Below are 139,947 nucleotides of genomic sequence, written 5' to 3' on the forward strand. Positions count from 1 at the left end.
TGAACTTATGAATCAAATTAATGTTTAACACTACCTTAAACCTCCATCCAACCCTGTGCCACTTGGGGGGTTCTAAGGTGTTAAGATGGCTGACGTGTACATAATATCGCGATCTACAGAAAATAGACCATGATATGTAAAAATTGGGTCATTTTGGTACAGTTTTATCCATTCTGGTGAGCGATAGCTCTGCAGGGCTACAAATTATTCTTGCTCAAAATTTTTAAACAAAAACACACAAATACAAGACAAAACACGTTGTCAAACATATATACAAGCAAACAAAAGCGAGGAACAATCCATTGACGAAGATGTTGCGGGTGCGCAACGATCGTTCGTGACATTCTTCCCCACTTAAATTTTTTATGCCCTCATCGACGCTTATTAGTAGGCTTTGATGACTGCTTCTTCATGTCGTAGGGTGTTTCCAGGCTCCCAACTAACTTTTTTTCGGGAAACATTTGTCGATTCACTAAGTACTTAATTTATTCTGTTGTATTGGGTAGCTTTGTCTTGTGATATGCTAAAATGACTTCAACTTGCTTTTTATATGAGGCTTTGGCGGGGGATAGCTAAGTTGGAACACTTTGGGAGGCATTTTGCGGATCTAAGTGGTAGGCTTTCAAGTTGCTTGCGTGGAAGATATTATGAATTTTGAGCTATGCCGGTAGCTACAATTGCGATGAATAGTCCGTTGACAAAGATATTGTGGGTGCACAACAACCATTCGTGACATTCTTCCCCACTTAAATTATTGATGCCCTCATCGACGCTAATTGGAAAGCTTTGATGACTGCTTCTTTGTGTCGTAGGGCGTTTTCAAGCTCCCAACTAACTTTTTTTTGGAAAACTTTCACCAATTCACCAAGTACTTAATTTGTTTTGCTCTATTTGGTAGCTTTGTCTCGTGATATGCTAAAATGACTTTAACTCACTTTTCATATGAGGCTTTGGTGGGGGGTAGCCGAGTTGGAACACTTTGGGAGACATCTTATGGATCTAAGTGGTATGCTTTCAAGTTGCTTGCATGGAAGATATTATGAATTTCGAGCCATGCCGGTAGCTATAACTTGTAAGAGACATTGTCTACCATATTAATAATTGGAAATTGTCCTTTATATTTGTTCATCAGTCCCTTACGCACTTTTTGTCTAAAAAACTAAAGGGATACCAATTGAAGCTTCACTAGCACCAAGTCGCCAATTTTGAACTCTTATGGTCGCCTTCTCAGATCTAGAGCAATATCTACGTTTGGGTGACATTCCTTTATAAAGTGATATGCTAATAGGCTACTCCCGATATAATCGATCGTTAAGGTATGAGGAGTTGACAACTACTCTCCCGTAATAATCTTGAAGGGGCTCTTATTGGATACAAAGCTCTGTTGTAAATTGTAGGAGAATTATGCTATGTCCAATACCTTCACTCAATCCCGTTGGTTGGCGTTCACGTAGTGCCAAAGGTATTGCTCAAGGAGTGGATTTATTCTTTCAATTTAGCCATTTGTCTAGAGGTGAAGGCTTATGAAAAAGTATATCTTAGATACCAACAATTTGAATAGATCAGTCCAGAATCATCTCAAGAACAATGCGTCTCAATCACTAATGATATTATGCGGGACCCCTCAATACTTCACCATATTCTTCATTATCAACTTGGTTGTCTTCTCCATTAAGCAGTGTAGGGGTGTAGCAACAAAGGTTGTATACTTTGAAAATTTATCGATAATCATGAGTATCGATCCAAGTCCCCCTACTATCGGCAAGCTTGATATGAAGTCCAAAGAAATGCTCTTCTATGGCCTTTTTAGTACAGTCAACGACTTCTAAAATCCAGCTTCCACTGCTCTACCTTATCTTGTTGGCAAGTAAGACACGTCCGAACATATTCCTCCACGTCAGTCTCTATCTTTGACCAATAGAAGACCCTCTCCACGACAACCAACATTCAATGAATACTCGGATATCCAATCTAAAGGGAATCGTGACACTCTCTCAAGGCTTTATACCTCAAATTGTTCGCTCGAGGAACATAAACTTTATTCTCTTTAGTGTAGACAAGTCCCTCCTGGATCCAAAATTGTCATGTCTTGACCTCTTTGATTAGTTGCATTAGGGTTACTACCTGAGGATCACTATACAGTCTACCCCTAATCATAAAAATAAAGTTGGTGTGCAGCTAATTTGCTTGGCCCACCTTCTAATCGCACGACATTCACCAACTCCACTTTCCTGCTTAATGCATCAGTCACAACATTAACTATTTCGGGCTTATACTCTATTGTCATATCAAGCTCAATTAGGAAGTCCTGTCACTATGCTTTCCTTAGTGAGAGTTTCTTTTGAGTTTGGAAGTGACTCAACATGATATTGCCCATCCGAGCAAAATCACATTTCGAGAAGATAATGCCGCTAAACTCGTAGAGAGTGGACCACTATTGTCATTTCCTTCTCGTGCATCGAATATCACCGTGCATTCTCATTGAGCTTGTGACTCTTGTAGGTCATCGAGTGACCCTCCTGCATAAGTGCTTGTTAATAGTAAAGTTTGAAACATTTGTATGGACTACGAAAGACTTCCCATTATATGGTAATTTGAGTACCGATTCTTCCAACACAACAACCTTTAGGTCTTGGAATACCACTTCATTTTTTTTTTTTATCATCGCCAAGGCTACTTCTTCTTTAGCAACTCCGTCAATGGAGTTGTGTGCTTCGAGTACCCAACTATAAAGCATCGATAATAGTTGACTAAATTAAGAAATGATCTCGACTCCGGTACCTAATTTGGTGTTTGCCACTTTGCCATAGTATACACCTTTGATTTATCCATCCTGATGGAACCTTCATTAATTTAGTGCCCCAAAAATAAAATCTCCATATGGGCAAAGTAGAACTTATCCTTTTTCATGAACAATGTGTTCTCCCTAAGAGTCTTAAAAATTATTTGAAGGTGTTTGACATGCTCCTTGAGCGTTTGGTTATAGATGATGATATCATCGAAGTATATGATCATAAACTTGTCGAGATACTCCTTGAACAGTTGGTTCATGAGAGTGTATAATGTGGTTGAAGTGTTAGTTAACCTGAAAGGCATCACCAAGATCTTGAATACTCTATACTTAGTTATATAGTTAGTCTTCGCTTCATCGCCTTCAGTTATGCACATCTACTAGTACCTTGACCAAAGGTTGAGTTTGGAGAAATACTTTGCTTGCCTAGTTGGTTGAACAAGTTCATGATAAATAGGATGAGATACTTGTTCTTCATCATCACTTTATTCACGACCCGATAGTCGATGCATAATCAGAGGCTCTTATCTTGTTTTTTCTAGAAGAGAACTAGAGCTCTGAATGGTGCTTTGGAACTATGGATGAGACCATCATTTAGTAGTTCATCTAATCGCTTCTTGAGCTCTGCCAACTCTGGAGAGGCTATGCGGTATGGTGCTCTTGCTAGAGGCTTCACTTTTGACTCTAATTATATAGTGATCCATGCCTTTGCATGGTGGTAGAGTTTTCGACAACTCAGGTGGCATGATGTCTGTGAACTCCTTCAAAATGTTCACCACCATAGTAGGTTTATAATTAACCTCCACGTTAAGTGGCTCCAACTTTATTATGGCTACAAAAATTAATTCGTTTTTTTTGTACTCTCTTTTTTAGTTGTAATGTCAATGTTTATTATCTTTAATTCCTTCTTAAAAAACTAGAACCACGTAGGGGTCGTCGCCTTCAACTTCACTGTGTGTATGAACTTTATTCTGAGAATTACTTAGAAGTCATCCAGTGGCACCACCATCATATTTGTGCTTCCTCTCTACATCCCACTCTTGATGGGACTCCTTTTACTAGCCCAGAGATCTGCTTAGCCTCCGAGTTCACAGCCTTCATCTGACTTGGGCTCTTCTCTAGGTTTAGTGCAAGTTGCCTTGCTTCTCAGTTGGTAATGAAACTGTGGGTAGCGCATGTGTCCACCATCGCATGGGTTGTTCGGCTATTTAGCTTGATGTTCATGTACATCAGCTTGTTGCTCCCTATTTTTTGTTGTTTTATGTTCATGCTCTCCCCCACTTGACCTTGCAACACATTCAATAAACGTATTGCTCATATCTGAGGTCCTTGTGAGTCCTCATCGTTGCTGCTAGATTCTGAACTACTCGAACTAAGGGTGACAGCTTTACCCTTGTCCGATCTAGGGGGGTGGATTGATACTATTAATATCTTGAGTGTTTATTTTTGTGAGTATTCCATCATCATGTGCAGTCCTCCATGCAACATGAATCCCCTAGGTTTTGGAGCCTTACCTTTTGAGTTTGGCCCTTTGTGGGAATTCTTTTTCTTTTGCTCACTTCTGGACTCCTTCCCTTGGGAACACTTGGATGGGCAATTTTTTAAAGATTGTTTATTCTTCCTTGAGTCCTCCGAAAAATAAAATCGGTGAGCCTTTTTTTTTAAGTTAAAATTTATTTTATAAGTCTCGGTGAGCCTTTTTGCAACTACGATTCCCCAATTACATCTGTGACATTCTTTCGATGCAGCTCATGTTGTGCCCACGACTTCAGGCCATCGAGGAAGTTGAATAGCTTGTCTTTCTTGGATATGTCTTATATATCCAGCATCAGTATAGAAAATTACTTTACATAGTCCTGAATGGAAGTACTTTAGCAAAGTTATCTCGGCTTCCTTCTTATGATGAACTCTATATTCATAGGTAGGAACAAAGTTCTTAACTCTCGCTTCAATTCTTCTTATGTGTCCATTCAAGACTGACCTTGTTGGATCTCTTTTCAATGTGTTCTCCACCAAAGTTTTGCATCCTCATTCAAATATATGGTTGTTATTGAAACTTTGGTTTCTTCATAATTAGGCCCTATAGCTCGGGAGTACTGTTCCATGTCGAACAAAAAATTTGTGAGCTCCTTTGCATCCTTAGCACCCATGTAGTAATGTGGCTCATGTGTCTTCAAGTTTTGTGACAGAGCAACATGGGCGTTTCTCCCTCCCACATTAAGAGACCTTGTGAGTAATGTAATCTTGGACATTAGTTTTACCATGACTTCGTGTAGGTGTTGCATGGAGTCTTTGGTGTCCTCTGTCAGTCTATCTACTTGGGACTCAACTTTGTCGATCTAAGATTTTGTCTCCTCCTGCGAGTTCTCTATCCCAATAAGTCTTTGTGGCCTTGGTATAGTTCATCCAAACTCACTTTAAGGACGCCAAGGTGAGTTTTCGTAGTTGTAAGCCTTTCCTGATGGCTTCTTTTCTCAAATGGCGCTTCGAATTATGCTTCCTTTGCTCACGGAGAATAGTCAACTTCTCACTCGTTATTTTTGTTGTAGCGCTCCTCTTGAGCAGCTCTAGTAACTTAAGAGCAAGTTTGCACTTACAACCTACCTACGGCTACTTGGGGCAATGATTCGGCTTGCCCCATCTTGCTCGATTCGCCACGATGCTTCGCCATAGTAAGATTACGAAACTTTCGCTATTTGTTCGAATTGCTTGCTCACTCTGATGCCACAATGTCATAAACTTAGCTGAAATTACCTAAGTCATAAGGCACTCTTGCGTTATCCATCCACAAAGGGTCAGTCTAGTTGCAACCTCACTTAGATCCTGAAAGACTTGTAAAAGAATAAATTGATTAGTTCGAAAGCAAGTAGCGAACAAGTCTTGACATCTCGTGAAGATGATAGCTTTACAAGCAATTCAGCAAACACTCGATATACAGGAGAGAAAAAAGAGAAAGGAGAAAATATAGACTTTAGAATACAAATGAATAGTCATAAATTCGCAAACGACTGCTCACCAGGTGTTGGGCGCATTGGCAAGTTCTCGTAGACTTAACATGCGAACTTGTGAATCCAATCAACACCCAATACTATTCCAAAACCCCGATTCAACCTTATGCCACCTGGGAGTTTTTAGGGTACTGAGATGGCTAACATTTCACACCATATCTAGATTACAGAAAATAGGTCACGACACATAAAAACTAGGTAATTTTGGGATAATTTTGATCATTCTAATGAATGATCATTCTATGATGCTATAAATTATTCTTGCTTACAGTTTCAAACAAAAATACATAAAACAATGCAAAACACATTGTCAAACATATGTACAAATAATGAATAATTCGTTGACGAAGATATTACATGTGCACAATGGTCCTTCGCGATAATAAGTTATCCAATTAGTTGTTGAAAAAAAAAAGTGAATGTGTTTAGAATTAGTCTGTTGTCTAAACCTCTAGTTGCTTCCTATTAATAGGTGATCTAATCCTACTCTTTATCCATGGAAAATTGGATGTGGATGGAATAAATGGAGTAGGATGATTTATCAAAAAATATCCTTCATAATTTTTGTTTATTTGGGAGCACTTGCCTTTTTGAGAATTTATCAGGCGTCATTAACATGATAAAAGGATAAAATTTACCTAGGGTTCCAAGGTGCTAAGGCAGCTGACATTTTACATCACAAAATCGTCAATCAAAATCAACTCGTGATGTATGAGAATAGGGTTGTTTTTGACTATTTTTTCCTTTACATAGTTAGAAATATTTTCAAGTTTTATATAATAGAAACAAAAAATAAAAAACACTAACAATAAATCGACTAACCATAGCACCTTTTGTCTCTATAATGTTGCCAATATAAAAACACTCAAAAATATTAAAATACAATGAAATATAAAAACACTCGAAAACATTGGAAAACAAGGAAAAACAAAAGTCTAGGAATGTCATAGATATGATTGAACACCTTGGTTGCATTGCTCCTTGCCAATATGACTTCACAATCTCATTTATGACAAGAGGATGCATATAATTATTCCTAGCATTAACCATAACCTCCACCCAACTATCGTGTCACACTACAAAAACGCTCCTCCAAAGTGTTTGATCCTTTTTAGCTAATTACTTTGCAAGACTTAACATTTCCTTCGAACTTAAACTAGCTTAAGTATTAAAGGAACCTTGTTGTGTATAATCTTCACATAAGCTTTCGACTCTGATCCTAACACTACCACAACCTAAAACTAACTTAAAAATGGATCTCGATTGGCTCTAATTCCTCATCCATATCGAACAATCAAAATATGAATTAATATATTAAAAATTAAATTAAAAATATATTAAATTTAATTTAAAAAAAATTAAAATCATCTAAATTGCAAGAAAGGATAAAAAAAAAAAAACCAATGGAATCACCATGTACAAGGCATTTGTATGCTATGTCGAAATATGGAGATGAGTTGCAAATCTTGCAGCGTTGAAGGTAGGCTAAACCTTTGGACGCATAGGCCCAGCAGCGTTGAGAAGCATCTTGAGCTGCTTTCACAGAGATAACAACGTCATTACACATAGACGAACCAAAGGCCAGTTTATTTTGAGACACAGGAAATTGATGTGGCAGGAAAAGTATTGTCCAAAATCTTTTGGCTTTGGTAAGTTACATAGTGAAGGCAGAAGAAGCAAAGGAACAGATTCTACGACCAAACATCAAATTGTTGAATCTTAATAACAAATATAAGAATTGACTAATGCTGCCAATTTTGGAGAATAAAGGTCAAAGCATAAATCTAAACATTGACAAACAGCTAATAAAGCTTTACATCCCAAATTTAAGAAGAGCAGCAAGATGTATTCTGGCTCACAGGCTGCCCACGGATCTGAACTGTTGGCGGTCTGGCACTGTTCATGGCTGGTTGGCTGGCCATCCTGAAGCCATTGAGAATATATTATTGTCAATAAAAGAATAGCTGGATCTACAGGAAGTATAATAATCGTTAACTCTTAAGGATGAGGCCGAGATACCTGTTTTTTATGTCTGCTGTCATCGCCATGAAGGCCTGCTCTACATTAGTAGCATTTTTTGCACTAGTCTCCATGAATGGAATACCAATTTCATCAGCAAATGCCTGCAAAAACGACAAGGAATTAGCAACCAATACAATCAATATTTAACAGGGAAAACAACAAAGACATTTTCTGCAGAATCCCTGTATGTTTATACATGCTTCATGCTTCAGAAATATTGAATCCAACCTTTTCTCTCATGGTGAGAAAAACGCTCAAGAGTTTCAAAAACTACATTATTGGCAATCCGTAACAACTGATAGCAAGACCTGTTGTATATGTTTAGAAGAGAGAAATTACAATAGGAGATTAAAGTAACAGAAAATGGATCACCTTAGCTGTCTCATAGGACACCACTCTGTTTGCAGTAAGATCACACTTGTTCCCAACCAGGAGCTTGTTGACGCTGTCACTCGCATAGCGGTCAATCTCATTTAACCATTGCTTTACATTGTTGAAGCTTTCTTGGTCTGTCACATCGTAGACAATCTGCCACGTGGGAGGGAGGGAGGAGCAACCACGTTATCAAATTTGACTTGCAAAGCATAATATGGAACTATTACTAAAGTCAAAGGTGAAACTTACAATAATACCATGAGCACCACGATAATAGCTGCTTGTAATTGTCCTAAATCGCTCTTGCCCAGCAGTATCCCACTGTCAACGTAAGTGATCATAAAAGAAGAGGAAGCTCATCATGAAGGAGAAAGACATCATGTCTTCCAAAACACAATAGAAAAACAGGAAATAAAAAAAATGCCTTCAATAATATTTTAAAACACTGCTGTTTAGCTAGGTTGACCCATTCAACTTGACACCTTCGAGGACCTCTTAGGTGTGCCACAAGTCAGATCAGAGTTCCCAATACCCACAGTAAAATCATTGCTGCAAAATTAAACAATTTAACCACCAACTATATAATTTATCAGTTAATTCACACAGGTGGCAGGGAATGTTGCATGTCTTATATAAACAAAACAAAAGAATTTTTTACCCCTCAAAACACAACATGAAAGAACACCGTCTTCCAGCTCCATGAACTATTTAGTATAAATTGCAAGTTCACAAGGAAATCAGCACTGGTGGGAAGGATGTTACATGTCTTATACAGAAAGAATCTAGAGTACATATTTCTTTACCCTCAAAACACAACCCTTAAAAGCACTGTCTATGTTCCTGCACCATGAGTCTGCCACTCATGTCAATACCATTTATGATGCCACAGTTGCTAAAGATTCCTTTAATGCATTTTCCCATAGGATTTCAAAGGTAACCTCTAGACTCAATCACATGACCAATATCCCCCACTTCAACATAACTCCTCACCAACAAAGTCACCTGTTACACATGCCATTCATTTTTCTTGAGATTACTCATTTTCTCAAATAATTCTAGATGTCAAACCCTTCTCTCAACAAAATTCCAGTGAGTAGAAAAGGCCATCATTGCTTAGACAGATGCTCCAATAATTTGTGTGTTAATCATATTGCTCAAATTGTGCTTATATCAGTCAGTGACCTTTTTACCTATTTCATTCATGTACCCTCCTCTTTCCCTTTCCCTCCAAGGCATTGATTCCCAATCAAATTAACTGGAAGCGGAAATGGAATCCTGTGGACCTAATGCCAAAGCAGGTCAAAGTCCATTTAAGTCTAAGGATATTGGTGCTGAGGGCTAAAATAACTAGAGAAAACCTACCAAAACTAGTGCAATTTTTCTCACGATCTAGCCTAAAGAGAAAATGGATGCATTAACTTGATGAGACTGGAGAACATATTCTAGAAGTATTCAAGTTCAAGTTAAGATTAGTTGATTCATCTACCCCATATATCATCATAATAATCCTCAACTTCCAATGTAGAGTTATTTGGCATCACGATCTTTCCAACTTTAATGGCTTGATGAGTTAAACCTCACTAAGCCAAAGCTAGCCTAGAATCATGCCCTACTATATAGTATATCTGAGGTCTCACCAATGGTGGCTATAGTGTTATATACCTCTAGCCCCGTCCACGAGTAGCTTTTACCTACTTGGGCTCTCTGACTATTTCTAGTAGTAGGTACCATTGTCAAGTTCCAAACTCATGAGAAATTAAATCCATTTACTCACAACCTAAGCCACATAATCCAAAATGCTTGTCTAAGTTAAAGTTAGTATGTCAAGTTAAAGAAGCACATTGTCTGACAACATATTATTCAGAATCATAGTTGACTCAGAACACTCACAATTTGAAGTTTAATGGTCTTTCCATCTTGCTCGACAGTGCGAATTTTCTGAAAAGGAGGGAAAAGGAAACATCAGTTATTGCAAGCTTTAAGGAGACATTATATATTGCATAGAAATATAAAACTTCTACTTACAAAATCAACTCCAATGGTGCTGATGTAACTTTCCAAGTATGAGTCATCCTAACAAGAAAAAGAATATATGATTACCACATAAGAAAAATTATAGAACAGAAATTATTTATAGTTTCTGCAACATTCAAATGAGGATTGTGATAGCTTTGGACTTTTAGGTATATCTTCCACAATATGTGTGAATATCATGATATCAAACAAGAACAACCAGATTCTTCAATCTTATCATAGGCTAGAATGCAAATAAGTAATTATAGGACATAACAGATCTAATCAAACCTTTGAAACAAAGCTCATGTTCTTTAGATAATTTGTATTGGTCTTTAGATATTTTTTTGTATTTTCGGAACAATTGGAATTTTGATATACCACAATCTAATCTGGACTCTATCCACTCATGACAAACCTAACTGCATGATCATCTAACTTTCTGACTTTTAAATAAAGTATCTACTGTTTGACAAATTTACAATTTGGCTTGATGATATTAAGGCACGATACAAATAAATAGTTTAAGCATATAGCTATATTGGATTAGACTCTTAAATCAAACCTCCGTTCAAAATTGGATCATACTTGCTTTCTAACAAACACAACTTTAAGCAATTTTTTATTTGCACTCAACAAAATGTCAATATTTCCATTATAGATGATCTTTAGCTCATATGCACCAATTGTCTCAAACATATGACAACCTTGAGAAATTTAACTTTACTCTTCTCCAAGGCCCATATGGTTAGAATAAATCTCCCACAATTTGAGCAAACCATGCCTACACAATGCAAACAAAGTAAATGCTTCAAAAGACAAAGTTTAAGAACAGCAATATCTACCACCTAGACTGAGTGATATGAGTTCAATTCTTTAGTGATTAATCCATGAATCATATAACTCACAACAACATACAATTTCTCCTATTAGATTATGTAAACAGCCAAAAAATACTGAATATTAATGCTTTAACTGCCTAGAACTTAGTTGCATATAAAAAGAGAAAAATGAAACACAGAAAGCATTCCAATTCTACTTCACATCAGGTAAGCCCAAGCAATTTAAAAAAAAGAAACTGCTACTCGGGTGGCAACTAAGTATGCTGTTCCAACCAATAAGAGTCCAAAAATAGTGCAGAAAATCAACTAGCACACTGGGTCAAAAGTTTAGCAGTAAATTCAGAAGAAGCTACATAAAAATAGAAAATAACATCTTGCTACTCACTGCAAATCTCAGGAGAAGACAAGATTTGCCAACACCTGAATCTCCAATGAGTAGAAGTTTGAATAGATAATCACTGCAAGAAAAGAACAAAATAAAGTTAAAATTTCCAATCAGCTGAATATCAAGTTTCACTCTTGTGATAAGCTGCTTTCATGTAATCCAAAACATACATAATCCACTAAGGTCAAGAAAACTTTGTTTCAATAATTGCAATATATTTGCTTCTTGTATCTATAGCATTACACCTCTGTTATCTGACAATAACATGAAACACATTTTACTATTAGGGCACAGTAGATGACAAGTCTTCCCACAGTAGAAGCTAACATGGTTATCACTGATGTGCTGAAGGCCAAAAAAATAACATATAACCAGACAGATATGAAAGACATCAAAGTAATAATACATTCTGTTATGACATCTTGCAACTATGCAACCACGATGTGCTAAAAAGGAGCAGAATATTATTCACAACTAGCCACAGGTAGGTCAAGATGATTCTAAGTGTACAAATTAGTTCTAGACTTCTAGGGATGCTTCATACAGAAGAACAAACTAATTTTCAAATACTTCTTAGCAACACTTAAATCTAACAGGATCAACTTATAAATAGCACCTCAACGCAGAAGAACTGCTAATAATCTAACTGCTGACTCATGTCATGGTCAATATACAAACTAGAGTGAGTAGTCTTCCTTGAGGCAGATATGATGCACTCTCTCTCTCTCTCTCTCTCTCTACGTAAGACCACAGGAAAACTAGCCTGGAAAATTTTCAGCCTTTGACAAACCAATCCACTTTGCTACTTATGTCTTCGTACTTTGTATCAAGAATATCAGCTTAATTCTACAAATCAAGTTTCATATCAACCTCATCATAAAGGTATGGAAATTTGACTTTGAATACCACAAAGACAGTGACCAGTAACATACCTATGCATTTAATGGGTTAATTAGGTTGGGTCGGTGAACAGTAGCATACCAAAAAATGCAAAGATGTGCAAGGCTTTTGTATATGCTGGTCGATAAAAGATTATAAACAAAAACTAATAAGATTTGGAAACAAGTAGCAAGCAACATAAACTCGAAACTAAAAGATTTTCTCAAGGAAGATCTAAAACAGAATAATATTTTTTTGAAAGAGAACATGTAAAATCTAAAACCTATATCAACTAATACATTAAAAAAGACCAACTTACTGCTAATCACAGATAAACAGTAAACTGCATACTGAAGTATATCCGGAGCCATCAAATAAACAAAACGTTGATCAGTATCCATGTAAAAAGTTATGCTCACTTATCCAAAGAATAGCAACGTTTTTGGTTGAGAAGTCAGGAACTTTCGGAACTTTCAATAGAACTTATTAACTCAACCATCAACTCATCCATAATAAAAGAGAAGACTCCATGATTTTAGGAGAGGGCAGTTATGAATCAGTGATTCTGCCCAAACTCCACTGAACAACTACACTACATAGGAAGGAGTAAAGATGGCATACCGATTCGACATCACACAATAAGTTAGTGTTATTTCATTGAGATTATTAAATACTCTTTGTCAATCGTTAGCAACAGAGGTAGCACAAAACCCAATCCCGACTAATATCGAGGTACTATTATTTGACCAGGTGGGAATCCCTTGTCGACGACGATAACAGTACACCAAGATCAGATCTCAAACCGAACCCCCAGATCTAACCAATATAATTGGTCAACGTAGCCAATCTAACACCCAATTTCTTGATCGAGGCCCACAAAAACGAATTCTGTATCGCATCGACAAGACGCTGCTTACCTCTAGATCACACGACAGAACGGATCCACAAAAAATTAAAAGACAAGAAGATTTGCAAGCAAAACCTAACAAGCAACCAAAAAGAGAAACCGAAAGAAAATAAATCGATCAGGATAAAGAATGTTGCACTAACTATTCCGGATTCATGGCGGGATATCGAGGGGGGACGGCTTCGCAGCCGCTGTGGCCTTCCCGGCGGATTCTGGAAGGGATTTCGAGGAGTTCTCCGACAATTTGGGGATCGGGCCCGATGGATCTCTCTCCTTTCTATAGTATCGATATTCAAAAAAATGCGAGAGACAGAGACAAACCCTTAGGATCTCCACGTGGGGCCCACATGAATGACCCAATAAAGAAACGAGTATTCGGTCCGGCCAAGAAACAAGTGGACAAGTATTTTGGTACAAAAAATCAGGTTTGTTCAAACTTGACGGCCATCGAAACGTTTCCGGGACGGATGCCTTGCCACGTATGCAAGACGAATAACGGAAACGATAACAGCCGTTACATATGAATCCAAAATACTTTTCGTGTTTTTTCTTGTGATGGAAAGCGATTTATATTTATCGACGTTAATTACGGACAATTTTCTTCACATGTTTATTTATTTGCAAGAATAAATAAATTAATATGGCCTCGAAGCTGGATATGTCAAAGGACCACCAACGAGCCCATCTAATTCGCAGGCCTTTACGGCTTAATTTATGGGCATTTGATTTTTGCGTCCACTGATGAAATGTTAGATGCATAATGAATTAATCAACATGGACCCCAGTCCTGATGTCCAGTGAGGCAAACACGTCGGACCCCCACACGTGCCATGTCTCTCTGCACGGCCGGTGAGCTGTGGCCTCCCTTAGGATTCCATGTGTTTCGTGTCCCACCTCCAATGTCCTTTTAATCTTTCGACCAAATTATATGAGAGTTTTAGAGAATGTGTCATAATTATCATATTTGGACTTTGTTTTAGTAGGCAAAATAAATCCTGCATTGACTTCTACCTCTCTACTGTGCATTGAGTCCTTCGTGAAATAGAAGAATTCATTGGTCTGCTCTCGATGGCCCCACCATAACTCATGAACGAAACCAAGAAAAAGGACGAAAAGAAATAGAAGAGTTCATTGCACCAACATCGCCACACACAATCTGTAAACTGAAATAACCCAAATAAATCATACAAGTGCAGTGTCCAGTGATCTCCTCTCAAATGGCTCCAAGAATCAACGAAGTAAACCAAGATGAGGATGAAGATGAGTTATCACACCAGCAGAAATACACAGAATCCGTGAACTGAAAAGCCACCCATGCAAGTCTAAGAGAACAAAGGCTTCTCTACAGCAGCAGCACTACTGCACCAGCCAATGCCAACGGTCCCACCTTGCTGCCTCCATGCACGTACGCCCTCGAACCGCTGCCGGTGGGAGACGATGGCAACGGTGCGGTCGCCTCGGGACCCGAACTAGGTGACGTTGATTGAGTTGGGGATGGTGACGTCGATGGAGAAGTGGACGGGGATGGCGGAACTGCCGCGGGAGCCGGCACAGGTGCCGCTGTAGGAGTAGAAGTGGAAGCAGCTACGGGAGCAACTGGCGAAGGTGGCGACGACGTGGGGGCTGTCGCAGGAGGCATTGTCGGGGTGGCGGGTGGTGGGGTGGCCACGGGGGGAGGTGTGGCGACGGGAGGAGGGGTGGTAACCGGAGGTGTCGCAACGGCCGGAGGGGTGGCGATGGAAGGAGATGCCGGCGGTGCGGCAGAGGAGGTGGGAGACGCGCTTGGGGACTGCGCAATGCAGGTGGAGAGGAGAGCAAGGAGTATGTGTAGCGCTAGAGTTGGTGCATGGAAGGCCATTCTGTCTTCTTTCTTCTCAGTGTTTCTCTCTTTGGTTTGGTGACGATGTTGGCAACATATAGATAGGAATAGTGGAAGGAGAGGCGAGAGTGGACGAAGGAGAGGCCCGACAAGGAGAGCAGGGACCCAGTGATAGCTGTATGGGATTGTACATGAGGGGCTTCCTTCAGCTATATGTCGGTACTCATTCAAGCTAACAATGAATGAGAATTAGTACTGCTTGGCCTCTGTAAACTCCATCTTTCTCCAATCCATCCAGCTACTGGTAAGAGTAACTTTATGGAAGAAAGTATTGCTAAAATGGCACAACACTGCTCCTTTATGTTTTCCATATGTTATGTAGTCTTGCATACTTGATGACTAAATAAGCTAATCCAGTGGATAGACACTTCAATCCATACGTTATGAAGTAGAATTTGGGTATAGCTCTATGCTACTATCTCTCTCTCTCTCTCTCTCTCTCTCTCTCTCTCTCTCTTGTCTCGTTCCATATATTAGTGATCATGCAATATGTAAGATATCAATGCAGCAAAACCAAGAGATTTTGATTGAGATGATGCCTTCCTCTTCTTTCCCTCAACAGTAAGGCACCTATTTCTAAAACATTGCTGTCATTATAGAGTAAAATAATAAGAGACATTTTACAAAACAATTTATTCTAACAAAAAATTTGACCATTATAATGATGCACCAATTAATTTTTGAATGATGCTCATTCAAATAATTATCATGTTACAATTGATTATAAGAGGGTTGAAAATGTAAAATATTTAAAATTAATAAAAACTAATATAATTTCTACTCATGTACAATCTACATGACATGCTAAAATATGAGAATTGAAGATGGTTAACTCATTATATTATATTTGAAAAACTAAGTAACTCAACTTTCAATGTGCCTTCCATATGTTATTTTATAATGTTTTACCATTTTTAATTTTTAAAATTTATATCTCTATACTCTATTAATTTTTCAGCCATGTCTATTGTATCCACTTTAGTTCTATAACAAAAATTACAAAAACAAGGACATTTTTTTTCCTTATAAAGCATAAGGAGGTGAAGATGGGTTTTGGTATCAGCACCTGAACCTTTGTTTTTTTTATAGTTTTTTTTTTCTTTTTTAATTTTTTTATTTATTTCTTTAAAAAATTAATATAATGTTCCTTTTTTTTTCAAAGAAAGTTATATTTATAATTTGAGAGATATGTTGATATTATTACAAAAAAAAAGAGGCATTCATGAAAATTTTTAAAAAGAAAACTCTAAGAATAAAAAGGGGATGAATTCCCATATAAAATATTCTTTTTGAGCTTAGAGGTATTTTCATTTTCATATATCTCAAAGAACACCCATATTTATCATAATCCATAAAATATATTTAAGTTGTCAAAGTCTTTACCAAAAATATATTTATAATATTCTTTAATAAGATTATATCCAAGCTTATAATAATTTTTGAATAAGCTCATAGTATTTTTTATATTCATTAAAATATTATAAATTTATTTAAAAATATTATAATTGAAGTAAATATACTCAAGAGCTGATAAAAATCAACTCATTTAAAAAAGAAGGTTTCAAATAGATTTTTTTAAAGAATAATAACAATAAATTAGTGAGATATTATTTATAAAATACAACAATTCTATTTAAAATTTTTATAACTAATAAATTAGACTGATTTATCCTATGTATTCATTAATATGATATAACTTACTGTTTTAGTTATTTTATTAATTTTAATAATTTTGATAAAATAGAAACACCCTTTGAGAAATATGAAAGAGAGGAGTAGGAAAAGAACAAAAAGAGAGATTATTAAAAAAAAAAGACTACTTATAAGAATCTCATTGGTCCAAAAAAAAATTGAAACTAGAGGTTTTTGAGGAATTAAGAAAAATCAAAATCAAGCTTGTTAGGAGCAAAAATCAGTATTAAAATAAATATTTATATAACTAAAAAATTTGACTTTTCTAGATAATTAGATAATTTGTATTTTTTTAAATTTGCAGGTGTTGTTATTCCGATTTGATGGGATCTGAGCGACTCCATTAACCAAAAATAGATTATTATTTTTATTTATCTCGTGGTCTTCTTTTTCTTTTTGGCAATTATAAATTAATTATTAATATAAAGAAAGAGAATATAATATATGGATGGGGCCGACTGCCGGGAAGTCGGCGCGATTAAAACCCTTATTTCTTGCCCCAAAGGAGCGAGGTGACGCGAGAGGAGGGGAAAGAAGAGGGGCGAGCGTAAGGCGTACTCCGCCTGCTCCTCTCCCTCTCTCTCTCTCTGCTTCTCACCCTTCTCCTCCCTCCTTCCTTCTCATGGAGCCTCAGGCGGCCGATTCTGGCGCCTCCCCTGCTGCAGCCCCCGTGCAGAAGGAGAGAGAGAGTATCTTCGGCCAGGTGGATCCGTTCCTCATCGAAGCCCTCGAGAATCCTCGCCACCGCCTTACCGGTTGGTTTTCTCAATTCTTGTTCTATGTTGCAATTCTCAGAATGGTTGGCGGATTAAGTGCGTTAGGGTTTGTGCTTATGGGGATTTGAAGGTCCTATTTGTGGTGGGTTCGGAATTTGGGCTCGTACTTGGTTTATTAATTGGATACGTTCCTTGACGGGAGGTGCAGGTGGCCGATCGAACAATTGTGAGTTGGAAATTGGTACATGTCATGTCCGTTGAAGTGCGCTTGGTGTTGGGTTTGTGTTCCATTGTGTTTAGTGTGTGATACTTGTTGATCGATTCGTGTTTTGCCAGTCAAATATTGAATTCTGAATCTAATATGGCTAACAACATGTGGGTTAATACGTGAGTTGTGTTTTATTGACCGCAGGGATCTGTCATCTCTTCATCCTTGGTCTGAAATTTATAATCTGATTTGGGGGAATATGGATTTGATATTTGCTTTCTTATATTTTGGATTCTTTTTTCTGTTGATGAGATGCATATTGGGTTCTTCAAAACAGATATAGCTTGTTGTTTTGGCAGAAACACTTATTATTGCTATTATTGAATAAATTGCTTGAGTTAATTAGTCTTATTACGAATGCCTCTTGTAGATGTCTTAGGATGTCTTAGTTATTCCTAAGACCATTGATTAATAGAATGATATCTGAAATTTGCCTTGGATTTCAATTAAATTGAGGTTGTCCTTGCATTTTATTAGTATTTGTCTTAGCAGGCCTTTATTAGTTGATATTAGAGCTATGCTAGACTTATTGCTGGTAGAGATATTTATTGTTTCTGATATCGAATAGCTAGTTTTGGTTAATTGAGTCTCATTATGAATGCCTCTTGCAAATGTTTTAGTTATTTCTAAGACCATTGATTAATAGAATGATATTTGATTTTTTTTCCTTAGTTTGATTAAATTAAATTATTAAAGTTCTCCTTGTATCTTGTTACTATTTGGCATAATAGTACTGCATCAGTTGTATTGGAGCTATGCTTACATCAATTATTCTACAGAGATGTGTTTACATCAATGTCATATAAAAGTTTTAAAGATCATCACTACATATTTTAATATAGTGATGGACCTACTCTAGTCTTGATGTTTCCCTAATCAACAGGTGGGTGAAGTTTTAGGTAAGACAATTAAGAAAAGAAATCTTTTGAAGAGAGTACTGATGGATTATCACTACATATTTCAAGATAGTGATGGACCTACTCTAGTCTTGATGTTTCTGTAATCACCAGGTGGGTGAAGGTTTAGTTTAGAGTCTTTAGAAAAATTAAGAAAAAAATTATTTTGAAGACAGCGCTGATGGAATTTTAGACTTATCATAAATCCCATGGCAACACCATTCTCTTCATTGACATATTCATTCCATAAGAAATTAAAAGTTACTCTTTTTTCTATCATTTTCTCTCCTGATATATACTCCTTTTTGTTCTATTGGTGCTCGATGTCAAAGATTGTAACAAAGATCAAAGATCTAAGGTGGTTTGGTGTTTATTATCGGTGATAGTTATGGTGGATGTTATGCAAGTAGTGGCGGTTGGAGATGGTGGTAGCAATCATGGTGTGGTCGTGGTTGATGCTATTGGTGGCAATGACAATGGCTGTTATGGCAATGATAGGTAGTAGTAGTGGTAGTGGTTGTTGGTGATGATCGTAGCAGTGGTGATAGTATAGTAGTATCGACAGATGTTGCTGATTGTTCTGCCAAGAATGTTAGTGATGGTACCTAGTGGTGGTGGCTGCGGCAACATTATTAGCGTACATGGTCATTGGTGGAGGTAGTGGTGCTGTTGATGATAATAGCAGCATTGGATATGATGATTATGGTGCTGGGTATTGTGGTGGTGAGTGGTAATGGTGGTGCTGGTGATAGCAGTCGTGATGGTAGTAGTTACCACGATGGTAGCTGGCGATGAAGGTTAATGTGGTAATGATGATGCTGATAATTATGGTAGTGGTAGTAATGACAATGGTGTTTACAATATTGAAATAAGATGATTGTGGAAATAATAGCACTCTAATACAAACATATTTATGCTTATGTTGACTGCATATCTGGCCACATATTTATGTACTATGGTACATGTGTCTGCTGCTTATACATGTCTGTGCTGACCACATAGCCAGTCCTGTCTACCGTTATATGGCTGCATATACATTTAGATCACATATGTGATCTTTTTGACCCTCCAGAATGTGATCTTTTTTATATGCTTGTGTCAGTGCATAGTTCTCATTTGGAACTATGATTTTAGCTATATGCATTAAGCTTTGAATTCATGAGACATCCTTGAGAAATTTTAGTCCTTTGAAGGACCCTCTGATTTCCATTGGTAATGATTTCTACACTGGACACTCAGGATCTTTAATCGGCTATGTTCACACTATTTTTCCTTCGTACAACAACTTTACGTTACCATTTGTATCTCTATCTATCTAGTCTAACCAGTTGATTCCATATCTATTAGACACTTATTATAACTCAAAACTAACTCAAAGATGGTCCTAATTGATCTTTAAAAATAACCAATGAAAATCAGTAGAAAATTGCTTGAGTTGGTTTGCATCACATGTAAGGACTTCCACAATATGGTAATGGGAGTTGGTTGGTTTCATATAGAGCAGCCAAGGGATGGCATCCATGATACCAATTTTGGATGATATTGGTCCTTGTAAGGACTATACGGTGATGACTCAGAGATTAAGGCTAAGATCATATGGTCACACAAGCAGGCCACCTAAATGTATGTGGCTGCTTATGTTGCCATATAACTGCATATGCACTTAGATTGCATATTGTGCTGGATAGTTCCCTCGACAGTGTGGTTATATGATCACAGACACTTATGGGAACGCATAAACCACATTTCGGAACTATGGATTTAGTAACTATGTGCATTAAGCTTTTGCTTACAGACAATATTTCCTCATCATTGCCATGGTATTTGCATCACTAGAATTATTAAGAGGTTGGCTTGGATGTGGGAAGTGGCAGAATGGATCTTATGATCTTGTTCAGCCTACAGGGTGACCAAAATGGTATCCTGAAAGTACTGGGAGCCTACAATGCTTGGTGCTTTGGGGGCGTAGTTGTGTTATATTCAATGTGGTACGCTAATGATATTCAGTATTTGCTGCATAAACTTCCTATAAAAAGATTTAATTTAGCCTTCCTTTTTTTTTGCACTTACGAATAACTAATTGTCTGCTTGTAAACTGTAGTTCTGCGTATGGAGTTGGACATCCAGAGGTTCATGCAGAATCCTGACCAGCAACAATTTGAATTTCAGCATTTACCAACTTCTTATCTAAGATGTGCTGCTCATCGTGTTGCTCAACACTTCGGTCTACAGACCATGGCACTAGAGGATGCTGTAGATGGGTTAGGTAACAGGGTAGTGGCAAAGAAAACACCAGATAGTAAGTTTCCATATGTCTGTTTATCAGAACTACCTGCAAAAGTACCCGAAAACGAGATAATTGAGCAAGTTAAGATTGCTATTCGTCCGAGATCAAAAATAGCTTCCCCAGGTGATGCTGATCATCTAGGAGCTAAAAGAAGTGCAACGAGAACCGTCGAAGAGCGGAAGGAAGAGTATGACAAAGCCCGGGCCCGTATCTTTAGTGGTTCTAGCAGTCCTGAGGTTGGAGGGCCATCACCCCCTATTTCAGTCGATGGAAGAAGCTTGTTTTTGAGCAGAGATGTGGAGTACCAGAAGACTGTTGAAGAAATTGAGAAAACTAATTCTAAAGATGGTGCTTCCAGAATGGCCATTTTCAGAGACCGGGAAAAGGACCGCATTGATCCAGACTATGATCGAAGCTATGAAAGGTGCAGTGCCAACTTTACATGCATAACTTTTTGATTTTTGGGTTGTCTCTATCCTTTCCTTCTGGTGTGTACTATAACTAACCTACAATTTATCAGGTATGTTAGAGGACTTCCACTTTCTCAGAACTTCAGCATGCCGGTTTACAGTATTTTTCAGCCTGCATATTTGTACTATGATGGAGGCATATCTCTGTTTGGTCATTTGCCGATGGATCAAAACAATTTGAACTACAACATGCATGACCCAACTGTCAATGCATACGTTGTTGGGTGTAATCAGAAAATAAATGACGTTGTTTATGTGCAGTGGCCCAGCCCTACAATGATGAATTCAAACTCAATGTACCAGGTGATCCAGTTGATGTGCCACATCCACCGTGATAATTTTATTTATTTGCCAACATAAAAGGTTCCTAATTAGGTGTCTGGCTCATGCAGGCCCCATTTTATCAGCAACATGGGAGTTTCCAGCACACGCAGAACTGCTAGTCGTAGGATGCTCGGTATGACTTATCATTCGATACATTTAAGGATGCTCGGTATGACTTATCATTCGATACATTTAGCAGGCATTGGACTTTTTTCATATCTTTCCTTGCAACTCAGGATTCTATATTTAAAGTTAGACACCATGTCCTGTACTATTGATATTCACCAAAACTTAACCAATAGCTCCCACCACACCATTCCATGAACTTAATTCGCTCAATGTGTACTTTGTATCAGAGAATCCGTTGTAAGAGAAAGAAAACAGAATACTCGGTTCTGTTCAGAAGGTAAATGCCATCCCTCAGGTTATCGTTCTCTTGCGATCATGTGTAGGTTATCCTTCAGTTGTGGAATTTCCATTTGTTTCTTCTTGAGCATCCAACAATGTCAAGACAAGTCTAGCAGAATCTCAATTGATCAACCTGGGCGTGCTAGCTTTCCCCATCCCAATCCACCTGCTAAACGCGGGTCTTTTGATACTCCAAGCTATGTGAAATGTCCAAACATAAGTAGCCCTTCCACTGGCATCTACCTGGTCATAAACTTTTCTACAGGAAGAGAGACAGAGGGATGTTATATCCTTGATTTAGCCCCACATTGAGTGTGTCCAAAGACTTTGATTGATTGATTGATTTATGAGGGGTTAATGAGTGTTTTTAATTTGGAATTAAATATTTTGGGCCACATATAGGTGTTTTATATTGGCTAATCCCTAACATCCTAGCGTACTAGGCATTAATATTATCAGGAAGTTACATAGAGGCCTTTCTCTAAGTGACTAGGAAGAAGCAATTTGGGCTTATTATGGAGCAAAACAATGAAGGATAAGTCACATAGAAAGGTCTTTCTCTAAATGACTAGGAAGAAGTAATCTTGGCTTATTATGCGACAAGAAAATAAAGGATAAGTCACATAAAAAGGCCTCTCTAAATAACTAGGAAGAAGCTATTTTGGCATATTATGGAACAAGAAAAATAAAGGATTAATTGAATAAATACACTCAGTTAAGATGCAATGTCAGAGTAAAACTCAATTCATGAAAAAACAGAGCTTGGTTTTTAAGAAGTGTAATTGCACATGAGGTCCCAGAATCCCATTTATTGTGTTGCTTACAGTGCTGCAGCAACACTGATCAGCTTGGTTTGAGGAGCCATTCTAGTTTATGGTGAAGGAATTCAAATACCTGAATCATTTTTGTGGTTTGAGAGCAGAGCAAGTTGTGTTCCTGCTTGTGATATGTTAGGTCTTGGATTTAGATCCATAGATCTTAGCCTATTATTAGCGTTTTAGTTGACTTTATTTGGCTTCAATTGTATGGCCATGAGAAGTTCTCTCTTAGAATGTGCATTGACTCTGTCAAACTAGTGCAGGTCAATTTTGACCTGTGCAAAGTGAATGCCCTTGCATCAAGGTCTATTAATTATATTTTGCTTTGTTTGATGCTAGGATTGGAGGATTCTACACATTGTCAAATCTCTTTCTACGCACATTATCAAACTCTATAAACTACATAGATCTAAATTTAATAATAAATGAGAAAAATGATGTTTCATTATCCTTTATTTTATCTTGAGACATGTCAAATCCGTCCTAATTTTCTATCTAAAACCATTCAAAAACTCTCAAATAAATCATCTTATATGAGATTGGTGTGAATTTGTGCTGATTAACACTCACTATCTTGCTTTAGTAGTAATGAACATTGTAATATCGGACCAGTTGAACCGGTGCAACCCAATGAGATTTAGGCAGAAAACCAACTATAGTTTTTTCCTTGGGATAAGAACAAACGAGACCATTCTCATATAAAGTCAGTCAACCCGTACTCAATCACACAGCTTCTCAAATAGTTTCTGACGTGACACTTGCGGCTGCAATATCACTTGATGTTTCGTGTGATGTGATGGATTTGATCCAAGACCGACATCTTCATTGTAGTAACATCTGAATACAGTCGAAAACAGAGGGTTGGGATGAGCACCTCATCTCGTCGGTACCCCTCGCGACGTGTGAGCCGACGAGAGTCCCACCATGAATGAATGAAGCCTAGCTATCGACGGCCGACCTCCGCTGTAGTCCTTGCAGTCATGTCTGTTCTACCCCCGGCCGTCGACCCGAGGAGCACGACGCTGCACCTGTTCATCAACACAAGCGTCTTTCGAGGCCAGACCGGCGACAACATCATATGCTCACCATGTCACACACCACCTTCCCAAGTACACATCCAGGTCACAGTTGCTGCCCCTACGAAGGACCACCTGCCCTCTGCTCCTCCCATGGATTCCCCGGATCGCGTGGGAGTCGCAGTGACCGCAGGTGTCGAGTTTGGTGGGCGTTGTCGTCGTCGTTGACGCCGCGGTGTCCCGCTCGAGTTCGGCCATGGAAGGAGGAAGAGGGGGACGAGGAGAAGGAGGAGGGTTGAAGAAGGTGCGGCGTCATGTTAGTTGTCACCGGGGCGTACATGCATCACTGGTCCCCGAGCAGGCTATGGGAGGGAGCTCGGAGATGGAAGGATAAGATGGGTCCCTGCTCTTGCAAGCTCCTCTGCAACTCCATGTGACACGGTTTGGCATGGTGTCGTCTAAAGACGAGGCTTTCCATTACTACGGGTCGAATTTGATGCGAAAACTGCTGTCATCCATGCCCGGCCTGTTAACTACATGCCATGTACAGATGTTGCAAGACTTGGAGGGCAAAGTCTTGTTCGTTTTGGCCTATTATATGACAGTTCATTTCTCTACCCCTCGGAGGGAGAGGGAGAGGAAGAGGGGAGAGGTAAGAGAGAACAATGACCGGTAAGGCACATATTATAATTGACGGTTTGACGATGATGGCAATGGCAAGAATAAAAGGTGGTTGGCAGAAATGACAAATATGATATAATTCGTAACATATTCGACCGCATTGTATAATATAATAGTCACAAGACAATGTAGTTTGAGACAGACACTGATATATTAATGCACAAAGAGACGAAAATTAATTGTCGTTGAATGCATAGTGTTTATATGTACGGAACAATCGAGTGAAAACCAAAATGGATGATGCAACATCACTTAGGGCGAAGGAGTGCAGACATGTTGTAAACTGCATTAGATGCAGTGATCAAAGGCATGAGGTGATGGAGAAAGGGACTTGAAACCGAAGCCAAACACTGGTCGAAGTAAATGGCTAGGGTTTCTGAGCCTCTCAATTGACTCGGCCATGAGACCGAACTAGAGGAAGCTGCACACCCCCATTCCACTGCATAAACCCCCACGCGACCCATCCAGAACTAGAGGGACCCCATGGCCAGAAAAAAAAATATTAGAAGAATAATGTTTTATTTATTTATGTTAATTTAGTTCTTTGGCTTCAGCTTTCGTAAACAATTAGCTTAAGCATGAGCATGAATAAATGGCATGCATTCATGATGATGACCAAATGATAAAAATGAGGCCCATATCTCGGCTTAAAATTGGGTATCATCTGAGGAGGGTATTATTCCATGCCTCACATCAACGAGGTGTGATGTGACACCCACCCTTCTTCTACGTTGACGTGACCACCATCAACCTATGGATGACTCCCGAGGGTAGATGCACATTACACCACGAGGATCGTATTCCTTTGTGTCATAGGAATCACCATGTCCTCCGACCTAACTTTTCGTTTGGAGAACATCAATCGCCGAATGCAGCTCACTACTGTTTATATACGTAGGGTTCGTTTCTCTCTCTCTCTCTCTCTCTTTCCTTCACTGCCATGATCATGGTAGTTTGCACCGCGTGAGCTGCATGCACGTACCATTTAGTGGACGAGTCATAAAGAACCACGTAATTTAATTGCCATGCAACATAGTAGATTAGGATGATCGCTTCAATTTATTTGGTTTGATAAAGAAGATGTGTGGGGCTAACATAGATGAATCAATAGTTCCAAGTAGTACAGATATACCATGTGATATGACAGGAGAGAGGAGCCATCAGAATCTGAAGTGTAGCTGCTGAGACAAGACAAACGGCGTTTGTGTTCTTGACTTCAGTACTGCATGCGGAGACAAAAGGAGGAGGAGAAGATAAGAAGGGAGATTGTTTGGTTTTGAACAGGAGTTGTGTTGGGAAGAGGAAGACGAGTTTTGCTTGAAGAAAACATAAGCAGGACCTGTAGATTTTATGGCCTTTAGTGAAGCCAGTAATAAACATCAACGTCTGCAGGTCACTGCGGTGCGTTGATGATCACTTTGTTGTCGACCAAGAACTGAGTTGAGTGAATGCAGATTTAGGCAATGCGAAGACAGGTCTTCTTTAATTGTCCTACGACCCAACAGCTCCGATCGAGATGTCTCAAGCAATGCATCGTCAATCAACAATGCAATATTTTGTTCTTTGCTTTCCATCTCAGGACCTAATTGTAAATATAAAAATTATAAGGGATCAAAATGCAAAAAAAAAAAAAAAAACAAAGTGAGAAGAGAGAGAGAGAGAGAGAGAGAGAGAGAGAGAGAGAGAGAGGCGTGCCCTTGTTTATCAGGGATTCGGTTTGATATTACATTGAATCGGATCAAGAAAAAATATATTATGTATTATTTTGAGTTCTCTTGTATTCCTGTTAATTAGATCGGTATATAAGATTATAGATTGACTAATTATGATGTTCTTAAATAATTTGATATTTATATTATGAAGAAATAAAAGAAGAAAAATTGTCATGTTGGAAAAATAAGAAAATAAAAGGAAGCATCTGAATAATTATATCGAGGATATACAATTCGAGTAAGAATTAGATGACTTTGTTGAGTCTGTTTTCATACAAAAAAAATGCATGTGTTTGAATTTATAGATACATGATTTATGTGATTTACAAGTTATTTTATTATTTAAAAGTATTACAAAAAAAATTATATGTTGGTAATTTCAAAAACCATTTTATTTTAATCATTATTTATTATTTTATAAGTATTTTTTATTTAAAATTATTGTAAAGTATTATATATGTTGGTAACCATGAAAATATTTTTATCAAAATAAATGTTTATCGATTTTTAAAAATGGTTGTTGTATTTGAAAAAGATAAAAAATATATAATTAGTATCTAATTTAAATGATATACGGTTTCATCATATTAAATAACATGAAAATTTTTTTGAAACTATTTTCTAGAAAATAATTGATATTATATTCCATGATATGATAGTTGTATGTGGTTAATATAATTATGATCTGAATCCTATCAATGAGGATTATATAGTGATTGTATATTCAGAGATTAATTTTTTTTGTCCTTGACATATGAATATATAATACTTATAAAACATGATTTAAAGTTTTATAATAGAAATATATTGTGATTATAACTATCAATACTACTGTGATTTCTATTCTGACATGTACGTATGTTTATGAATCCACTATATTTATGTTTATTTATGAAAAAAATAAAATATAATTAAATGTATGTTTTTCGGAAAAGTATCCTAAGCATTATTTATATGATTTAAAATACATGCGAAGATAAAGTTTTTTTGTGTAAATTGATTAAGTATGAATAAAGTATTCGATACCCATGCACATTTCAAAAGCATATATTGAATATATAAATAACTCATATGTTTTAAATAAAATATTTACCTGTGATAAGTTTTTATTAATATTCGAGTCACTTATAGTTTGCTCATATGATTATTTCTTAATATTCTTTAAGGATTAGGTCATTTTTAGATACAGATGGAAGATCGATTTAATAGTCTTTCGCATTTTTGTAACAGTGATATATATATATATATATATATATATATATATATATTGTTTGGAGGTTAATAGCCGCATTTAACTTTGCGTTCTCTATATAATCGAAACATGTCCAACCCCTGCAAGCGTAACTCCCGTCTTGTCTCTCCGACGCTCGTTCCCTGCAGAGCCACAATGGCCCAGATGCTACTCTCCATGAAGGCTGCGTGCAACACTCATGGGCAGGACTCCTCGTACTTCCTGGGGTTGCAGGAGTATGAGAACGACCCGTATGATCCGAAGACCAACCCCACCGGGATCATTCAGATGGGCCTGGCGGAGAACCAGGTTCGCATTCCGTGGATCGCCATCATCTTTTGCCGGCTCTCTCTCTCTCTCTCTCTCGCTTACTCTTACCCTGTCGATCGTGCAGCTCTCTTTCGATCTCATCGAGTCGTGGCTGCAGCGACACCCCGACGCGGCGGGGCTAAGAAGAGACGGCCGCGTCGTGTTCCGAGAGCTGGCTCTCTTCCAGGATTACCATGGCTTACCTGAGTTCAAGAGAGTAAGTGCTGGGTTCGAACAGATAGAGAGGGATGTCGCGCTTCTCTTTTGCCGCATGGTAATGCGATGCGTGCGCTTCTTTGAGATCCCGTCTTCACGTTCTGCACAACGTACGTCTGCAGGCACTGGCGGATCTCATGGGCGATTTAAGAGGCAACAAGATCGAGATCGATCCGCGAAAGCTCGTCCTGACCGCCGGAGCCACCTCTGCTAACGAGATTCTCATGTTCTGTCTCGCCGAACCCGGCGAGGCCTTTCTTATTCCTACTCCATACTATCCAGGGTAAACACATCATCTCTCCCACTGTTCATAAACCTCAGTAACTCCGCGACTAACATCCGCTAAACACAGGTTTGACAGGGATCTGAAATGGCGTACCGGCGCGGAGATCGTTCCTGTACACTGTTCCAGCTCCAATGGGTTCCGAATCACCAGAGCCGCCCTCGAAAAAGCCTATCAAGGAGCGCGAAAGCGTAATCTGATAGTAAAAGGAGTTCTGATCACCAATCCTTCCAATCCATTGGGCACGACGATGAGTCGGAACGAGATCGACGCCCTCGTCGACTTCGTCGTCGCCAAGGACGTCCATCTCATCAGCGACGAGATCTACTCCGGAACGACCTTCGACTCGCCCGGGTTCGTCAGCGTCACGGAGGCTATCGAGGGCAGAGCACACGTAACGGATCGCGTTCACGTTGTATACAGCCTCTCCAAGGATCTCGGCCTCCCTGGCTTCCGGGTGGGTGCAATCTACTCCAACAACGAGGCCGTGGTGGCCGCAGCTACCAAGATGTCGAGCTTCGGCCTCGTCTCTTCCCAAACCCAGTACCTCCTCTCGGCTCTGCTCTCCGACGAGGAGTTCAGAGGCAATTACACCGGGGAGAACCAGAAGAGGATCAAGCAGCGGCACGACCGGCTCGTCCAAGGCCTTGGGCGGAGTGGCATCAGCTGCTTAAAGAGCAATGCGGGTCTGTTCTGCTGGGTGGACATGAGGCACTTGCTGCGTTCCAACACATTGGAGGGGGAGATGGAGCTGTGGAGGAAGATAGTGTACGAAGTGGGGCTCAACATCTCGCCGGGCTCCTCCTGCCACTGCGACGAGCCCGGGTGGTTCCGCGTCTGCTTCGCCAACATGTCGGCCGAGACACTCGACGTCGCCATGCGGCGGCTGCAGGACTTCGTGGCCTCCGGCCGAGCCCACGACGACGGCAGCCACCAAAGGAAGAAGCCAATCCTGGGCAAGTGGATGCTCACCTTGTCATCCTCGGACAACAGGTCGGAGAGGGGATGGTAACAGTGTGAATTACAGTTCTCCACATCCAATCTCTTATTTTTGTTTGTTTCTTCTGATCAGAGACAACGAATAGACTATTAGTTCTTCTTCTTCTTCTTTCGAGCACAGTAAGCCAAAGTGCACAACGTTTCATGTTGTTTTTGACTTCACATCGTTGAAGTTGACTCGTCTCCTTCGCATTCAACGTGAATGGGTGTTGGGCTATGAGCTCTTTGTCCAAAGTCAAACCCTATGACACGATGTGAGTGACAATAAATTAATGACATTAATTTATTAGACTTTCTTTTTCTGTTACTCCTCAAGAAATCAAAGATAGCGACCGAATTATGACACATTTTTTTTAAAATCTTTTCTTCATTCTTTTATAATGCATATATCCTAATTTTACTGCACATAAACCAAATTGAACCGAACAATTTGCTGCGACAATAATGAGTCCCTTTCCATGAAGCGCACTAAGACAGTGGCAGCTGGCGATATATATATATATATATATATATATATATATATATATATATATATATATATATATATATATATATATATATATATATATATATATATCCGTCACTTTCATTTTTGTTATGATTCTTTATGTCGTGATTCAGCAAGAGATATAACTTAGTTTGTATGATTACTCAAAAGAAATATTTTACGAAAAAGGGACGGAGGATTGTAGTCGTCATCTCCTAGGGTGCTTTCTGTTAGATCCACTAGGAGTTCTAAGTCCTGAGTCCCTACATAACAGGTCAACGTCGGAGAGGGGAGTTCATGCTTGACCCCTTTGAAGTTTAAGTCAGTTTTGTAAATAGTCAATTCTATCCCCCAATATCTACCTAAGGATGGTTTTTATATCTTTCGTAGGGAGTCGGCTGCCCTTGTACTTGCTAGTGTCTATCGATATTTTCATCAGGTAGTTTTGTCTATTCTGGAGCCATCCTCCTGACCCCATGTCTTGCGGAGTTCTCTCCTTACTAATAATTATCGCTTCGTTCGAATGGCGTGGACATGCTGTATGTCGCTTCGGAGCCGAGCAATATCACTTCTAAGCCGAGCTGTGTCACAGTCGTTCCTGAATCGATTTGTGTCATATCATACTGCTTTAAGATATATGCCATATCTTGCGGGGTTCTATCCTTACTAACAATTATCACTTCGTTCGAATGGCATGGACATGCTGTATGCCGCTTCGGAGCCGAGCAGTATCGCTTCTAAGCCGAGCTGTGTCGCAGCCATTTCTGAATCGATCTATGTTGTTTTGTACCGCTTCGAAATATTTGCGCTACTTTGACTTGAGTGGCATCACGTGTGATTTGAAGTGATTGCCAATTAGGTGGTACCATAATATCCTATATCAATTATATATATAAATATAATAAAAGATCATGATATAGGTAGATACCAAATGATAGTTTTTTATTCATTACATTCTTAATTAATTTATGATTTAAGCATCAATCGCATATTTGAGGGTATAAGGATTGTGTAATTTGAATGCATGAATGAAAAAAATCTCTCCTTCAAAATTTGTATAAATATATTTTACCTCAATGAATAAAATCACTCATCTTCTCAATAAATTTTTTAATTCTTCATAGTACCAGAGTCCTCTTTGCTTAAAAAAAAAAAAATACTTTTTTCCTTCGTCCCCTTATCCCTTCCCATTAGAATTTATTCCACTGCTATCATTACAATAATAAACCCTTGGTGATCTGTACCTAGTTTCTCGAGGGCACCTACTCCCTCATCTTCCTTGCCGTCGACAAGCTCTTTGTCGCCGATGGCTTCATCCTTGTCACTAAGGTTTTCTTCGGATATCCATCGTGACTCCCACTACTCTGTTCATCGCAACTCCCCGATGTTATCGCTTACTATTGCTGCCACAAAAAGCCATCTCTTTCACTCCATCAACTTCTCTTGCGATCACAAACGTCGCCATCACCCTCACTAGTACTATCGTTCAATGCCACACCTGGTTGTCAACCTTTTTATCGGCCATAAATATTGTCATCGACATCGCAGGTGTTTTCAGACACCTCCTTCGATGCAGAATCCAGATCTACAGATCTGAGATCTCCCAAAGTCAAAGCCTTACCTGTGACTTACCGGTGTCCTTGATCGTTGATCCCCGTGACCTACCAGTGTTCACGACTTATCATCAATCAATGCCATAATCGGTTGTTGACCTTCCCATCAACCATAAAATTCGTTGTTGACTTAATTAGAGATTAGATCTCTATATTCTACCATCCATTAGATCATTAATTGGTTCTGGATTTTTCTCGGTGGATCACAATATCTTTTCAGCATATCTTCTTCATCTACATCTGATAGTCTAATTATTGTTTCCTAAGGAAATAATAGTTCATCTCAACCTATAAGAGTTATATCCATCAATGCAGTAACTCTAATCCCTTTCAAACTATTCAAAGATGGTAACTATGTATTTTAGCTAGCACAATTTATCAATCTCCTCTTTGAATATGATCTATTTTGTTGCATCAATGACTTTCTTAGTTGTTCATCAGAAAAGATCCAAATACTAGGAGAACCTATCCCACTAACAAATTATGATCACAAGTTATGGTTATGACATGACCATTTTATTACATAAGTAATTTAAGCCTCAATCATTAGCTTTATAGTACCACTAATCTCTTCATGGAGTATTATAAGAAGCATGATCAAAATTATAAACTATCCTCACTAATCGCTCTCGCACTCATATATTATCTTTTATTTACTCTGATAAAAATAATACAAGAGAAAAATACTATTGCTAATTATATATAAAATCTAAAAATTATTATAGATAATTTAGCTTTAATATGTTATCCCTTGAGTGATGAAGAAATCAGTTTTTACATTTATATGTTATCCCTCATCGTATATACATTTATATGTTTTTTTTTTAATTAAAATCTATTTATAGTTGAATTTTTCTCTGAAGTAACTTGTGTTTCCATTAATCTACTTTTTATTTAAAAATATAAAAAACTCATTAATCACATATCATATCATATCTACTCCAACAAAAAGAGATGTCACAAAACTGTATCACAGCAATCCAAACCCTCCAAGAACAGCCTGTGAAATGATAGTGTTGCCATTCAAATGTCACAAGAACTAAAAGATGAGTAGCTCCTACGACCATAATGCTGCACTTGGTCTGCAGCATTAATGAAGGTTGACTCCTGGGATCGTCAAAACACTTTGGTCACAGAAATTTTCTTGTGTGCAGACCATACGATGCTATGATCGATAACATAGAATGACTAGTACATGTTTAGGACTTAATTATTACATCTTAGAAGATTATGACTCCATCAGCAATGCTGCAATTTTGTTATGCATCACCACTTCATGAAGATGATAGAACACTATCAATGATAAGACAACAACTAGGCTTTAATTACAGTCTTCTACAATCACAAATATTGAGTATTGTCGCCCACTGACATTTCCACAACTCACCTCGATGCTTGTACTCATTTACATGCAACAATGTGTGTAGCTCAGATTTATTTCCAGTCAAGCATGTCCAAGAGCCACAAGACTTCATTCTCAGAGCTTGCAGCATCGCAGAAGTCGATCTCAATGCCAAAGACATCAGTGATTCTGAGGGCATTGTTCGCCATAAACAACAGGGAGACCCAAGCCCTGATTCCAGATACAAACGGATGTCCTGGTGCAAAGTTTAGGTAGTCATAAGCCAGTGCGCGGAATGCGTTGCCATCTACGTACCCAAAATGGGACTGGTTCACGATTCGTGCTATTTGATGTGTATCCTTGCGACTCACGAGGATGGACACGGTGATCATCCGTCCCAACGAAAGGGAGAATCTTGGCTCGACTTGCATTGTCATCTTGTAATCATCACTGTCCAGATGAACCTTGAGCGCATCAGGTATTCCTGGAGGTGGGTTCTTTATCCCTCTCAGGAGTGCAGTGCCGGAGACAGCTTCAGAAAATACCAGTCTCTGTTCCGACCAAAGGTCGATGTAGAATTCCAAATCATCAAAGGAAAGCCTTGACGGGGGAAGCGGCTGAGGTGGCTGGGATCTGGAGAAGGTCACAAAGAGGTTGTGGTAGCTCAAGGATGGAGGAGGTCTTTTGCAAATGGAAGGCCATCTCTTGGAGCAGACGCACTTCCAAAAGTAATCATCCCTGGCAATATCTCTCCATTGATGGCATACCAGCATGCAGGAAACTAGATCTTCACCATCAAGTAAAGGGAAGACAGCCTTCAAAACCTCACCAGATATCAGATCTTTGGTCATTGTAGATGGTGCTCAACAGCAAAAAATAGTAAAGAAACTGGAAGGTCCAAATCAAAATCCAAGGTTTGTTACTTTTATGATGCTGAGCATGAATATGGTGTATCAATACCAGATGTTTACCTGCATAGTAGAAGAAAAAACAGATCATGTTACCAAAAAGCCTGCCACAAGTGAGCTCCCTAGATCAACAACACTTTGAAGGTTAATGAAGCTGGTAAAATGGCCAGGTATAGATTATAGAAATTCAGAACTACCTGGGATAACTGTTACAATCTTGTGCAAAAGTTTGCTAACCTTGACAACAAGGTTAATTAAAGATAGGAGTTATAATGTGCAAGGTATCCAGACAGTGTTGGCACTAGTTTTTTAATTAAGTTCCAGAATCATATGGTTCTTGAGTGAGTTAAGGGGCTCATGACTGTCAGTCTTAGTATAATTGTAATAACAAAAGTGTAGGAGGGAAGGACTGAAAGTTAAGAAAAAAATTCTGAGTTGTATTGTATTTCATTTCATTCCTTTTAAAGATAACACCTCTCATGCATTCATTCACTGTTTTCCCAACACCATGATGTCATGAACGATATTTATCAGAACCAGAATGGATACCAAATGAACCGAGTGTTGGGTCAGTGTGCCATTGCTCAGCCCATAGGTCAATCAATTAGACCACATATTCTAAATTTAGTAAATATATACTACAGAAATGATAAAAATAACAGAAACTAATAGAAAGAAATATTTAACATTAACAAGATGCAAGCTAGCAACTTTGAACTTTACTCTGATTCTCGAGACCCTTTAAGATTTCTTTTTTTTTCCTTTTATCATTTTTTGACTGTCTAAAGTCTACAAATAAACCCAACAATGACAATTAGAAATAAGATGAAGAGCAAGCTTAGTCGTTTCCAAAGCATTTGAAAACTGAACCAAAATAATTGGAATGATATGCTTTTCCAAGTTAAACTCAGTAACTCAATGGTAGGAAAAGATTCATCTATCTGACCCAAATAGTTGGGATCTCATAGCTTACTGTTGTATGTTCATCCAGTTCACAGAAATTGACTAGTTGGATTCAATTGAATTCAGATCATTGATGTAACACCCTCATTTCCCAAATACTTGCCACTTTATGACTTTGTTGTTGTTATTGATGCGACACCCGGAAGTGGACAAAAACTAAGTTGACTTATAATGGTCTGATGGGTGGGCTTAAGCATTTTGGGCTAGTGGTTTAGGCCCAATGAAGTTAATAGGCTAGTTATCCCATCAAATTGGGTCGTTATCAAAAGTGACCTAGTATTGGAGCATCATGAGAGGCTTGAGTAAGAAAGACTATCTGCGAATATGGGGCTAGAGGACATATCACAACGTGGAGTCGCTACCGGGCTATAACTCACCAGCAACATGTTGGGGTTTGAATAGTTTGATTCTAAGCAATGTTGAGACTTGACAAAAACATCAAGCTTTTAAGTAGGAGGGATTGTAACACTTTAATTTAGTCCATATTGAAAGTAGACAAAGATTAAGATTAACTTATAAGGGTCTAACGAGTATACTATTATTAATTTGAACTTAATCATTATCCTATCTGGCTGAATCGTGACAAATGGTATCAGAGTCAACCAATTATTGGGGCATGGTAAGGCTCAAGTAGAAAAAACTACTCATTGTTGGAGCCAAAGGGCATGTTACAGCCTGGAGCTACCACTTAGCTATGCCTCACCATGCTAAGGTTTGATACCGAGACTCTATTGGTCCTTGACGAATACGTCAATTCCTTAAATGGGAGAGATTATAACACCTCAATTTATTCCCACAGTAGAAATGAAAGTAAACAAAGACTAAGATTGACTTACAAGAGTTTGATGAGTGTGCTACTATTAACTTGGGCTTAAATATCCTAGGCTAGCGATTTAAGCTTAATAAAGTGCATAAGCCAATTATACTATAAGTCAACGTCTTGACAATTGACATGTCCAATACAATAGCTAGATTGAATTGCCAAGGATCTGATTTTGAAATTTTCCAATTGGATCATCCAGTCCAATCTAGTTCCGAAAAAGGCCACTATTCCATAAACTATGTCGAAAACATCAAGTAGTAGCCGACCATATAACTGCTATCACTATTTAGTATCTTCTGATGCATGTAACATCAACTTAATATTAGATATCACAAAACATTTCTACCTCACAATCATTCTTCTTAGCTATCAAAATATGATATTCATGACACATGCTTGAGTAATAGTGTCTTTTGTCATGTTTAAACAATAGGTTGCTGCTTGAAATCTTTGGTTATGCTTCATTCAAAAATTTAATTTATTCATAAATGATGCATATTTCAACAAATTTATGCCCACAAAGGGAGCTAGAATAAAGGCATGGTTTACTATGATTTACTTTACAGCAATAAGACAAAATAAATTGGATAAATAAGTACCCTTTTATAACCAATTTAGACTACCTAAAACCAATAAAAGATAACATTAATAGCAAAAAAAGCATTAATAAAAAGGGTGTATCTATGTGTGGCTACGTTCTAGAAGCAAACTACTGTGTGAATGTATTGGTACATCGTGATGGGTATCACATGAGATACTTCAAAATTCATATAGTACATGGGTAAAACCATTCATCTAGGCTACCTGAAAAATAAACAACAGTATTGATACCAATTTTCATATGACGAAACACCAGTGAAACTTGGTTAGGGTAATTAGCAAAATCAAAGAAGGGGGATGTAATGCACAGAATCATTTGTCCTTATTAAACTTCTTTCATTGACCTAATTGTATATAAAAACTTTTCAATTTATTCATATCTATCGATGACAAAAGCTTAGTATTCTAATATCGGCAAGGAGGCGACTTACCAACATTAGTGGCACAACACCACAACCTACCGAACAATTTTATCTTTGTTGAGATAATATTTATCCACAAAAGGGCCCCAGAAGGTAATCAATAAGGCTGCAGGAAAAAATAAAAATGGTTTTTGAGAATTTGCATGTGATCTATCAGCATCAATGAATGAGAATAAACCAGCGAAATGACAATAAGACTCGTCACTTGGCACAGTGACCAACTGCTCTGGAATAAAGATTGTTGAATGCTGTCTACATTTCAGGCGTATAGTCAAAAAGTCCCAAGTGACAGTAGTTCACAAGTTCATATGAAGATGAATTTTTGAACAACACAAGAGTATAAATAGTGTGGATATGCAGAATACACAGTACTGCCAAAAGATTAAAGGTCAAATCCTCATGGTTAATGTTATGAACTTATGATCATTTATAATTATAACAGACAAGAAGCATAACCAGTATAGCCAAAAGATTAATATGCAAGTCCCCATGGTTAATTTTATGATCTTACGATCATGCATGCGGGTAACAACTCTAGCGCACCAATCCTGCAAAGCAAATATCAGACAGGAAACATGGAGAACACACCTTTGGACTAGAGACAGTTAAAAAATCTGGTCTCCAGATCACATGATAGTTAGGCTCCAAAAATCACCCTTACTCTATTTTTGTGACTTAGGAATCAAGATCAATTTGTAGAATCTAATAACAGACTCCAAGCCACAAGTCCAGAAATAAAATTGGAATAGCCTCATGCAAAATGAAATCAGCACCCGACCTTGATCGCATGTACTTCCACAGTCTTGTGCATTGCCAAATTCCAATTTTTAGGGCATAGAAATAACAACCAAAAGGCAACAGAGATCGAGAAGAACTAAACAGCACGTCATAAGAAATAAAATGATGCCTTAACGCAAATAATTAGGGTGGAAAAGACTTTCTTTGCTTAATAATACTAGAAACCCACAACGATCCAAAGATTTCCATGGATAGGAAATTTCGCAACATAAGCACCCCTAAAAGAACTACGAACAATCTCCTAGCAATCTCGCAAACAAAAGAGACTCGAGAAATAAATCGAAATCGACTCGAGAACTAACCTAACCCAATTTCCCAAAACGGCAAGGAGATCACCCCTAAAAATGTCGCAAATTCGAACAAAAGAATGGACCAAAGGGGAGTACCCAGGAACTCGTGATGTCCATCGACCGATCGGTAGCGAAGAGAATAATCCGCGTCCTCCGTAGGGCGATTGAACCTGGAATCGGCGATCGCAGTCGCAACGGGGAAGCGTGATGACCACCGTGGAATGGGGAGGCGACACTGCCGTTGGCGAGGAGCCTGCCAAATTTAATCGTTATCCCATTTACTACCCATGTATTTACTAACCATACTGTTGTCATGGGTCCCACATGAGACTTCTGTAGATATCCAATGAGCACGCTAGTAGGACTTCAGGTCGACAATGGTTGGGCTCGGAAATCACAAAGATAGGGCTAGGGAAGGGTCGTCTGACCAATCACAACCGTCCGATTCCTAGGCCTTCCATCATCCGATCAAAAGATTTTATTTGGGGCATTTTTGCATAATTTACCCTCTCATACATATGTAATTACCTTTACACCCCTATCAAATGTTAACTGTTATTATTACCACAGAACATAAATTAATAATTCGTTTTTATATTATTTTAAATGTGATTGAATCTTAATATGAATTAATATGATAATTTAATTTAATGTCAACCTAATACTAAGATATGAGTAGTGTATTATTATATAAAATGATAAGTCTCTTATTTTGAAAAAATCATTTACTGAAATATTTTTTATTTTTAAAAATTCAATCAATTTTATTTTATTTTTAGAATTTTTTATTATACATCAATAAAAGAAGAATCTAGAAAGTAAGACACCATAGGAAGAGCCCCACCCAAACCCCACCACCATGGGTTTATGAGTGTTCATGAGCCCATACCACAACCAATATCTAAATAGTAATAATAATAATAAAATGAAACCTCAGCTGACAAGGAAGAGATAAATATTTCCTTGCCACCATCATCAAGTGTTTCTGTCTGACACTCGTTCTCACTGGACTCTGAGGAGCTCTTAAACTCATTGCTTTTATGCAGTTCCTTTGCTTTCTACCTCAACAGTCATGGCTGCTGCTTTCCTGCTCCTCACACTCGCTCTCGCATTGTTTGGTGGTTCAGGTATGCTGTAGGATACTGCCTCATTGTTTTCTTTTTCCTCCTTGTTTTGGTTGGTTTTCCAAGTTTAGGATCACATATGAATGGCAGAAAAATGGCTTTGGCATGGGGTTTTTCTTTCTTTCTTTTTTCGTTAGTTTCCCAAGTTTATGATCTCACATGAATGAGAGAATGATGGTTTTCTTCCCTTTTTTTCATTACATCAACTAAATGGTTAAGGTTGTCTACCCATTACTTGCAGATGTTTTTTTTTTCTTTTGATTAGTTTTCCAAGTTTAAAATCACAAATGAATGACAGAAAAATTCTTTGTTTCTTTTTCTTTTTGTCAGTTTTCTTAGCTTATGATCTCACATGTATGACAGTATGATGTCCATTAAATGTCCATTTTCTTCTGATGCTTCCTTCAAGAACACAGTTATGACAAATTTCCTCGAGGGATAAGTCACTTCTTCAACAACTCCTTTCTTCTCTCATTACATGATAAGACTAGTACATAGAACAACAATTTGGTGCTTTTACAGACACTAAGGACTCCAATACTGGAGAACATTTCGACTTGTTATTCTTCTTTTCTCCTTTGTTGCGCTTGCTTGGTTTTCTTTTGTCATGGTTGGCCCCTTTAATCATCTGCTACCTTGTACATGAACTGAAATCTTGTTTCTTCTTTTTAATTTCTTGTGGAAGATGCTGCTTGGTGTGTTTGCCGGTCTGATGTGAGCACATCTGCTCTGCAAAAGTCACTGGACTATGCTTGTGGAGCTGGGGCTGACTGCTCTCCTGTCCTACAAAATGGGGCATGCTACAACCCCAACACGGTGCTTGCTCATTGCTCTTATGCTGTGAATAGCTATTACCAGAGGAAGGGTCAGGCCCAAGGATCCTGTGACTTCGCTGCCGCTGCAACACTTACCTCCACAGATCCAGGTGAACGAAGCCTCCTCTATAACACACACTGTTTACATTACGTTTGCCACTCGAAGAGGCCATTTAAGAGGAGCAACTCACATTCTCTTCCATGTTGTAGGGGGGAATGGCTGCACATATCCTGCAACTCCCAGGTACTTCCCCTTGAGCTTGTACAAAACATTGCTGTTATTTTCTTAAGGATCTTTAAGTCCTGCTTTGAATGAAGATATGGAATGAACCTTTGGAGGAGTCAAAAAGGTTTTGCTTTCCTGCCATTCTCAGCTTTTCTTTCATCCATCCCAAGGGAATAGTGTGATCTTTGTCCTTTTCAGCTTCCTGAATCCTCTCCCCCATACAAAGAGTCTAATTCATCACACTCTTCTTTCGTTTGATTTGCCAACCTTCTTCTCCTTGAAGGTAGCTCACCTTCCTGGTCCTGCATCTTTTAATGCCTGATCATCCATGAGTTATATGGGGGACAAGTGAACAGAAGAAGTGCCATCTCAATACAACAAAGATTGTTTTTTCCTTCTTGTTTACGTTGTTGTGATCAAGACATTGTTTCTCTTCCACTCTTTTGCCCTGCACCAGTGCTGCAGGAACTTCGAGCACCCCAACAAGTACAAGCAGCACTCCAACAAGCACAAGCACCACAACTCCTACAACCTTCACTCCAAACACAGGCACAACAGGGAGCACTGGAGGTGTGCTGGGAGGACTGGGCCCATCAGGAACAACCAGCAGCTTGGATGGGAGCCATGGAGGGATGCTTATAAGGGCAGAACTGTCCTCTTTCCTCTCAGCTCTCCTGCTGTCCTCCTTGATTCTGCTGAGTATGTGAGTCCACATATCTAAGCTGTCAGGGATCAGATCTTTTGAGAAAGTGGTAGTCCATGTGCATTTACCTAGAGACACTCCCCCCACTAGTTATTGCTGCTTAGTGGCTGCAAAGGGGGGTTTGGTTCCTTTTTTTATTTCTTTTGGGGGGTGCATGCTTTCTTTATGTATTTCTTCATAGACTCTTGTCCTTGTCTCTCTCTCTGTCCTCTCTCTGTCTCTTGTGCAATGCAAGGAGACAGTGAGATTTATTAAATACTTTGATGAGGTTATCATATCCTTCTTTTAGGTTAATGTGCTACCACTTTGTTTTATTTGAATGGTTGGTATAATTGTTTTTGATTCATGTGGGTTGTGTCTGCATGGAGTTCCTCCTGACTTCTGTGCACTTTCTTAATGGTCACAGGAGCTTTCTTACCTGGAGAATTTGTCTTGAAAGTTCAATTTATATCAAACATAAACCCAAGAAAACACATTTCAGCATGCGGATTTTAGGATAGAAGGAAACTTACATGCAAACACTAACATTTTCAAATATAATCCTTATAACTTGATTAAGATTGTTTCAAAATATTTAAGTTGGTAATAGTACATTTACCTAACTATAACCATTAATTTAAAAGGTGAGATTAAGCTTACTAGATGTAAGTATAAAAAATATAATTATATTTTTATTATATAAAAAATTTAATGTCAAAAATTGAAAACAAATAATGATAGATCAGGATTAGGATTGTATCTCATTCTATCATCTAATCTGTAAATGTATTATTGTTGAATCCAAAAGTTACGACGATATTGATTTATAAAGAAAATTATACTCATTTTTTTTTATCATTTATATAATCATTATAAACGATTAATAAGAACTAAAGTGAGAGTAGAGAAAATATACAATCTCTTAATGTAATATAACATCACTCGATGAGTCCCTAGGAGAGTTTGTCTATTCATATGCAATAGCAAATGGTCTAGATAAATAATTAGGAGAGTTCTTCGTATCAAAATTATCTCCTAAGAAATCCTATTATAAGTGGACTTTCTTTATTTTGGTCGATAACCGTATTTAAGTGGATTTATAATAGATCTTATCTAATTAAACATGATCACAAAATCTAATATTCTCTTATTTGATCTTGGTAAGACATAAAAGAATATAAAATTAAAACAAATAAAATCAAGGGTTATTTTAAAATAAATTTATGGATTATGAAGTTTTTTTTAAAAAAATTATATATGCATATAAATTTTATAAAATAGACTTATAAAATTAATAAATATAATAATATCATATTAAGTCTAATTACCAATATGAGTTATATCAGTTATATGTGAGCAATGTTATGCTTTATTTTATGTCATCAATGTTATGTTTTATTTTATATATCATAACACTCCTATAATTTGCTATTATATTTTTTTTACAAAGATCATGCAACGCTCGATTGTATCAGCTGTCAAATGTCAACCACCCTTAGCTAATTAGATTTTTTTTTTTTTGAGTTTACATATGATGCTACAACTACGAAGGTTGCCCAAACAAGATATGCCACAGCACCTGCACTATCAAAACTCGCTAGTGTTCGTCTTATTGTGTATATCTGAACCTTTTATAATTAAAAATTAAGAGAGAGAAAAAAGTTTTGTTAGAACAACGAGATTAAATATTTTATTTTTATAAATATAAATATCTCAAATTGAAAGCATAAAGATCGAAATACCGAAAGATAATTAATTATAAGGGATAATATGTCATTAGCCTCTAGTACTATTACATCCTACAATATGTCTAAAAATTAATTTGCATATAAAAAATATTATTTCTATGACCGAAATCTTTAATAATTGCGTTACATATTATTTCTACAATGTTTTCCTCATCTGAAAACCTTCAAAATTTTCAGTATGCATATGGTCATAGATAAAAACTTGATCAAGTAGTAAACTGGCAGTGACGTATGTATGGCATTCATCAAAATGATACACGGGTGTACATTGATGAGTTCCCTCTTGAGTTCAAAGTTTCTTTTGATGCTTGATGAAATGATACATGTAAATACATAGACTTGGTGCAGTCTATGATCACTGAAAAATTGATTCATTTGATGATGAAGATGGAAAGGACCAGAAAATTTGCAGAGCCATAGGAGAATATTATTTTTGATTAATCGAGACTCTACTCATTGAATCAGCCAACATTTACAATTTGGAGATGTAGGAAAAGCTTGTTAGGCATAATATATATATATATATATATATATATATATATATATATTAAATATAATTTTTACAGGAAGCAAAATATATGAAACAGTCATCAAATCGAAGTGACATAAGAGACATAAAATACATTTTTTTTTTACATTCAGTAAAAAACAAATTTCCTTATCCAAATTATGAGTACTCGTAAATCTCTCCTCTTTCAAATTATTTTCATGTTGAATTAATAACTTCATTTGACTAAATTTGTAAGGTTATTTTTTATAAAAATTAAACTTATCATTACATCTTCTATTAGAAAGTGAAACATATCACTTACTTTGTCTCTAATGTTTCTTTTACTATCAATAAATTATACATAAAATAATATTTTTTTAAATTAAATTAAAATTTTGATTCTTTGTTTATAATTTATAACAAATTCTTCTTAGATTTTCTTCCATCCTTTTTGGCACAACTAATATTAGTTAGTTTGATCTGTCTTACCTATAAACCTCTTCAGTATATACTCACATCATTATAAAATGATTATTATTTATTTTGTTTTTAATTAAAACTTAATTATTTATAAACAAAGTTATTATATATATTTCTTTCATATATCAATATTTTTATCTCAGTAATATAAACTTTTTATATCTATAATATTTTAATCCAATCAATTTAATTCCTACCTACAATTTGTATACATTATATAATTAAGTCTTAAAAAAAAAAGTCACTATGATGTGGTGATATATCCCTGTTGGAAATATCTGTGCAAATACAATAAATATGGTTGAGGGATCAGAGTTCAAATATGATATATAAAGGAAATTAAACGAATATATCCCTGTTGGAGGGGTTACAATACAATTCAGAAGGTATAGAGGCTTATTTGTAAATAATGTAATGTAAGATACGAAATATCAGTTAAAGAGGTGACAGCACAAATATGGCACGCTAAAGGTATCTATATGTAAAAAGCCATCCTTTCATCGTCTTCCCCCTCCGTTGCAAGCCCTAATTTGGAGAGCGTGAGAGAGAGAGATGTTCTTCCACATAACTTTGGAGCGCAACATGCAGCTCCACCCACGTCACTTCGGTCCCCACCTCCGCGACAAGCTCGTCGCCAAGCTTATGAAGGACGTCGAGGGCACCTGCAGGTATGCAAATCTTGCTGAGACTGATCGAAATATCCTTCCTTTGTGAGCTCTTCCCGAGAATTAAACCTTTGGATCTATCTATCCATCTAAACCCTGCGGTAGCGTTTGTTATAGCTGACGTTGTTGTTGTGGGGGCAGTGGGCGGCACGGGTTCGTGGTGGCCATCACGGGGGTGGAGGACATCGGGAAGGGGCTCATCCGCGAGGGCACTGGCTTCGTCACCTTCCCCGTCAAGTATCAGGCCGTGGTCTTCCGCCCGTTCAAGGGCGAGATCCTTGAGGCCGTCGTCACCATGGTCAACAAGGTATGATTCTTCCCTCCTTTTCATAAAAAAATGGACCTTTTTTATTTCCTCCTTCAATCCCATCAAGTGGTGTTGCCTATGTTGTTCGTTTATTGTAGAAAGAATATGATGCCCACTTTGTGTTTGTTTTTATGCCTGACGATGTTCTGTTTCTTTGGTGGAATTGCATGCAGATGGGTTTCTTTGCCGAAGCAGGGCCTGTCCAGATCTTCGTATCGAATCATGTGTGTGGAATTAAGAACGCCTATCAGTATAAATCATGTAGTTGTTCAGTTAATGTTCTTCAACAATGTTATGGGTTGTTACTGCCCTCGTTCTTCTTCATAGAGTTCCATGTTCCTTGTAGCCTATTGTTTTCACTTGTATTACAAATTTATTGCCATCTCAGTGCATGATTTTTTTTATTTTTATACATATCTGATTATTGTTTCTTTATCTTTTCCAGTTGATCCCAGATGATATGGAGTTCCAGTCTGGAGATATGCCAAATTACACAACATCTGATGGATCTGTATGTTGCCTTCAACTCTTCGCTCTATATTGTCTGTGTAAATTTTTGGAGTTATATTTTAGCATAATATAGTAGTATATCATTCTCAAATATCATTGTGATTTGTAATGTTTGATTAGTCTGATGACTGTTTTGCTTAGTCTACCATTATCATGCTGCCAATTATAAACTCAATTGTTTTTGAGCTGCATATGCAATTTGTTTCCAATCAAAATGTAGAGGCTTGAAGCTACTTAATTCGTAGATAAGCCGATTACTCGAAAATGGCATCCTGGTTTGGCTTTTAGAGATTGACTAAGAGAACAGTTTGGCTGGTGAAGACAAATTGGAAGTTTGCCTTTAAGCACACTGGTCTGTTTTTAGTTTTTCAAAGTGTGTTTAATACTCTTAGTTAGTGCACAAATATAATGATTTACGTTGTTGATTTCAATTTAGATTTCTGCAAATAGGTTGCAATCTTCCAAAGTTATGTTGGACCCATAAGCATGGGTTTCCAACTGAGAAGCATCGATCCTACCAAGCATGTTGTACCGATTCAGCTTACTGATATGGGTCTTGTAATAGGCCAAGCTTATGCTTACACTCTAAGAGTTAATTTAAAATAGCAAGTTTTGTTGCAACAAATGATGTTATAAGCAAGTAGTTCCAATCAAGTAGTTGCTTTATATACGTAAAGCAAAATGTCTTCATTTTGTCACTGAGCATAGGGTCTTAACCATTTAGGGTCATCTCCTTTTTATAATGAAACAAATAAAATAAATTGGGTAAGTATATATGCAAGTTCTTGTTTGGAGGCCTCTTTTGTTCATTGCTTTATAAATTGTAGGAATCAATTGTTCCATATGATAATGGATGAACTTATTAGTTATTTACATGAGAGACCTCTTTGGTGTTTGTTATTTGCTTATTATATTGTCTTAGTTGATGAGAGTCTAAGTGGAATTAATTGTAAACTTGAGCTATGAAGGCAATCCTTAGAAACTAAAGGTTTTAGATTAAGTATGAATAAGATTGAATATATGAGATGTAATTTTAGTAATTCTAAGAATAGACAGGAGAATATAGTTAAATTAGATAGACAAGAGGTTCTTATAAATGAAAGGTTTGGGTATTTTGGATTAATTATTCAACAAGATGAAGAGATCAATGAAAATATTACTTATAGAGTGAAAACAAGATGGTTAAAATAGCGATGAGTATTATGAGTATTGTGTGACTATCGGGTATCTTTGAAATCAAAAGAAAGATTTTATAAGACAATTGTGAGACCAACAATGCTTTATAGATATGAGTGTTGGATGGTTAAGAAACAACATATACAAAAAGTTTATGTTGTCGAGATGAAAAATTTGAGATGAATGTATGAAGTTACTAGGAAATATAGAAAAAGAAATACTTTTATTCGTGAACAATAAGGTATCATTTCGATACAGGACAAGATGAGAGAAAATCGCTTACGATAGTATGGGCATGTGCTTAGGAGACCTCTAGATGCGGTAATCAAAAGAGGTAAAATGATTAATGTTAATGGTACAGGAAAAAATAGAAGATGACCTAAAAAGACTTTAATAGATTATATAAATAAAGACTTAAGTATTTTAAACTTAACTAAATATATAATTTTTTACAGATCTTAATGGTGGCAAAAGATTATGTCGTCGAACCCAAATAGTTAGGACTTACGGCTTTGTTGTTGTTGTTGCCGTAATCAATTATTCCATGTTTGTGAGTATTATTTATGTAATGAATTAGGGCCTATTTTGGATTCTTTTAATTTTCTGTCTTTGTAGGGACAAAAAGAACTGATAGATGGGGAATGGAATTTTTGGTTTTGTGTAAACATTTATATTCTTAAAAATTACAAATAAAAAGAAAAACAGAATAAATACTAGGTTTGCGACAACCAAAATTGTAACGTTGATGTTCCTAGTCCTCTTTCCCATAGATAACCCCCTGTTCTTCATTCTAAGAAATGACAATCAAGTGACCACCAAACTTGTCTAGTATAAAAGTCAATATAAAAACACAAGTAAATTTTAATTTCTTTAACCTGAGAAACAGAAACATTGCAAGGGTCTGCACTGTAACTGATGATTGAAGCAAATTGGGTCTCCTGAATTTTACATGTAAATGTTACTCGGTGCTTTGGTTCTAAGTTGTTGAGACAACATTTTGCGTTAGTGCAAGAAATCCTTTGTTGTCGCTCTGTTCATAATTTTGACATGATGATCAAGTCATTCTAGCTGAAATGCGTCTCAGTTAAATTGCTTTCTTGTTCTGCTCTTGAGGGTAAGAAGGTACTAAAATGATAGCACTGTGATTCTCTAAACTTCTATTTTGATTTGTCATTTTGATGCATTTCAGGTCAAAATTCAGAAAGACAGCGAGGTTCGATTAAAGATTATTGGGACTCGTGTTGATGCCACAGAAATTGTACGTCTTCTTTTATTTTCTACTTGTATACATTGATTTTGTTAATAGCAAATGTACCCGAAGGTTGTTATGTTCAAAATTAACACAACATTGTTAACTTATGTGGGTGAGAAATCAAGTTAATGAAAGTTAAAGAATAACTAGGATGATCTCCTTTTCTGGTGATGGCAGCATAAGAACTTTCGTCAAGGGCATTATGATAAAATATTTTTTTTTTCTAATGGTTGTAACATTATCTCTATTCACTCTTGATAAGAACTTTCAACAAACTTTGGCATATTTGACTATTCCTTTCATAAACATTGCAACCAATTTTATTTTGCTTGTAACTTGCTTCAACTTGCTGTGGCCTTGTGCATAAACTTTCTATGCACTGGAGTATAACGGTTTGGCATATGCATGTATCTTTGAAATTTCTATTATACAGTGTATGCTGGTGTATATATATATGTACATGTCTCCTCACTACCTTTCCTTCTTTATTAACCAATAATTATTAGTCTGATTTGCTATTCTCTAATATAATCTTCTTACCTTGCAGTTTTGCATTGGCACCATAAAAGATGATTTCTTGGGTGTCATCAATGATCCTGGTGCTTCTGCTTAATCAGCCATCATTAGGTTCCCCCACTTTGCAACTGCTATGATGTGGTGCCGCATGAATTTTTCTGTTGTTAGATTATAACTTATGTGAAAACTTGGCCGAATATGTCGCATAATTGTGGAGTTTTGCTACTTTTAGTTGGCTAGGATATCTTACATTAATTTTTGTGTATATGGAGCTTCAACCTTCCTAATTTTCCACAGTGCTGACATTTTGCAACTTGAATTCACGAGTATCTAATTATTTTTTTGCTGAATTAGCAAAATGAATCCAGGACATGTCGAGTTGGAACCTGAACTGTCGGATGTATTTTTATGCAATCAAAATTATGACAGTCATATTTTGTTCCATCCTGTTCTGATTTCTTCAGTTGAGGTTTAAAGTCCTTTTTCTTTCAAAGAAAATCTCTATGATGGTTAAAAACAATCATAAAGATAATTATAATTAAGGTTATGTGGAATTTTAGCATCGATTGGAATAGATGATATACTCAAATCAAAACTTTCTTACAAATCAAGCAAAGAATAATAAAGGGAAGAATCTGCTATGATGTATCGACTAATATGTTTTTAATTTTAAGAGCTTTTTAAGTTATAAAAAACTCCAGTTTAATTTGTTTAATGAACTTGGAAAATGTTAATTGATTTATATTTTCCCAAGCAAAATAAAATTCATTGAGCCTTATTGTTGTCTATTTATTGTATACAACAATAAATAGGATTCATTGTTGTCCTATTTATTGTGGACAACAATAAGTTATCCTGTGATTCAATCACAAACAAAGAATCATAAATCTAATCCCAAATAATCGATATTTTATGACTTTAGATATCAACGTTAAAAATAATTATATAATTGACTCAAATAATTAAAGATATTATGACTTCGTGCTATAATTCCATGTGGGGCCCGCCCTTGGTTCACACCAACCATTGCGCGACTGTTAACGCTGACAGAGTTGTGCGTTGGCCTCCCGGTCTTCCTACTGGTTGAAGTGACGGCCCCGCGCGCGGGTCCCACATCTCAGTCCCGTGCCACATCTTGACGTGAGAGAACGAGTAGGGAAAAGTCTGCAACGAAAATTCTTTTCCGTTCAAAGAGTCGTGACAGGCGCGTAAGTCTCGCGCGTAGTAAATTCAGGTGGCTTGCGGGTCCCGCAGCCTTGTCCTTTCCTCGGCTTTAAATCTGTTTCCCTCTCCCTCGCCTTCCCGAATCCCCAATTGCTCTCTCCGGTCTGCGATCGCGTCTACCTTCCGATCCCCCAGAAGTCCGAAAGGTACGCAATTCTCGTCCTAGATTTGCTCTACAGTCGTTCACATCTGCCTCACTCCCACTGCGTTCTGCCGCCGCATAATGCTTTGTATAGCTTCTCAATCGATCGACATTTTGACACTCAAGGGTAGATACCTGCTGTTTTTGATACCAAACGCCTCTCATTGGATTCTCCTTTGAAGCAATTGGGCTCTCTCTGTGTGGTTTCTGCAGTAAATCTAGAGTTCTTTCTCTGTTGAGGCAATTTGAGGTTAAATTGCGGGCGGATTTGAATTTTCTTCTTTTTTGCTTCATCAGTGTCTTTTTAGCGTCTGAGTCAAGCTGGATGCACTAACCGAATGCAGTTGAATTCCAAGTTCTATTTGTGCCTCTTCACGCTGAAACTACAATGCTAGCGTTAGTTTTATTTATTAGTTGATTGTCTAATCTGCCCTATCACTTTGTAGATCTAGAGGTTGGAAATTTTGATATGCCCAAGGCGGCACAAATTTCTACTGAATGATTCCCCAGATTACATATAATGTTATTCTATCTGGTGATGGGGATAGTGATGGATGTTATCGTACAAAATCTTGAACGTGTTAATGCTTTTATGTTATTCTAAATGGGAATGATGATCTGGTTTTGATCTCAAGCTGTTTCGCAAAGAAAATGGCACTTGATTGCAAATGCTTGGAGATGACTGACAAGGATTTAAAGGTCACAAGAAGGTTACTAAAGAGGAATTTGGTGAAAAATATGGTCTATGGTATTGTCAATTTTATGTGCCAGCCATTTCGGCATCCTTGTGCAGCATTTTTTCCTTGATACAACTGACAGTTGTATCCGGCCATCGGATACTAATTTAGTATTAGGGAAATTGGGCTTTTATCTTTCCTTTGTGTGTGTGTGTGTGTGTGGATGCACATTAGGAAAGGCATTATATTATATCCAGATGTGATCTTTTGAATGAGCAACTAGCTGATGTACAGTATGATTGATCTGTCATTCACTAATCATTAGGTCAGGCTTCTATAGGGCCAATTTGATTTACGTTTTCATGTTATTTTCGTTTACTCTTGTTACTTTTATTTCAATATATTTTATGATTATCCTGCAAGAGTAAAAAATATTTGGTCAGTTTCTTGGTAAAAATGTTAAGTCTTCTGGGATCTAAAGTAGGTTTAATAGCTCAAGCAGATCCATATGTACTGTTGGCATACTTAGGATCGGTAACTTGTTTAGTTGCGATCAATGATTATCTTTCAAATTGGAAATTGTGATGGATTGCAGCTAATAAGTTTCAGCCCTTTAATAGAAGTGCATGTTTAGGTACGATTTATGAGATGGAATACTTTTTTCAAGAAGCTAGTACTGGAGAGGGAGATTCACCTTTGTCTTTGATCAAGGTGTTTCTGCTATTTGACTTAGGTTGTCCTGAAAGATTCTTCGGGTTGAATAGGCTTTAGATTGAAAAACTGAAATTTATGGGAACTTAGGAAGATATTCTGCAGTCAATGGAGACTTTACCCATAAGGTGTGATGAAGGATGATTTCTGATAAACAATAAGGTCCCCTCTTCTGCCAAAGGAAAATATGGATTGGTTGTAATATTGTAAAATAGCATGTTTCATGCTTTGCAAATGGTTATGTCAAGACAAAATTTTTAATGGTTTTGCTGGGCTGCTTACGATTTTGTTTCTACGAGGCTCATTTATGATGCTTATAAAATTTTGGCCATAACCATTGTGATTACGTTGTCCTGAATATGACTTATGGGCAATAAATGGAACTTACAAGAAGTGGCTGTTACCATTATTTAATGTTGTCTATCATCGCCAGCATTGATATGTATTTTCTTGATTAGGATTTTAAACTAGGCGTCTGTTGGGTGTCTTACCTGTCTAGTGTTTTCAGTATCTAGTGAAGGGAGGTGCTTGTTTCTATCTCACAACTTGGTATTAATAAAGATATAATCTGGATCCTGGTAAAATAAGAGGGACTTTTGAATTCCTAAGGCTGAGATGCTAAATCACTATATATGAATTTTCCATATTTTCTGAAGATTAGACAAGCTTATTAATTATATTTTCAATTAACATACTGATAATATTTTTTTATCTTCTCCACAAGCTTTAGAGTCAAATTCTTGTATAGTTTGCTCTTAGAAATGCTTTTACCAATGGCTTGAATATGAAGCCATTAATTCAATTGTCACTGCATAGGTCACTTGAGTTTTCTAATGAATTTTATGCTATTCTTTCCTGATGATGACATTGTTGGTTAAGCTCTGCTGGTTCCGGATTTTTTATGTAAATCCATTTAGAGGTTGTAGGTACTCTGAAAATCAAAGTACTTCAACATGATTAACACTTCAGTATTGTTGCCACTAATAATTTACTATTTTTCCCCAAGAGTTTTTATTTACAGTAATATGCAAGTGAAAAAAATCCTTGTATCTATTCACATTGTCTGTTGTGTGCAATTTTGTCAACCATTTACTGCAAAAAAGAAAAAAAAAGACTGGTGTGCTCGCCATAAGAGAGCCACCAACAACAGAACACAAACAAAAAGCAAAGTCTGTCATATGTGGTAAAGTTTATGATGTATTATAGAACCAAGTTTAAGATAATACGGCAAAAATGCACTGTAATATAATTAATTTCATATCTTTAAAAATCTCTAAAAAACATTATTTGTCAATTATCTCATCGTTTTTTATGAACTGATTGTGGCTTGTTATGAGATTCCTTAAGTTTTGGCAATCCAATAGATAACTTCTGCTATTTGTATATGGTTGTGGTCTTTGATCGAGGATGAAATATCCATTGACATGCATAAGTGTACAGAACCTGTTCTAGGGTAAGACCAACTTGAAGGTGAGTGTTGTATGCATTTTCGAAGTTCTTATTTATTCAGCTGACATGTAGATGCCTATGTTATTCAAGGACTCTCCGAACCAAGAAATCATAATTTTGTGTTGGGTCCAGCCCATATATGCTTGGACTGGATGATTGGATCTTTCAGCCCAAATCAATAATTAAAAAGAGATAAAAAAGAGACTTGCGTGCAGTAGTTGGAAGGAAGCAAAAGGTCTTTTTTTTTTGCCTGCAGCCAACGTGGCGGCGCATACGAAGAGAAAATAATAGAGAGAGAAAAAGGAGAGAGATAATTAGGATTTTGAGTTTTTCTAGTTGACGATTAGTGGTTAAACTTTATCAGTTTTGATCGAAATTATATGTGAAGAATTCTTGCAGTAAACTTTAGAATCTTAACGGTGCTAATCTATAGTTTATCATCTTTGAGATACTTTTCTACTATATCTACTTAGTGAGATCTAAATTTTTCTTTTGATGAGATTATCTATGATGATATACTATTCTTGAATCAAGTTATATGATCTTGATGTTATTCTAATCCTTTTATTTTAGAGAAGATTTATTATAAACCTGTTATCATTATTAGTAATAGTGAAAGTTTGAAGTGGATTATGGTCATATAGTTTTTTTCAGTTTTTCGCATTAAAATTTAGTCTCAATTGAATCATTGTTCTGCTGTTTATGTTGTTTTGGTTAATATATGTTTTTGATATCAAGTTGGTATTTTAACGAGGAAGGCAGGAAAAAAAAATTATTTCGTTATAACATATTTTTTCCAACATTTTGGATTATAATCCAATAGATAACTTCATATTTGTTTATTATTGTGGTCCTTCATCAAATATCCATATAGATGTCTCTAGTATTCGAGGACTCTCCAAACCAACAAGTCATAATTTTGAAGCATTATTATGATTTATCATTTAGTATAGTCAAATGTGGTCACTCTATGCACATCTCTAGTTACTCTGTCTAAAATTTATCAACTGCTCTAAAACTAGGACAGTTCTGCCACCAAAATTTATTTTATATGGGGGATGTTTCTGTCATAATCATGCCGCATTATATATGAACTTGAAGCTGTACTTTGCATAGTGTCACATCTGGTAAACTGTAGAAGTACAAATGGGACGTGGAGTGAGCAGTGGAGGGGGTCAGAGTTCTTTGGGCTACTTGTTTGGTGGCAGTGAAGCTTTTAAACTGCTTCTGATGATGTTGCACCAGTTCAAAAGCCCGCTCCTCCACCCCCAGTCGACAAAGAGATTCCCGCTGGTATCCAAAGCAGTCAAGCAAAAAACTGCTATCTGGCAGATGGACAGAGCTGTGGCAATTTTATCACTGTATGATATCACTGGCTCAACTAGTTTTAATTTTCAATACAAATAGATGCGTTAAAGGGGTAATGCATTCTACAAATATAACTTCACATCCACAATTGAAATTGTTGGATAAAGTCTTAATCTGGTAGTTTTTTAGATAAACAGAGTTGCCTAAGGTATGCAGAATCGCTTTGGTTAACATGCAACCAAAAGAACAGTGTTTCTCCTATTCAACATTGATTGCCTTCGCATAATTGAACTCTTTCCTCTATCTCTGCTCGTTGATTGCTCTTGTTATTGCCTCGATATTAACTAGAAGTTCATGTTTTGTAGCTTTTAGTGTGTGAAGTTTGATGTAACACCAGCAATTTCTCAACCCAAAACTTTTGTCTAACACCAGCAATTGGGAAACTCTGATGTTAAGTTGAATATCTAACCATTAAATTATGTTGATTCTCATATCAGTCTCGAATTACCTAAATATGATATAAATTCTGATTGATTTGCTTCTAAGGTGGGAATGATACCAATTTTCATTGTTTTATGATCTGGTATATATTTTTTAGTCTGTTACCGCTGGATAACATGCAGTTCTGGCAAGGTTGATATGCACTCATTATGTTTGTTTTATATGAATTGTAATGCAAATGTTTTATGCTTCTTAAATTCAAAATAGTCCTTTGTACAGGACTAATTGTGTATTCTTCTGCGATTCACATGCTTTGAAATAAAAGGTGCATGTTGCTTCCTGGTGGTGGTTCTTCCCTTGCTATTTTTTTTAATAGGTTAATTATGGGTTAATTATATATTATCCCTTGTAATTAGTTATTTTTAGTATTTTGATCCTTATACTTTCAAGTTAAATTGAGATTTTTATATTTACAAACGTGAAATATTTAATTTCGTTGCTCCAATAATTTTTTTTCTTTTTTTATTTTTAATCATGTAAAATTATTCTTTTAATCCTATATTGGGACATCGATGTTTTTCTTTCGTAAATATAAAGATCTCAATGAAATACTAAAGATAATTAATTACATGGAATGATAATATTCTTTTCGTAAGTATAGAGATCTCAATAAAATACTAAAGATAATTAATTATATGGGATAATATGTAATGTTTAGTAATCGATGTGATTAATTATAGATTACTCTTCTAATTAGTTATTTTTAATATTTTAATATTTATACTTTTAAAAGTTCCTTTAAGATCTTTATATTTACGAAAATAAAATATTTAATCTTATTACTTCAATAAATTTTTTTTAATTTTATAAAATTATTTTTTAATCTTTGTAGCATCTTAATATTTTAGATCTTAATATAATTTTTGAAAGTATATGGATTGAAATATTAAAAATGATTAATCATAAGAGATAATCAATATTTAGTCGGTAACTAATGTTATTTTCGAATGTTTTTTTTAAAACAGTGAGATTTGAAAATATTGCATATGGCATCTATCAGCGAGACTACATGGTAATATCATACTAAAAATATTGAAATTATGTGGAAACGTAAGATATTGCCAATGGAGAAACTTTACTTGCATGGTAATATCATACTAAAAGTCATTAAATCTTGTGTTTGCTAATCGTTGTCAAGGATTTGTTCATCCTTAAACATATCACACGGTACTTGGACCGAGGGGTGGTGTCACATTTGACACATCTGATGGGCGGGACCCACACGCATTAGGGCTAAAAGACGGCAGCAGCAGCTTTCAGGGGGCGTCTTAAACCACGTAAAACAACATTTTCCATGCAGAGCGGCATGCATGCACCGGTACGTGGGTGGTGAGAGTGCTTTAATGGTAGTGCAGCAGCTGCAGCGGCAGCAGCAGCAGCAGCAGCAGCAGCGCGGGGGGAACCCTAAAAGGAGACGGAGAGTCCATTATTCCACATGCATGCTGAGAGGACAGGAGTAATTGAATTGGAGAGGTTGTTGTGCGTGTTGTCTACTCTTTCTTTTGCTCCATCCATCTTTTAATAGCCTGCGTATCCACCATCTTCATGTGGGAGGAGTAAGGTTACTACTGTGTTCAGTCAGTCTGGTAGCGTCTCATAAATTCAATAAAACACATGAATAAATCAAAACAGATTTATTTCTGTTTGTGATGATGGTGTCGAGTTAAATGAGAACAAGAAAACATATCAGTGATCAAGGAACAGTAAACGCAGGACTAGCTTCCACCGAGCATTCATTTCACATCCAGCTAGCCAGCACTACAACGTGCATGGACATAAATTTCCCTGAGAAAACCTGCAAAAGATGGCACCCAAACTCATATTCTCCACACAGGAGTGATGTCCTCCAGCCTTGACCAGCCTCCGAGCATGACAACACACTCCGCTTCAGCATCGTCCTTCTCGCTTTCCTCCGTCCCTCAGCACCTGCGACTGAGTTGAATGGTCATGGTGTTCCATCAAATCATTCGTTCGACAACCAGACACGCCCAGCAGCCACGGCTGCAGCCAAGGACGGTGGGAGAGACAGAAACCGCCTCGAAGACCATCACCGCAGCGAGGAAGACCAGCACCCGGTTCACTCCATGTACAATGCGCATGTGTTGAATGGTCCTTGGCCTTCAGAGATTGATAGCAACTCCAGACCCGATAACGTCAGTGCTTAGGTTGCACGGCTCAAACATGCGCCAGGTGGGTTCTGACAACTGCACCAGGTCGGGCACTGCGGGGGAGGGGAGAGTTGATGGCTGGAGGGACAAGAGGAGACGGGCTTTGTGCGTTCATGGAGTTCACATGCTGCATGAGAACAAGGGGAAGATGGTTGTAGGCTTGCAGAGCACCAAGGAGAGATGCAGTAGCTCTAGGGTTTCTACAGGATGCAGGTATCTGCCAAGCATCTCGGTGCATGGCTGGCCTCAAAACCTGAAGCAGATTTTTGTTGTAGGTCTCTAGAATGCCTGAGATGGGGGATCGGGTGAAGCATCAAGTTCAGCTTCCTGTTCCTTGGGATCATGCTATTAAAGGCTTCGGCTTTGCGAGCATATGTGCTAAGAGCATGACAGGCATACATGTCCTCACATTTGTTGGCACGCCTAATGATGTTCTTATTCATAGGCCTTCCCTTTCACTCACGATGCTTCATGATTGTGCCCTTTTTAATGTTCGATTCATTTACCAACAGATTCATCACCCATACACATCAAAGGACATATATACTCCATCACTGTGATGATAGATAGTGACTATCATTTCATTTGGAAACCATTTTTTTTTTTGTTTGAATTTTCACGATGAGAAATCATATGCATCACATCCATTGATGAGTAGTGAAACATAATAATTATTATTTACTAAACTGCATTGTTCAAAAAATAAAACTATAATAGCTCTACCAATTGTCTTTGTTGTTCAGAATGATACAGACTATTGATATCCACTTTAATTGATTAATATGAGTTGGCTGATACAAGCATTTCATAGCTAAATTTTCCACTGAAAACACACACAGATGTGAATATTATTTGAAAAATGATTAAAAGTTTATTTCGAGTTTATCTTCGTTCCAAGGAAATGCCAAGAATAATGGGGCGGCCCCGCCACGTGCGTGGGGCCGCAGGCGGTGGGGATCGAATCCCGACCGTGCGATCCGGTGGTCCCCGCAGGCTCCGAGCCGTCAATCTGAGGTGGTACGGCCTCGGGGAGCGGAACGATGACAGGCGGCGCCCGCGACCGCCACCTGCCACGCCGCCAGGCCCGGCCGCACGTGGCGTATCCCGTGACGCCTCCCCCGTCGCGCCACGTGTGCTGTCCCGCTCGGTTCCTCGAATCATTGCCCGCCGCTCCCATTTATTGCCGGGCCCCACTGCGCCCCCGCTCCCTCGTACGCTTCCCTCCGACGCCACTCTCTATGCGTACACAAATCTTCTCCGTTCATTTTAAATAATCAACGGTCGATAAAGAATCGTACGTGCGTCGCATATACTATTATATGCGGACAGTTGTTTCGACCGGACGTTTCCTGAGTTACCGTCTCCTCGGGGATTGCATTAACGGTGCCAGTTTATCGAAATGACGAAATTACCCTCCGAGGGTAAGGGTTGATGTGTAATTTAATGTTACCCATGGCGAAGGGAAGGAGTGGCTGTAACGCTTAACCACTGATCGGGTTAAAAGGTTAACCATGGGAACCCAACCCCGGTTCACAACCCGCGAGAACCACTATATAACCGCCAGTCCCCGCTCTTCTTCCCTCGCCCCTTCCCCTGGCTTCTTCGCTTGCAGAACATTGCAGAACAACCCCCCATAGAACCCTTCCGCTCGATCTCGACCTCGATTCCGCCGCGCAACCCCTCCCGTTCCTCTAAAGATCGCGACTTTCCTTCCCTACGCCCTTGAATCCACCCCTTGAGCTGCTGCTTGACGCCGCCGATGTCGTCCCCTGACGTGGACGCCGCATCCCTCATCGTATTCCTCCCCCGAACCGCCCTCTCCCCCATCCTCGCTGTCGTCCTCATTGCCTTTTCCGTTCTCTGGTTCTGCCCTGGCGGCCTCGCCTGGGCGTTCTCCAAGGCCCATGCTTGCTCCATCCCCGGCCCGCCTGGTTTCGTGTCCGCCCTCTCCGGCGACGCCGCTCACCGGGTGCTCGCGGGGCTCGCCAATTCGCTCAAAGCCGTCGATTTGATGGCCTTCTCCGTGGGCCTCACTCGGTTCGTCGTGTCGAGCCATCCCGACACGGCGAAGGAGATCCTCAACAGTTCGGCCTTCGCCGACCGCCCCATCAAGGAGTCCGCCTACATGCTCCTCTTCCACCGCGCCATGGGGTTCGCCCCGTTCGGCGAGTACTGGAGGAACCTGAGGCGGGTTTCCGCCACCTACTTGTTCAGCCCTCGGCGGATTGCCGCGGCCGGCGAGCACCGGAGGGCGATCGGAGAGCAAATGGTGGCTGACATCCGAGACCTGATGGCGAAGAACGGCGTCGTGGAGGTGAAGAAACTCCTGCACTTCGGGTCTCTGAACAATGTCATGATGAGTGTCTTTGGCAAAAGATTCGATTTTGGCAAGGGTGAGGGGTTGGAGTTGGAGGGGCTTGTCAAGGAAGGGTACGAGCTGCTTGGTGTGTTCAATTGGGCGGATCACTTTCCTCTGCTGGGGTGGCTGGACTTGCAGGGTGTGAGGAAGAGGTGCAGGGCTCTGGTGAAGAGGGTAAACGCCTTTGTGGGGAGCATCATAGAGGAGCACAAGCAGGGTAGAACCATTGGGGCTGTGGTGGATGGTGCGGGAAGCTTTGTGGATGTTCTGCTTGGTCTGCAAAAGGAGGAGAAGCTTTCTGATGCTGACATGGTTGCTGTTCTCTGGGTAAGACCTTCTATTTTCGTTCAGTTCATGACAAAGTCACCACGCTTTGTACTTTTGTTTCATTCGGGCGCGGTTTACTTGGTTGTCAGCGTTTGCTAGTTTTGGTTGCCGCACTTGGTGTTGCTACGTTAGATCTTATCTGTTTTATTCGGCCGACTTTGGATTTCATGTGGTTACGATCGACGAGACTCAGCTGAGATTTTTCTTTGCTGCTTATCTGGTACCTTCCATTCAATAGATACGACCGCATAGAAATGCTTTCACAATCTTATCTACCTCCGGTGTCTTGATGTTTTCTTGGACTCTACCGGTTCTTGGTGTCTCCCTTTGTAGATTATGCTTCTTGTATTCCCGACTGTTCATTAGATTGTTGTTTGTGTTGGCTGATGAAAAGAAGCATTGCATGGTAATATGATCCAGGAAATGATCTTTAGAGGAACGGACACGGTTGCCATCCTCTTGGAATGGATAGTGGCCAGAGTGGTGCTGCACCCTGACATCCAATCCAAAGCTCAATCCGAGATCGATTCGGTGGTAGGAACCTCACGCCCTGTCTGTGATGCCGACATCGCAAGCTTTCCTTATCTGCAAGCCATCGTGAAGGAATCCCTCAGGCTGCACCCACCTGGTCCACTCCTCTCCTGGGCTCGCCTGGCGATACATGATGTCCATGTGGGAGACCACTTCATCCCTGCCGGCACCACTGCCATGGTGAACATGTGGGCGATAACCCACGACGGCTCCGTATGGGCGGAGCCAAATGAGTTCAAGCCGGAGCGTTTCATGGTGGAGGATGTGAACGTTCTGGGTTCTGACCTGAGGTTGGCTCCATTTGGGGCAGGCAGGAGGGTGTGTCCCGGAAAGGCCATGGGATTAGCCACTGTTCATCTCTGGCTGGCCCAGCTCCTACAGAGCTTCAAATGGGTGCCTGCAGATGGTGGTGTGGATCTCTCAGAAAGCTTGAAGATGTCACTTGAGATGAAGAAGCCTTTGGTGTGCAAAGCTGTTGCCAGGTGCTGATCTGATGTCGGTGCATGGAGTACTGCTGCTGGGAAGTGATGCTTTGGTGGTATAGTTTCTAACTAGTCCTTTAGATAGGAAGAAAGCTCAGTGGTCGGAGATCATTTTGTCCTGGGTATCTCCATCACCATGTAACCTGATAGTTGGGCTTGCTCTATATGCCTCCCTAAATCTTAAGGCTTAGTTAGTTTCAGTACATGTGAATGACTATAGGTGAAATGTTAATATCACTATGTTGCTTGTGTGGAAGTGTTGTTTTGTTGTCTGCTCTGATGTTGGAATATACATATGCAAGGATCACTTCATCCTACTTGTGCAAAATGTTCATGTTCTTCTTCCTTTTTTTTTCTTTCCTTCCTTCCTGCAAACAAAGATTGTTCATCCTGCAAGTTGCTCGGATGCTGAATGGTATCGACACAACTTTGATGAATTTATGCCTTGTCTCCATTATGTGCTAACTACAAAAATAGAAAAAAGGGGGGGTAGCAGAGCTCACTGTGTCTCACTATGATGAATGATTTCAGATATTTAGGTTTTTAATGGTTAGTGGAATCTCATTTGGTAGAGCTAATGCTGTATGTTGCTTTCAGATTTATTGAGATCTTGAAAGTGAGGTGAGACTATTCTGCATAGTATATATGCTTCATGAAGCTCTTTGGTTTTATACCCCATGTGTATCAAGATCTTGTAAGCTTTGTTAATGGTGTTAACAAGGCTTGTGTGGGTTCCATGCTTGGCTTTCATGAAGCTCTTGCTTTCCATCCAGGAGGTCTATCTGTTGTGGGACTTGCCTAGCCACATGTTCTGTCCTTCACTTCTTTATTTCCCATACTTGTCTTTTCCAAATGCCATCCATGCTTTTGTTAAGCATGCCTCTCAATACTAAATAACAAAATTCTAGCATTGGATGTGGTGTTGTTTCCTAATAAAGTTTGTGATCTAACAATGCAGTAGGCCTTCTTTCAGTTTTGCTTTAGAGTACAACAACTAAATCATTGGGGAATAAGAACCTTAACCCAATGATATGATTCCAGGCTCTCCCTCTTTTTGAGATCCAAATCCCACATAAAATAGTAAGGACTACAGAAAGATCAATCCCTTTGTTCCAAAATACAAGGATATCAAACTGGTCCAGGGATATCCTTCAAACTGTCTGCAAATGCTGATCGATCGATAGGTCGCAAAATTCTTCCTTGGCTCCTGCGATGCATTGGCTCAGTGTTCCTCAGTTCCTCCTACATTACCACTTGGTGGATCAATGCCATTTGGGCAGGGAGACAAGAAAGGGCAGGAAGTCTTGGGGAATCTCTCTCCCTTTTTTTTTTTTTGTTCATGATGTTCATGCCTGTGAGAAATGTGGTCATGGCAGGCAGATGGTATGGTATTCTTTTGACCAGTCCACCAATTTGAAATCCAGGTACAGATTCCTGTCCTGCCACTTCCAATTGAATCTTTTCTACAGTTAAAGGCTGTGGGAAATGTTAACCACTATTGTTGTTTTTTCCTTTCTGAGAAGTTTGTGTTTCTTGAGCTAATCAGTTTGTGTTTTGCTTCTCTGTGTAATGGACATTGAAGAGCTTCAGTTAAGACTATTTGCTCACATGGATCTTATTGCTTGAGCAGAATCAAGCAGCCTTTGAATCCTTTAGGGGCCTTTTGCAATGAGTGTGGATGTTGATGAAAGAACTTGAACAAATTTGTCCTTACATCACAATTGGGATACAATTTCTACAATCTTATCTTCTCTTCAGTGATTCTTAGAATAGCCAGTGTGCAGTGTTTGGCAAACTTACTACAGGTGATTGAATAGGTTCTCATCAGTGCTGCTTTTGAACAGAGTATACATGGTTGTTCTGATCCATTTCAGCTTATCCTGAAGCTTGAAACCAGAAGGGATGTAGAAACTGGAAGGCATAAAGGTTGCAGTGAGATCAGGCTTTCATTTCTATCCACTTGCAAAGCATAATCTTCAGTTATTGCAGGCAATCTCAGTTCTAATAATAAGCTCAACCCTATCAGTTTGCCAATCATAGGGTGCTATCAACTCCATTGCTGGTTCTTCCTAAAAGAAATGTTAGGTGCTTCTCATCATCATGCTATATTTTGCACCAGATAACTTATGTACTTCCTTCAGTGCTTCGCACTTAAATCATTTATTTAGGGTTTATGATAAAAGAACAAGGTAGAAGATTGATGAAGATTGTCCCCATGTTCAGTTGCTTTGTCAAGTATTTTCTATTGATGTGACATCCCAATGATTTTTCTCTTTTCAATCTGCACTGCTGAAATCCTTTTTTTTTTTTTTTTGGAGTCAAAGTTAAAAGATGATTTATAATCATGAGATTATTTTTTATTCTATTTCAATCTTCATGTTACATATGAATATTTTTCTTGTGGTCATGCGATCGACATGCATTGTGTAACACTTTTTCATAATTTTGTTACAAGTTAAGATAGTCATTATTTTGGTAGGTTGAAATGTAAATGTGATGCCAAAGTCATTTTAGATCTAAAGAAACAGAAGAAAAAAAAAATAAATTATATGTAAAACGTAAGTGATGAAAACGATATATCAAGATTTTGTTATAAATTTAGATCATTACGAGGAATATGAGCATTATAAGGTCTTTATCGGCCAAGCTAATTAGGAGCATGAAGACTTGTTATTACTATTAATGTACTTTGAATCAAGACGAGATGGAATGTGGGGCTCATTTAAGCCAGTTCAATCAGGGTATGAAGGCCCATATATGGCCCAAATATGACTTGTTGGGCCAAATTAGTGGGACCCATTATAAGCCCTAACATAGAAAGGAGCTGTTTGATGCTACTCCTCATCCTCCTACTCCATCTATCTCTCTCTCACTCTCTCTCTCTCTCTCTCTCTCTCTCGCTCTCTCAGAGAAAAGAAAATGAAAGAAACAAAAAAAACTTGTTCTGCTGCCTCGCAGTGGAATTCCAATTACTGAACATTTGGTCACAAGACTCATCTGAGAGAGATGCCAGCATGCCAAATGGAGAAGTCCTGCACCCAATGTGGATTGACAGTGCTGACATTGCTGTTCATTTGTCTGCGGTTGATGTGGAGGCATGCTAGATTCGGTGGCTGAGAAAAAAAAGAGTATACAGTGGGGAAGCATAAAAGGACAAGTGGCTTGTGACCCAGAGTTCACTCCCAATAACTGCATGTCAGGCTTTGGAGACAGGAGTACTTGTGTGAGGAAGAAGTTAATGGAAGGGGTATTTGGTATGTGTATTTGTACTCAAAATGCTTTCTTATGCTGAAATCTCAATCTTACATATGTATACTGATTTTGATTGTGATGCATCATCATTAGCTTGCTCAGAGACTAGTCCAGAACTTACATACATATGCTTGCTTGGGGTTTCTCTTAGTGGTCATGTCTTGGATCAAATCTACTCAGAGTTTTCCCAATACATACTTGATGTGATTGGTCCTGGATTTGGTTGTTCATGTCTTGGATCAAATCTACTCACAGTTTTCCCAATACATACTTCATGTGATTGGGCACTGAACTGTGGACAGTACAGCGACCACAGCAGGTTGAGTAGTGACAAATGCCCAGTCAAAAGTTTTCCACCCAGGAAGAACAACTTTGGCACCACTCATGACTGACCATAAAGTCATGAACACCTTCAAATTTCAAACCATCTACATCCTTCTCCTGACATCACTTCTTAACTGATGCTACTGTGAACTTGAAAAGGTGGAGTATACAGTGCATCAGAATCAGTGTAATGCATGTGCTGTCCATCAACTCTGCACAGATGATGACGGGTTCTTCCTCTCTCTTTCTCTCTCTCTCTCTCTATATATATATATATATAACTGACCAACCTATGATGATGATGTATTCATCCTGCATTGCACTGTTATAGGGCCAACCTATGGAGGATCCACCAGCTCCGAGTGCACCTCCCAAGATATCCACATCTCCTGCACTGGTATAAGAAGCTTTGTGGTGGTTCAGTAAGAGGTGTCGGAAGATCGCAAAAAAGACACGGAGTTGGTCTTACCAGCTACGTCTGGCTGATGAAAGCTTCAACCCTTTGCATCTGATTGAGATCTATGTTGCATCTTCTTCTATCTCTACTGTATGTATTCTTTAGGAAGGAAGAAGAGAAGAAACCAGAATAAGATAATTTAAATAAGAAATTCTACTTTTACTTACTAGCATATAACGAACATATTATTGTGAATGTGAACAAGTTTAATACTATAATATTCTTCCTCCCTTCAATTTATTCATCTTGTACATCAAGTTTCATTCGGATATTTAAAATTTCATTACTTATTCATTTTGTTATTATATGATATAGCTTCACATCTTTATCATTGATATGTTATATTATAAAATAAAATCTTATATTGATATGTTTGGATCTATTATGATAGACTAAATTTTTGGTTAGGATAATAATTGATCTATTATCAACATAAATCTTGATTGACTTCTCATGTGGCACATGAAGTTCTTAGAGTAATCTTTTTAACTAAACTGTATGACAAACATAAGATGTTATTATATATTCTATTTTACAACTTGATAGGGTAACAATAGATTATTTTTTAGAAGACAATATAGTTCCTCTAAGATAAGATGCGATTATACTTTTTTAATTATCATAACTTCTAGTTCAATCACTGTCACTATATTTAATAAGCTCCAAACTTTTAGATTTTTTAGAAGACCATATGAATATAGTTCCTCTAAGATAAGATGCGATTATACTTTTTTAATTATCATAGCTTCTAGTTCAATCACTGTCACTATATTCATTGATTGGTTTATCTTCCAATTTCTTGGTTAGCTTTGTGCCATATTCAATATGTGTATCAACTGGTTGGCAATCCTGTATGAAGAATTTTTTCGATATCTCTTTTGCATAGCTTGCTTGTGAAATAGTTGTCTCTTTATTGTTTTGTTTGACCTCAATGCCAAAGAAGTAAGTCATGAGGCATAAGTCTAGTATCTTAAACTCCTACTTCATGGAATGCTTGAATTCTTCTATCATAGAAGACTTATTGTTTATAAATATTAGATCATCTATATATAGGTATATAAACAAAATATCTCCATGGCTATTAATTTTCATGTATAGAATATATTCATAAGGGCATATAAACAAAGTATCAATTTGAGAATTTCATGCTCTTGATGCTTGTTTAAGCTCGTAAAGAGCTTTCTTCAATTTGTATACCTTGTTTTCTGCTATGTGGATTATGAAATTGACATTTGTTACATATAAACCTCTTCTTGAAGATATCTGTTGAGAAATACTAGCTTGACATTCATTTGAAAAACTTTTCATTTCATTTGAGTAGCTAAAGAGAGAAGTAGTCTTATCGTCTCCATTTGAGTTACTAGTGCAAATATCTTTTCGTAATCAATTCCAAATTGTTGGTTATATCCTTTTGCTACTAGTTGAGCTTTATGTTTCTCCAACTTTTCTTTTGTATTTACATTTATTTTAAATATCCATTTGACTCCGATCACCTTGTGCCTTTTGGGGGGTGTAGTAAGTTGTCATGTATTATTTTTGTTAATGATATGTATCTCTTCATTTATAGTATTTCTCTATATTTCTTATTTATAAGCCTATTCAAAATTTAATAGATCATAATATACAAAAAGATAAAACAAAAAAAGCTCATGATTATTAGTATCAATTCTTTGGGTCACATAATATATCTCTTAGATAATCTTTGTTCTTGTTGTAGTTAACTACTTGAATCATATGTTGTAGCTTGTATTCCAACTTGTCTCGATGATAACTCATGAGAAAGGTTTTCTCCATTTACTTGTATTATTTTATTTTATTTTGAAACAATATCTTATGTTGGTGATTCTTCATTGTTCCAACTTTAGATTTGTCTTTCATCAAAAGTCAACATATTTTTATATCATAACTTTCTTAGTGATATGATTATATAATTTGTAGCCATTAAAATTCTCATCATAACCCAATAAAATGTATTTTTGACCTTTGTCCTTCTTTTTGGTACTTTGGCATAAGCAACAGATTCAAAGATTTTTGGGTATTCAACTCTTAGCTTCTTCAAGGTCCATGCCTCTTTTGGTGTAACATTATCAATTCTTCTTGTTAGAAATCGATTTAGTAGATAAACTACGGAAGCTATAACATCTCATAAAAAATTATTATGATATAAGAATATAGTATATGATCTCGTATATTGACATAAAAATGTTGGGACAACTTTCATGCTAACGAGAGAAGATTCGACAATAGTGAGAGAAAGTTCTAAGACTTCTATGAAGTTGGAGAGGGATGTTAAGGTGCCCCCTTCTTACTCCAGTCCAACTTCTTCATGCCTCGAGGGCTCTTGTAGGGACATTAGGGTCCCTTTCACCTCTTTTAAGGGCTCAATTCCATCATTCAACCTACCTCCAATGTTTGTTCAATAGCAAAGACCCTCCTCTCCGTAAGAGGGGGAGAGCCTACAACTGTTTAAGGGAGGACGTAGTCTCCTCCCAATACTATCACATCCTATCCCAACCATGGAAGGGCTTTTTGGTAAATTAGGTCAGACTTTTTGGTGAGCTTGTTTCGTGGGATAATGGGGTAAGTGATTGGCTTCTTGATGCATTGCTAGAGGCAAAGATGTTGAAGATACAGGAGCAAACAACAAAGATAGTTGAGTTAGGCATAGAAGTGGTGAATGCTGCTAAGGATGAATGACACTTGAGCTTATATGGTAAATTCTTAGATAGGATTCTCCCTCTTGAGACGATCAAGATATTCTTCCTAAACTATAGGGGATGAAATTGGGATGTCATATGGTTGATTTAGCCATGGGTTTTTTCTATTTTCATTTCTTTTTAGAGTCAGCCATTTTTATAGTCTTTATGGGGAGCCCTTGGTTTGTTCGAGGACAAGCATTGTTTGTCATCTCTTAGAAACCGTCTTTTTAACTTTTTATAGGAGAAAATTAAAATGGTTCTAACATGGATCCAATTTCTAGGGCTTTCGATTAAACAATGAAACCCTTAGCCAAATTATGATTGGAATAGAAAAACTATTTAAAATTGATCAAATCACCATTGCTAAACCAAGGGCAAGTATAAAAGGGTTTGCATTCTTTCATATGTTTCTAAACCCCTTCCTCAAGGTGTTTGCGTCAAGATCGATCTTTCAATTTGTTGTTTTTGAAAACATTTTGAACATATGCTTTAAGTGCGAACAACTATGGTATAAAACTAGTGCTTGTGAGATGGGACTTGAGAAAAAGGTCTAGGACGGGAAGGTGGAACCTTCGGCGGTTATCAAGAAGCGAGAGGAGAAGGAAAATGAACTCCTCTATGTCCCATGAGTTCGAGTCCAAAGGAAACTCAAAGGTCGTATGACCAGGTCAAGCCAAACCAATGAGGGAAGGGGCTCGGGAACATCTCAAGTAGCTTATGCAGCCAATTGGACAAATGAGTAGATCAACCACCTTTGTCTCAATTGGGTAAACATTAGCCTGTGACAAGGTCAGAGGTTAGAAAGACATCTTTATTTAAATCCGCTAGGATGGTTTGGGCTTAGCAGTTGAAGATAATTAATACGGTTAGAAGAAAGAGACAACTAGCCTTCAATGCAAAGAAGAGTTTCAGTTGTCGAGGGGGCAAAGAGGCAACATGGAGCTATAGTGTAGTCTAATATAAGTTCCATTAGAGTCCCTTCAATAGCATCAAAAGCTCACTTTGATTCCCATGCTGAATATGGGGCTTGGCCCTTTGAAGCTTCTAGTAGGGTTTCTCTATTTGGAAATAGTATTATCATGAAAATCTCGAATCCTTCTGAATCCCTCAACAATGAAGGGTCTTTTTGTTGAAAAATCTTGGGGGCGACATCACATGCGTAGCGGAAGAACAAGAAAACAAAATCCCCGATTCCCAAAGAGATGTTCGTCGTCATGCGAAGATTGGTGCGCAAAATCCGCGAAACTTAAAACTTCGTATAGAGTAGATTGTGTTACCTAGGGAGATCGTATATCCTTGTTTCCTTGCAGATCTTTAGGAGAGGGTGAAGGAGGTCAAGCGTCCTCCTCTCTAGCGGTGATCCACACAGTAGGGTTGCGATGATGCTCCTCAAAACTCCAAGCCTACTCTGAGGTGGAGAGGGGAGGAAAATAGGAGAGGGGGAGGAAAATATGAGAGGCAAGCAAAGGCTCTAGCCTATGAGGCTCTGAATCCCTCTTATTTATAGAGGTCCCCTGTCAAACCCTAATGGGTCCTCCCCTAGTGGGTATTGGATCTGCATCCAATAAGATAAGGGCTCCGTCGGATATCTCACATCTGAACCTCTACTCATCGCAATGCCTACCATATGTGTGTGACCCTCTAGGCCCAATATCGAGCTGGCCATGAGTCATACCTGTCAGAACTCCTTCTAACTTAGTGAATTATTATCTCTATAATAATTCACTTGACTCATCAACTACGGACGTACTAGGCCACTACGTCGTAGTCCCCAGACGATACAGGGGAATCCAATCCATTGGACCTATCTGTCATCAGTTACCATGTACCTATAGTCCCTCATCCATCTAATATCCCAGAGACCGTATATCGAGCATAGTGCTGTCAGACCCATACGGTTTCTACTCGAGTCTCGCTCTAATCGGATTCTCCCGGAGAACTCTTTCTCTCTCAACCCGAATGACCCTGGCTAAGGATTTGTCTGAGCAAGAACACATGAGATATTCCTCTCATGATGCCGAGAGTGGATGATCCTCTATCGACACTCAATAGCCCTCGTAAGGTCGACTACCACTCCCAATGACCAGTTGTACTAGATCTGGGACAGCTAAACCTATAAGTCTGGTATTAAAGAGTGGAGCACTCATACAGGACATCCTTGGTGACTCAAGTCTAAGGACCAGATACACCACTAGGACTATGGAATCATTCTCTGACAATAAGGCATCATCAACCATCCAGCATTCCGTAAGCGGATCAATCAGTGAACTCATTCTCCAATGAGCACATGTACTGTATCCCTAATATCCCTACACGAGCAACTATGAGAGCAGATGCATCTATCATATGGACGGGTATACAGCACACCAGTCTGTCCGGTTATCACGATATCCCTCTCAAGTAACCTATGACTGGGATTATTTAGGATCTGTGTTTAAAGATGAATCGATCTCATTATCGTGATCTCATCACGATCCGATTCCTATTGCACAAATCCAAGGACATCACTATATATATATATATATATATGTAATAGTTATAAAGTAATATATGCCAAAATATAATAAGCAAAAAGATTCTGTATCAAGTCACATGTGCCATCACTCATGTGATTGGCTTGCTGGGCTTATATGACTAGCACTTTTGTCTAGAATATTCCTATCACTAGAGAGACAGATGACTTCACCTTCTTAGCAATTGTTGTAGGGGAAAACATTCTCCCAACCTTTGAGACCAAAAGGATCATGTGAGGGTTTGAAGTTTGATAACCTAGTTGATAAGTTCAGTTCCAACAAATACAAGTAAAAGAAATACATAATATGGAAGCTATTAGAGGTATCCTTATTAAGCAAAGAAGACTTAAGGCAAGAGGGGGTGTCTTCTTCCTAAACTTGTTTATGAATTATCATACGTGGAATTGCAGAGGGGTAATAAAAAGGGAATGTTAGGAAACCCTCAATAGTTTATTATCGTTACATAATATTAGTCTATTTGACTTGCTAGAAACTCATATGCAAAAAGATCAAAATTAGAATTCTTGTAGAAATTAGGAAGAACTTGGCAAGGGAAGTGTGAGGCTACCTGTAGGAGATTTGGAGGCATTTTGGTAGCTTGGAAGAGTAAGCGAATTTGGGTGGCATCCATATGCAAGACCTCTTAAGTTCTTAATCTACTTATATAATATAAAGGTAAGCACATATGTTAGACCTCTCAAGTTCTAAGTGAAAGGCTCAGGGGTCTACTGTGGAAGCTGAAATTAAGGAGTCTTCAGTTAAAATTTGTGAGATTGAGGATAAGGACTTTAGGGGTAAATTCACTAATGAATATGTCATAGATCTTCACTGTCTCACTAATAAACTCATCGCTCTTAATAAATAGATGATAACCAAGTGGTCGGTTAGAGCAAAAATTAATTGGATTAGTGATGGTGATAAAGTGGTTATCACCAATCTAAGATAATAGTGATAATCCTAGATAGTGGTTAACTTTAAGCATAAGAAAAACTCTATAGTGATAATCCTAGATAGTTCAGGGAGGAGATCTATAATGATAATCTCATGCCTTAGATGTTTGCTGAGTAATACACAAGGTTATGGAACCCTGTTAGATTCTTTGATTTTATTTCTTGGCATTAAGATATTATCATCCTTAAACTTCCTTTTTGGCTCATGAGCATCTTTATGAGAATTTTACCTAGTCTGAAATCTCTCTTACTCTTAATCATATGGAAAAAGAAAATAGTCCTTGTCTAGATCACTTCAATGTTAAATTCTTCTAAGGATTTTCAAAGAACATCAAGAGATAGATATATGGTGCTTTCAAGGACTTTCATGTCAATGTTTTTAATGACTTTTTACCTTGTGAATGAAATAGAACTTTCTTAGTGTTTTGCCTAAAAAACTTAACACTTAGTAGGTTAATGAATTTAGACCAATTGCTATGTGCAATGTGGTATATAAATTTCTCGCTAAGGTTTTGGCTAATCATATTAAACCTTACTAGAATACCTTAGTTAGTCAAGAATGTCCATGATAAAAATATTCATGATAATATTATTATCAATGAATTGGTCCATACTTTGAGTAGATCGAAAGGGAAATCTCTTATGAACCTCATCAAGCTTAACATTGAGAAGGCTTACGTCTCTTTGTCTTAGGAAGCTATGAGTTTTATTCTTGTTGAGATGAATTTTCCTCCAAAGTTTATAGATTGGATTTGGACTTACATTTTTACCCCTTAATTTTTATGTTTAATTAATGATATCCTTCATACTAGTTTAAAAATATGACTAATTACATATTATCCCTTGTAATTAGTTACATTTAGCATCACAATCCCTATACTTTCAAAAGTTATATCGAGATATATGTACTTACAAAAGTAAAATATTAAACCTCATTACTCCAATAAAACCCTTCTCTCTCTCTCTCTCTCTCTCTCTCTCTCTCTCTTAATTTTTAATCCTATAAAATTATCTTTTTAACCCTATATAAGGATATTAATATTTCACTTTCGTAAGTATAGGAATTCCAATATAACTTTTAAAAGTGTACAGATCGAGATGCTAAAGGGAGCTAATTATAAGGGGTAATATGTAATTAACTCTTTAAAAATAAGATGAGAATTAGATAATATAACTTAATTTCTTCATATTTATTTATCTTAGTCTAATAGCTCTTATCTAGTTTAGTTACCCAAGCTATTAATTCTAGGAGTATTTGTCAACATCTCTCGCTTGTTTTTAATAGATGACGTAATATTGGCTTTCAAGGCTAATCAAACCTAAAGCATCCTTAGGACATTTGAGAGAATCACTAATCTTAGAGTTAATCCTACCAAATATATCATTTATTTTCTCAAGCCTTTAAGGCCAAATCAAATATGCAGCCTATAATTGTTTTAGTATCAAGGAAGGAACCTAGCTCTGTAGTTACCTAAAAGCATATATCAGTTTGATAGGCTACTTGAAAAATTTTAGTCGATCATGGTTGATAAAATAGTTAATAAAGTTCAAGGGTGGTATAAAGACTTGTTTTCTCATGTAGGGAAACTTGTCATGATCAATGTTGTCATTGATTTCATTCCAACTTATGTTTTAATGAATAGTTGAGTGTCAAATAAAATTCTCAATAAAATTTTCAAAATCTCTAAGAACTTCTTTTGGGGTAAATCTCAAGGTAGTAAGAGAATACACTTAATAAATAGAGATACCATGCGTTCGACCAAGGAGGATGGGGGTTTGGGAATATGTGATTTTATTAAAGCTAAAAAAAGTCCATTACTATCAAACGTATTAATATATGATTTTATTAATAATGACAACCTTCTTTAAGTTAGGATCCTTAAGGCTAAATATGATTACTTATACTCGTAGATTAAAGAGGAATTCAAAAGGCCTTCATTGACTTTTAGGAGTATACAAAACCTCTTGTTTGACACCAGGAATAACTTTCAAAAGGTTTTAGATATTGAGATGGATGTTTCCTTATGGAAGAACCCTTGGGTTGATACTCTACCTTAAGTGCTTGGCGCACTTATGTAAACATTTAAGAAGATAATCTCCTACAGGGTCTTTAATCTGATGTGTGGTGGCTACTAGGATGAGAATATGATTTTTTTGATAAATGAAATTGGACTAACAGCCATGATGGTTTCCTAACCATTAAAGCAATATACAATAAAATGAAAGTATCCAAAATGATTGAGGTGGAAGCTTAGTCCGGTTGGAAGGCGACTTAGTGGTTGAAGTTTGCTCCAAGATTTAAAGTTATTTTTATGAAAGTTTGCATGGCATTGGGTCCATGGTTGGATTTTAAATTTTGTTCGAAGCTAAGTTGATGTGCGTTATTGTTGCTAACTTTTTATAGATTCTATGCATCATATTTTCACGGAATGTAAGTTTGCAATTGAGTTTTGAGTTTTATCACAGCAACATATTGGCTTTAATTTTACTTATATAGAATCATGGCTTTTGAGCGACTAACTCAAAGAGAAGGAAGGCCTTAACCTTTATGTGGTAAGGTTTTGAAGATCTGAATTTATGTGATCATAGCAATAGCTTTTTGGTTGCTATGGAATAACTGAAACACAACTAAGTTTTATAACCACTATACTAAGCCTCGTTCCTTAGTGCACAAGGTTTTGATTAACACTAGTAAATCATTTTACCTTCAGACAATAACTTGAGGACAATCCTCGACTCCAAGATTAGAAATCTAGTTTAAACCAATAGTCTTATATGTATATACTAGATACTGATGGATCTTATGCTTCTTCTATGGCATAGAGTGGCTTTGGATTTGTTTTGAGAGATGTCGAGTCCAAGCTATTTATTGGCTTAGGGATGTGCTCTTGTTAAGCTCCTTCACCCACTATGGCTGAATGTAAGGCAATGTTGTTTGGCTTTAAGAAAGCTAAGGACTTGAACTACTCAAACCTACTCTTGCGTAAAGACTCTCAAGCTTTAGTTAATTTTGTCCAAGGAAGTACCTCAGTTCCTTCGTTTCTTCAATATCTTGTGAGAGATATTATTTTATTATATATAAAGTTAGTTGTCTACATTGTTGCTTTTCCCCTAAAGATAGCAATTGACTAGTAGATAGAGCTACTAATTTTGGAAGATCTACCTTTTTTTTTTTTTGTGAAGTAGTAAGTAGTTCTACTACAATTTTTGTAACACTCATTAAGTTTCTTCAAAGATATACTTTAATAAAAAAAATATCTCTCCAAAATTCTTTTGGAGTTCTACTGATGTATAATTCTATTATCTTTACATTAACCTTCAAATTTATTTGACATGTATTCACCTCCTCATTTGTGATTAAACATTTTAGCTTATAGCTATTTTGTATCTCAATCGAGTTCTTAAACTCTTTAAATTTATTAAACACTTCTTTTTTAAATAATTAAATCTAAGTTTTATCATTATAATTATCTATGAAGGTAAGAAAATACCTATTTCTATCACTTAGATGTAGGAGTGATAGGACTACATATATCCGAGTGCATCAAGTCAAGCTATTGCCTTGGTGTTTTTAGTTGTATCATTTTGAACGATCTCCTATGTTGCTCAGACTTCACAAAACTTTATTGGATGCTCAATTTTTGGTAAACTTTGCAGCATATTATTATTCTTCAAAAGCTTCAAAGCCTTAAAATTGAAGTACCCATATCTTAGATGTCATAGTATAAAATTGTTCATAATACTAACATTTTAATAATTTATTTTGTTAGTATCCAATTGTAGAATAAACATATTATTCTTAGTATTTTCATATGAGAGATTAAAGTCTTGTTCTTTTCATGAATAAAAAAAGATAAATCTTTTAATTCAATATCATATACTTTCTCAAGCAACTGGCGTAAGCTAATAATATTATTTTTCATATCAAAAACATAATATACATTTGAAATGTATATTTACTTCTGATTATTGAACTTAAGAAAATTATTATCTTTGGCTCTTATTTGTCTTTATAATAAATTACAAAAATTAATATTACTAGAATAATTCATATTAATTTTGGCAAAGAGTTTCTTATAGTCGCTTATATGATTAAAGGTACCTATGTCTATATACCATGTTATGGATTGAGTATCTTTTAAATCATCATCAGTCATTAGTAAAATAGAATTATCTTTTCTTCTGTATTTGTAAAATTTACATTTTAACATCCATTTTTGGGATTACAGTAGCATTCTCCAACATAGCGGTGAAACTTCTTGTAAACATAACATTCATTTTTGTTATTTTGTGCTTCTTTAGTAGGTTGACCTCTTCCTCATTGCCCATGACCTCTACCTCTTTAAGATCTTGGTTCTCCTTTGTTCTCAAGTGTTATTTTAGTTTATAGAGCTTGTTCCAATGATTTATCTTCTCCTCTTCTTATAAGTCTTTGTTCATGTGCTTAGGAAAAACTGATTAGTTATTCTAAATATATTTGTTCTAGGTCTTTGGATTCTTCAATTGCTACGACAATAAAATTAAACTTCAGATCTAAATATCTTAAAATTTTCTCCATCACTCATTGGTCATTTGTTTCTTCACAAATTTTTCTCATTTGATGAATAATAAAAATGACTTTGGAGAAGTAATAAGAGATAGATTCATATGTATCTTATTGTAGTTTTTCAAAATTACCTCTTAAAGAATATAGACAGATCTTTTTCACATTGTCCACACTACCAAATGCTCTTTGTAAAATGTTCCATGCCTCCTTTGATGTCTTCGATAGAGCAATAATCTCGAACGTGACTTCGTCAATGCCTTGGTATATTGTAAATAAGGCCTTGTTCTCCCTATTTCTTAGATCTTTAAGTTATTTCATTGCTTCTTTATCCATTTGTGCTTCTTTCTTTGCACTTGGTTTAACGAAACTATCTTCTATAAGCTCTCATACATTTAGAGCATCTAGAAGAACCTTCATTTATATGCATATGCACATAAATCATAGTTCTCCTTTGTCAATTAAGAGATTTGTATTGGGAATGCACCAGATAATTTGGATAAGGGAAGAGGAGTTTCTCTTAAATGTATGTATTCACCAGAAAACTTACTACAGCTCACTTGTTTCCAACACACACATAGAGGAGGACAAGGGTACAAAACATGGCTTTATATAGCCCATGGGCAGACTCTCAACATAACATATCACATTTAATCTCCCTTGCATCTCTTTGAGTATCAAACATACAATAAGCTTGTTATCGTGCATGCGAATAACTTTAGTAGTCTAACATACTTGAGCAATGTTGATTGAATCTATCTTCCATGCAAGAAGAAGATAACCTTGTACAGTAAGTAGCATCACAAATCTCATACCTGCGATATGCAGCATTCATAGTTGTTCCCGTTCTCTATCTAGCAGCTGAAAATTTGTTATTTATTATGATCATAAACAGAAGAACAGTGCCAGCTGAATCTGGCAGAGAGTCATATTGGATCAATAATACATTACCTTTTCCAAATTAAAGTGTTTTCATCATGTAACACTAGTTTCCTTCCTGATGGAATCAGATAACTTTCTCTAAATGTATACACTGATCTATACATTGTCTGCTAATACCTTTCGAAAAATTTTCAATAACTCATGCAAAAAAGGGTATGTTAATCTTGTTTCGTTTATTTCTGAAATCACCAGATGTGAAAAACTTAAGTGTCAAATTCTTTTGAAAACAAAAGCATTTACACTATTACTTCCACTCCACATTAGGGAAGAAAGCTGAGAAAATAATGGTTTCTTGAAGGACTTGCTTATAACAAACAAGATGAAAAAGTGAAAATGAGGTGGAAAATTGTCTAGAAATTGATAACTACAGATGAATTTTCAATATATTAGAAAAGAACTAAATATAAATATCCAATAATTTAGAAGTAAAATGTAGCAATGCGATCATTGAAACTGTTCTCTAAACTATTGATGAAAGTATCAGCCCTTGGTGTTATATGGAACTCAATTTCCTTTCTGACAGCATAGTAGAAAATGATTATGAAGACTTTTGGTTGGGTTTCTCTATTAGATAGTCACAATCACAAATGAAAAATCTGTGATCTTTTTCTTGTTAGCATATCAGTATCAATAAAAGCTAAGATACTTTTCAATTCCATACATCCTAACTAGTAGGGTTGATTACATAATTTTTTTCTCAAAAAATATTTTACATAATATTTGGATATTGAAATTCACTTATTGGTTGTTAGATATATTTTATTTATTTGAGTGCAAGTCAATTCGAAAAGGTTACTATATATCACAATTCAAAAGCCTATATATATATATATATATTATCTTACTCATCCAATTCGAATTATTACTATTATTATTATCTCAGTGTCTGTAATCTGCCTATAATATCATAATATTTTTTTTACAAAAAATTAAGTAATTCGCATGATTGAAGCTACCGTGTGATCGAAAAATTTAAGCCATTAGATTATCCTCTCTCACACAGAAATTATATTCCAAAACAGTGACATGGTACCTTATTGGAATTTATATCAAGACCACAAATTGAACACCTACCTGAGGGATCATGCAATGGAACTATCAGCATTTAATTTGGGCCCCTATATTATTGTCGAAATTTGAACAAGGAAATAGCCACCACATGAATTCATGAGGATCTATGAAAACAAAAGTCCTATTACAGCTTCCCTTGCAATATTCATGCGATAAGCTACACATAAAAAGTTTCTCAAATTCAATGTGTTCTATAACGTTTTATTTGAAATTAGCCGATCTCGAAAAGAATTATCTCATCCTTAAGTCAAAGAACATCATTACTAATGGAGAAGTGAAATGAGAGAGACTAACGTACTGTGTGTGTGTGTGTGTGTGTGTGTGTGAAGCACATTTTAATTGGCAAGAATCTAATGAACCTCATCAAGTTTATTGTTTTATGCGTAAGGTTAAGATGCTTTCGAATCGAAACAAAAAACGAGCATGAAATTGAGCTGCACTAGACTTCCTAAATCACAATCGTCGGAAAGAAAAAAAAAAAAAAACTACTCACATGGGAAGAGGTTAATCAAATCAATCATTTTTCTTTTTGGGTTATATTCATGCTTTCGAAACCAATCGATTAAGGTAATAAGATAACAAGAAAGGTTAATTGAAATGATGTCGACATGCATTTGCAAGTGTGGATGATAATGAATGAGAACTATTTGGATGTTAATTCGACTCATTAAAGACCCATCGATTTGATGCATCCATGTGAGTTGTGATATCAATTCTTGCCGCATGGTATGCCGGAAAAGTTGGTGCCATGGTCCCATAGCTATTAGCAATCTCGATAAGCATGTTGTACTAAGTACAGTGGGACTGCCTCTCCCTTGTCTACTTAGACAACTTGCTGGTCCATCTTACAAATGTGTTCGAGACACCTCTAAATTCCACCGGTTTTCACGGGTAATTCCGAATCGAATCAGAATCTCGATTTTGACTCTTGAAATTTTGAATAGCTAAAAAAAATAAAGCATTTCATATTAAAAGTTTAATGATTTGGATATGAATCTTGATAGAATAATTTAAATTTTTTTATTAATGATTCGATAGTTTTGGAAGTAACGATACCAAAATCAAAATAAGAATAATTTGAAGCCGATCGATTTTAAATTTGATAGAATCAAAACCGTCGATTGTGAAACTAAAATTAAATAAATTATAATAGATAATAATAATAATAAAAAAACAAAGACCTTTGAAATAAATATATAGATGATTATATGATATAATCCCAGGTCGGTAAGAATGGGAAGAACAAAGGCCATAAACCAAAGGTGTCGATTCCTCGCGGCTGTGCTCGATGGGTAAACATTATCTTTACTTAAAATGATAAAAGTGTTTGATTGAATCTGACACAGAAACGAGAGTACGATACATAAACTCGTGAGAGTGCGCATTGACACCCAACCAAACAAAAGAGACCAGTCTCGAGGTGCCAAAAAAGAGAGCATCAAATCTACCACGAGCAGTACACCTACCCCCAATTAGGGTCAAGTGTGTGGAATCGGGATCTGAAAAGGCTATGTCACCCACCCACCATTTCCCTAAATTGTAGAGAGTGAAGCCTGGCGTGCACCTCCTCTCGATGGTGGGTAAAAGCTAAAACCATGGAAGGTGGCCAGCAGCTCGAGCTCTTCCTCCTCCTCTGTCCGCAGAGCCTACAGAGAGAGAGAGAGAGAGAGAGAGAGAGAGAGAGAGAGAGAACCAAAGGCTATGGTGGAGACAAAAGCAGAGGTTATACGAAGTGGGCAAGCGTAGGGGTGTGTCCCTTCCTTTACTCCTGCGGGAAACCCAGGAGTGGTCACATCACTTCCCGCACTCAATGGCTCCTCAAGACAGTGACAACTGATGCCGTCCACCTTTTCCCACCTCTTACTTAAATCTCTACTCCTACTGCAAGTGAATCTCTCTCTCTCTCTCTCTCTCATTCTTCTCGTGATAAATAAATATATATAAATATATATCGATACATGGTTTCTGCAAAATTATATGGCTTGTGGACTCGACATAGGAGATGGATTTGCAGCGGCTAAAACTGGAGGAGAAATGATCTTCCTGGTTTGGATGCATCTTATCTATAGTAGGGAGAATGATGGAGGGTCATCCATAGATGTTTTAGTCTCCTTTACATCAAGTTTACCACAAGTGATTAAAGTAGCTGGACATATAAGATTTGCATGTATCTCCTTCGATCACTATGCATTCATAGAAAAGATGAATCCATGGACATTTTATATTTATATCTTGCTGTCATGAAGTCAGAACAGCTACGGAGCAAGCTAGAGATCGATCGAGCATGCTCATCTTTGACCGGAGTAATAATTTGATGAGCTCAAAAAGACAAGTGAGGTTAATTCTCCTGTCTTAATCATTAACAAAGATGCTAAGCATTCACCATACGTCAAAGATCTCAAGAAAAATAGGCGCCGCATGCCTTTCTGTAGCTGGGTTGGGGTTGGCCGTACGTACCATGAGTGGGGTTCCCCCCGGGCATTATTGCCAGAACAGAACCCTAAGCCATGGTGCACGCCACATCCCTGTGAAGAACTCTTGGACACAGGAGAGCAGACTGCCGCTTCTCTCCCTCTCTTCTCCTTCTTCCTCTTCGATCTCCCTGTACGTACTCATGGATTTGGTCTCTCCCATGGAGCACTTGTGTTACGTGCGTTGCACCTACTGCAACACTGTTCTTGCGGTAATTCCTTCGATGAGTGGAAAAGGGGGAAAACATAGAGCAAACATGATGGTTTTGATGCACAGGAAAAAGCATCTTCTTCAGCTACATGAGCTAATCTGTTGTAGTGTTAATCTTAATGCTATTTCGTATCATATATTTATTTTGCTTCACCAATTTTTCAAAGTAATGTTCATCATCATCATCTTTTTTTCTCATACCCTTCTGTTCACTTTGAGAAGATCCGGTTGATGGTACTGCTTTGTTATTCTTCTGTTCGTGTTGATAGTGTTAGTGCTGTTCATGATGCTTTTCTAGGCTTTTTGTTCTGTTAACTTAGGAAATCAAACTTGCATGTAAGATTTGTACTCCTCTTCTCTAAGAGAGAAAAAGAAGGGATGAATTCTACAAACGGAAAACAGCAATTCAGGGGAGATCAAAACATGTGCATGCATGAGGAAGCCAAAGATGATTTCCTCAGCTGTTGCAGATTTGAGTTCCATGAAATGCAGCTGATCTTGATCTGTGAGCACATACAAAGCCGATAGATAACAGCAAGCCCCCTTCCATGTTTGATCATATTCCACTGTTACGCCGTGCTGAATTGCTTTGTTTCCTCATCACAGCATTATGATAGCATACGCACGACACCCGATCGACTCGACTTCGATATGTACTCCCTTAGCTTTCTCTTAGTGTAATCGAAGATCGATTTCCATCCACTTGAACAGATCTAAAATGGACACCGAATGGAAAATAAGACCTAACAAATGCTTTCAATGACATCAGAAGGTTTCAAACAAGTGTTTCCACTTACTCCTTGCTCTTAAATGGAAACAGATCTTTTCTCTTGGCTGCAGGTTGGAGTTCCAAGCAAGCCGATGATGGACACAGTAACAGTGAGATGTGGTCACTGCAACCATGTCTCCTTTCTTAGCCCCAGACCCATGGAGCAGTCCCATAGCCCCACCAATCATCAGCTGGGCCTTCAGGTTTTCTCCTCCTTGTTTGTTTAGGTTTGTAATGCTCAGTGACAAACATGCATGGTGTGAAGTGTAGAATGACTAAGATCTAACTTAGACTAGGCTGTATTACTAATCATTGAAGTCTTGGTCTTGTGCTTTCCTCATTCCCCTTTGAAGTTTGTTGTTAGCTTTACTCTCAATTAAGTACAGTTCAATAATAATCATGCTGCAACATTTCTTTTAGGAAAGCAAAATAAATATAAACTTAGGTTACTTTTTACTATTCCTTTTCTTTCTTCCGGTGGCAGTCATATTTTTCAGCTACTAAATATATATACATACATACATACATACATATATATATATAACACTTGCTCTTCCTGTTGTTTGCTTTTAACTCTGAAAGATGGAAGAATTTATTTCTCTTTGTTGTTAATTAGGGTGGTTGCATGGACTGCCTGAGGAGCCAACCTTCGCCATCATCATCATCATCGTCGTCGTCATCAAATTCAAATGAACCAACAATTCAAAAACCGTCGTTTGTAGTGAAACGTAAAGTTCTTGGTTTTATTTTCTTCCTTTCATGTTCTTCCTTCCTCTCCAAATTTTATTTCTCGTGTGATCGTTTTGAGGAAATTTTTCATGATTTGATGTCAGCTCCTGAGAAGAAACACAGAATGCCTTCAGCTTATAATCGCTTCATGAGGTAAGAATCAGAAAGGTTTGGCTTGTCATCATATTTGATCTGAGTAAGCATTACCAGCATAATATTTATACATTCTTGTGGCTATATAATATATGGAACAGCAGATTGGAGCAACCTTCTAAATCTAACTTCAAACAAAGACATGCCTCTCCACCAACATTAATACTAATAATGTATTTTCTATTCTTCCTGGGAAGCATAAACACAATATAGCAGAACAATAATGTATTAAGCTTAAACAATTCCATGAATCTTTACTAATTTAACATGCCACTATGTTTCTAATTGTATGCATTTTAGTGTTTTTTGCAAGATTTTTTCTGCATTCACTGTTGCCATTGCAAGTCCTTTGTCTGCTGTTGGAAATTGCATACAGTGTGATCCCTTCTTTGTGAATTATATTTGAGTATATCATCATCGAGCAAGTTTTAATGTGTTTAATAGAGTATTTATGATCTTATTCATCGGAATAAAACAAATCAAATTCTTGTGATTAACAGACCTAAATAAAAATCATAGAACAAGAGGAAGACACAACAATAAAGAAGGTAATCGATAGAATTCACAGCAATAATAATGATTGAAGAAAACAATCAGAAAATTGGAATATTATTTCACAGTTTTATTTTTAAGAAGTCAATTGAAGGTATAGTTCATAAATTTTTCTTAAGTTTTTGGATATCTCCTTTTTATCAATGTTATGTGGAAAATAAGACTACATGTGGAAAGCTAAGAAGAAAACTTTCTTTGGATTAGAAGACCTGAAAAAAATTAATTGTGAAGGGTTTAAAGATATAGCACATGATGTGCAATTCGTAATATTCCAATGAGATTAAAAAAAATCAACTATTAACACGAATTGGATGATGAAGTAATATAATTCATCTATTGAGTAATAGTATATATATGTATGTTTTCATATATTACTAGATCAAACAGAGAAGTGACATTTAGACAATCTTAAATTTTATTTATGATTAATAATATTTTATCATACCATCAATGAGTTTAATGATAAATTAGATAAGAAGATGTTACCAATATCAAGATAACGAAGAATTGGAAGACAACAAAGAGTATGAATAGGATGAAAATATCAAAGAAAGAAAAATATCATATGTCAGATGATGATGAGATTTTATTGGGATTGATCATATTTAGATCATGTATGAGCAAGATGAAGTACATGCAAAATATTAGTGAAAAAGCATATATGGAAAACACAGAAGATCAAAGAACAATGTTAGAGCTGCCATATTGTTAAACTTGACAAAGACTTTCACAATATAAAAATGTCAAAGAAACATAATAAAGCATCGATAGTATTGGCAATATTTATTAGAAGTATAAAAGTTTATATAACTTTTATGTGAAAGAATCTATAAAATCAGATAATGTTAGTATAAATCAAGAAGTTGTTGGCAGTATTACTTTTTAGAGCACCACTGTTGAGGATAATTTTAGCAGAAGCACAATTGTTGAAGACTTGTAAATTACAATGCTTGATAAATTGTATAGTGAAATTTCCACTCCGAAAATGTTGAACCTTTTCTTTTTTTCAATATCTAAGCTTATGATCGAATTGATTTCATGATCGAAGGTTGATAAAAATTTTTTTCACATTTGTGTCTATCGAAATTTCCCCACTCGATGTTAATGAGGGTATAGTGCATGTGAGCTCGAATCTGTTATCAATTGTCATGACTTGACCCGATGAGATAATTAGTTGATTAACTTTGTTAAGCTCAAAATGCTTAGACCTAAAAGCCATCTAAGTCTTACAAGTTCATTCAATGCTTAACTTGCTTCAATGTCTCTTGTCTTCTTATATCCCTTGTTTATATTGTTCTAGCATTTTTCATCATTTTTCTCATAGATTATAACATGTAAATTGCACATATATCACAACTTTGCACATGGAGAATTCTTCATTATTAATGATCTGCAGCATTTTGATTTGGGAAAAACTCGGCCAATAAATACAAGTATTTGCACTAAACCAATCATCATTGATTGACTTCAGAGGGGGAACTCAATCCTTCCTCCCCAATTGCACTGCATCCAAAAATGCCTTTGAGATCTTTGTTTTTCTTAGTACGTGATCAAGAAGTATCCACAACTATAGAGACATCATGTCTTAGACAACAGTACTCCTAAAGCATAGTTGTGGAAAGTGAAGAGAGTTATCAAGATCAGAGAAATGTAGAGATAAATAAAGGAAAACAAAAAAAAGTCATAGAATTATTGAAAAGATAATTAAATTTAAGATAGAAAGTAAGAGATAAATAAGATAATCATCATAATATTTTAAAAGTGTCATTGATATATGTATATACTCATCGTATGTAATAGTAGAATCAATCAAGTTTAGTTCATTCAAATTTCGCGACAATTTGTGTGCCACAATTTCAGGAAAAATTGCATTCTCATGTTGGATGCCTATTTCATGCCATTCTAGCATTCCTCAATTTAAGATTTTCCTACTCGTTCTTGATAAGCTTTATTAGCATCATTTCCTTTACGACACTTCCATCGAATCCTTTAGAAGAATGAATATGTCATTAATCCATACTTTTCTATGCCACATTGCTTTCTTCGTTTGATTTCTTCATGTTATTTATTGCTATCCCACCTTTCATATCTATCATGATGTAATGAAATAGAAAAAAAATAAATAAAAATGAGATCAAGAAGTGGAAATAGGAGATATGTGAGTCGAAAAAACTTGCTTAAATAAAAATATATATTATCCTTTTGATTTCCCCAAAATTTGATCAGCACATATAATGCAACATTTTGATTCGGAATGCAGCTGAAAGGTAGCTAAACTTTCCTCCTGATTATGCCTAAGCTGCCAAAGTACATAACTCAAGTTGCACATCATGACAGGGAAGAAATACAGCGAATCAAAGCATCTAAACCCGACATTCCTCACCGCGAAGCTTTTAGCATGGCTTCGAAGAATGTAAGTTATCATCACACAAACAACCTATTTCTTCGTACATCGTCTCACTAATCTACTTCTTTAGATGTTGTTAATGCCTGTAGCTTACATGCTTCTTGTAACATGAACTAAAGTGGGCAAAGTGTGATCCTCGTTGCTCAATTATTGACGATAAGCTGGCTCCCGTTCCACAAGTGGTAAATCCTATCTTTCCTGTGAAAAGAAAAAGAGTCATTGTTTCCTTGTGGCTTCATTAATTGTTGTTTGTGTCTCTTCTTTCTTGGCTTAATGGTACAGGAAAGAAGTTGCTCTACAATGGAAAACTCCAATTTTAATGAACAAACGGAACAGAAGGATTAGGGTTCCCAATCAACATATGGAGCTCTGTTGTTAAGCTTTGCTTGGATCTTGTCCTCTCCCTATAAAAAAAAAACAACTCCATGCTGTAGTATTTCCTAGGAGGAAATGATATAGATGTGGCTCATATGAATTGAATGCATATATGTGAATTTTCATGATCCAGACCTAAGTATTCAGTGTGTAGAGAGAAAAAAGAGGACTGCCATTGAAGATTAAGTTATGAAGTCTCTAACAAGTTAATTGATGTAGATAAGCTTTGACCCAGGAAGGAGTATGAGGACTTGTATCAAACACAAAAATGCACTTTCATCTATCTCTATGGTTTTGATGAGTTCAAAAAGTTATCTGCTCAACCCAAGTCTTGACAAGGATTTGTCAGCAGCTATGTACATGTCTTTTATGTTTAATGGACAAGAGTTTGCAACACCAAATCAATCAAAGCAAACTTCTATAAATCAATTGAGTGAAACATGTTATTGAAATTTCAGCATTAGTTCAGGTGCCATCATCTGGACAAGCATTTTGAAGGCTCATTTTCCTAAGATCAATTGCTATAAATCTCTCTATCCTCTCATGTTTAGTTCATTATAACTTTCTATCCTCTCTTTCTATGAATTGCTATAAATCTATAATAAACTTACCTGTTTTATATGGAGCTAGTAAATGCAGCCATAAGCCATCCTTCTTATCTATCTTTATTCTTTGAAAAAAATAGTCCTTATTCTTCATCCTTTGGAAACTATCTTTTATTAATAAACTGTGGGTTGAATCCACTCATTTCAATTCATGATATGTAAATAAAAAAATAAAGAAAAAAAGTGATTAAGAGTTTGTCTACTTCTCTTTTGAGGAGAAAAATGGTCCAAACTCTCTTTCTTGGTCATAAAATAACTTGTTACAAAGAAACAAGTTACTGTAGTTACAAAGAAAGTTTTAATTAACAGGCTGCTGCTAATTAAGAGATTCATCAATAGGAAAACAGGCAAAAGTGATGACTATTTATGAGGTTGTCTATGGTTTGCTTTGGGCACCAATGGTGGGAGTCACTATGCATGAGAATGACTGTATGATGTATCCAACACAAGATAAAGATTGTGTGGAACTATGCTTTAGTCTGCTTCATCATTCACCCACTCCAACACATATGTGGTCCCAAAGCAATGGGAATGAAGAGAGTTAGTATTTATTTTTATTTTACTAATGGGAATCATATGTGGTATAATAGAATGTATTATTTGTAAAAAAAATGAAAACAGTATTTTACAGCTGACTTTTTGAACTATGCATTATTATAATGTGTACTGTGGAAGCTCTTGGAATAAAAATATTTCTCCTAGAAACATACTCAATTTTTTTGAGATATAGTAATTAATATATATATATATATATATATATATATTAAAAACTATTTTTTTGAAAAAAATTATTGGCCTAGGAAAATAATAAAAGATTGTGTCTATACTTTTCAAACCCCTAATTAGTTCAAAAATGTCATTATCTTAACTATCATCACCATTGTCAGTGTCACTATCACAGTCACTGTTACTTAGTGCCCAACAAATATATGTTTCTTCTAAAGAAATAAATAAATAAATACAAGAACAAATTAAATCCTGCTTAGCACAACCTTACAGTTGAGTACATACCTTTCCTGCTGGTGTCTAATCATATTCTGGCCTAGAAAAATAACCTTTCAGCAAGCTTACTTCTTGTGATTATGCCATAAACTTCATGGCTTGGTGGCATATAATCCCATCAGTTGTTACTATCTTTCATAGTATGAATTACTCCTTTATATTCTTTTCATGTCTTGAATTCAGGTTACTTACAATCAGTCAGTTGAGTTATTTGAGAACAAAGAGGTGCATCAGAACCCACAATATTTGTCAAAGAAACAGATAATTTTACTTCATAGCTTCATAATTGGCATAAGAAAGTTTCATATGCTCCAACTTGAGATATAGAACTAATTTCTTCTTGTGTTCTATTTGCAAGCCAAAGTAATAAGAAGCAATCCTAAACAGAGAGGAAGCAAAGATTGTTAAGATACTGGTTTCTCAAAATGCATGCAACACCAGAAATGGAAGCACGTCTCTTGACTACCTCTCATAAGTCTTCAGTTCAAATAGATCAGAGCTGGAGTCACTCCCTCCGCCATCCTCCTCTTCCATCCTCATGGCCAACTCTTCTTTCTCCATGAACTCTTCACTCGCCAATTCTTCTTCCTTGGATAACCCATCACCATTTCCATTAACCCCGCACTTGTTCTCAGGATAACCATCCATGGACTTGGGTCTCTCAGCTGGCCAGACCTCGCTTGTCACCCTGTTGTGGTACCAAGCTTCTCTCTGTGAGCTGAAATGAACAGGCTTCTGGTGCCCGTTGGTCCTGCCATTGGAGTAACCCTCGTTGCTTCTGATGGTCTGGGAATAGCTGATGCTGCTTCTTCTCCTCCCTGCCTGCATCTCCTTCAGATTTCGATCTTTCTCCGACTGTGATTTCTTCTCGTAGATAGTTTGATTGAAGAAAGAGCACAGACAGGTAGCTAACTTACGACACTTGTTGTCATCCTTGCGCTGGTTCTCACCCTTCTTGGACTGCCGGGGGAGGATGGCTCTTAGTACTGTATCCAAACTCTTCCTACCTGCAACCCAACTCACTCTATCTTCTCCCATGGCTCCCTCCACCGGAGAAGTACCGTGTCGCCTCGAAGACGCCAATCTCATCCGAGTCACCTTGGCGTTGAGCCACCATGGACAGCCTCGAGGGGAGGGGCCGGGAGAAAGAGGGCATGAATGCGTGGTGTGGTGCTTGGGATGATGGTGGTGGAAGAGCTGCACCCCTCTTTTGGCTACACTGACCATCACAAGAGAGATGCATGCTCGAGGGTGCTTTGGCTTTGGGAGATCTCTCCACTCGATGCTATTTATGCTGCTGTGGTTGGTCCATACACAGTGGCAGCAGTGGAACAAAATGTGATCTTGAACAGTACACAACCTGGAAATTGTCTCTCAACAGGTTGAGATAGTAAAACGTCTCTACAGTGTCTGTGATCCGAAAGAGACAGTTTGTCGTGCAATGAGTTCCATCCATATGCTTTTGGATTTCGAGAGCCCAAACCATGACATTGACGGGGGCGATAGGAAAAGACAAAACACAAAGTTTGACGGGATGAAGAATGCTTGTATTCAATGTGTAGGTTAGCACTCCTTATATACACTTAGTCAACATAGTGATAAATAAAATAATAAATAAATCCTTAAAATAATTATATTTATCATCTAAATTTGTGGAACTGACAATATTTTCTGATTGCCTTAAATTTATTGAGTGATATAAAAGGATTCTTTCTTAATGGAGTGATTTGATATTAAAAGATTTTTTCCCGTGCTTCCATCATAAACATTAATGGGGGGTTTTTGTAAGGATGTCATCAACTTGATTATGTGTAGAGATACGAGAGTGAAATATCGAATTAGCACGTAAATAAATTACACTAATATTATCACAAAGAAGACGAGGAGGTTGACCAAGCGACATGCCCAACTCAGATGAAAGATTTGTGAGCTAAGGTAACTTAGCCATAGTAGAGAAAATAGAGTGATATTCAACTTCCGTGGTTGACAGACAATTGTCTATTGCTTTTTAGAGCACCATGCTATTGGGTTGGCTTCAATAAAAATGACATAAGCCAAGATGAATATAAAGTCATCACAATTATTGACCAAAGTAGTATCAGAATAAACAGAAAGAACGAGTGATTGGGAATATCATATAATAAGGTTATGAGAGATAGTAATGTTTGAGATATCCATGAAGACGCTTGGGAATTGTCCAATGAGTTGAGCAAGTTTATTGACGGTATAAGAAATGTTTGACTATGTAAGTGATAAGTATTGCATGACACTAATGAGAATATGATATTCGGTAGTATCTACAATAGGAGAGCTATCATTAAGGACCAATCGTGTTGCGGTGTTGAGAGGTGTGATTATCTCTTTGATGTCCTACATCTTTAATTGCTTAAGTAGATCTTGAATATAATTATGTTGTAAGAGAAAGATGCTTTTAGCAATAGATATAACTTCAACTCCCCAAGTAGTAGTGAAGATTATCAAGATCTTTAATTGAGAATCTCCTAGAGAGAGCAACAATGCCATAATAAATAAACAGCTTGAAATTTCCTATGATTAATAAGCCATCTATATAGACAAGAATATAAATTGTGATAGACTTATCAATATAAAAAATAAAGTATCAAATTTAGAGTTAATAAAGCCAAGGGTGAGAATAAAGTTCTTCAATTAATGAAACCAAGCGCAAGGTACACACACATGATTGGGCAAGAGGCATCAACAAAGCCCAGCAGTATCAGCCATCCATGAGTGAGAGCAAGAGAAAGAGAAAGAACAAGCTGAATTATTTGTGGTTTGATTATAGGGCTGAAAGTTTCATAATAGTCTACTATAGGAAGTTGATGAAATCCTTTGGTGATAAATCGACCTTCACAAAACTTTCATCCAAATTTCGTTTGATTATAAAAATTCATAATAGTCTCCTCTAGGAAGTTGATGTTTTGATTGGAGGCATTAGGAACAAACTCCCAAATTATATTCTTTATGAGAGCATTAAATTCATCACATATGGCTTCTCTTCTCTCCACTTTGGATCTGTTTCATAGCTTGAGTGACAGAGGACGATTCAAGTTGAAGAAATGAGGTGTTTCTAGAGTTGGATAAAATGATAGACCATACCTCTTGAAGGTGACTCACTCATTCAAAGGTAAGCCAAAAGATGCTCTTGTAGTGGTGTTTGCCTGATGAAGATCAACCACCAATGGTAAGTCACTAACTTGCATCGACTCAAGCGACAGATATATCCGAATAGGAACCGAATGAAGTTGATGCATGCATCAAACTTGGCAGTGACTCATAAAATGGAAGGTGAGGATTCATGATTACCTACCAAAGAAGGTGGGTTTTGGAAAGACATGTTAGAAGAATCACAAATATAAACGGATTGAGTTGGTAAAGAATATTAAGTAATAGGAATTTCATAATTTAGAGATTACAATGATGGTGACTAATTTGAGATGATTTATGGATTTATTTTATTATCATTTGTGAATGTGGATGTGGATGGAATTTGATCTTCAACCAATTGAACATGATGTGAAAAAGTAAATCTCAAGTTCAATTAGATCAAAACAAATATAAGAATTATTGATATTTAAATAACCTAGAAAAAACGTTATTCTAATTTATGTTTCTTATAAGGTCGAAGCCATGGATACGAAAGATATCTAAATATTCATAATTATTCTTAAGAATAGGTATTGATAGTCGATTAACAAGATTAACAAAAAATTTAAATATATAGGTCCAAAAGATATTTGAATTTCATGATTTTCAAATATAGATAGATTTTCGACTTTAGTATTCTTTTCAACCATTTGAATATATTGTGTTAATAGATACTTTAAAGAACTTTTTGATCATAGTTTTAATTTTTTTTTAAAAAGAGAGAAAACATCATATTTATGAGCCATTAGGAATAACAATGAATATATTTTGAAATTATCAATATAAATAACATAAAAGGAAAGATGATCCATTTCACAAATTGGAGATGGACACCAAACATTGATATAGATGAGATCGAAAGGACCATAATTTTCTAAAGTTGAGACACCAAACAGTACTTTATGATTTTTATTTGAATTACAAGAATTACAAAATGAAAACTTGGATTTATTCATATGAATAACAAGATTAAAATTTGGGATAATAAGAGTACCTGTATGGACGGATGACCAAGTCCATCATGCCAATGATTGAGGTTCTGACTCCAATGCAACCTTTCTTTTTCATCAGCTACTCATTTGTGTTTCTCCCCTAAGTGAGAAATCCTTCATAAAAATAAATAGAAAGAATTCAATAGATGTATTATTTGTCTTACAAAATATAGATACAGAAACTAATTTTATTATACGAATGGAACATATAAAACATTTGAAAATAAAAATAAATTTAAAGAATTGGGGAGAATAGCGGTGCTAGTACGTGTAATATGTAAACCTAAATCATCGCCAATAATAATATCATTTGGTCCCTCATATGATCGGTGAATATTTAAAAAAAATTTAATCTTATGTGACATGATGAGAAGCTACAAAATCCAACAACTAATTTGAGGTAAAGCCACCACTTGCCATGGTGTGATTAGCAATGTTACATGACAATATAGCCTTGTCTAGCAATAAGAAACAAGAGGAGTAACTATTGCTTTAATACCATATATTGAAACAAGAAGAGTAATAAGAAAAGACAAAACACATAAAGGGATGAAAAAGCTTGTATTCAAAGACCTAAAATAATTACATTAATAATTTAAATTTATGGAATTGATTCCGTGAAGATTTTTTCTTAATATTGATTGATTGAGCTACAAACGTAGAACATAAGAAGATAGCTTACCAGACATTACTGTCATAGAAGAGATGGACCTTCAACCTCCAAAAGACTAGTCTTAGAAGATCCATGCTAACCCTATATAAAGATCATGAGTACTAGTTCTTTAGATCTACGACTACCCGAAGAAGAAGAAGAAGAAGGATTAGGATGTACATTCGCATTCACAGGGTGTATCTGTATCCAATATCGAAAGGCAGGACCAGTGGCAGATCAACCACAAGAAAGGGACATGAAGACCACCAGATTTCACATGCATTGGGTAATCAGGTAGTGCCATTTCGTGCAAAGTCTTCCACCGATCTGGTTTGAGGCTCATCCAAACCTCTCTTGTCTGTGATCTCCTGTGAGGTTGCTTTCCTCAGTCGACTCCCCCTGGTTCTAATTGCCAGTACTTTCTGGCTTAGCAATCTAATGCTGCAGCTTCCACTCATTGAAGTACTTACTATCTTTGACTGCATATGTACTTGCTTTCTCTTCCTCAGATCCACATATATTAGAGAGAGAGAGAGAGAGAGAGACTTGCTCAGTATTGGATGTGCCCTCGGCTTCCTTTTGAGGATGAGGAAGAAGAAAGCAACATCTCATGTTTAGCTCCAAACTATGGTTTGTCTCTTCTTGAGGAAATACTGAATCCAAACATCTCCGCAAACTCCATTATTTCTTGTTTTTTGTGGTCAGATAATACTTTTCTTGTATTATTTTGGTGCCACCAAATCCTGCTTGGTATACCATAACATGATTATTGAATTCTTTCTTAATTATTGGGACATTTTTTTTGTTAGCATGAGCTAATTCTTCTAAAATACATATTTAAGACTGTATAATTAGTCGGACTTAGACTTATATTTTTTTTTTCTTTCGTACAGATGTTTACGCGTCACGTTTGCTCGAAAATGTTTTTATTAAATATGACCTAAGTTCAAATAGGAAAAATAATAAATTAAGTTTGTTTTTCATATATGATGAAATTTATTGGTATAGTTGTCACGTCATAACTTGTTGGACCCATAGGCTCTACCTAAATGAGTTCTTTTGGTTGAATTCAAATAGGAAGTGTCATCACCATAATACAAAGTTTGGAAATAGTATATTTGTTATTATAAATTTTGATATAGTATCTATATCATCTCAAATATTAAGATCCTTTGCCTATACAATTATTATTATTATTATTATTTATACAAATTTTCAAGCTAATTATTTTTTAGTTATGATTAACACTACTTTGTTTGAGTTCAAGAAGTGTGAGTTAAGTCGGTGGGTGAAGTATTATTCTCCGTCTTTGGGAAGGACACCGAACTGAACAATCTGCACCTAACACGTGGCGATTTCCTCCATGGTTGCGGGGTGGATTGTGAAATGGACGATCGAGATCAAATGGGTATCTGTTCGGGTTTCTCGTGTGGGTATAAATAGCGTTTCCGCATATAATAAAGAGTCTATCATGATGAGAAGACTCCTCGATAATTGAACTAAGAAACCCAAAATGTTTGGGTACTCGACTTATTTCAACCCGAATTGTTGACCCACTTCTATCAAATCCCTTACTGTTAACTGGGCCCACAACGTCGAGTTCTCGTTTGGGGTACGTTGTCATCAGGTGCGTGTTGTAATCAAATGAAAAGGGCCATCAGCGCTCTTGACTCGAGTCTTCCTGCCTGCCTTCTATTTGGCCTTCGCTGCCTTTCCCCTTCCCTCCTACGCTGAGAAGCCATGGAGGGCCTGAGGAAGCTACTGGCGGAGAAGGCGAGGGAGGTGAAGGGGGCAGACGTGCTCAAGGAGAGCGCGACGGAGTTTGTCAAGGAGAAGCTCGCGCAGCTGATCCATGTGTTGCAGGACGCCATCGGGTTCCTGGCGGAGAAGCTGGACCTTGTCTTCCCGCCTGAGACCAGAGCCGAGACGCTGCACCGATGGCTGCACGTTGGCTTAACGGTGGTCCTTCCCGTGGCTGTTGTGCTCCTCTGTCTCTACTGCTGCTGCTGCCGCGGCAACCGCTGCTGCTGCGGCGGCGGCAGCCGCGGCACTGGCCGGATGATGAGGGCGCCCGGGCGGCACGGCGCCGTCATGCCCCGGGCATCCTTCGAGAGCGACCCCCGGGGTTACTTCATCAACCTTCGAGCCAAGAAGGATCTTGTGTTCTAGAAGAACACTACATGATAAATGCATGGGGAGAGAGAGAGAGAGAGAGAGAGTTGTCTTCTAAGTTTGGAGTTGTGTGTGGGCTCAGAGTGTGTCTATGATGTGCGTGCTTCAGATGGAAGTAATAAGCTGTGTTAGATGTCATTTCTTGTTTATCTCTTTGGAGAAATTGTGTTTCAATTGGCAGTATTGAGATCTACCGCTTTGGAGTTGCCTTATGGCATCTATAAGACATGGCCTTTGTTCACTACTTTTCTCCACTTTTGTGGATTAAAGATGTCTCATTTCAAGATGAAGGCTCCTGCAAATCCAATCAATTTCATTGTCGGTAGTGCATGAGTTAGGTTTATTTTATATATATTATGGTGATCATGGTCGACACCTTTACTGGCCAGATAAATTTCCACAGCTATGCATACATCCAAAAGGAAGCCACAACAAGTCTAGCAATCATTAAAGATGAAATGATTTGACGTTCATATATATATATATAATGACATAATCCGTACCTAAATAGTTATACGATCGATTCCTCAACCGGGTTTATACATCTACGTTATATATATATATATATATATATATATATATATATATATATATATATACACACACACACGATCGATTCCTCAACCGGTGATTGACACTTGAGCATTATATGGTTTATACATCTACGTTATATGATCTATACCTCAGACACCACGATACATTGACGCTATGTGAAGGACACCACGAGATCACACCATATTTAATTATACATCCCAACATTTCAACTACATATGACTAACATGATCTCATACCAAGGACATATTTATTTCATATATTGTAAATTCGACATAGCACGACTCTATTAGGATCAAAAGATGTTTGTAATCGTTTTCATCTTCGACATAAATCTATGAGTATAATAATCCAAAAGCCATATTATAGAAAACACTTTCATGTGCTTTCCTATATACATAATATCATATCCTTTTTAGGCATTCAACTCTTAACATTCTTCACATTCTACTAACATCTTATTTATTGAATTGACTTAAGCATCGAAGTAATTTTGTCGGACATGCTTTAAACATAATTTTGTAAGTTTTAACATCCTAAAGGATTTTATATTTCCCTAAACTATTCAAAGATAACGATTGAATTTCACCTCGGTTGAGTCCGAATTAACATCTCAATTAGATAACTAAATTTTTTACATAACACATATATTATTATATTAATTAATCAAATTACTTATGTCATATTTGATATTATCATAATTATCATATCAATACTATTAAACTGTCATTGGCCATTGAAAAATAGTTGAATTCCTAGAAAAACCTTTTTCCTTAATAAATTCCCTAATTTTTAAAAATTCTTGTAAAATACCTCTTGTTGTGTGAAAAAATAATTTTACCATTAGCCCTTGTTGGACCTACCTCTACCTTCGCCCTACATCACCCTTGCACCACCTTCACAAATCCCCGTTGGATCCACCCTCACGCGAGGAAAAAGAGAGTACGGAAACAACAATAGGACATATGGGAGCCAACAAGGTTCAAAGCAATAGCCGTCATCCACTCCTTCCTAGTGCGAGGGCCATAGGCAATCACGATGAGAGCGAGACACGTTCTAATATGAGTTAACAAGATTTGCAAAGACGATGACAACCCTCGCACAAGAGCCATGAACGACAATGCTAATTGCTTGTGCAATGGGCGAGACAATAGACTTGGTGGGGCAAAGGGAAGAAGAGACGATGGCGAAGGCAGCACAAGGGTGGATGCAATTTGAAGATGGATTTAACGAGGGCTAAAGACAAAATTATCATTTACCAAAAAATATTTTATAATTTTTTTAAAAAATTAAGCTGCTATGCGATAATTTCTCAAAAGGCGATTTTTTTTTTCAAAATTTTATCCTTAAAAAATTACACCCCTTTCTTTATCAATAAAGAAAGCAAAAACAAATAGGTTAACCTTTCTTCCCTCTTAAGCCAACTCCAAGCAATTACCTTCAACTCCTGTACATATCTGTGCTATCTCACACTATCATGGAAAACAGAAGCAAGGTAAACGTGTCAGTTCATTTGTAATGATATTATCATCATAAGAATACAGTAAAGATATTTTCATAATAAAGTTATTGAAAAGAAAAAGACTAAATTTGGGCAGGAGTAAACATGGAAGGTGCATTAAGAAAGACATGCTACTTTACAACTCCATTTCATGATTCCTAATCCACTATTAAGATCGATGACAATCTCAATCCAGAACCATGGAGCACAGGCTCAATCTGGTTTGGTCAGTCCCTGCAGCTGCTGTCATCTGTTAGGTGATGTATCTTGTGATTGGAGCTGGTAAGAGAACATATTCCTCTGTAAATCCTAACCCTTGTATCAGTGTTTTGCCTTCAAAGACAAGTGGATTTGGAGAAGTCCATTGAATCTAAGCAATTATTACAACAAAAAACTAAACCTGCTATAGAGTCAGATTGATTTCAACATGGTGTCCATTCATCCATTCACTGAGCAGCACATGCGCACCTCCATATCACACAAAATAAAAAAGATAGCTACAAAAACAAATTGCAGAAGATCTTTAGTGCTGAGGAACTCTAGAGATCTCAAGGCAACAGTACAATTTAGCAAAAAGAAAGCTGCTGGAGTTTACATTGAAGATGTATTCAGTTTGACCACTTTTTTGTGTCATCACTGGTTCAACAAGATCACTAGAGCTAGAAGCTAACTTTAATGGTTCTATTCTTTACAATAACTGGAAGGAGAATCCAGGTGAAATACTTGCATGCCACATCCACAAGGTTCTAAATCAGAAGATAAGGATCGGAACCTCTGATATGACTTAAGACTGCATGAACACATCATCAGTTCTCAATATAGTTCTCCATGGTGCTATAAAGAGTTAGGTGTATCAGGCCGACCAAGTGATGCAGTGTGATAATTGCCATCTTATTTCTGGATGTGATATCAACTCTTTACAGTACATTCCATACTAAGTACCAAAATAGCATGCATCAGTTTTGAACTTGGAATGCTACCTTGATACTGTACAACACCACTTCAAAAGTGGCCGTTCATTTTCTATAACCTACTTGGCTACCTGTTGGATGCTGCAAACTAGGTTGGATCTCTAGCCCTCGAAAAAAAAAAAATCTCCAACAAAATGATGAAACATGTCTCACCAACTGGAGCACCATCAGGTGCCAAGTATTATTGGCAGATGATCTCTTTACTGCTTCAACATCTGAAAATTCAATTCTAAGTTCATCAAAGATGTACAAAATTAGAAGCTCCAAGCTCAAGGTTCCAAGAAAGCATGGTTTAAGATGAAGCATTGCTTTGAAACGTAAAGGACTTCAAACATGAATGCCTACAATGTAGCAGATGATTCATATGCTTTAAGCGGCATCACAGGCTTTAAAGAAAGCAAAAGAATTGGTAAATTGAGAGAAACACCACATTCACCTTGGAACTATTTTACCCTAGTCAACCAAATATTTGTTTTCAATTTATAACCCTAAAAAACACATTAATCCATTAACTTGGCATACCTAAACTATGCACGCCATGATTCCCATTCTTGAGCATTTGATGCAGCCCCTGGTGATATCAATCTCGATTAAGTTGTCACCGATTTCTGATACGATCTCCATCAGTCCATGTTGCCTCAGTACTGGCTCAAGCAAAAGATTTGTCAGTAACCCTCTAATTATATCTGGCAGTGGCTTCAACCATGCTTTTGACACCTCAGGCACAACAAAATGATCATCTGGGAGTATAATCTCAATGAGGTTTTCATCATCTGATATTGAACCTTCAAAGCTTTCCTTCAAGCAGCAAGCATCCTCAAGCAAAGACTCATCAGAAGATTTCGAGCATCGCAATGTGGTTTGACTTAAATTCTCTTGTGCATTTTTGCCACTGGAACTCAAAGCATCTACCGATAGAAGCCCACTTGTTAACTCCCCCTCCAGACCTTCATACTTCAGTGATGGATTTTCTGACCCACTGACTGCTTCATCATTGTGATATGCGACAAATTCTTCCATGGATGCCTTCTGATCCGCAAAAACTACATCTGGTGGCAGAGCAGCAGCAGCTTCTGATGGCTTCTCCTTGAAGCAAGCCTTGCCAATTTGGCCGAGAAGTGGAAAAAAGGTGGATAGTACCAGCAGTAACAAGGTAAGCAACGTTGAAGTCAAATGATTACTGCAATAACTCCAATAGATCAGTAGGAGGAGACAGAGTGCAATGGCTAATCCACTATGTTTGGGGGAACAAGGAGATGCCATTTGAAGAACAGATGGTTCCAGCATGATGAGTAGTACACTAACTAGGCACTCAATTTAGTTGGATCATGACGAGGAACATCTTAAAGAAAATAGTGAGCAACTTGAATAAACAACTAGAAAAAGTGAAGGTTAATGGGGCAGCAATTGACTCTTCTTTTCTTTAGCTACTCCGGAAGCTTGGAGTATGAGAATAACTCAGATACGTGCAAAGAAGGAAGAAGTTCATGCACCTAATCTTCGGAACCATTGAGGAAAAGCAAGCTACTAAGAACAGGAGAAAACATTGGAGAAGATATAAATCTTGGCCTGAAACAGTAAGGAGATCTGATAAGAAGAGTCTATTTAACAAAAACTTCTTGCATAGGAAAAATCCAAATATGTGATTAAAAAGGAAGAGCTTCAAGCGTTTTTCCTACTGAAACAAAGAATGGCTGGCAAGGCTTTCACACCCCATCACGTTCCCACTCATCTTTAAGGAATATATTACTTGCTCTCTTTCCCTATTTGTTTTCCCCCACATATATATCTTCTCTAATAGCACCAAATAAGTGGTACCACTGTACAAACTACTGCAGCCATGAATGGCACTTCCAACCTAAAGCTCCACTAGGGAAATCTAAAGAAAAAGTAAGCACAAAGGTTCAAAAGTTATATTTTCTTTTTCCAAATTTGAGGAAATCATTCAACAAAAACAATGTGTTTTTATCTCAGTTGTGAATACAGATGAAAAAAAAACAAACCTGTTATGAACTTAATTTCTTTGTTCTTAGATTAAAAGACTATCGACCTTATATATATACACATGCATACCATATTATAAATTTATAAACCAAGAAGCCAACATATAACGAACTTACCTGCCTTCTTCATGAATCCGTCAACTGATCATATCATTCCTACTTGAATAAAACATCATTTAAGGTTATCTAAGAAAACTAAACTAGCTTGGAGTCTAATGCAAGTAGTTAACTTAGAGAATGAAGCACAGTGAAAGGGGTAAGTAATATATTTTTGTATCTCTCATATAATATTCCCAGCTAAAATAAGTTATCTGGAATCAATGACCTTGTCTGCCGTTTTTGCTGCTAATGATGGCCTCAGACATGCCTTTTTCTTTATCCTGCCATGATGCATGAGTGCTCAGTCTAATCAATTCATATCTCACACACTTGAGTGGTGGAGGTCCATTCTAGATCATTTATCCATGTTTGCATACCATTTGTCCTTGATTTTTTTTCTCTTTTGAACTTTTGGAAGGCCATGTTCAACTTTTTATCTTCTTTTGATCCAATCCAAATGCCTCCCCAAATAATTTCATTAACAGAGTTTCGAGTTTCTTCAGCTTCAAATGCAAGCATTAGAGGTGAAACCATGGCCCTTGTCCAACAAGATCAGGTTTTGAAGCTTCGAGATGAAATCATTATCTTGAGACAGCCAGCTCCAAGAAGAGGAATCAACAGCTATAAATGATCTGAAACGAACAGAGGCGATGGCGCTGTGAAGTTGCATCAGCGACTCAACAGTTGCGGATGCCGATGAGACCGACCTACAGAACTCAGTAGGAAACATTGAAAACCCAGAATCGAGAGAGAGAGAGAGAGACAAAAGGATCAAAAGCAAGTCTTCCATCACCTCCAGGCGAGAGGGGACGTTCTGTGCGGCAGCGAGGACTGCGGCAAGAGGGTTTTGGAGCGGACCGCAGCGGATCTCCCAGGCGGCATCACCGCAGACGTACAAGGCGACGGTATCTCCGACCTCTAAACCCTGGAGTGCCGTTGTAGTGTTCTCCATTGTGAGTCTTTTTGTGACTTGTTTACGTGCATTACTTTTGGCAATCCCCCACCGCCCAACAATCGCCTTTAATATTTTTTTAATAAGACCTATCTATTTCTCATAATCATTTAATTGATTCGGGATATGATCTTCTGGATCTTCGGGTCGTTGGGTCATAACTTAATGTTTTAAATTCTAAAAATATTAAATTAATTTAATAAATATTAAAAATTATTTTTCATCTTTTCTTCTTCGATCTTCGTATCATCATAATTGATTATCTTTCTTTTTTCCATCGACGATAAAAGATGCTTTGACGATTGCAAGAAAAAGAAAAACGATTATATGAAATAATTTGTTAAAATTAAATGATAAATTAATAATATTTATGTCGATTTAGGGAGAAATATCCTAAGAATATTAAAAGTTATAAATAATAAAAACATATCTACCAAAGTTGAAAATGACAAACTTACTTTAATAGTCAAACAATAGTCAACTAACATAGTTTAACATAGTTTATCTATCAATGACTATTTTGTATTTGTTTTATGAATGCAACTTTAACCTAACAAACTTGTCCATATATATATATATATATATATATTGTGTGTATATATATTCTATAACTTACAACGTACATGAATCTCACAACTATATTGTTCTAATAAAATTTTGAAAATATTTTCAATATAAATTTTTATTCTGTTATATAAATATATTAACATTATATATAAAACCATGAAAACCACAAAATTTATGACAGAATTTGTACAGTAGTGGGAGCCAACATTTTATCAGAAATGACTGCAGATCTACTAATGTATATCATCTAAACAATAGAGCTGTGCAGAACATAAACCAGCAATCCAAAACTATTACTAGTCGTGCAGGAAGTAACAGAAGCAGAAGCACCTTCCACAGTCACTGAACCACGGTGGTCTCAAGTGGCACAGAACTTTCGACTTCTTTGGTTTCTGAAGTCCTCTGTGCAACACTCTTTGACATTCCAAACATCTGAAACATATACAAGAAAATAAGTTGCAGACAAATTCATGACCTCTCCGAGGGATAGTGTTCTCCTACTGACCTTTTGGATAGTCTTTTTAAAGCAAGATTTGTGCTCATCCATAGAGGCATTAATGAATTCGTCCATATGGTCTCTCAGATCCTCCAAAAAGCTAGCTTCCTCCGATTTCTTCTTTCGGCATGAGGCCATGGCTTGATCAACTGACCGCGGCTTTTCGGATTGAGGTTTTTGTGCTTCCATTTTGTGTGGAAAATTTCTCTGCAGACTAGGCATGTCATTGTAATGTACAGTGTTTAAAACATTTAAAAGCAGACAGTATAATTAAATGGAATCTTCCTCTATCATTTTTTTTTTTTGCATAAAACACATAATTCAGCTGAATGAGATCAGGATCAGAGTTAAAGCAACATTAACAATCATATAGAAATGTTTAGACTCCTAGAAACTACTACTACACTCTTTTGCTGGTCTCCGTACAATAAGATACAGCTCATAAGAAACATAATAGAAGTGAAAAGATAATCTTGTTCTCATTCTGTTGAGCAAAAGAAAATGAATTATCAAAACCGGTGAACAGATCTGCAGACCTAAAAGTTGTTGACAAAGGTGAGCCATATAAAACATCATGTTCATCTACAATTGTTCAATGAATAAATTCTCATTGTAGTTTAAGTCCTGTGGTGTTAAGTTATGACAGCATAAAATGCATGAAACATACATTGGACCAATCACATTCATGCTGACACATGCCGAGCTCCTCTTCATCATCTCCACTATGGGTGAGACAAGGTACATCATACAAATGCATACCATCTCCAAAATCTTGATTAGCTTTATTTATACTTCTTTTGGAATGGATCATCAATGCTGAATTGACATTATTAATTACCACTAAATAAATTCATAGTGACTATTTGAACCACTGTATGAATAATTAGAGTTATAAACAACCATATAATTAGTCAATAATGACATAACTTTCACACAAAGCAATGAAGCATTACAAAATGTATTTTTCTTGTTGTTAAAAGTAACTATTAATAGGTGCAATGTTAAAGCCAGAGTGACATATTAAAGGGTAACAACCTAAACCTACACACCATGTGGGTTAAGCCCCCCACAGAATATTTAGAACATGCTTCTTAGAAATAGATAATAACTTATACACTATCTGAAATCATAGCAGACATGCAATATGAGGCTATTCTTGCACAAAATACAAACAGTAAAAATATAATACAAATCATTATAGTCAAAAGCAAAAGCACAGGGCGCTAAAAGGCACCAAAGTGTGAAAATGCTTGAGGTTCCGAGAGAAGCGAGACACCATTGGATATTAAAATTTAAAAAATATATCATGATTGATAAATATGATTATTAAAATAAAAATAACACATCAAATTCATTTAAAGTACGAAACTACAGTATTCACATCTAATAACAAAAATGACAAAACAAAACAAAAGTCACATCGCTTTTGCGGTTGTGGGTTGCTATCGGTTGGAAGGGGAAGAGGGAGGAGGAGGAAGGAAAGGGGGCTGTGGTCTGGGAGGGGAGAAGCAGGGGATGACACAGGCGGCGGCGAGGCAAAGAAGAGGGGAGGGAGAGGGCTGCAGCGAATAGGGGAAGAGGATGGCGGCGGGCGCGGGCGCGGAGGCTGTGGCGAAGGAGAGGAAGAGGGGAGGCAGGGAAATACGGCGGCGGACGCACGCGATCCATCGGAAAGAAACAGTAATGTCCCAAGAACAAATTAGGCTTGGATATATAGTTAAACTTCACTTTTTTTCTGCAGGAATTCAGAGATAAGCATCACAAATTTGGGGAAAATGGAAGCAGGTAATCAAGAATCATGACAAGAACAGATTATAATTGTCAGATCATATATATGAACGAAGTTTAAGGTAATACAAAGAGATAAAATAAGAGGCAACAACCCTAGAAATTCACAATCCGCAACGACGACACTAATAAAGATCGAAACGAAGGTAAAGATGGAACGAAGTTTAAGGCAATACAAAGAGATGAGATCGAGAGGAAACAACCCTAGAAATTCACAATCCGCAACGACGACACTAATGAAGATCGAAACGAAGGTAAAGATGGAGAGGGAGATGCGAACCTAATTTGAGAGAACGGAAGCAGATGGACGAAGAACGCAGCGTTGTGTCCTTGGGGTTTTATAGCAGACGCGGATCCGTCAGTTTTGGCATGCCCCTATAATCTTGAGAAAGGGGGCCGAAAAAGACGGGGCGGATCGCATTCTTTGCATATCCTAACTGATAGATCTACGGGTCGGATACTTGGAAGTCCGAACCAACCCAAACTTTTATATATTTTCTTAAGGGCATATTTGTCCCCTTTGATATATATATATATATATATATATACCTCCAAGTATTTATAGACATATATTACTCGCTGATATCCATTCAACAAATCCGAAAAATTAACTACTATTGGCTCATAATTATCACTGAATTAATTATTGTTATTTTTCAGCAATTATTTGACCCATTATATTTGTCAATAATTTGTATACCAACAATCAACTCACAGAGATTTAACTACAATGATACTATATATTTTTTATTTTGCAGGAATATAAATTGCTAGGCTTAAACTTAGAGGGGGTAAATAAGAAGGTCACTAACCTTAGAGGAATACACAGTTTTACTCTGTTGATAATAGAAGATTATATGTTAAGTAGAAGCATTGCAAGCTAATTATTCCTATTTAGAAGATGGTTTCTTGGATATGCATACTTGAGATTAAAACTAGTAAAGGCCTAAAAATATGCTTCTTAAGAAACTGTTGTCGATGTTTGATGGGATGATAGTGATGGTTGAAATAGATGGAGAGGATAAGGACAAGGCATGGATATCAGAAAACATTCACATTATTCTTTAAGAAGATTAAGACATTAGGAGATATGCATATAGATCACAGTTTATGTTATGAAATGAATATACTTTGGTTTGGATTAAACAAAGCAGGGGAATACTTTAACAAAAAAATTAAACACAGAAGAGTTGTCAGTGATCAGCATGCTTTCTTCTCAAAGAGACCGTCAGGACGTGAGAAAACAGAACAAAGAGGTGTATAGATGAGAAATGCACAGAGCATAGTGTTTACAAGGGATGATCGAGAAAGATAAAAAAGGATTTAATGAACCACTTACGAATGACAATTAACAAAACAAAGGATTAAATTAGCACTATGCAAACAGGGGAGCATGGAAATAAGTCAATTCTCTGAAAGAAGGCCAAACTTGTGTGCAATATGCATTGTCTGCAGCAGAGTGTAACTCAGAAATGTGAAATTATATTAAATAACTATCAAATATACAAAGAAAAATGCATGCCCAGGAAAACTTGCATGGACATGGTGTGCCTGTTCAGACAAATAATGCCGACATCACCAACATATGAAACAGTTGGACATTTCACAAGAACTGGAACTAAATTACTAGTGCAAGACATCATGCCGCTTTCAGCATGGTAAGCACAGAAGCAAAATAATGTTCGATGGTATCACCAGTATCGTGGCACAACCAGTTTCAAAAATGTGTTAGCAGTGTACGTATCTATGATGTGCTCGGGATTGGTCGATCCCGTTCCACAATAGCTGAGTGCATGCCATTATGCTGCTTTCAGCATGGTAGACACCAGAAGCAAAATAATATACAACAGTATTCTATTATCATGGCAAACCCTATTCCAAAAATGTGCTGGCAGTGTAGGTATCTGCAGTGTTTTCTGGATAGATTGAAATCAGCTGATTCGAAGTGGAATCAGCTGCTGTCAATGTGATCTCCCCCAAGAAATCAGGCATCTACAGGAAGTTGGCCGGAAAATGCTAGATCTAGGCTGGACCCTGGAGATCAGCTAGAATTGACCAGAATCAGATAAATTTTCTTAAAACTTGGCAATCTGGCTGATTTAATCAAATATAGAGAGAGAGTCTATTGCAGCAGGAATTAGCAGGTATGCCCAGTGTAAATGATGGATGATGGTGATCTTGAGGAGATGAGAATAGCTATAAGAGTAAGTAGAAGATCCTTATCGAGGACATCAGGAGATAACCATCAGTTCTTGTACAGTCATTCAGCTTCAATACATATTGGATATCTTCAAAGGGCGATTGGAAGCAGAAACAAAATTAAGGTTTCACAAAGTGCCAATGTATAAATAAGCAGTGATTCGTAGAGTCAGGGATGTATTTGTCACATGCTACTAAAAACAGAAATCAATGCATCCGAAGTTAAAGACTGTGCCACAAGAGCTCATGATAGAGATATGGTTTCATCATAGTCATATTCCCTTCCATACAGCTGATAATTCTTATTGTCAAGATATAAGGAACATCATTAAAAACAAAGGCCAAGGGGTTTATATCCTTACTGGCAGAGATCTAGAGGACACAGTATGATTTATTATAGTCGATGAGATCAAAGTTTGGGTGGGAACAGATCATAAAATACCAGGACAAGATGGGTTGTAATCTAAGATTTGATGCATAGATTCCTTATGTCTCACGAGAACTGTATTTTTTAAGTCAGTAATTGAAAACATAAACAAGCAAAATATATTTATGGTGAGAACAGAGTTGTTCAGATAGTTACTGATAAGAGATCACATTTCAAAGCAGCTGGTAAATCCCCTCAATTCATGCATGCTTTTAAATAAACATATTTATGGTGATTTATGATTCCTTGATGACCAGCCCGTCTAATTAATTAAACAACAAAATAACTCAAACCGTATCAAGAAATGAAAGAGATTATGTTAATATATGAGAAGCATTTCTGACAGAATATAAATTGCTATGAAATTTATATTCACATCACTTCAGGAGAATAAAAAGGAGCAAAGTGATAAAAGAAAACGCCAAGATAAGATAACAAACCCCAAAGGAATTCCTTGTTGCGAATGTGCAGATAAGGAAAAGCCTGAAAAGCAAAAGATTTCAACATGATTAAATGAAAAGTATCCATTTAATCATCATATAATCGATCACGGCTCGAGGGGGGAAAACAAAGGGAAGAGATTGGAGAACGGTACTGGGGGTTCTTCGCCGTGATGATGACCCTCGGAGAGGTTATAGATCGAGAGCATACGTTATCTTCTCCCATTTCGCGGTCTCGTCTGCAAGGATCACAACAACTAAGCATAAATTACGACACCGAAACACAAAGAGAAACAAATCCCCAGCTCACGACGGTGGTCGAACAGATCAAAACCTAATCGAAACGGAAAGAGAAAACGAGAGAGTGACAACGCTACGGGCGTCATCGTGAGCGGAGGCTGAGAAGCTCCGCTAGGTTGGGGCGACGGCGCGTCCATTCGCTCCTCGGCGAGGAAGAAGCGAAGCCGATCGGAGGCCGAATCTCGCGCCATGGTTGGTTGCGAGGTATAAGCCAACGGGTTATCTTTATCCTTTGCAAAAACCCGAATCCGCTATCCGAACCCAAACCCGACCCGAATACGATGGACGAAATGATATCTCAGCCATGTCACAGGATAGTAATCATACCCGTTTGTGATTCGAGACTACGACTGGGGCCCATTTAGACGGGATGGAACATCCACTCACAATGCGTGTGAGTTACACAGGTAACGTAGACGTAGAACCGTGACTCGCTGTGTTTGGTGTCAACTATAGACAGCATTTTGTATTATTTCATTAATGTGTTATCTTACGTTCATATTATCTAAATCTATAATGGTTCATTTTTATTTTATTTTTAAGGCATTAGATTATTTGATACGTATATTATTTTATATTCTAATAATTGTATTAAGTCTATCAATCCTTATAAGTCGGATGAACAGTTTATTGTATGGTTAGGGATGGATAAATAATTTATTTTGATATGACTGGAAGCCTCTTAATTAGCCCTATAAGGTTAATTTGATACATCAAATTTTGATTCCTTTATGTCAATTAATACAAATCTACAATTATGTTTAGTAAATATTATGACCGACGTTAGAACATTACGATTTTATTATTGTCTTACGATCAGCTGAAATTATTTTGTTGGTTCTTTTTTTTTTTACATAACTTCAAGTTTTTTTAATTATTTTAATTTTCATGAATAAGTCTACACAACAATAATAAAATCGTAAGTCTTAACTATTTAGGGTTTCATGAATAAGTCTCTTATTAGAAAAAAATTACTTCGAGTTCATTAGCCTCAATCAGAAAGTAAACAAGCTGACATCTTCCATAAGGTACAGTCAAAGAAACAAAATTAATTTCAAAGACTAAATCCATACATTAATAATTATTTAGTTGATAGTATCAGTAGATACATTATGTCTAACCTAAAACTATACTGAGAAAAAGTGATGCTTTACTGAAATGAAGAAGTGGTCTTACAAAATGGATTTCAAAGCAGTCTTGTGATTGTATTATTCTCATCTTTTGTGCATTCTTCCTTCCTGTGTATTGGTTAGAAGATTAGAGTTTGACAAACTCTGCATTGGTAGAAAACTCATGAATTAGTCATTCATTTCTATTAATAGAATAAAATGTAATCTTCATTACAATGAGAAATATGATAATTCTTTTTTTATCATCTAATTTATTGACTTAAATACCTTATCATTGATGATAATTTTTTCTATCGAAAAAACTGATATGTAGGATATGAAAATAGAGATGAATGGAAGATTAATCTCACATTGCTAATATTTAAAATAGTTGAATGGCATGTAATAAATTTGACTCAACTAAACAGCTCAGATTTTTTAAATACATTGATGTCAAGTAACATGAATGTTAACCTTATCAATTCCACTCAAAATCAAATTATAAATCCCTGAATAAAAAAAAATTCAACATAGGAGTAAAACCAATTAATTAATTTTTATCTAAATTAGCTAAAATTAAGAAGATGTCATTCTGAATCCAAGAAATGCTTCGAGTTGCTGTCAGTGGCTGAACTGGGGTTTTATTATGCAGACAATAAGTTCTGTCAAGTGATCATGTCTATGAGATTGGATTAATACTTTTGGCTGCATCTGTCTGATTAGAGCATGTACTGGGAAAAATCTTTCTCTAAACCTTGATAGTGCTGCAAAACTATTAGCCTTCTTGTAATGGTTTGGAATCAAAGAAATGGATTCTGATGTTCCTTGACAAGCCTGCTATCAGGAAAGTTTGATTGGGTTACCACAAATCCCAAAAGCTTAAGCTATTAGAAGAACACCAAAACTCTATTAAACTTTTAACATCATATTCTCTATGATTGTGAGGATTATTGATTCCATTTGTGTTTTCTTTATATATCTTGCAAAGTGTACAGTTTATAAATTTAGCAGTGGCACCACAAACTCCTTTTTGTTTTGCAGGTACAATTTGCATAGGTTTTTGTTTGAGCAAAAAAGAAGCAAAATGTCTTCAGATTTAGGAGTCCTTCTCACCATCAGAAATATAAAATATCAGCAGTAAACATAATGGGGTTACCAAATAGGCTGCAATCTTCAGCAAGTCTTCAGTCTCCTTTGAGATCACACCAATTCTAGACCAGTCCCCACTGTACCTGATCCAGTGCATCACAGTATCAGTTTTGGAAGTAGAATGCTGGATTAACCACAGGAGATTAGATTACAGTAAATGGCAGCTAAAACTTTGTGCAGTGTACAGAGATATGCAGTGAAGGAAACTTATTCTTCCATAGCAAGTGATTACTTGAATTGCTATGTTGAATACAAGATCTTCCTTTTGTATAGGGAGTAGACAACAATTACGGATGAAGGTGTAATCATAAGCACTTGAAACAAGACATAACATAATTTAGGAACACTACACAAATGAGGGCAACCCAATCTCTGCCTCTGCTTCTTGATTCATCAACCGGATGTTCTAAACTTGCTGGATACTTGGTCATCATTTTGAGGTTCTCATGTATATTACCACAGCTAATTTGGATACTATACTCTGAATTGCAGACAAGCATTTAGCCTACCATGTTCCAAAAATTCTGTCTTGATGGAGCACATCTATTGGACTTGTGATGGCATTAATTAGCTTGGGCTAATTATATTGATGATTGCAGACATTATTTATATATAAATAAATCTAATTGTTATTGATTGGGAAACTAAAGAAAAAGTTTCAATATCCTACAAGCAATTAGTTCTATTCAGGGGAAGAAAGAAAAAAGGCAGCAGAAGAAGGAATATATATTGTGAAACATTCCAATTATATTCAGGAAAAGGTCACTTCACCTCATTATCATATCTCACAAGAGCTGCAAGTCTCAAAGCTTTATAATCTTTGGTATGGGAAAATACTTCACAATCAATTTGATATGGAGGAGGAACACAAAAAACATATGCATGCCAAAGATATGTTTTTTTTTTTTTCCATCAATCAGTTCATTCACTACAAAGATGTATCAAAAGACAAATTATGTCAGGAATCACCAATGAACATAGAGGCTTTGGTGAAGCATTAATCATCATCATTTTCAGTGGAATTCATTATCAATTAGAAAATAATGAAATTTCCTGACACCAATCAGTGGAATCCATAAACTCATCCTTGTTGTACAAGTTGCTCAAGCAAAACACACACCAGTATGAACTACGGTGTTAAGGCTTACCCAGCATCAAGGAATCCCAGTCCAAATAGGACAACAGCAGATCTGGCAAGAACAGCTTTGGATGCCCTCAGGGAGAAGGTTGTTTCTCCTGCTTGGGAGTCTCCTCCAATGTTCTCTTTCTTCGCCCGTGCAGGTTTGAGTAGCCTCCGGTTACTGCTGCATGGGAGCAGGTGGGGAAACCACCTGAAACGAGGGGCAAAGCTCTTCCCCGACGCTATCATGCTTCCCTTGTCCTGCAGAGGATTGAGCTCAGCGGTGGGGATCGGCAGACCCGACGACAAAAAAGAACGCGAGCAGCCACTCAAGACTCGGATAACGTTTCGGTACGTGTTGTGTTCTTTTGGTGCTTCCAGAAACAAGACGCAGAAGTGTTTTTTGTTTTTGTTTCCAAGAACAAAGTTAATTACCCACGACTTATATATATATATATATATATATATATATATTCTATTAAAATATAAAATTTATATCTTAAAAAAAAATTGAAGTGATAACGATGAAGTTCAAACCAAAAACGTTTCGATGATTTGTTAAGAGTCTTTCTCAACTAAGCTAGTCAGTACTATATAAGATGTTTCGATCCCTTAATTTTCGATAAGTAGATTTGATAATAAAAAATATTATAGATAATATTATAAAAACTATTTTTATAGTACAATAAAAAAAATGACAAAGATAAAGAGAAATGAATATAATAATATTTTTCTCTTTTTCATCTTGATAATGAGAAATACTTCAATACATTTGGGAAAAAAAATCATATATTTTGATAAAACAAATAAAGATCTTAATTGCCACGATCCTGAACAAAAATCTTTATGCTGATAGCTATGAAAGATCAAATTCTTTGCATTACAACACTCATGCATTAATCTCAAATGTTATTGCCAATGAATGTTTGGATTCAAAAATTGTATCATCAGTATTTTCTACTAGTGATTGGCACTAACACCAATCAACCAACAAAATTCTCAACAGCACTATCATGAACTAATTGTGGTTTTTCATTTTTAAGCGCAACTCACACTTGCATCAGAATTTAATTTATTTTGTCCTCGAAATATAACATTAGAATTTATATCTCTCAATGTATGGATTGGATCTAAATTATATCGAGGTTTCAGCATCTATCTCGAAATATCCCAATTAATCTCATGTCAAAAATAGGTATATTAATGTTATTCCATAAATTTTGGATAGTATAATCATGTGTACCAATTATGAGTTTTCCATTGATTACTAATTCATCAATTTTATTTGACCTAAATCATTAATCAAATTATTTAAACTAAAATTAATAATTATATATTTATCAAACATTTATAAGTCAATCTTAGTCTTATCTATTTTGGACGTGAGACTAATCATGTTGTTATAATGATGATTACTTAGAGTTTTACAATGCAAAGCATGCAAATAGGAAATAGAAAAAGCTTAAAGGGATTGGATGCAAAATATTTGGATCTGTTTAGAGGTAATAACAAAGATAAGAGTAACAAAGTTCTTGTTTTTGGATAGCAATAGTAGTAGCTTAAATATCCCAAATTGGTAGAGAATGGTCCAAGTAGAGACATATTTGGGAGTTTCTCTAGCAAATTCTTACAATATCACAAGACAATAATTGCAGGTGCATGTGATGAATTACTGTGTCGAAGGCACAGGATGTGAAGTTCTACATGTATGTGAGCTGCAACATACAGATTCATAGTGGTGTACATATGTATATGTTGGATATCCCATATATGGTTCCAAGGTGTGTAACTCCATGATGCAATAAGCTCTAAGTAGAACCAATGGAAGGAAAAGAGAGGAGTTCATAGAGGTTCATGAAAGATCCACCTTTGAATCATAGCCAAGCATTGCTTTGGCCTGTACTCTGGAGCTGTGTGACCACCACCCTACACAAAATAAATATATAAATCACCAAAAAATAAAGAGCAAGACAGATATGCATGCAACATAACCTCCCTATTTATCTTAAATTTGTTCTCCTAGCCCAAAAAACAAAAAAATTATGGTTTTGATTAACTCGCCTTCACAGTAGCAAATGTCAAATTGTTGGCATATTTCATTGTATACCTAGTAAACAAAGATCATGGTAATCAGAATGAGAATGTTGCGGTATTGTTATAGGAGAAATCTTTGAACCAATCTTTGACACTGTCACAAAGCTCACCCAGCAACTTGGCCTTCTACATGCCAAGATCTCCAATCATCCACAAGCGAGAAGTTGAGAGATTTTATCCATGCCTTTGTGCCCACAAATGGTATGTAGAGGTCGTGATCACCGCTGTATGTGAAGATGCCACAAGAAACAGTGAGATGCTGTTAAGTGCAACATCACATTTGCATTGATCGGTATCAACACTGTATTAAGTATTACCTGTACACCAAAGCACGGAAGCCTCTGGTTGTAAGGTTGAGATGATACTCTAAGTTACTTTTGAGTCCCTTTGCATATGGCAAATCACTGTTGCACCTCTGCCATTCTTCGACTGTTCCCTGCATCATCATCAATTTTTTAGTCTTATGTTTAAGCAGAAGAATGAGTTAATATTGAAGAAATCAGGATAGCGTAAAGCTGCGGCTGCTGCCCAAGATATTTTACTCCTTGTTAAGGGATGAGCACTTAAGTCTATTATTGATAGGGGAAATATTCTCAACCAATAACAGTACGTGGCTGCTTGATTGACATAAATAAGACAAAGCCTGCCCCTTTGGTCCGCCCACATAGACATAAGTCCAAAAGAGATGGTTTTGGATTGTTCCCTCAAAAAATATTATATATGATATTCCCCTCCTTTTTACCTAGTACAAAAAGCTATCTTCGGCATAATAATCGAGGTAGAAAACCTTTTTACTATTTTCACCCATCCACCTCGGGCCTCACTTGAGTGCCAGAGGGACCAAGTCGGGAAATCCACACCTGAACTCAGTCTTTGTGCAAGTCATCCACATGAGCACATCCACCTCAAGTCGAGAGAATTCCATAGATCCCTTGGTGGCCACCTCATCACTCTTATGCACACGGACCTGAACCACATAAGGTTGACTTGGACGTCACCGATTTTTCTCCTAACAATTACTAAACCCGAAGCTGCTGCCCCTATGAAGTTTATTCCTTTTGCCTGGCTAGGTGCCAAAACTGGATTTTGCATTTAGGGACTGCAATGCATTCAAGTTCTACAAGAGAAGCATTCTTTCTGTTTGCAGAATCTACTCTGGCCCAGGTGGCCTTCTTGACTGTCTCTCAACTTGGAAAGTTGTCCATTGTTCCTAAGCAGCTTTCAAGTTTAGCTGTTTGTACTCTGTAGCTATATGGATGCAAATATGGTTGGGAAGAAACAATTTGGTGTTCACAATAGGACTTGCAGCAATGTCAATTTTCACAGCTCCCGGTCAACTAATCAAGTTTATTACAGAAAGAAGAAATCTTTTTTGTTGCTTAAATTAACCAGGCATGATACTTGCTCCTCTTGTTTTCTTTCTTTTTATCTCTATTCTCTCTTTCCTTTTTCTCTTTTGTAATTCCTACTATGTTTTTTATAATAAAAACTATTAGGTTGTTCCACCAATTTTTTATAATAGATCTTTCTTTTTCTCTGCATCTTCGTTCTCCCTTTTTTTTGAACTTTTGAGAAGCTTTATTCTCCAGTGTGTTATCCTCCTCATGTCCTTACATAGAAATGCAATAATCTTACAGTAACAGCTTCAATGTGGCACATTTTTTTTCCATTCTCATTTTATATATTTAAAGAACTAATTTACTTCTGGTAATAAAAAAGAATTTCAATCAAGAATGCATTTGAACCAAGCCATTGCTCAATCTTCTGAAACTTTCTTGTTCTCATTATATATATGAAGGGTTTGGAAGAGCGTACCTTCTTGATATGGAGAGCCTGTCTCACAGCATTGCTATTTGCCCAATAGTAGGACAGAAAATAAGCATAACCCTGTAATAAGAGATTGTTGATGTGTAAGCAAAAAGGCTTGAAGATATAAGAAAAACAAAAAAATTATTAGACGTATGGCAGATGTGTGTCCATATGAAGGATGACTATCTACATCCAACTGATTGCTAATATGTGCGAAAAAGCTGTTAGTACATTAATGGGCTGCACAGCACTCTCAAGTGCACAGGCTATGAATGAGTGATAAAACCCTAAGACTTTATTTAAGAAAATAAATAGGGATTTGATCGCTTCGAGGGGATCAACCTCCAAGTTGACCAAAGGCTTTGAATTATATGTAATTACTTGAGAAAATTAACCAAAGGCATTACATATATATAGAGTGATTAATCCTTAGCCAACTAGGACTAGGATTTCTAACAAAAATAAAAATAACAATTCCTAATTTGCTATATGAAAGGACTCCTAACATAATTAGGAAAAACTAAATAGGAGATTAAAAATTAATATTAAATCCCTAAAATTAAAGACTCCTAAAATTAAGGAATCCTAACAATGAGAGAGATACAGACTTGAGTTGGAGGACTAGTACTCACTCTGCAGTTTAGCTCAGGAACAGGTGGTGGCTTAAGTAGATCCATATTCTCCTTCAGGGATCTTCTATCTAGAATCATATCCTTTGGCTTCGGTGATGCCAAAGCACATTTTGGTTCCAAAATATGATTCTCATAGATCTCTGAACAAAACTGCCGGCAGAATACACCAATTTAACATAATTTTTGCCATTCAAACAATTAAGGTACATAAAAAACCTCACGTTCTCAAAAGTCTCAAGACACGATGCACATTGCACAGTGGTTGGATTTCGATGGTCTTGCCCTTTGCAACTTCTTTGTATCATCTGAAAAGAAACAATTTGCTGTAAGATGTTCCTCTTGAACATTTACATCTGGCTTGTGCCTAATCAGAGTGAGATTACCTCAAAGACACCATCTGATATAATTCCCACACCATGAGCATAAGGCACTCGAGAATTCTCATCAAAATTTTCACCTGTGACTGGGTTGCCAATTAGGTAACCCTGAAAGTGGCCAAATAAGAGAGTTGTTACTAAAATCTTTTGTTCCTCCTTTCTTTCTGAACAAAAAAGTAAGAAGGACACCATGAAAGGGTATGAAAGCAGCTACAGCAGCAAGACCATATATGTCCAGAATTTGTGAATTAATGAATCTGCTCTCGAGCAAAACCATCGTTCAATGTGCAATGAGTAATGGCTATGCTTTCAAAAATTAATTAGGATTCTGTACATTCCCTGAGAAACTAGAAAAGATGATTGAAATGGAAAAGAACATTAATGAATTATGTAAGTTACAGAATTCTTCTGAAATGAAACCTCATTTAGTTAAAGTTTCATTCAGCGATATATTCATATCCCTTTAAAAGCTAAAACAATGATCAATAAAGAAAAAACAGCAATTTTTGTAGACCAATGCAAAGAAAATTACCTTAAGATTTAGTTGCTTGTTTCCAACTTTGGTACCTGGGTTTTAAGAGGATTGCATCAGTAAAGCATAATTAACTTTCAGACATTCATTCACAGATCACACTTCTACACACTCAGCCACCCACATGCTTACCTGAGCGCTTGCAAACACACATAGAGACATTGTCCTTTAGTTATGTTCTTGTAGGCATACATATATGTCTTCATCGATTGCTCTATGTCCATAGCAATGTATTGAATCTTTTACGGTTAAATATCATTTACAAAGTAAGCCAGTTTTACCTTAGAAATTATACCACTGTATACAAGGTTTTGAGACCAATAAATAGATCAACTGTGTGAGATGACAGATACGATAAATTTTATGTAACTATTTAGATCTAGATAGGTATTGGCTAGAGTTTGCTCATCCAAATTAGCAGGAAATCTCTTCACTTTGCTTGACGTGAAAAGATAAAAAGTGAAATGACAACCTATAAAATAAATGATGCATTATTATCTTGTGCTTGGTTTCGATACTTTTTTTAATAATAAATTTGAAATTCCCTTTCATTTTGACAAAAATCTTGTCGCCTCTTGTCTCATCTGTGGATTAGTTTGGTCTAACATGACTTGGAGTTCTCTCACAAATGGACTGATATAACAAAATCTTAAATCTTTCTTTTACTGAAGCTAGTTTTCATCCTAGATGCCTATCCACTTTAGGAAACAGAAGTTATGAGAAGATTGCAGAAAAGCTATTTCAGAGAAGCTATTCAATGGATTTCATTTATTCGAATACCACAGACTTGCCCAAGCTTGTGCTATGAAAACAAACTTCTTATTCCAGAAAAACTGCAGACAAGAAGTTGAATTGAAGTTACCTTCGGATACGAGGTGAGTGACGATGGGAACAATCTTTCCACCATATGAATCTCCGGATATGTAGAGAGGGTTGGAGAGGAACTGTGGGTGATCAATAAACCACTACACAAAGAATTTGGGGTATAATTGTAAGGCAACACAATTTTTTTCTAAAATCTGAATTGTGTTCAGAATACACTCATGAATCAGGATATGAATCAAATAATTAATCATCTCACCTTTATGAGAAACTTATAAACATGTTCCGACCAAGACATGTCATTGGCATTATAACCTTCGTAACGACGTGAAAATGAGAACCCTGACCCAACCGGAGAGTCTAGAAAGATCATGTTGGCAACCTGAACATGGTTTTGCAGCAAAAAGAGATTTACATAAGTGAATACAGAGAAATGAGTAGTAGCAGAGTACATCACAAAGAAAATAATGATATACAAATCTAGAAACATAAAACAATTCTTCTAAATAAACAAAGACGATAACCATATTCGAAAAGACAAGCAGAATCACATCTGATATACCAAGAAAAGGCATTTCTCACCTTTGTCCAAGAATACGGATGATATACCAAGTTTGGCAAGCTTCCATTGTACTCCGCAGGTACAAACTTCAGAGGACCTATGTTGGACACATGATGAACTTATCACACGTATCTATCTTTCAACAAGTTGCAGCCTGAACTTAGTAACAATACAATAAAAGGTGGCATAAAATGCTAAAATATGGTGAGAACAATGGGAAATATAAATAGGACGACTTAGAACAATGATGAAATGTTATCTGAAAATATGGCCTCGATAATGCTTTTCATATGAACATATAGCTCTCCGAGTTAAAAGAATAGAACTCAGATATTAAGGGTTTAGGGGTTAACATGGGACTTATCACACTAGCGTTTCACCTTTCTTCCTTCGTTCCGACCATCCATGGTGATGCGTAAGCTTAATCGATCCTCTCAATCTGTTAAGTTTAGCCTAATTGGTGGTGCCAAATTCTTTTTTGAAGATCTATTATCTGACCCTGTTCATGAGAATAATGAATGATGAACAACCGCAATGAACATGTCACATTGATTCGTCCAGTAAATGTCCATTTATTTCGTTCAGCTCTGAGAAGGTGGAGGTAAAGAGGAGAACTTGTGAGATGAGGCTACGAAACGTCAGACGCACCAACTTCGAAGACCAATCCACTCAGGGCAGAGCACCTGGGACCGCCGTTGAGCCAAAGGAGGAGGGGGTCCTCGCTCGGCCGGCCCTCCGACGGGATGAAGTAGTAGAAGAGCTCCGCGCCGTTCACCTCGTCCACTTCCACGTACCTACAGCAGCAAGAAGCAGCACAGCATTCATGGAGACCGATCGCATACAGCTACGTGCCGGTGAGGAAGAGGCAGATAACAGAGTCGGTCGTACCCTGTCTCCAAATGGAAGGGAAGGGGGCCGCGGAATCCGGGCAGGTGGGTGACGGTGGAAGCGGAGAGAGCAGGCGAGGGCGCAGAGAGGACCACGGAGAGGAGGAAGAGGAACAGTTGTGCAACCGCAATCCATGTTGGTTGTGGCTCACGGGATCGATGGCCGAGGCGGGCAGAGCTCGCCATTCTTCCGGACTGATTTGCTCAAAGCGGCCAACACCATGGCGATATATAGGCCCTGGACATGTGGCGCGGGACCCGTTCGTGACCCACCTACGTGTGTCCACCTCAAAACGTGCAAAAGACCACGTCCGTTCGTGGCCGAAGCTAATCCACATGACGTGGGTGCTCTCCATCCACCTCGCTCGTCCACAGGGAATTGAAACCTGCGGCCTTCCTTGCTCGTGCAATCTTAACTCCAACCATGGCAGTCACTCCCCTGTCTTAGCAAGCTGACAGTTCCATTACCCCATTCATGGCTCTCAAAATTGGAGCTCTGTCTACAATGAACAGGCAATTTCCCAGCTCTGCTGCAGCTTCACTTGTTCTTCCAAGACCTGTCACCAAGTCAGTGTACAGAAATGACATCGGAAGAAGAGGGCTATTGACCTTGCTCATATCCACAGCAACTGTTCCTGAAGTCACAGATCCAAAGAAGGCTCTTCTCCAAGGTATCGCTCATGCTTGTTTGCATCTATCTTTCAAGCTGTCACTGATCCATTGTGTCTGTTGCCAGAGTACCTGAAGAGATCCAAGGAGAACAAGGCCAAGAATGACAAAGAGGTTATCATTTTCATCCCTTGCTTACACACTGCAAACAAGCTTTTAGGTTTCAGAAATCTATGAGCTGGGAGTTGATAGGTTTCCGTTTTCTCAGAGGCTGGATGACTACTACAAGAGGAACTACAAGGATTACTTCGAGTTCATAGAAGGTTCATTGAAAGACAAGAACGAGGAGCTGTTATCTGAGTCAGAGAAAGACATAATCAAGTGGCTTCAGAAGAACAGGAAATGAAATGCTGGTTAATCAGTATCAGTGATGCAAACTCTGAATTCAATTGTTAAATTCCTTGCAAAGTATGCTAATTATAATGAACGCCTACTCTTGGTACTGTGCATTTAGTCAATGATCAGAATGCAGTGATTTTTCCTGAACTATATGTTAAATTACTTCAATATGAACAGATGATTCCTTCCTCTGAGTATTTGAACCACTAAATCATGTGTGTGTCATGTGGATTGGTCAAATCCATCTCAGTTTTGTGACCCCAAATCTGATTCATTGAGATCTGTTCATGTATTCTTTGTTTATTGAACCCCAATTGTGGGTTCATTGACACTCTGATCATTGATGTAACTAAGTAGAGGAGAGGAGTCTGTCAGATGAAGACGCAGAGAAGAGTGTTCTCTTAAAGGTTTGTGTAAGTGCAAGTGTTGCATATTAGATCAAGTCATTAGTGTTTGGCTTTGACTTCTATGTTGGCAGATATTATAAGTCAAAGTATGCTATCAGTGTTTGGCTTTGACTTACAGAATGTGGCCTTAGAGTGAATTGCAAGTCAAAATTAGAATTTGACGTCGGATTTGTCTCTCGTGTCACACGTTGGATTTGTGTCGAGCTGATACTTAGGAAGGATAAAAAGCCTCGGCAGTCGAAGTCGACTTTGCACCCAAATCACTTCACCTCCTCCGTTCTTCTCGGGCTGATCATGTTGGAGATGTGACATTAAATGACTTCAAATGCAACAACACCATATAATAATGCCTCTCCATTTTTCTTCCTTCGCATGCCCACAGTTCACATCGATTGTGTGCCATTAACCCACCCACACTTCTTCTTCTTCTTCAAACCACATATAGTATATACAAATGATCTCTCTCTGTGATGCCGTGTTGATCTCTTGCACCTCTTCTTTAATCGAGTCAGTGTGCCACTGGATCCAACCTTGCCGAGCTCCCTCCTCATTTCACCTCGATGAAGAACAGCAGCAGCCGCCCAACTCAAAGCTCCATGGAGATCCAGATCCATTGCCCCGCCCCTGCAACGAAGCTGCCGCGCAAGGTCTGTGCACCCGAGGAAGTCACCCTCCTGCTCAGGATCTTAGCTCTACTGCTTCTTCTCCTCGTCGTCATGTCCATCGCTACCACCTCCATGGACGACGAACGGTTGCGGTCCTGGAGGTTCAGACCGCGCGAGGACGACGACGACTCCATGGCTTATCAGCCACCGGCCGACCTGATGCACAACATGAGCGACGGTGAGCTGTTCCAGCGTGCAATGGACGTCAGCCAGTTGAGCCGGCACCGTCTCGGAATGGTTCCCAAGATCGCCTTCATGTTCTTGACCAAGGGAGCTTTGCCGCTGTCGCCGCTCTGGGAGAAGTATTTTGCCGGTCACAGTGGACTCTACTCCATCTACATACATCCCCGTCCGTCGTATCACGCCGACAACGCGTCGAGTTCCGTGTTCTACAGGCGGCAGATCCCGAGTAAGGTATCGAATCCTTCGATGACCAGTGGCTTCCCCTGTTCATGTCCTCGTCATGTTAACGATCTCAGCGTCCAATCTGCAGGTGGTGAACTGGGGGAGTCTGTCCCTGGTGGACGCTGAGAGACGACTCCTCGCGAACGCGTTGCTCGACCTCTCGAACGAGCGATTCGTGCTGCTGTCGGAGTCCTGCATCCCGCTCTTCAACTTCAGCTTCACCTACCAGCACCTGATGAGCTCCAGGTACAGCTTCGTGGACGCCTTCGACGAGCCCGGCCCGGCGGCAAGGGGGCGATACCAGCCGAAGCTGGCGCCGGAGATCAACGTGACGGAGTGGCGCAAGGGCGCGCAGTGGTTCGAAGCGAGCCGCCAGGTGGCCGTGATCGTCGTCAACGAGACCCACTACTACGCCAAGTTCGACGAGCTCCGCGACGTGATGTACCTCCAGGACGAGCACTACATACCCACCATCCTCACCATTAAGGCGCCACATCTCATCGCCAATCGAACGCTGACATGGGCGTACTGGACCGGAGGACCGCATCCGGAAACTTTCGGGAAGGATGACGTGAGCGATGGGTTCCTGAGGAAGATAAACCAGGAGAAGAATTGTTCCTACAATGACCAGCCATCGACAGTCTGCTACCTGTTCGCCAGGAAGTTTGCTCCCAGTGCACTGGAGCCTCTGCTGAAGCTGGCACCCACTTCTCTTGGGTTTGGGTAGAGCGAAGACATGATGATGATGATGATGATGCCCAAGTTACAGAGCATTGGGAAAGAGGATGAGATTGAGAGATCACAACATCGAGGCATGAACAGATGAACATGATCATCGACAAATGTAACCACCAAACTCAGAAATTTCTAATAATAATATTTATACACTGTGCATTACTCTTGACAAGGCCACGAATCCAACTCCTCATGAAGAACATGCATTCCAAGTCCTGTTCTGGTTCAAGAACTTTGCTCCTGGAAGACGGAAGGAGTCTTAATGAAACAGGAACCTTGTTCGTCATGGAGAATTAAGGTCAATACTACTCATGGAAGAGCTACAGCACCAAATGAACCGAAATGGAAAACTGGCCACAGCTCAGATTACATCGCCACTGGCTTCTTCTTCTTCTTCTTCTTCTTCTTCTTCTTCTTCTTCTTCTTCGCTTCTTTGCACAGCAGACAAAAACCTTGTCGAAGTTAAAGCAGACGCCTGTGGATTTAACGGAGACAGTGCTCGAAGCCCAAACAAAGTTGACCGGCCGCCAACCGCGGCTCCTTGTCGACTGCTCTCCTCCGTTGCGTTCTTGGCTTCTGCGCTGCTCGTCTTGCACTCGAGACAACGAGTCATTGACAATGACATGCACAGTGATGCTTCTCCAAGGAATACATTGGGATTTCCCTCTGGTAACGAGCGCACCATTCGATGCTTCGGTCAAGTGGGAGACTAAGCGTAGAGAGAGGGAGTGGAGACGAACCGAACGCATTAGTTCTTCTGGGGACTTTACTGTGAGAAAATTAAAAGTGATGGCCTTTTTATAGGGCTGGGAAGAATGTAAAACATCAACAAAGGAGCTTCACAATTGTTGAAAGACCACTAAAATCTCTCCAGCCGGCAGCTCATGCGTTGCATCCGAGAAGGATTTCGACGCACATGGGAGGGTCTATAAAGGCTTCGAAGAAGAAGAAGAAGAAGAAGAAGAAGAAAAATGCGATGGAGTAATATAGTCAATGCAGTCAATATGTTTAATGCATGCCAGTGACTTTTTTTATTATTATTTTTATATCTTATCATAATAGATTGCAGTAGTGTTGTGGGTCCCATTTTGTTGTTGACAGTGCTTTTGTTTTGTATTTTTTATTATTTAACACGTGTTGTCATAGGCAAAGCGAAATATGTATAATATGATCAAAAACATTTTTTTTTTTTTTTTTACATGTGCATTTCTACGCGACTTTACATGCAAAGAACTATCTTAGATCCTTTAACAAACATTTGATATGCGTGAGAGATATAGTAGAGCTACATTACAAGTACGTGATCATTTAAGGAAATAAGTATAGAGACGTATGAAACGAAGTCATAGTAAAACGAGCATTTGAGATTTATACTCAAATGAATGAGATCTTATCTCTCGTGTGAGAGATTCCACGAGGATAAACGAGTTAAGAAGGAAGAATATATATGCATATAAAGGTTAGATAATTGAATTTGAGCTATGATTTTTTTTATCATCGATCGAATTTGATATTATTGGATGATGACTCAGTCTTGTAACGACTTATAGAGATGATGACTCAGTCTTAATGCCTTGGTTGCATTAGTATTTACAACTTGCAAATTTCATATTTATATTTTACAATACTTATAAATGTTTATTTAAATATATTTTTATATAGAGGATAAATAATGAAAACGGGATTCATGGCTTTCTCCGAGTCACATCGAGTAAAAGATCTCTCAATTTAAGTGCACTAATTCCAACTTAAGTTGACTCCATCTCATCTCTATCTCCAGATATATGTCGCATTGGATCGATCTGAACCCTAGCTTGGACCCAACCTTCGTCCTCCCTCACCACTCCACAATGCAGAGCGGCAGCAGCTCAGCTCATGTCTGCATGGAGGATGGAGTCCGTTTCTTGGACCTCCGAAGGAAGCAGTCAAGAGTTTGCTCATCGGAGGAAGTCACCGTCGTGGTGAAGGTCTTCGCCGTGCTGCTTCTCCTCGTCGTCATCGTCTCTGTTCTCGGCACCTACGCCGGCCAGCAGCTGTGGTCTTGGAACCCCGCCATGGGAGAAGAAGAAGAAGACTCCATGGTTTCCCAGCATCCGATCAACCTGACACACTGCATGAGCGACGACGAGCTCTTCCGGCGTGCAGTGAATGTGAGCAAGATGGGCAGGTATCGTCGTTCCAGGGTGAGTACTCCCAAGATCGCCTTCATGTTCCTGGCTCGAGGAGGTTTGCCACTGTCTGCCCTCTGGGAGAAGTATTTCGAAAGCCACCATGAACTCTACTCCATCTACGTCCATTCCCATCCGTCGTATCAGCCCGACTACCCCTCGAGTTCGGTGTTCTACGAGAGGCAGATCCCAAGCCAGGTACGTACAACGAGTCCTCTGTTTCCCAAATGCTTCGAGTCGTAATCATCGTCTTCCTCGTAAAGATCTCGGCTTTTGCAGGTGTTAGCCTGGGGTGGTTTGTCCATGGTCGACGCTGAAAGAAGACTCCTGGCAAACGCATTGCTCGACGTCTCCAACCAACGCTTCGTTCTGCTGTCGGAGACATGCATCCCTCTGTTCGACTTCAGCTTCACCTACCGCTACCTGATGCGATCCAAGTACAGCTTCGTGGAGACCTTCGATGATCCGGGCCCCGGCGCCAGGGGGAGATACGACCCGAAGCTGCAGCCCGAGATAAGCATCCAACAATGGCGTAAGGGCACGCAGTGGTTCGAGATGAGCCGCCAGGTCGCCGTTGTCATCGTCAACGAGACTGCATGCTACGCGAGGTTCCATGAGCTTGGCGGGGGCGCGATCGTTCCGGATGAGCACTACATTCCTACGGTGCTCACCATTACAGCACCCCATCTTATAGCTAACAGAAGCCTTACTTGGACGATGTGGAAGAAGGATCACCAAGGTCACCCTGCAACCTTTGGGAAGGATGACATGAACGGGACGTTCCCGGAGCAGATCAACCGGGATCGGAACTGCTCATACAATGACCGGCCATCTGCTATCTGCTTCCTGTTTGCCAGGAAGTTCGCTACCAGTGCGTTAGAGCCATTGCTAGAGTCGGCATCAGCTTATTCTGGATCCGTTAGGTCGAGGACTGATGCAGAAGACTCAAAGTCCTGAGGACTTCATGGCCATCAGCTCAGCTCGAGGGGAGGGAGATGAACTGTCCAAGCTATTGCTCTGATTAATATATGAATTTACTGTTCATCCCCAGCAATATAATCTGCTTCTTTCGTAAAATTTACTTTATCTGTAATATTTCTAATAAATTTGGATCGGTAACGACAGAAAGGAATCGTTTGTTTGAGGATGCACAGTAAATATTAATAGGTCTTTGTATTCTTATCAGTTTAAGGAGAAATCGATGGTTCTTTCTTAGTTCTTTCTCACGTCGTCAACTTTGCATGTGCTTATCTGTGTTCTGCAGCGACTTGTAATCTACAATCTATAGGCTGTAGATTCTCATTCTTTATCTACAAGATCTTGACTTAGAGTTCGACAAAGGAATCGAAATCAATTCAGCTATCCGGCAGAAACTAAATCAAGCTGAATTCTATATCTGTGGAACAATTAATACTGCAGCAGCGGCCGGATGGTTCTTCTTCGTCTCCCGAGGTCGTCGTTTGCGCACTTCACGAAACAATTAATACTTCCTAGGATCACATCTCCTTCAGCTCTTTTTCTTGATCCATCTGTTCCATGTGGACCTCGGGCCATTAAACCTCCATAGATCATGACGACTTTGGCCTTCGAGTCAAGTCCTCCTGTTACTTCTATGATCCGGTAATCACGTTCTTGATGCGGTATCGAGGCCTTCCAAGTCAACTCCGATCCCTCTAGTTCTGCTGTATAACGAGGCACTACGCTGATCGACTGCTTCCCCACCCTCCACGATGAAGGAGACCAGTCGCTTCGATCTCAAGCGGATGCAGTCCAACGTTTGCTCCTCGGACGATGTTGCGGTGCTGGTGAGGGTCTTAGCGGTGCTGCTGCTTCTGGTCGTCGCGCTCTCCGTCGTGAGCACGTCGACGGAGCAGAAGCTGTGGGCTTGGAGCGTCAGCTCGGAGGAGGAGATCAGCTACCGGCCTCCCACCAGTCTGATGCACAACATGAGCGACGTGCAGCTGTTCGAGCATGCGTTGAGGGTGAGCAAGCTGAGCAAGTATCGATCGAGGGGGACGCCCAAGGTTGCGTTCATGTTCTTGGCGGAAGAACGCATCTCTCTGACGCCTCTCTGGGACAGGTATTTTAGAGGATATCAAGGGCTCTACTCGACCTACATCCACAGTTCGCAGGGCGACTATGCAGTGAATTCAGTGTTCTACAAGAGGCAGATCCCCAGCACGGCGTCCGACAGCAAAAGCTTCTCCACGATAGACGCCGCGAGACGACTCCTGGCGAACGCACTGCTCGATCTCTCGAACGAGCGCTTCGTCCTGCTGTCGCCCGCCTGCATCCCGCTCTTCAACTTCAGCTTCACTTACAAGTACCTGATGAGCTCCAAGTACAGCTTCGTGGAGGCCTTCGACATGCCCGGCCCCGGCGCGAGGGGCCGCTACACCCCCAAACTCGCACCCGAGGTCGGCCTCTCGCAGTGGCGCAAGGGCACGCAGTGGCTGGAGGTGAGCCGCCGGGTGGCCCTCGTCGTCGTCAACGACACCACCGTGTACCCCAAGTTCGATCGACTCCGCAGTGAGATGATCGTGCAGCACGAGCACTACTTCCCTACCGTGCTCACGGTCAAGGCTGCCCACATCATAGCTAACAGAAGCATAACATGGGAGCTGTGGAGAAGCGGGCAGTTCGAGCCGGTGACGTTCGGGATGGAGGATACCACAGAGCAACTCCTGCGGAAGATCAATGAGGAGCACGAGTGCTCCCACAATGACAAGCCGACGGCAGTCTGCTTCCTCTTCGCCCGGAGGTTTGCTCCAAGTGCTTTGTGGCCTCTGCTGAAACTGGCACCCACTTCCCTTGGATTTGGTTCTCGTGAAACTTATTGATGTTGTTGCCATTAGAGTTCATATCAATCTTCAAGAATAAACCCAGAATGTTCAGAAATTGAGTTTTCTTTGCCTGATCTGCTGACCTGAAACAAATCTTTCTGCTCTACTTGTGTAAATGGCTGCTTCAGCACATTGTTTTGAGAAGCCTTTGCATCACCTATAACACAACCTTTGTATCAGACTCTGCCCGCTTCATATATCCACATGCTCTGTTCTGACTCTTATCGTCCACAGATCTGATGCTTTCAGGGCATGAAAGTTTCAGCACCAACTGCAGATATGCTCTACAGATAAGCTATAAACTTTTGCCAATGATTGACTAAACTTCCTCTGGTTTATGATATGGTGTCTGATTGAGCTTTGATATAATCAGTAGGATATAAAAGAAGAGTTACTATGTTTAGGGGAAGGTATGTGTAGATAGATTCTATGGTCAGGAACTAATCAGAGAACTAAGAAAAACCATATTGACTTTGTCATGTCTCACAGAAAGTAATTTTTGAGATCACAAGGTCAACAAATAAGTAGGAGAACAGATTACTGGTACAGATGCAAAGTACTCAAAATATTGTGTGTAATCTTGTCAAAAACATATACCAGCTGTGTAAAATTTCATAGAAGTTAAGTTTGCAAATGAACTTATTTGTTCCAAGGATAACACAATTTGGTTAGTAAAAGAAACCAGTTCAAGTTCATATTTCAAGTCTTGATCAAACATGAATCATGTTTTGGATAGAAATGCACAACTACTTGCTTACTCAACATGGAAAATCAACTTCAGAATTTGCCACTGCATTTCATCAGACCTTTTAAAATCTGAATAAAATCATATATTGATATGACAGACCAAGATCACCAGGACAATACAATATTTGAAGAGTTAAAGATGCAGGAAAGGGCCCCTAATTTCTTAGATTAAAATGATGCAATAATCACAAGGTAGATATTAAAGTTCAAGACATGAGACTTGTGGGTTATAACCAAATTTAATCCAGGCCAAAGAGGGGGGTGTTGAATAGTTTTCAACCAGCAATTGTCCTCACTAGCTGCAACATTGCCCAAGCACAATTACCACAATCTAATCTTCATAGAGGAGTCCATTTTTGTTTTGTTGAGTTCAGTAATTGTAGTGGCCTAGACAGGACAACTTAAATGATCACAGTAAAGACATACAAAAAATGTTATCAATCAATGACTCAGCTTAAGTAGGCATCAGACTTGAAATTAATCATGTACCAAGTAGTTTGGATATTCTTTGTTGTTCCTTGAGGAAGGATATTTTGGTGAAACTTGTTGCACCAACAAAATCCTCACCATGTACCATAATAACTATAACAAATAGATAATTTGTGAGAACACAAACTCTATGAGAAGCTAAGCAATTGGTTTCTCTATCATCACAAACTTCTCAACTGTGTCATCTTTATGGAATGAACAAGAACAGATTCTCCACACAATCAGAAACCAGACCCCACTTGCAGCATGTAAAGAATGTGTAGTCTGTCACAACATGAAAACTAAAAGGACTCTCTCTCTCTCTCTGTGTCCAAACTATTACAGGCCTCAAACCTGGCTATGTTTTCTGACAGACACAAACTGCACCAATACCACAACCTGAAGTCACTCTTTCCAATCTCTGCCTCATCATCCCCACTGCTAATTTCACTCCCATCTATCAAGCAAAAGCTAGTGACAGTTACAGGTTTCTTAAGGGAGAAAATCCAGAAGAACATCTTTTGACCTAATCTTTGCCCACATTTAAGAGTCATGGACCACCTGACATCAAAACTATTACCAAATAGAAGAGAAAATTAAGTGTAGCAGATGGGTAGTCCTAGCAACTCTACAATGTGGCCCAGGTGACACAGAGTAACAGATGCAAGGTCTCCACCTATTGGAACTTGTCCTTGACCCCAATCCACAAGGCCAACAATTGCCTCTCATGATAACCCACTGATGGCAGTTGCAAGCAAGAAAGACTATGTTTGTCAGATAAAATATCAAACACCATATTTCTTTCTTCATGACTGCATCACAGAGATGCCTTTCCACCTCGAACACTTGGAAAAAATAAGAACATAGCTGCTTTCAGATGTCATTGTCCACATCTTTCTTTGCAGAACCAACAAAGTCCACTTACCCTAAATTAACTGAAAAGGATTTGCAAGATAAACCTATAGTACATTATCTCAGACTTGGTTTAAATATCAAACTCTTCACACCTACCCACTTATTCCACTTCTAATCCATGGTAATACATGTTGATTGCCCAAACTACATACTCTCACCAAACATGCACTACAAAGCAATTCAAGCTCATTTGACCTTTCTCTGAGACCTCAACGAGAACATTTGAATTGCGGTGCCCTTAAACAAGCTTCTCAGTGCCTAAAGAAGACAACCTAACATAAGGAAGAAGAACCCAAAGCATCAAAGAACTCAGGCTAACATATGCTACAGTAAAAGGTACAACCAAACAGAGACTTCAGCAGTACGTCGTCACAAAACAAGCAAAAGAATTTAATTGTTAAATCGATCTCCTGTGGACACTGATGCAATAGACCCCCATGGTCCACAGAAGAGAACAATTCATACCAACTATAGGAACAGGAGCATGCATCAGTATCCAAAAAATAAATGCTATGTCTACATTAAACTGTTCATACATATCTTGCATTTTGATGTATTCGTTTCTGGAAATGACACATATCTTGATGATTATTCAAACATTTCCGCGGACTGAATCCAATAGCTTTTCGAGTGGATTCAAACAAGTGATCAGCTTCAATGGAACGATGATTCTTCCATTAATTCGAACAGAATAGTAAAAGATGCCACCTTTGAACCTTCTGCTTCTCCTTTTACCGTGGAAATTGGAACAGAGGTTTACCACTGGATTCCCTCTGGGACGGGCTCCGCCAAAACCCCGCGCCGTAGAAGTTTGCCAACATCACCTTCTCCAATTCCAATATCTCCTCTGACGGCGACTTTGTCGGCCACGCTTCCTTGTTTCCGGCCGTCGCCAGGAGAGCCGCGCGGCGAATGCTGACGTCGTCGTGGTTCAAGGCACCGACTTTGGGTCGCGAGACAGCGGCTTTCTTACGGGACCTGTTCCTGATCCGCCGCAGCGCCTTACGGACGAGCCCCGCCGGCAGCTTCACCACCACGACCACGAGGAGGTTCACAAGGCCGCATGGGCAGCAACAACAGACGGCCGCGCACTCCGCCGCCGTCTCCCCAGCCATCTCCGCAAACCTTGCTCGTCTCCTCCCGGGTTCCTTGAGGACCACGGTCTTGCTGCCACTGCCAGTCAAGGAAGCGGCGGATGCCGGTTCCTCCGGAGGCAGGGGAGTCTGGGGCCTCTTCCACACCATCCTCCCCTCCCTTAAGTGCGATCGGCGGCCTAATCTCAGAAGCCGAACGCTCTCATGGCGGTAAAACTTTCAAAATTTTGGCTTCTCCTCTTCTCTTCTCCGACACCGAACCGCGGGCGCTTTGATCGGGTGGATGCGGAAAGAAGAGGAGCGTCAAAGGACGAAGGCCTCCATTTCTCTCCGGGTGCTCGACTGTGGTCAGGCGTCTCTGCAAGGCGTTGAACTATGGCTCCAGCGAGGGGACGTATAGGCTTCCCGGCGAAGTCGTCCGATCGATCTCTCTTCTTGCTTCACTCCCATGAAGGAATCAGAACGCGAAACGCTGCGACGGCGAAGAGAGAAGGCGAAGGGGTTTTGGTAACCGAGACAATAAGATGTTCCGCCGGTGTAGGATTAGTTTCATTAATCGTCGGATAATTAGTAGACACGTTGTCTTCAATAATCGTAAAGTCACTATGATTCATCTGTAGTTTCTTATCCGCGAGGTAGTGAACCTCATAATAAATAGAAATATAGAAATGGACACTTCAACTATTACCTGGAAAAATACTTGTCTTTTAATTTGGTAAACTAGTGGAGCCCAGAATGACCCATGCTGGGTGTCGTTAGGGTGTACGGTGGCTGGTGACGCGGAAATTTCTCGGACACGTGCGCGGTTATCGCGGAGAGGTAGTTACGGTGGGGGAACGTCCAACCGCCCCCCTTCCAGGAGTAACGGCCCGTGGAAGGGGAAACGGGTTTCTCCCTGGTCCAGCCCGGCTGCCAGAAATAGAACGGTGATGCCGAAGCTTCTCCGCTGTCTTGGTCGCCAAGACGAGCGGCGGCAGAGAGTTCGCCGAAAGTAGGTTTACGCTACCAAATGAGGCTGTGTTGCTCGTGATTCGTTGGCTTCTCTTCAGCAATCAGGAATGGCCGGAGTTTAGTGTATGCGTTGTGTTGTGTGCAGATAGGTGGTGGAATGTATCTGTAACTAAGAACGCTACTCTTCTCATGATTCATGTACATGTTGCTCAGATCGTGGCAAAGAGCCTCTTGTCATGTTCTTGTTGGGAATCACTGCGACTTCTACCACTATCTACTTCCTCTTCCTTTTGTTTGGTTCACGGTTTCCTCACCTTCATGCCATCAAATCCCCAAGAAGTGTCTCCTCATTGCAAAGAAGACCAAGCATGGATCAAAAGTATTGATGGTAAGTTGGTGTTGCTGTATGTGACCAGCAACATCCACCATTGAGCTTGAGATCTTTTCCTAATCTTTCAGTTTAAGAACTCACAGTAGGAACCTACAAAGCTGATTCAGCTCGAGATTTAAGGTATGCAGAGAGAAGTTGATGCCAATCCGATCCATTGTTGGCATTAAGAAAGATAAGATTCTAATGCTGCTGCCACATTCCTTGCATCGTCAACCATTTCCACTCCATCTATAGATTCATTGTATGTCTGTCTGTGACAAGAAATCCTTCGATTTAAATGCTTTCTCCAGCTTAAGTTTGGGTGCTGCCTTCTCACCACCAACCATATCCACAAGCTAAGAAGACATGAACTTAGGGACAAGCATGAATGTTTCTTCCACTCTCCCTTTTCTGCATAAGTCTTTCGTTATGTCGGCTATTCTTCAATCGAGTATTTGATGGAACAACAACCAACCAACCTCATCGGTCTCTTCATTTGATTGATGCAGTTCATCGAGAAAGATTGAAGTCCAAGGAGAAACAAAGAGTGGATTTCTTTCAACCTATATCTGCCCATGAAATGATTCCTTTCGCTCACTCATATGTTCTGTTCATCCATCGCATCCTTCTTGGCATCTATGATGGCTCACCAAAGAATTGTTGTGCAAATGTGTTGTAGGCTTTCATGAAGCTAACTAATAATGATCTTCTATAACACCATAATCGGATCAAATCGACCGATACGATCGATCTGACTTTTGGATCGAAAATGTCAAAGAATCAAACTGTAGTAGGTCAAATCGATCGAGTTTTCGATAACCCAAAGAACATATTAGTCCTATACGAACTATACTCTCTCTCTCTCTCTCTCTTCTCTTTTGAAAACCCTCCCACTTCACCACTCTCTCCTCGTTCGGAGTTCTACAGAACACTAAGCTATGGTGCGCGCGCCATCTCGAACGTGTGAGCCAATGTCGAATCGAGAGGCTTAGCGCCCTTAAGCCCACTCGGTGTGTGCCCTCGGCAGCTGGCTATACAGAATACTTTGATCAGTTCAATGAGCAACTCCAGTGTGTCGGTGTGACTACATATCATTGTACCATCCAATCGTGAGTCCTTCTCTTGCCATCTTTCTTCGGTGCACCATGCTTCGTCTACGTCATCCAAGGCTCATTCATGCACCTTCATCGCGCTCTTCGAATGTATTGGTTCGATTCCATATCATCAGTTCTGAGGATATATATATATATATATATATATATATATATATATATATACATTGTTAAATCTCCACGATGAATGCAAGAAGGGTTATCATTGGAATCGTGTTCCTTGGCTGCCCAGAGACATTTCAATCTTTTCAGCAGACCTAAGAGTAATGGGAGCAAGAGGTAAGTGAATGTCAGAGACTCCGAGACGAGCACCAGAGAATCCACCACTTTCGTGAGGGAGACATCATCTCGTTGCTCGCTGGAGTTGCTTCTTTCAGCTACAACAATGTCGAAGTACTTGTCGTTGTGATTACCGTCATCGACTCGAGTAGCAACGCCGATCAATTAGATCGCCCTCGATAGTCAGAAGCTCCCAACTCTAATGTTCATCCAAATGAGTGCTGTGAGTGCACTTCATATACATAATCTTAATGTGCATGCACCATCTCCATATGCTAAATACTCTCCATAGAAAGACCAAACCAACACTTCATTCATGCATACGTTTTTTTTGTCCATTAGAGAGAGAAAAAAAAAGGAATGAATAATTTCATTGTAACACCCTCTCACATCAAAAGTAGATAAGATTAAGATTGACTTATAGTAAATGGTTTAGACCAAACGAAGTTGATAGATCAATTAACTCATCAAACCCAGGTCTTAACATTCATTATATCAAAATACACTTATATTCGATGTAAATTTATTCTCTATATCTAAGAAATCTAACCATGTGGCTTGGATTATAAATTAGAGCATCAATGGTCATGTTTGGTCCATCCATTCCTATCTCTAGTTATGGGAGTTTACCCTAACAATTCATTTTCAGGTTTAAGGTTTGATCTCATCTTACCTATCATAATGCAAGAAAGGTAAGTTCTACATTATTTTGATTTTAATCTCTTTGTTCAAAATAATTCCATATTGCTTTGGCCACCGTAGTAAAGTTCAAGATTTAGAAATTATTGATTGAATTGAGCTACAGTGAGCAAAGCAATAAGAGACATGACCATACCGATGTAATTGGCATGGTTATATTTAGGGCACACTATAGCTAAGTTCTAGATTTATAGATCAAACTCTCTACGGACAGAATCGATAAGAAAATGTTGCTGTAAACTAGATGTCTTGACTACCATCTACAGCAAATAGAGCAATATTATTTTCCAAACGAAGAAAATAATATTCTCTTTAGTGAATATTCGTCTTCGATCATAACTCGATATATGGTCTCATAGTCTACGGAAGAAGATAAAAGCTCTTAACCATCAGTCAACCGTGACATCAACATATGTCTAATATAAAGTATTAATATTATGAGAATATTTTTTGCTACACAAAATATTTTCTTAGGCATGACCAAATTCAAACCGATTATGAAAGATAATTGAGGTCTACTTACCTTAATACTCCTCATATTAATTGTGCATTTTATTTAGGACTCATGAGGCATATTAACTACACAAAAATAAGCTATCCATAATTAATAATACATCAATCATAAGAATATTATGATAAAAAAATTATTTATAGATTTATGCATGTCATCATTTATTTATAAATAATTTAAGTTTCATACTTAAATAATTTATTTATTTATAAATAATGTGAACAAATATTATTTAAGTTCACTTTCAAATCACACCAAAATCTATAGGCCCATGGAGTTGAATGTTAGGATGATCAGGTCATCCAATTCATTGTTATTAATTGGTAAGCATAGGAAGACATGTACTTATCATTTCTAATTAATCTTCACATAATATATTAGTTGGTAATTCATTGATAATATATCGTTTCAAGATCGAAGGACATTCACATCTTTATTCCTTTAACTCAACGATGATTTAACCTTTTTATATAGATTTCCTCCTCGAGTCGATTATATTTTTCAAATCGATTATATCTTTCATGATAGTTGTATTATTAATATCCCATCCTTTCCTTGTTACATCACTTCCCTAAGCAAATAGGATGGAAACACTTGAACTGCTCAACCTTGTCAGATTGGATATTTCCTTCATTCTTATTTGGAAGAACTTTTTGAAATCCTCCTATAAAAGAAGAACTTATCTTAGATCTATGTAGAACATTTCATATACTCAAGCAAAAGATACCTTGATATAGAAGATCCGCCCTTGTAGAACATTTCCTCCTTTTTTTTTTTGGATGATTGGTATATTTGTAACAATAAAACTCTTCTCTTCTCATATTAACAGAAGTATTATACCACTTTGCTTTTATAAATTATAAATTTACATGTATTTGTTACCTCTATACCCATTTATTTATTTATTTTATATCTAAAAATAATATTTACTTATTTTAATTTCACTTCCCAAATAATGCCTCATACTAAAGTTTTGAAAGTCCAAGAAATCACCTTTCAAGTAAACAAAACACCTCCTTGACATTCATAAGCCACTTTAAGCATTGTAATAGCTTTCTCATCATATGCAATTAATCCATGTCTCTTTTGGACATAGCACTACTTTTAAAAAAAATCAAATTGGATCAATCTCATCAAATCAGATTGACTGTCAATATTGACCATATCAAGAAAAGAAATAAAATCAATGACCTGTTTCTAAGGTTTGTTTATTGCCAAGGTTGACTGAGCTTCTTTTTCTTTGTATACACATTCATTGTGATGTACAAAGACAGGGTCAACAGTACTTCTATATGGCAACAAGCATTCAATTAGCCAAGTTGAGATGTAAATTTTGTTTACAGCCTCAACACTTGTACCTTCCTCAATAGAAAGATATTAAAAGAAGATTGCAAAATCTGGTCCAGGATCTGCATTTATCTTGTAACATCTTTTCTCTTTTCTATGTAGAATGTTTTCTAAGCATCAGTATGTTAAGACTCCTGAAGATTCAAGATGAGGGGAGAAGCTTTTAAGTCACTCAAAGGCAGCTATTTTGATGTAGTAAACCAATCTGTGCCACTCACCAAGCCATGCAGGATTGAAGGAAATTAAACAAGTCTAAAGCTAATTGCAGGAGAGTATTTATTATCACTATGCCAAAATATTGAAGATTTGGAGACTTGAGTACTTAACATGTCATATTTGGGTAATGTTTGGCATAAGAAGATGAATTTGTCAAGTGAATGGGTTTTGGGAGAATGAAATTGGTTTCTTTTAGTGTTGTTGTGGGTTGTCATCTTGGAGAGGAGTTGGGTTGTGTGAAGTGGTCCTCTTGCCATGTCTCCTGTTGAAATGATGGGGCATGGAGTCCAGAGTGCAAGAGTGGGTTGAGGAACTCTTCACACTTGCACTCGAGAGGGTTGGTGTCACAGTGGAGCTTGATGCAGTCCGAAATGATATCATCAGATGGATGTTTCATGAAGTCTTACCCCACATGACCATTGTGTTCCTTTGGTGTGAGACTTGTCATCAATCATCTTGAGCCCCACACCAGAAGAGTCAATGACACTCATGGAGGTGGAGGAGGAGACCCACCTTCTTCACCTTTCACCTCTGGCTGACCCTTTTTTACCAGCCTTTCCTGATCCAAGTTCATCACAGGCTTGTGAAGCCTAAGGCAAAGTCAAACCCTTACTAGCTACCACCAACATGCCTTGAGGAAGAAGTCAAAGAGAAACTATCTTTTACTCTTGTGGTTTCTTTCTCTCTTTTCCTCTTTCTTGTTGCGTATGTGGTCCTCTTATGATGAAACTTATCTAGAAGTTAACAGTTTCCCTCAAGGAAAGAAGTGATCAAAGAGTTCATCTGGTCTTAGGATGTAAAAGATGCAAGCTGTCTAAGGACAATCTTTTCTGAGATCAGAAATAGATTTAGCAAGTTGGTTCTTTGTCTATGATCTATAGCAGGATATTGGCTTCCTATAATTATACTTCTATCAGAATTGGTCAAAGTTCTTGCAATTAGCTTTGCATTATGACCCTTAAGAACTATCAAGATGACTGTGAACTTGTGATTCAGTAAGGTGGTATGAACACTCAGAATCCAAAATGAACATTAGTTGAAGATTAAGTCATATTTCCTCAGTTTCACTAGACTCTTCCTCAACTCCTTTCAGAGACTTCACCTTGATTGCCTGAAAACAACCAACTCTTCCCTTTACTGTCTACTTTTACCACTGCTTCTGAGTAAATTTTGTGTTGTTTCGGATGAATCCATCATGAAAAGCTATGAAACAAATATGGCCCATACTCCATATATTACACAAAAAAATTGCTTTTTGTTCATCAACTTAAAATTGGTCCACCAAGAAAGTTTCTCCTCTTCACATTCATAGCATGTCAGTGCAAGTTTCCTACTCTTGTCACAATATTCTACCACAGCATTCAATCTGACTCAAACCTTGTTTGCTTCAAGGGCAGGAGCTGCTGTAGACAGGGTGAGGTTGAATTTTTGTTTGGACTTTGTAACATCTTTTTTTCTTGAATCCACTCACAGCTAGAAAGATGAGTGTGCTGTCTTGATATTTTCCTGGGTATAATTTCTTTCTACTTGAATACTTTTTTTTTTTAATCTTTGGTTACATTTTGCTGAACTATTACTTGATCGAAAGGTTTACCTGCTTTTGGTTTTTGTTTTTGCTTTCCAAATAGTTCTTTGTTCATTGAGTCAGGTTCCTTGATCCCTCTCATTCCTATACTTCCTTGGAAAGAACAGTGTAGCATATGGTTCTCTGTAGAAAGAAGAAGGATCTGTTTAGCTTGTTTTTGGCATTTAATTGTTAGATCTCCTAGTTTAGTTCAGGTAGATGAGTGCTCCAGGCACTGGGATTACAAGTCAAGGCAACTTCTATTGAACTGCTAAAGATCTGGCATTTTTGATGCAATAAGAGCTAGCTGTAAGCTGAGAACAAACAGTTCATCTTCTTTGCTTCCATAAGATCAAGCCTTTGATATCTTCATTTGGATTTTAATGTCATCAGCATCATGATATGTACATCAGTGGATTGGAAAACTACAATGGTAGGATGATCAATCAATACCACCTCTCAGACACAAAGATCATATCTAGCAGGACAAAAAGTAAGCAATCATCTTTACTGCATTAAATTTCTTTAAACTGTTATACTCCCAAAATTCTTGGAGAATGTCAATATACTTGTAGACTTAGCAACAAGGATCCACTGCTTTGGTGTTTCTCAAGCATAAAGAAATCTCGTGGAAACAAATTATTTTCTTCTTTCAATTTCTGGAATAAAGAAAAGCAAATTTCAACTCTAGCAAAACCTGAATCTGGTGAAATTGATCTGTAAGGTTGTGTGTCAAAGGACAAACTAGTATGAACTGAGTTCAGTAATGTTATGTGCAGATCTCAATTTGCTTTCCGTTCGACTGAAGTAGTAAATTCTCGGAATTCATTCACGGAAGAAAATTCTTGAAATTTATGACAAAGTTGGTAGAATAAACTGCAACAGCAGACTTATTGCAGTAACAACAGCAAAGTAGAATGTCCAAAGCCTGAACCAGGAATTAGATCTCTTCTTTCTTTCTGTAGAACATGGTAAATTTTATGCGACTCTGCATGTTGATCAGCTGTATGATAACACAGATCAAGCTGCCAAGAACTTGGAGATGGAAGATAGCAGAGCTAGTGTCACGGCAGCAAAGGCCATGAGAAGATCTGATTAGTAATACAATTAACAGCTTAATATAGTTCAGGGTTTTACATAGCTATCTTTCCATGGCATATTTGCCTCTCCAAATTTTAATATTTCATATGCATTTTTTCAAAAAAATTATATTTACATATATATGCCTCCAAATCTTTATGTCTTCCATATATGTTATTCCTATCAACAGCCATCCAGTAAATTCATGTTAACTATTAAAAATCATGATTGTCAACAAATATATGAAAATTTATCAAAATTTTACATACCTAAAATGATCTTTATTACTTTTACTTCCATCATTTCTGGTGGACAGACTAATATCAATTTAATATATTGTTATATATGTAAGTCTTTTTATCTTTGTGATCATCCCTTTTTGACCTTTCTACTTTTATTTATGGTCATGAATGGAACAAGGTCTAGTTTCCGGTGTCAAGTTGAGATTAGAATCAGAAATTGCTAAAATCATAATGAACTTGAAAGTTGAGTTGCATTTACAAATTCAAACATTTGGGGACAAGATATTTTGCAAGAACTAGATTTCATCAAGGATCTACCAAAATTCACATGAAAATACGACAAATATGAGAAAATTAGGAAAAAAAATCTAATCAAGAAATAAAACCATTAACCAATTCTAATAGATTAGATAGATTAGGTTAGCTTGCAAAATTCTTGGTCATAATTGGTCACTATTCTAAACAAAATATGAGAAAAAAAAACGAAAATGGGTCAATTTAAGGTCCACTTGAAGGATTAGAGTCTCAAGTTGTCCTATTATGATGATTAGGTATAGGAAATTGAGCTTAGATTAATATGAATCCAACAAATGCTGCTAATCAATTAAGTGACCATTTGATACAATTTAGTGTTAGAAATAACTAAGATTGTTTAGTCATTGTATTGTTGAAGTTGCTTAAATGGAGAGATGATTACAATATGTTTATTCATCATTTGGTAATTCAAGGAAGCGAGTTAATTCTAGATTTAATTATGAGGAACTTTGTCCAAAGGTAACATGTGATCTCAGCAACTTACAGAGGAATCATTTCAGCTTGGGATTCATATGATAGTGTCTGCCATCCTTAATGATAAAGCACTGTATCAAATGTCCTCTTGAGGAACTTTGGAATTATATCGAAGATGATATTCTTCAATTATGAATGGCTTCTTCAAAGGTGATAGTAATATTAAATGGATTCAATTATGTGTTTTACATTGCTGCCTAAGTGAAGCAATACATTTTTTTTCTTAGAGACTCAAAGCCATCTTTAACAATAAAATGAAGGTCTGCCAACAAGCTTCATCCTTAGTGACAAAGCACAATATTGAGCCTAAGCATTTTGGGCAGCTTTATGCCCTATGTAACACCAAGACAATAAATTTTATATTGATTTAACATCATAGGCCAGAAGTGAATTGAACTTTCATGATATGGATTTTGCGTCGACATGATGATGCATTAGGAAAATTAGCTAAGAAAGCTTGTGTTTCTCCAAAAGTTATAAACTGGGGGAAATTTGAGAATGAATAGACTTATCAGCTCGCTGCTACATTTTAAGCATTACTAGATCAATAGGCAACTCAATTCATGGAAATTTTGGGTAGTAACGCAAGATATGGATTAATGGTAGAAAAAACATTCATCTATGACAGACTGTCCTTGTTTATTCTTTCTGGCAGAAGATGCGCTCACTATGTTCTTGTGGCTGTAATCCCGATGGCCTTTAGTTGATAGTTTGATATCTGGTATTGGCATAAATAATTCCAAATCAAAGAATGATGTGTGTGAATGTTCAATATTTCTTTCTATTTCATTTGGCTAATTGGGTGGTGTGGCCACTTAAGACCATTCTTATGTTAGCCGTAGCAACAGAGGTTGAACACCCCTGCTTATTTCTGCAATGGTACATGTGAGATTCATCTTGTCAGCAGTATATTATATGATCATGAATACCTTTACTGAGACTTTTCCTGATTATTTTTTCCAAGGTAAAATTCACATATTCACAGTATGAAAATCTTTGCTTTGGTACAATGTGCTGCAGTTGTTCTGAACATTCATTTTGAAACTGAAATAGATTTCTTTTGATCGGGAAAACCTTTTGTGAGATGGTTATTATCCTCTACTATTCTAGTAGATTGAAACTACTACATCACTGTAAGATCTTGGCATAACAAAGGCAATTTTTATTTTGATATACTTTCATAATCATCATAATACAGAATTGAGGATCTCACATTATCTCATACAGACAAATTCTTGTAGACACAAACATGCAAATTTATTCTTGTGCAAAATATGGATCTAGCAGCATGGATGGATTTCAAACTAAGAAATGGCTGCTATGATTTGGTTGGTTGAATGCATAATGAAAAGGAGGAAAGTCATTCCAATGAGCAAGATCAAAGCTACTTGACATGCCACAAGACATAACACATTATGATGTATGTATGCATCTAATAATAGATAGCTTTAAGGAAGATTGGATGAATGTCGGTAAGCGTGCTGCTAATAGCTATCCTGTGGTAAAAGAAGCATGATGATGTGAATTCATGGCAGTAAGGGAAGAGTGTTTGGAAAGTCACACATTCCTTGCTCACTGATTCACATTCACACAACAATTACAGACTTAATTGTTCTATCTTCAATGTTGCATATACTTTTAAGAACTAACTAGCATGGATTTGAAGGATGAAGTGGATGAGCTTAGTTTTGAGCCAATTCTGATTGACATCTCATAGTTACAACCCTAGTGAAAGGAAAAGAAAATCATGCATGGTATTGGAGAAGAGAAATGAACTGCATTATGGTATATCTGCTAACAAATGACCTCTGCAACTCCATTAGCAGGAAAGCAACATAGCTTGGGCCATGTCTATGAATTTACAGATTCTTAAGCATTCTTATGCAAGTACATGCTGCACATGCTACTAGATGATAGGATCGATATTTCGTTATTAGATAGCATTATTCCTATGCTCTTAACTTTGCCCTGTTAGGAAATGACTAGGTGACTGCATCATAAGGTCTTGTGTTGCTTTCTAGGGTAATGCTCTTCTCGATGGTTGATTTCCCTCTTCATGTAGTATGTGCATACAAAGAACTATTACCAGATATAGTTATGCAACAAACTGAATTAAAAGTGTAGAGCTTCAAATCTTTCGAAGCCTAATATACAAACCTTGAAGTTTTGCTTGAGTCCTGCTTAGAGTATATCTGCATGGATAATGTAGTCTTCGGTGCTTGGATTCTTTCTGCTACATAAGAATGTGATAGGGAAATATATGACACGCATGCTGCAAGTTATCTAAGATGTTATCTTGGATAACCGAAAATTTCTCATCATAAGCACTACTCAATTGCTCTATTGTGGCAATGGCAGTCATGGGAGATCATAAGCAGGATTTTTAGATATGATGATGAACTGCACACGAGTTCATAATTATAGTGTATCAGATAATTAGAGCAGATGATTAGACAAAAAGAGAGGGGAAGTAGGCCTCTTTCCCTTGTAATCAACCTTGCCTGCTATATTGGTATATACTTCATGCTGAATCCAAGAGAGGGTAGATAGATTACTCTGAGTTGTAGTTGTGGAGCTCAATGATCTTGAGAGAAAGAACTAGGTCAGTGCAACTTGGAAAGGGAAGGAAGGAAGTCATGATGCAGACATGGTGCATGTCAGAGGACATTGTAGCTTTACAAGGCTTGCAGTTGAAGCAGTCTACACCATGCTGAACTCCATGGAATGATAAATTATGGCCTTTCCCTACTATATAATGCACAGACTTGCAACTGGCAGATCTGTGAGAGGCAATGACTACTTCTTTTCACCTCCTTTGGGGCCTCTTCCTCTGTCATTGGCTTTATTGCAGTCACTGCTTGCCCACAGGCCATGTAACCTTATCTCCCAATAGAGCCCCAGTCTTCTCCGTTCCCCACCAAATAATGCTAACATATAAGGTGGTCTTTTTGTTCCTGTGTTGCAGGTGCACATAGTCTACCTGGGCCACAGCCATGGCCAAGATCCTCTCCTCACCACCAAGCTCCATGTCAAACTTCTCTCCAGTGTCTTCTCCAGGCAATCAATCAAATCCCACCTCTTCTATCTTACCTTTTCTTGCCTCCACTGTGTTCAACATAATTACAGCTGCTGTCTTTGTTCTTCTGGCAATTTGATTTCAGGCAAGAAGAAGCAGAGGAAGCCATGGTGTACAGCTACAGGCATGGCTTCTCTGGTTTTGCAGCGATGCTCAACTCAACACAAGCCTCCACCTTGGCGAGTGAGCACATCAACATTCCCATCCAAACTCTGAATCATCATCCTCCATTGCTCAATGCACTAACGGGAACAGCACTTGCAGGTTTCCAAGGGGTGATATCTGTGTTCAGGAGCAAGTTACTGCAGCTGCACACGAC

General features: G+C 37.8%; 18 protein-coding genes and 1 long non-coding RNA gene across 36 annotated transcripts in view; 12 read left to right on the top strand and 7 right to left on the bottom strand.

The window, feature by feature from the left end:
- Nucleotides 1–7,405: 7,405 nt before the first annotated feature.
- LOC135610458 (GTP-binding protein YPTM2-like) lies at nt 7,406–13,524 on the bottom strand. The gene is made up of 8 exons (XM_065104982.1): nt 13,366–13,524; nt 11,437–11,509; nt 10,222–10,269; nt 10,087–10,134; nt 8,446–8,517; nt 8,194–8,349; nt 7,819–7,922; nt 7,406–7,722 (listed from the first exon to the last, which is right to left on the bottom strand). Exons 1-8 carry the CDS (start codon nt 13,377–13,379, stop codon nt 7,626–7,628), a joined length of 612 nt encoding a protein of 203 aa, XP_064961054.1. The 5' UTR covers nt 13,380–13,524; the 3' UTR covers nt 7,406–7,625.
- A 1,040-nt stretch (nt 13,525–14,564) lies between these two features.
- On the bottom strand, nt 14,565–15,080 carry LOC135608758 (classical arabinogalactan protein 9-like). The gene has a single exon (XM_065101797.1). It carries the CDS (start codon nt 15,078–15,080, stop codon nt 14,565–14,567), a length of 516 nt encoding a protein of 171 aa, XP_064957869.1.
- Nucleotides 15,081–17,265: 2,185 nt separating this feature from the next.
- LOC135610459 (uncharacterized) lies at nt 17,266–22,193 on the top strand. Its single transcript, XM_065104983.1, has 4 exons — nt 17,266–17,548; nt 20,775–21,384; nt 21,481–21,733; nt 21,823–22,193. The coding sequence occupies exons 1-4, from the start codon at nt 17,416–17,418 to the stop codon at nt 21,871–21,873; spliced, it is 1,047 nt and encodes a 348-aa protein (XP_064961055.1). The 5' UTR covers nt 17,266–17,415; the 3' UTR covers nt 21,874–22,193.
- Nucleotides 22,194–27,755: 5,562 nt separating this feature from the next.
- LOC135610460 (1-aminocyclopropane-1-carboxylate synthase 3-like) lies at nt 27,756–29,498 on the top strand. Its single transcript, XM_065104984.1, has 4 exons — nt 27,756–27,929; nt 28,015–28,146; nt 28,268–28,428; nt 28,498–29,498. Exons 1-4 carry the CDS (start codon nt 27,777–27,779, stop codon nt 29,438–29,440), a joined length of 1,389 nt encoding a protein of 462 aa, XP_064961056.1. The 5' UTR covers nt 27,756–27,776; the 3' UTR covers nt 29,441–29,498.
- A 3,275-nt stretch (nt 29,499–32,773) lies between these two features.
- Nucleotides 32,774–37,928, bottom strand: LOC103975500 (F-box protein At5g39250). Of its 3 annotated transcripts, none has more exons than XM_009390478.3 (3): nt 37,770–37,928; nt 36,595–36,691; nt 32,774–33,840 (listed from the first exon to the last, which is right to left on the bottom strand). In XM_009390478.3, exon 3 carries the CDS (start codon nt 33,718–33,720, stop codon nt 32,962–32,964), a length of 759 nt encoding a protein of 252 aa, XP_009388753.1. In that variant the 5' UTR covers nt 33,721–33,840; nt 36,595–36,691; nt 37,770–37,928; the 3' UTR covers nt 32,774–32,961. The 3 variants fall into 3 exon arrangements, with proteins under 3 accessions (XP_009388753.1, XP_018684820.1, XP_009388761.1); XM_018829275.2 differs by lacking the exon at nt 37,770–37,928 and adding an exon at nt 37,686–37,704; XM_009390486.3 differs by lacking the exon at nt 36,595–36,691 and having other exon boundaries at nt 37,770–37,926.
- Nucleotides 37,929–38,644: 716 nt separating this feature from the next.
- LOC103975513 (PLASMODESMATA CALLOSE-BINDING PROTEIN 3) lies at nt 38,645–40,835 on the top strand. The gene is made up of 4 exons (XM_009390497.3): nt 38,645–38,800; nt 39,483–39,722; nt 39,823–39,856; nt 40,296–40,835. The coding sequence occupies exons 1-4, from the start codon at nt 38,746–38,748 to the stop codon at nt 40,543–40,545; spliced, it is 579 nt and encodes a 192-aa protein (XP_009388772.2). The 5' UTR covers nt 38,645–38,745; the 3' UTR covers nt 40,546–40,835.
- Nucleotides 40,836–43,700: 2,865 nt separating this feature from the next.
- Nucleotides 43,701–47,983, top strand: LOC103975523 (DNA-directed RNA polymerase II subunit RPB7). 2 transcript variants are annotated; one of them, XM_009390517.3, is made up of 6 exons: nt 43,701–43,906; nt 44,045–44,210; nt 44,384–44,482; nt 44,656–44,721; nt 47,086–47,154; nt 47,696–47,983. In XM_009390517.3, exons 1-6 carry the CDS (start codon nt 43,791–43,793, stop codon nt 47,759–47,761), a joined length of 582 nt encoding a protein of 193 aa, XP_009388792.1. In that variant the 5' UTR covers nt 43,701–43,790; the 3' UTR covers nt 47,762–47,983. The 2 variants fall into 2 exon arrangements, with proteins under 2 accessions (XP_009388792.1, XP_009388799.1); XM_009390524.3 differs by having other exon boundaries at nt 43,703–43,906; nt 44,384–44,434.
- Nucleotides 47,984–57,450: 9,467 nt separating this feature from the next.
- LOC135610461 (cytochrome P450 78A5-like) lies at nt 57,451–59,860 on the top strand. Its single transcript, XM_065104985.1, has 2 exons — nt 57,451–58,530; nt 58,951–59,860. The coding sequence occupies exons 1-2, from the start codon at nt 57,604–57,606 to the stop codon at nt 59,548–59,550; spliced, it is 1,527 nt and encodes a 508-aa protein (XP_064961057.1). The 5' UTR covers nt 57,451–57,603; the 3' UTR covers nt 59,551–59,860.
- An 18,857-nt stretch (nt 59,861–78,717) lies between these two features.
- Nucleotides 78,718–84,100, top strand: LOC103977629 (protein DROOPING LEAF-like). Its single transcript, XM_009393202.3, has 7 exons — nt 78,718–78,977; nt 79,817–79,948; nt 80,362–80,473; nt 80,579–80,627; nt 83,517–83,592; nt 83,706–83,768; nt 83,869–84,100. Exons 1-7 carry the CDS (start codon nt 78,753–78,755, stop codon nt 83,929–83,931), a joined length of 720 nt encoding a protein of 239 aa, XP_009391477.1. The 5' UTR covers nt 78,718–78,752; the 3' UTR covers nt 83,932–84,100.
- A 7,974-nt stretch (nt 84,101–92,074) lies between these two features.
- On the top strand, nt 92,075–92,790 carry LOC135609147 (uncharacterized). The gene has a single exon (XM_065102241.1). The coding sequence runs from the start codon at nt 92,118–92,120 to the stop codon at nt 92,544–92,546; it is 429 nt and encodes a 142-aa protein (XP_064958313.1). The 5' UTR covers nt 92,075–92,117; the 3' UTR covers nt 92,547–92,790.
- A 1,877-nt stretch (nt 92,791–94,667) lies between these two features.
- Nucleotides 94,668–99,255, bottom strand: LOC135610464 (uncharacterized). Of its 2 annotated transcripts, XR_010486138.1 has the most exons (3): nt 98,469–98,914; nt 96,096–98,382; nt 94,668–95,788 (listed from the first exon to the last, which is right to left on the bottom strand). It is a non-coding gene; the product is annotated as an uncharacterized LOC135610464 (long non-coding RNA). The 2 variants fall into 2 exon arrangements; XR_010486137.1 differs by lacking the exon at nt 94,668–95,788 and having other exon boundaries at nt 95,879–98,382; nt 98,469–99,255.
- Nucleotides 99,256–99,343: 88 nt separating this feature from the next.
- LOC103975457 (uncharacterized) lies at nt 99,344–108,548 on the bottom strand. 12 transcript variants are annotated; one of them, XM_018828559.2, is made up of 7 exons: nt 108,251–108,314; nt 107,110–107,185; nt 106,021–106,118; nt 104,700–104,783; nt 104,545–104,587; nt 99,700–99,897; nt 99,344–99,626 (listed from the first exon to the last, which is right to left on the bottom strand). In XM_018828559.2, the coding sequence occupies exons 4-7, from the start codon at nt 104,768–104,770 to the stop codon at nt 99,534–99,536; spliced, it is 405 nt and encodes a 134-aa protein (XP_018684104.1). In that variant the 5' UTR covers nt 104,771–104,783; nt 106,021–106,118; nt 107,110–107,185; nt 108,251–108,314; the 3' UTR covers nt 99,344–99,533. The 12 variants fall into 12 exon arrangements, with proteins under 12 accessions (XP_018684104.1, XP_064961061.1, XP_064961063.1 ...); XM_065104989.1 differs by lacking the exon at nt 108,251–108,314 and having other exon boundaries at nt 106,021–106,082; nt 107,110–107,179; XM_065104991.1 differs by lacking the exons at nt 104,545–104,587; nt 104,700–104,783.
- Nucleotides 108,549–109,737: 1,189 nt separating this feature from the next.
- LOC135610462 (serine carboxypeptidase-like 18) lies at nt 109,738–116,152 on the bottom strand. Of its 3 annotated transcripts, XM_065104986.1 has the most exons (14): nt 115,939–116,152; nt 115,699–115,844; nt 115,071–115,147; nt 114,748–114,870; nt 114,529–114,631; nt 113,667–113,701; nt 113,141–113,242; nt 112,979–113,062; nt 112,758–112,907; nt 112,132–112,203; nt 110,634–110,752; nt 110,427–110,540; nt 110,284–110,329; nt 109,738–110,148 (listed from the first exon to the last, which is right to left on the bottom strand). In XM_065104986.1, exons 1-14 carry the CDS (start codon nt 116,121–116,123, stop codon nt 110,065–110,067), a joined length of 1,440 nt encoding a protein of 479 aa, XP_064961058.1. In that variant the 5' UTR covers nt 116,124–116,152; the 3' UTR covers nt 109,738–110,064. The 3 variants fall into 3 exon arrangements, 2 of the variants coding, with proteins under 2 accessions (XP_064961058.1, XP_064961059.1); XR_010486136.1 differs by lacking the exon at nt 110,284–110,329 and having other exon boundaries at nt 110,330–110,540; XM_065104987.1 differs by lacking the exon at nt 110,284–110,329.
- A 153-nt stretch (nt 116,153–116,305) lies between these two features.
- Nucleotides 116,306–117,139, top strand: LOC103975427 (uncharacterized). Its single transcript, XM_009390392.3, has 3 exons — nt 116,306–116,608; nt 116,674–116,720; nt 116,815–117,139. The coding sequence occupies exons 1-3, from the start codon at nt 116,413–116,415 to the stop codon at nt 116,950–116,952; spliced, it is 381 nt and encodes a 126-aa protein (XP_009388667.2). The 5' UTR covers nt 116,306–116,412; the 3' UTR covers nt 116,953–117,139.
- A 585-nt stretch (nt 117,140–117,724) lies between these two features.
- LOC103975419 (glycosyltransferase BC10) lies at nt 117,725–119,323 on the top strand. The gene is made up of 2 exons (XM_065104988.1): nt 117,725–118,431; nt 118,511–119,323. The coding sequence occupies exons 1-2, from the start codon at nt 117,913–117,915 to the stop codon at nt 119,147–119,149; spliced, it is 1,158 nt and encodes a 385-aa protein (XP_064961060.1). The 5' UTR covers nt 117,725–117,912; the 3' UTR covers nt 119,150–119,323.
- A 1,665-nt stretch (nt 119,324–120,988) lies between these two features.
- LOC135609148 (glycosyltransferase BC10-like) lies at nt 120,989–122,401 on the top strand. The gene is made up of 2 exons (XM_065102242.1): nt 120,989–121,523; nt 121,605–122,401. Exons 1-2 carry the CDS (start codon nt 121,008–121,010, stop codon nt 122,280–122,282), a joined length of 1,194 nt encoding a protein of 397 aa, XP_064958314.1. The 5' UTR covers nt 120,989–121,007; the 3' UTR covers nt 122,283–122,401.
- A 654-nt stretch (nt 122,402–123,055) lies between these two features.
- LOC135608759 (glycosyltransferase BC10-like) lies at nt 123,056–124,165 on the top strand. Its single transcript, XM_065101798.1, has one exon. It carries the CDS (start codon nt 123,056–123,058, stop codon nt 124,163–124,165), a length of 1,110 nt encoding a protein of 369 aa, XP_064957870.1.
- Nucleotides 124,166–126,704: 2,539 nt separating this feature from the next.
- LOC135609149 (uncharacterized) lies at nt 126,705–127,849 on the bottom strand. Its single transcript, XM_065102243.1, has one exon. It carries the CDS (start codon nt 127,540–127,542, stop codon nt 127,030–127,032), a length of 513 nt encoding a protein of 170 aa, XP_064958315.1. The 5' UTR covers nt 127,543–127,849; the 3' UTR covers nt 126,705–127,029.
- A 9,629-nt stretch (nt 127,850–137,478) lies between these two features.
- LOC135610465 (subtilisin-like protease SBT3.18) overlaps nt 137,479–139,947 on the top strand; it is a 5,329-nt gene continuing 2,860 nt past the window's right edge. Inside the window, exons 1-4 of the mRNA XM_065104994.1 lie at nt 137,479–139,425; nt 139,518–139,609; nt 139,714–139,811; nt 139,893–139,947. The exon at nt 139,893–139,947 is cut by the window's right edge and continues 108 nt beyond it. Of these exons, the coding sequence (XP_064961066.1) occupies nt 139,345–139,425; nt 139,518–139,609; nt 139,714–139,811; nt 139,893–139,947 (326 nt within the window). The 5' untranslated portion in view covers nt 137,479–139,344. The remainder of the gene's footprint in view (nt 139,426–139,517; nt 139,610–139,713; nt 139,812–139,892) is intronic.

This window comes from Musa acuminata, chromosome BXJ2-4, assembly GCF_036884655.1.
Source record: "Musa acuminata AAA Group cultivar baxijiao chromosome BXJ2-4, Cavendish_Baxijiao_AAA, whole genome shotgun sequence".
Taxonomy (NCBI): domain Eukaryota; kingdom Viridiplantae; phylum Streptophyta; class Magnoliopsida; order Zingiberales; family Musaceae; genus Musa; species Musa acuminata.

What these genes read in the sequence shown, in the direction of transcription:
- LOC135610458 (XM_065104982.1), bottom strand. An exon ending in AGACCATTAAACTTCAAATT is followed by an intron (nt 8,518 to 10,086) that starts GTGAGTGTTCTG and finishes TTACGTTGACAG; the next exon opens with TGGGATACTGCTGGGCAAGA. An exon ending in TGTCCTATGAGACAGCTAAG is followed by an intron (nt 7,923 to 8,193) that starts GTGATCCATTTT and finishes TCGTTTTTGCAG; the next exon opens with GCATTTGCTGATGAAATTGG.
- LOC135608758 (XM_065101797.1), bottom strand. Translation starts at nt 15,080, where the DNA reads ATGGCCTTCCATGCACCAACTCTAGCGCTACACATACTCCTTGCTCTC.
- LOC135610459 (XM_065104983.1), top strand. Translation starts at nt 17,416, where the DNA reads ATGGAGCCTCAGGCGGCCGATTCTGGCGCCTCCCCTGCTGCAGCCCCC. An exon ending in TCCTCGCCACCGCCTTACCG is followed by an intron (nt 17,549 to 20,774) that starts GTTGGTTTTCTC and finishes TGTAAACTGTAG; the next exon opens with TTCTGCGTATGGAGTTGGAC. An exon ending in TATGATCGAAGCTATGAAAG is followed by an intron (nt 21,385 to 21,480) that starts GTGCAGTGCCAA and finishes ACAATTTATCAG; the next exon opens with GTATGTTAGAGGACTTCCAC.
- LOC135610460 (XM_065104984.1), top strand. Translation starts at nt 27,777, where the DNA reads ATGGCCCAGATGCTACTCTCCATGAAGGCTGCGTGCAACACTCATGGG. An exon ending in TGGGCCTGGCGGAGAACCAG is followed by an intron (nt 27,930 to 28,014) that starts GTTCGCATTCCG and finishes TCGATCGTGCAG; the next exon opens with CTCTCTTTCGATCTCATCGA. An exon ending in GCTTACCTGAGTTCAAGAGA is followed by an intron (nt 28,147 to 28,267) that starts GTAAGTGCTGGG and finishes GTACGTCTGCAG; the next exon opens with GCACTGGCGGATCTCATGGG.
- LOC103975500 (XM_009390478.3), bottom strand. Translation starts at nt 33,720, where the DNA reads ATGACCAAAGATCTGATATCTGGTGAGGTTTTGAAGGCTGTCTTCCCT.
- LOC103975513 (XM_009390497.3), top strand. Translation starts at nt 38,746, where the DNA reads ATGGCTGCTGCTTTCCTGCTCCTCACACTCGCTCTCGCATTGTTTGGT. An exon ending in CGCATTGTTTGGTGGTTCAG is followed by an intron (nt 38,801 to 39,482) that starts GTATGCTGTAGG and finishes TTCTTGTGGAAG; the next exon opens with ATGCTGCTTGGTGTGTTTGC. An exon ending in ACTTACCTCCACAGATCCAG is followed by an intron (nt 39,723 to 39,822) that starts GTGAACGAAGCC and finishes TCCATGTTGTAG; the next exon opens with GGGGGAATGGCTGCACATAT.
- LOC103975523 (XM_009390517.3), top strand. Translation starts at nt 43,791, where the DNA reads ATGTTCTTCCACATAACTTTGGAGCGCAACATGCAGCTCCACCCACGT. An exon ending in GACGTCGAGGGCACCTGCAG is followed by an intron (nt 43,907 to 44,044) that starts GTATGCAAATCT and finishes TTGTGGGGGCAG; the next exon opens with TGGGCGGCACGGGTTCGTGG. An exon ending in ACACAACATCTGATGGATCT is followed by an intron (nt 44,722 to 47,085) that starts GTATGTTGCCTT and finishes GATGCATTTCAG; the next exon opens with GTCAAAATTCAGAAAGACAG.
- LOC135610461 (XM_065104985.1), top strand. Translation starts at nt 57,604, where the DNA reads ATGTCGTCCCCTGACGTGGACGCCGCATCCCTCATCGTATTCCTCCCC. An exon ending in ACATGGTTGCTGTTCTCTGG is followed by an intron (nt 58,531 to 58,950) that starts GTAAGACCTTCT and finishes AATATGATCCAG; the next exon opens with GAAATGATCTTTAGAGGAAC.
- LOC103977629 (XM_009393202.3), top strand. Translation starts at nt 78,753, where the DNA reads ATGAGTGGGGTTCCCCCCGGGCATTATTGCCAGAACAGAACCCTAAGC. An exon ending in TTAGCATGGCTTCGAAGAAT is followed by an intron (nt 83,593 to 83,705) that starts GTAAGTTATCAT and finishes CATGAACTAAAG; the next exon opens with TGGGCAAAGTGTGATCCTCG. An exon ending in TGGCTCCCGTTCCACAAGTG is followed by an intron (nt 83,769 to 83,868) that starts GTAAATCCTATC and finishes TTAATGGTACAG; the next exon opens with GAAAGAAGTTGCTCTACAAT.
- LOC135609147 (XM_065102241.1), top strand. Translation starts at nt 92,118, where the DNA reads ATGGAGGGCCTGAGGAAGCTACTGGCGGAGAAGGCGAGGGAGGTGAAG.
- LOC103975457 (XM_018828495.2), bottom strand. Translation starts at nt 108,471, where the DNA reads ATGATAGCGTCGGGGAAGAGCTTTGCCCCTCGTTTCAGGTGGTTTCCC. An exon ending in CTGGGATTCCTTGATGCTGG is followed by an intron (nt 107,186 to 108,250) that starts GTAAGCCTTAAC and finishes GCACTGGATCAG; the next exon opens with GTACAGTGGGGACTGGTCTA. An exon ending in TTAAAAAGACTATCCAAAAG is followed by an intron (nt 99,627 to 99,699) that starts GTCAGTAGGAGA and finishes TATATGTTTCAG; the next exon opens with ATGTTTGGAATGTCAAAGAG.
- LOC135610462 (XM_065104986.1), bottom strand. Translation starts at nt 116,123, where the DNA reads ATGGCGAGCTCTGCCCGCCTCGGCCATCGATCCCGTGAGCCACAACCA. An exon ending in TATCAGATGGTGTCTTTGAG is followed by an intron (nt 113,063 to 113,140) that starts GTAATCTCACTC and finishes GTTTCTTTTCAG; the next exon opens with ATGATACAAAGAAGTTGCAA. An exon ending in GTCTTGAGACTTTTGAGAAC is followed by an intron (nt 112,908 to 112,978) that starts GTGAGGTTTTTT and finishes TTCTGCCGGCAG; the next exon opens with TTTTGTTCAGAGATCTATGA.
- LOC103975427 (XM_009390392.3), top strand. Translation starts at nt 116,413, where the DNA reads ATGGCTCTCAAAATTGGAGCTCTGTCTACAATGAACAGGCAATTTCCC. An exon ending in AAAGAAGGCTCTTCTCCAAG is followed by an intron (nt 116,609 to 116,673) that starts GTATCGCTCATG and finishes GTCTGTTGCCAG; the next exon opens with AGTACCTGAAGAGATCCAAG. An exon ending in AGGCCAAGAATGACAAAGAG is followed by an intron (nt 116,721 to 116,814) that starts GTTATCATTTTC and finishes CCGTTTTCTCAG; the next exon opens with AGGCTGGATGACTACTACAA.
- LOC103975419 (XM_065104988.1), top strand. Translation starts at nt 117,913, where the DNA reads ATGAAGAACAGCAGCAGCCGCCCAACTCAAAGCTCCATGGAGATCCAG. An exon ending in GGCGGCAGATCCCGAGTAAG is followed by an intron (nt 118,432 to 118,510) that starts GTATCGAATCCT and finishes TCCAATCTGCAG; the next exon opens with GTGGTGAACTGGGGGAGTCT.
- LOC135609148 (XM_065102242.1), top strand. Translation starts at nt 121,008, where the DNA reads ATGCAGAGCGGCAGCAGCTCAGCTCATGTCTGCATGGAGGATGGAGTC. An exon ending in AGAGGCAGATCCCAAGCCAG is followed by an intron (nt 121,524 to 121,604) that starts GTACGTACAACG and finishes CGGCTTTTGCAG; the next exon opens with GTGTTAGCCTGGGGTGGTTT.
- LOC135608759 (XM_065101798.1), top strand. Translation starts at nt 123,056, where the DNA reads ATGAAGGAGACCAGTCGCTTCGATCTCAAGCGGATGCAGTCCAACGTT.
- LOC135609149 (XM_065102243.1), bottom strand. Translation starts at nt 127,542, where the DNA reads ATGGTGTGGAAGAGGCCCCAGACTCCCCTGCCTCCGGAGGAACCGGCA.